This window comes from Rhinoraja longicauda, chromosome 4 (genome assembly GCF_053455715.1).
Source record: "Rhinoraja longicauda isolate Sanriku21f chromosome 4, sRhiLon1.1, whole genome shotgun sequence".
NCBI lineage: Eukaryota > Metazoa > Chordata > Chondrichthyes > Rajiformes > Arhynchobatidae > Rhinoraja > Rhinoraja longicauda.
Window position 1 is genome coordinate 48022678 of NC_135956.1, and position 134239 is coordinate 48156916.

A 134239-nucleotide genomic window follows, 5' to 3' on the forward strand; every position below is an offset into this window, starting at 1 on the left:
TGGTGGCTGGTATTCATTGCACGTTTTACTTAAGTAGCAAACTTGGAAGACATGGGGGCTCGGTGGCACAGCGGTAGAGCTACTGCCTTACAGCGCAGAAACCTGGGTTCGATTCTCACTATGGGTCTTTTCTGTACGTAGTTTGTACGTTCTCCCCGTGACCTGTGGGTTTACTCTGAGATTTTCGGTTTCCTCCCACACTCCAAAGACGTACAGGTTTGTAGTTTAATTGACTTGGCATAAATGTAAAATTGTCCCTAGTTTTTAGGGTAGTGTTAATGTGCGGGGATCGCTAGTCGGTGCGGACTCGGTGGGCTGAAGGGCCTGTTTCCGCGCTGTTTCTCTAAACTAATTTAAACATCTATTGTGAAAATCTTGGAATGAGATGGGAGCACAGTAGCGCAGTTGGTAGAACAGCTGCCGCACAGTGCTAGGGACCTTCACTATTGGCCGAAAGGCCTGTTTCCATGCTGTAACTTTCAATCAAATCAATTCAAGACTAGTTCCTTTCTTTGGAATATACTCATCAAACACCTTGAGTTGGAGTATTCTTAAAACAACAATCATTCCAAATAGTCATCTTTGTAATTGAATTATAACTAACTTTATTTTAACATGGATAAACGTGGTTTAGATGCATTATTCTTTTACATATACATTCAGAAACATCACTCGGTCACACGTGATCATTCACCTTTTCCTAGTGTGTGTTCTCTATAAGTAAATCGCCATACATTAAACCAACCATAGATTGGAAAACAGCTTTAATAAAGCTCCACTTCCACCTGGCTGTGCATTCCAGACATAGCCAGTTGAAGAATGGGAGAAGAGTGGACAGTAGCAAGTTTTATGACTTGGCAGACCAATTTCCCTCCTGGGATAAATAAAGTTCTATTGTAGCATGCTTTCCTCATCTGCTGCGGGACAAATCAGAATTGACAAAAGACAGACTACTAATCAAAGAGTAGCAATAACAGCATTATTACTGAGGGAGGGGCAGGTGGGTGTAAACTACACACCACCTGCATCTGTGGTGCAAATGGCAGGTGCCAGAACAGGACCACGATCGTTATGTCGGGGTCTGAGTGTGTACCATTCCCCTGTGTTTCTATTGAATTGAATTCTGCGTGCATGTATATGGTTCATAAGTGCATTCAACTCGTCTTTGAGGCCAATGTGAAGACCATTTACTCCTAGACGAATTGAGAGAATAATTACTTTGAGCGGTGTGTAAATTTGTAATTTAATGTACTACATTTGGGAAGATAACAAAAAACACAAAGGTAAATGTAAAGGTGATAATATTATTTGTTGCAAGAACAGTGCAATTCAAAAGAGCACTTCGCATACCAATGGTCTTTGCCCATTGCTATGGAATTTAGTTATCAGTCAATTGTGCTGATGATTAGTTTGTGTTAGTTTGAGATTTTGCTAGTAACATTTTCATACAAATCCTGTTAGCGTAATTGCTTTTGTGTTCACAGCTTGACAACATGTAATGCTGTTTATCTGCCCCAGAGTGTGTGTGGAGAATGAATCTCTGGCTTTGTTACTGATGAGCTGTTTCTTTGGGTACAAGTAACCAATAACACTTGTGTTCAAAATGGGGTTTATTGAGTTGTACAGCAACTGTCAAACAAGATTTCACTTTTACACAGTGCTAATATATTTAGTAAAACTTTAGCAGTTGTCACAATATTTACAGTAAAAGTGTTAGGATGCAATAAACTTTGTTGTAAAACATTAAATTCCTTATCTCCAAGACCACAGAAAAGGAGAGTGGAAAAGGTTATAAGAACACTGGCACCTTCGCATCGAGTTTCTAAAATGGTTGGAATAACTATGGGACTAGTGTAAGCAATAACACATTCCTTTCATTAAACAGTATACTCCTGTTAATTCTAAATCACTTTGCTCACATCATCTGGTGGCTCAAATTAAGAAAATTAAACAAAGTTTTAAAAAATATATCTGGTTAACAGATAATTTGAATTAGGAGGTTTGCATTAAGAGGGCCAGGCTTATACACCTGATTGGTAAAGATCATATTTGAATGCCATCATTCTCTTTGGACTGAGTAAATACTAGTTAATGCATGAATGGTAAGACTGTTAATATACAACACCGAGCAAGGATATTTTCCCATTTTGAAGCATTCCTGCTGTAGTTGTCGATGAAGCTTCAACGTCTAGCAGCTGAACCTTCTTTCTTCCCCTGTTTGGAAACGGTAAGAACAATGGATTCTATGAAGGTGTTTGCAGAAGTAATAGGTAAAGATTTCCAATAATATCAAAGAGAAACTGAAATTCCTGGATACACTTAATTATTCGCTCAGCACCTCTGACAAAGGGATAACACTTTTAAAGGTGGGTATACATTGATCAGTTTTGTAAACAACTAAATATATCAGTATTGTATTGAGAATGGCTCTCTTGCTTCTGAGGATTCAGTACCATTTCAGGCACTACTGTACAACACATACCTAGTCTGACATTTCAAACAGCATTATAAGAAAGGGCTGAACACTCAAAGGTGCAATCTTTTGGTCAGATGCTATAAGAAAGACAAATTGCTGAAGTGTCTTTCTCTCGGTATTTTAGAGCTCTTTGAACTACTTCTGAAGTGCACTCTGTTATAAGAGAAACAGCAGCCAATTAATTCAAGGGCATGCCCACACTCCCTGATTAAAGATCCCAGAGCACAATTTTGAACAGAAGGAGGAGAGTTATCTTCAACATCAAAGAGACACTTTTATTCCTCAAAACATCGTCTTATCGTGATGGCACTGTATTTAGTATAGTATTTAGGCTATTATTTATAACTGAAGTGAGAAACAACTTATTTATAAATCGTTGCTTTGGCATCTTCATTGAAGAATTTCAAATAAGTATGCAGGTTAATTCTGAAAAAAATTCTACCTGTACTGAAATAAAGCAAAAAATAGAACATATTTTGCCCATTAGGTTGAAACCATTAGGCATATGTTTCTATTATTTCTGGAGATTTTTTCCAGTTTTAAGTATCGTCAAAGATGCCTGCCATTCTGGCCAGCTTATTTTCTCTCTTCTACCTTCTGAGAGAAGATAAAGGAAATTAAAAACTGATTTGGCACCCAGGAAACATCCTGGCCCCTATCAGGAAACAAAGAGGAGAATCCTGGTTGGCTTGTCTGATCATGGAGCTGAACGACACATCAGCTTGGGGATCCCTGTCTATGTATAGCAAGTATATAGTTCCCTGGACGTAGCAAGTTCTTCTGACCTGCTCTTGCTACTTTTATACCAGTTTGGTGTTAAATGCTGAGAAGTTATTTTCATTTGTTACCATTTTGAAAAGAGATGACAGGGTTCCATCTCTTCGTCCTTTATAAGCCCCCTTTGACTTAGAACCAGTTGTAGCATAGTGTGGCCTCTGTCCTTCAGTACCCTGTGAACAAACCATAGTAAGTTTAATGTGGAAAGACCCAACTCATTTCTAGAAACCATTTGCCTTAAAATACTGTGGTAGACAAAAATTAATGGTTGTGCTTTGAGTAAACTTGCCTCACTTTGCAAGCATGTGCACACCAGCCAGGCATGGATCTGCCTTAGATGATGGTTATTAGGATGTTTAGCTGATTGCACTACTTTTGTGCAGGTTATATTTTGCCATGGAATCATTTGAAAAGTTATAACAATGTTGTTATATGTCTTTATTTATTTCAAAGTGTTCGTAATAGTTTCTTAAAACTGAAGACTTTCTGGTTTAACTGATAGGGGAGGACATTGTTTAATAAATCTTGTTTTTTTGTAAAAACTGCGAAGTGTCCATCCCCAATTGAGCCTGAGGTGGCTAAGAGTGGACCAGATTGATGTTACACGTGTTTTCTGACTTGTAGGTTTCCGACCTTGAAGTGAACTAGATGGGGTTTCATGTCAATCCGGTTATTTTGTGCTTATTGGTTATACTGTGCTGATTAATATCAGTGTTTTTATCAAATAAATCCAGACGTATTAGTTGCTTTGATTTGAATTTTCCATCTGCCGTGGTGGCGTTGGTCTACAGATCAATTAAGCAGAGCTCTGCTCTATTGGACCAGTCATTTAACTACTATTTCTACCAAGGTTATCCTTTAGAGTCAAGAGTGGATATTAACTGGAGCGTGCTCAGTTTACCATTTCTTAGGGAGCAGTCAGCCTCTGGAATACTTCCCAACCAGCATGCTGGATGAAACTCAGCATTTCCTGCAAAAGAACTGGACAAGCTAGTTGCAGGAAAAATGTTCCCAATGTTGGGGGGTCCAGAACCAGGGGCCACAGTTTAAGAATAAAGAGGAGGCCAATTAAAACTGAGGTGAGAAGTAACTTTTTCACCCAGAGTTGTGAATTTGTGGAATTCTCTGCCACAGAAGGTAGTGGAGGCCAATTCACTGGATGAATTTAAAAGAGAGTTAGATAGAGCTATAGGGGCTAGTGGAATCAAGGGATATGGAGAGAAGGCAGGCACAGGTTACTGATTGTGGATGATCAGCCATGATCACTATGAATGGCAGTGCTGGCTCGAAGGGCCAAATGGCCTCCTCCTGCACCTATTTTCTATGTTTAAGAGGGAATTGCAAGAATCCCAGAATTGTGCAGAACAAGAAGTGTCTTCAAAGGACCAGACCCTGTGAATTCCACGACTCTTTGCTTTCCTCCTCGGGCCTTAATACCCCATCCATGACTGCAAGAGACAGGTCTTGAAAGGACTAGATCACTTTTGGCTGCCCAACAATTTTGCACATTTGTAAGTTAAGTTTTCAAGAGGAAATTCTGGAGATATTGATTCACAAGTCTTAAGATGGATGATACATGTGAAATTTAGCAAGACCTCATTCCATCCACATACTTGTACCTGAACATTTTATGTAATGTGTGCTGATAAAATTTATCTCGAACCTGCAAGTAAAATTTTCACTGACCACTTTGTATTAATGTTCATGCAGTCAATGACTCGCGTCAGCACTGTTGCAGAAAGAAAGCATTAGCTTTAGATTAGCAAATTACAATTAAAAGATATCGAGTTGCATCACTGGGGTTGCTGGAGGATTGAATGAGAGTGAGAAACATTGTTTCAGGTAGAAAGAGAGGTTAACGAGTCCAGCATTGATGATAAAATATCACCAGCCACATTCAACAATGAATGAATTGTGATCTTTTGGAATATTTTTAAAAGCCTGAGGGCATATGATATGCACATGGGGCCGTGACATTAACTAGCCATCTGCACGCTGAATGCTGATTGATCTGAAAGTTCCTCATTCATTAGAAGAAAAGGATACATATTTGCAGTGTAGGTACAAGGGTGTAACGATGAGCATGGATCCGGTAGAAAGGCACCATGCTGTATGCCTTGTGACTCTGAAATGTCTTTTATCTGAGGGAACTATCAGTAATTTACCCACTGTTCACCGAGGTCTCGTTGGTTGGTGTCATAGTTACAGTGCTAGCCAATTTAATGTAAATATTTAAATAGTGTTTGAGTTGCATTTAACATTTTTACTGTCACTGAAATAGTTATGCCAAATTAAAATAAAATCAATTAGGACATTGAATAAAAGTACATCACATAAAACATTAGCAACAGCATTGTCAATTATTCATGCACCATGATGTGAGGGTTGAGATTACGTAAGATTTTCATTTGAGGTGCAATTAGTTGGCTCTGCGATGATGAAGTTAACTGATTAGCTTTTGTAAACTCAGCTGTAATTCCCAAATTGGTGGTACACTTACCAGCAGAGAGCTGCAGAGCATTGTGAATGCTCACCTTATTGGCAACTGGTATTGACATTGGTCAAGATCCTAACAAGAACACTTACCCTCTATCTCTGTCTATCCAGCTGGTTCTTTGCCTCCCCCACCCCTTTGACTGCCTCTGCCTCTCTTCCTTGCCATTCCTTTTCTTTCTGTCTCTGTTGGATGCTAGCTGGGACTCTGCCAATAACATTTCGATCATGGGTTGAAGTCCAATACGTATGTCCTGAGCATAAATCTCAAGCTGACTAGTCCAATATTGTGGATACTGTCCGAAGAGCAATAAGGCAGTGCTGTGCTGTCAAATCTTTTGGATCTGATTTTCAGCCAAATCCACCTTTCTGCCCGATTGGAGTAAAATCAATTCTATGAACTATTTTAAAGAGATAGATGTTTGTATTACATTGGTCAGGTGTCTGCCAATATCTATTCCCTCAGAGAACATGAAATAATCAATAATCTAACTGTTATCACACTCCTATTAGTGGGGTCATACTATGTGCAAATACGTTGCAATCTCCTACATTACAGCAGACACTGCTTAACATTAGAAGAACTACAAATTCTAGAAATCTAAAACAAAATTTTAAAAAATTGGAAATATTCATGCAGGTCAGGCTGCATCTGTGAGAAGAAAAACAGTCAATTTTCAGGTCAAAGAATCTGCCATTTCTCAGATGTTGACTCTTTCAACTTTCACAGACGCGAAAGCTGAAAGGTGCTATAGAAATGTAAGACTGTCTTCCTGTTTCTGTCTGTCACTTTCTCACCCTGAACCCCTCATGATAATTGGAGGAAACCCCTCAACTAGAGGCAAAGGTACAGTGAAAATTTGCTGCTTGTTGCCATTTCTCCTGCAGCTAACATCTGGCTTGAGTTGCACTTAACGTTTACTCTCTGAGTCTTTCACTTGGAGTCTGTGAGGGACTCGTGGGTTAATGAGTGACAAAAAAAGGTGAAATTGATTGCTGAGTTTTTCAGAGAACTGAATTAAGCTATGCCATGCAAGAGAAGGGAGCAGAAGTAACTTACAAGGACTGGGAACAGGAACAGGTCACGGCCCTTCAACCCTGCACCATGGCTGATCTTAGCTCTATTTTCTAGCCCTGGCCCCAAATCCCTTGAATCCCTCAATATACACAACACTGTCAGCTTCTGCTTCGAATGAACTCAATGATTGAGCCTCAACAGTCTTTTGGGATGGAGAATTCCAAAGATTCACCACACACTCGGTGAAGTGATTACTCCAACTCAGTCCCAAACAGCCACCCTAACTCTTCGGCTGAGGAAACATTCTTCCTGGATCAGATCTCTGTCAGAACCTTGTGAATGTCAGTGAGATCTTCCAACCCATTCTCATATCTAATCTTTCTGGTCACGCTTAGGAAAGTTGGTAAAGTTAGAAGAGACTATTATGAAACCATGCAGTTTGATTTCAAATTTGAAGTTAGAATAAGGATTGGGAGGATGATGAGAATTAGTGATTTCAGTTCATTTCCCCCTTGTCCTGCCCAAATAATATAATGCCATCCCCCCCTCCCACTCCAACTCCAAAGCTGATGTCTCTGGGGGCATACCTTTGTCAGGTTTCTGGGCACCCATCTATTACAGACAGAACTTCATAGTTGATTCCACTGTCTGTAATAGGACTGAATATTGGACCCTGTGAATGACATTTAGACGACCTGTTTTAGGATGCAGCTCCTGTTGACTATCCATAATTGTGAAACATCGCCGTTTCTGCCTTTTTGTCCCTTTGCACATTTCACTGAGTTAATGGATTTCCTGCATAATTCAGTCTGATGAGATTCAAAAGACTGCATATGCTGGAATCTGGAACAAAAACAAACTACTGGATTACAAAAACCACCTGATTCAGCGGGTCAGGTAGCATCTGTGGAGGCAAAGAGAATGTTGCCGATTTGATTTGAGACCCTGAATTGGGACTATTTCTTTCCCTCCATGAGTGCTGAGTTCCTCCAGCAGTTTTTTCCTGATTCATTCTGAGGCTGACCAAGTGGAAAATGTGATAAACATCACATTAACAAGGAACCTGCTGTCAGAAGTGAAATAGCACTAAGCCAGTCCATTAACGTAGAGTTAGGCTCAAGTTACAGCACAGAAGCAGACCATTTACTCCAGATGTCTCTACTGAGAACCCTTTGCACATTACTTCATCTCACACCGGCAGAGTTAATTATTTACCTGCCCCTAACCCACTCTTCCTTTGGTTTTGGTCTAGAGTCTACTTAAGTGATTGATTTTGGCTGACACTCTTTGTCCCCGATGCATTGTAACTTTGCATGCAGACAGAAGGAGACCATTGCAGGAAATGCTGGATTCATTTCTCTGCAGAATAGAAGCTGAAGCAACAAATGTTGCTCATCTCCACATGAGGTTCCATTAGGTGGGGTTAAGGTAATATAATCGTTTCATGCTCAACATTATTTCATTAGTAACCATCACATGCACTCACAACAAAGTATTATAGAATTATAAGTCGATAGCACGGAAACCGGCCCTTCGGCCAACTTGTCCATGCCAACCATGATGCCTCATCTAAGCTAGTCCCATTTGCCTGGGTTTGGCCCATATTCCGCCATGTCTTTCCTATCTGTGTACTTGTCTAAGTGTCTTTTAAACGCTGCTAAAGCTGGCTCAACTACCTCCATACTACCCACCTCAACTATCTCCTGCAAAGTTTTAAAAAAAAATCTGAATTGAGACTATCAAATATCCAAACAGTTATCCATTACAAATATGCTGTTCAACATTAATACCAATTGGAAATTTGAACTCTCAATCATTGTGATACAAACCCCCATCCTACACTGGGCCAAACTGTTCCCAGTTCCTGTTGGTGGAGTTAGCTACACGTGGGAATGGAGTTTATCATGAGAAATCATCAGGCATTGATGATGAGATGATCCGAAAGGTCTAACAATAAAAGTGACAGAGCAGTTCAGGTGATGAATTATTGTTAGCCATTATAGTCATTATGTTTGCAGCAGAAAATGCAGATCTTCCACCTTACCCAAATAAATTTAGTGATAGCTCTACTTGCTCCGAACATTCCCTGTAGTGGTGATGAGAAAAGGTGCCATGATAATTACCAAAGACAATTGGAGACATAGTTCCCAAAACAACGAGGACACAGAATACAATCAAGATCACCCAAGGTTTCCAACCAATAAGAGAATTATGGTAGTACGGAATGACCAATAGATATTAATTGTATCACTGGTTTTCTTTGCAAACACAGATAACACTGTAACAGAACAACGCATGGTTGAAGGTGTTGACACCACTCATGCCTCAGAGACCCATAATTGGTTGGTTCAGTCCCACGCTAGAGACTTGAGCGCACAATCCAAACAGATGCTCCTGGTTGTGTACTGAGGGAGAGGTGCCCTGTCTCTGTTATATAAGATGGTCAGCCAAGGCTCCATCTGCCTTCCAGGAGAGAGATAAAGTAACAGGGTACTACTGAAGAAAGAGCAAGAGTGTTCTTGCTAAGGGGCAAAACCTATACAGAGATATTTAACAGAATTGTGCCTAGTTATTACTCTCATTATTGTCGGTAGTACTCGTGCTCTTCAATCTCCTGTGCTGTACTTCCCTGCAGATCTCCAGCCAGTGAAGACTGTCGTATAGACACCCGCGGTCATTCCTTGGCTTTTAGAGGAAAGTGCTGCTTTGGTGTCTGGTCCTATCATAGTCTATGTAATCCAAACCTAAACCCAGAGGAAGCAAGATATTATTTACCTTCTGTTGGACAGGCACCTTCTTTGGTGACATCTACAAAAAGATAAAAGAACAATGGTTATATTGGAGGTAAACATGGTGTACAGTGGTGAACATTTTTCTTGCTGTTCCATTTGTTGAGTGGAACACTATCTCTTATAAAAGATGTTTGAAACCTCGCCTCACGTTGGATCCTGTTGCAACCAAAGATGCACCAAAGTGGGTTCTACCTGGCATAAAAGATGGCCAAGTAGCACTTTCCTTGGGAGGTTCTAGTTGTAGACTTATTTTCTTTGAAGTTTAAAAGAATGAAGGCTGATCACGTTGAAACATATGTGCTCCTAAGGGGCCTGACAGGGTAGATGTTCCGATGTTTCCACCAGATAACCTGGAGCTGCAGCTGGACAACCTCAGGGTTTTCTGGGACGCTGGGAGTTATAGTGAGATGGCCACACCTAAAATACAGGCAAAAAGCAGATGAGTGGCCACTATGAAAAGCAATTGGCGCAGTATGAAGGAATCCCCTATGGCTATTCACCTCAAAAGCAAGTGTATCTTTTTGGATACTGTTGGTGGATGCAGGCGGGGAGATTGTTCAGAGGAGTGTGGCAGCAGTAGTCAGGTCTACGGCATCAGGCTTGGCACTGCGGCACAGCGGAGAAGGGCAAAGTCAGACAGGGTTATAGTAACAGGAGTTAGTTAGTTAAGGGGACAGACAGGAGATTCTCTGGCAGCCCATGGGATTCCAGGATGGTGCATTAACTTCCTGGTGCCAGGAGTCAGGAAGTCTCAGAGCAACTGCAGAACATTCTCGAGGGGGAAGTGAGCAGCCAGTAGTCATTGTGCACGTTGGCACAAATGGCATAGGCAGGAAAAGGAACTAGGTCCATCGGAGTGAATATAGGGAAGTATGTAATAGGTTAAAAAGCAGAACCTCAAGGGTAGTGATCTCCAGATTACTACCTGTGCCATGTGCTAGTGATGGTATGAATAGAAAGATAGGATTGATGAAGGTATGGTTGAGGAATTGGTGCAGGGAGGTGGTATTCATATTTTTGGACTGTTGGGCGTCTTCTGGGGCAGGTGACCTGTACAAAAGGGATGGGTTGAACTGGAGAGGAACCAATATCCTGGCAGACAAGTTTGCTAACACTAATATGGAAGGTTTAAACTATATTAGTTTAGAGAACCAGCACAGAAACAGGTCATTTGGCCTACCCAGTCTGTGCCGACCAGCGATCCTCATATGCTAGCCCTAGCCTACGCACTTGGGACAATTTATAATATTTTTTACCTTAGCCAATTAACCGACATCTTTGGAGTGTGGGAGGAAACCGGAGCACCTGGAGAAAACCCACACAGTGATGAGGAGAACGTACAAACTCTGTACAGACAACAATCGTAGTCAGGCTTGAACCTGGGTCTCTGCCTCTGTAAGGCAGCAATGCTACAGCTGTGCACCGTGCCGCTGGAGATTAGTAAAGGGACGGGATACAGTAGTGTGGCAGCAGAGAGGCTGGAAGTTGCTGCAGAAGGCGTTGATACCGAGTTCAATAGATAGGCAGGAGCATGGCAGGGAGCAAGGAAAGATGGTTGGATTAAATTGCATTTATTTCAATCCTCGAGGCCTGACATATCAAGTGGATGAACTTACGGCTTGGATAGGTACATGTGACTGGGAAGTTACAGCATTTACAGAAATCTGTTTAAAGGAGGGACAGCACTGGGAACATAATTGTTCCAGGGTGCAGGTTGTACAGGATATCTGGAGGAACAGATAAAAGACAAGGGGGAGTTGCTTTGTTGATTAAGCTGCAGTCTGAGATGATGTTACTGAAGGATCGTCCAGCAAGGTTACATTGGTGGAATGAGAAATAAAAAGGGGATGATCACCTCGTTGGAATGCACTATAGGCCCCCAAATAGTCAACGATAATAAGAGGAACAAATATGTCAGGAGACTGCAGGCAGCTTAAAAATGAACAGGGTTGTTATAGATTATTATTAAGAATTGGAGCAGGATTTTGGGCAGGACCTTAACAGTGAAGGTCATAGTAGAGTCCTAGGGAGTGTTGTATAGCAGAGGGATCAGGAATTACAAGTGTATATAGTTCCCTGAAAGTAATTAAGTCGGGTGGTGAAGAAGGGACTTTATGTTATAGTTGTGCAAGAAATAAGGGAGACCGCACTTGGAATATTGTGTTCAGTTTTGGTCATCCTGCCTTCGGAAAGATGCCATTAAGCTGGAAAGAATGCAGAGAAGGTTTACGACAATGAGAATTTTGATTGGTTGAAATGGAGAGATAAACTATTTCCAACTTATATAAGATAATCTCCTTGAGATAATTTTCAGAAATTGAAAACATATGGCTTATAGATAGGAGCCCGCACCAGCCCCCTGGATAAATTCTCAATCTCTCAATCTTCCAATCTATCTCTTTGCAGCCCATACCCTTTTTTAGTTTGCACTTTATCTGTAGTTATAACACTGAGTTTATTTTCTCTTTTGCACTACCTGATGTACTCATACATGGTTTGCTAGAGATGGTTTGTCACTGTATCTCGATACATGAAACAATAATAAACCGATACCAATAAACCACTAAAATCACCAATAGGCTCTCACCATGTTCTTAAAGAAGTGGACAACAGCACTATCATCAGTCTGTCTCCTCCCTCCTTGATGGGTCTTGTGTGTGGTGGGGGCCATTAACACACTCCTGGTTGCTTGTTCCTGAAACATATAAGCAATTGATACTTGAAAGTTGAAAACAACTGCCATTTTGAAAAAACAAACAAGAACAAAAATAAGCAGCATTCTATGGTGCTAATCACTCAACTCATTTACAACTGTTGAAATATCTTAACATGAAAGGTATACAAAAGTTATCTAAGACAGCATAAAGAGGATGTATGTCATTAATAGAAATGTTCACTTAATTTGTCAATTTTGCATCAGCCATGACACTATTAGCAATGTTTATGAATCGAAGTTTGAGCCAGTTTCAAAAATGCAAACATCTTTAGCAAGTAATGCTCAGTCATGGGAGGTGGGGCGTGGTGGGGGGGGGGGGGGGGGGGGTGGTAGAGGGGGGGGGTTGCAGGAGAAGTAGGATTATTCTGAATGAAAATGACCATCTACCAAGTGCCCACTGACAATGTTATAAGTTCAGACCCGGTCATGAATGATACGCAGGAAAGCTTGCTTTCCTCATTGCCAGTCGTGGCCTACTATTCCTTCATTAGAGGCTTATGAAAAATAGAACTCAATGTATAACAATGTTTAGGATTATATACAATCATTACATACAATGATTATATACAATCATTACATACAATGATTAAATATAATATGAAGGAATTATTTTATTGTTTAGAATGGATTTGGCCATTCGTGGGTAGACCCATTATAGGATAATTTCTCCTTCAATCACAGTGGATTTAAAAAGAATATATCATAATAGCAGTTCAGCAGATACATTCAGCAGTCTAACTTTACAGATTGAGCAATGTTACTCGAGGTTCACCACTAAATAAATACAATTATAGTTTAATGTGTTAACTCAAGGGATGTGGTCTTATTGTGCAAGAAGGAACTGCAGATGCTGGTTTAAACCTAAGATAGACACAAAAAGCTGCAGTAACTCAGCGGGACAGGCAGCATCTGAGAAGGAATGGGTAACATTTCGGGTTGAGACCCTTCTTCAGACTGATGTGGTCTTATTACCTTAAATGTCTCTGAACAGAGTTAAAAGTCATCTCCTTAAGTGTATCAAGAGTCATATCTAGATGAGATGAGGATGGCAGCTTTCCTTCTGTGAAAGACATCAGTGAACCAAAGGGGATCCTATAACATTCCAAATACCACCAAAACTAATGTAAGAAAATAATTGCAGATGCTGGTTCAAATCAAAGGTATTTATTTCACAAAATGTTGGAGTAACTCAGCAGGTCAGGCAGCATCTCAGGAGAGAAGGAATGGGTGACGTTTCGGGTCGAGACCCTTCTTCAGACCAAAAAAAACTAATGTGATGCCTTCCATAGTTGAGAAGATCCCATTAATATTAACTATCCTTAAATTTGTTAGTTTGTTGGTTTTACAGGGAAATCTCGTGTTCTACTCAGCGCTCACCTGAGCACGAGGTTGAGATCTGGAACTCAAGAAGATGGCAATTAATAGCCTGGCACCATGCCCTTCCTTTCACACAGCACCCTTGCAAACATGGTTTTAACACGACATATTGCAACAGCAATACACAAACTTTGATAATTGCAGAAGCTCCCCAGATATTTGAAATTTGGTTCAGGTGAACACCATCTTGCAAAAGCAGAATTGTCTCATGCTGAGTGTGGCTCCCTGCTGACCTGGCTCTTTTTCCCACCCCTTCCTGTACAAAACCCAAACTCCGATGGACATACTTCAACAAGAGTAGATCAATGCCTCTTATACCTGTTCCACCCATTCAAAAAGATCATGATTGAACTTTTACCACAGTGCCATTTTCGTCCTCTTACCCCAATATTCATGATTGTATCGCAAACTATTTAAAAATCTGTGTTGAACATTTTGAACATTGATTGAGCACACACAGAACTTTTGTGCAGAGAATACCAAAGATTCACCGCCCTCTGGATGAGCACATTTCATCTAATTTTTATCCCGAATGGATAACCTCTCATTTTCTTTTCAATTAATAAATGATTTTTCATCTGAGATCTAATTAGTTGATCCTCTATTTTGAGACTGTGGCCTCTGGTCCTGAAGACCCCAGCTACGGGAATCACCAACTCCACCTGGACCTTGTCACAGCCTGCAGGAACTTTATATATCTCAATAAAAGCACCTCTAAACCCTGGAAAGCAGAGACACGATTTGCTTCATTTCTTTTGATAGGATAGATCTTGCATCTCAAGAATCAATATAGCGAATATTTGTTGCACCCTCTTTCTTTCCTACAGCTGTAGACTTAGACCACAGGAACAGCCCCTTTGGCCCACAAAATCTATGTTGACCATGGTGCCAATTTAAACTTCACATCTGCATATCTCTCATTCACTGCCTGTCCATGTGCCTGTTTAAATTCTCTCAAACTTGGCTATCATGTTTGCTTCCACCACTTCCCCCGGAAGCATGCTACAGTTACATGTGTAATAAACTTGCCTCATAAATCTCCTTTAAACTTTCTTTCTCTTGCCTTAACTTTCCCCCTATCACCTCGTATCCTTCCTCATTCTAGACATGGTCTCACCAAAGCCCTATAACTACATCTAGATGCCTCTTCTCTTGTATGTAAGCCATCTTGCAAAACAGACCATCATAACATTTGCCTTCTTGTGGTGAAGATTGTACATCTCTTTCACCAGGAAATCTTCTTCAGGAATATCACAATGCTGAGACTACACAGCAGTATGTGGTACCAGTGCTTAGACCTACACTGAATGCACATGAACAAATTCCTTTGCAATCTAGGAGACAAGATGTTGCCAATTCCTGTCCCGAGCACATCCCTCTTTTTAACTGGACTGCCATAGGTTGCCAAGACCAGTGTTCCTGGTATTACCTCCTTGAAATACTCTCCCTGCATTTACTTCCTGAGGGTTTTCCTACTCCCTGGAAGGATGAGTAAGTTTTTACCCATCTTCCCTACTATAGCCTTAAGAGAATTAGAAGACATTTCACAAAATGCATGAAATTATGATAAGGCTGGACAGGTAAATGGGAAGGACTTAACAACCTTACTAGAGTGGGCAACAGTAACAGAGGGCAACACAGATCAAAGGTTTATTCACAGACACATTAAAGGTGAGTTTAGAAGATATTTTTACCCAAACACTCAGTGGTGGTCTGAGGCCCACAGCCTGACTGGGAGGTGGAGACTGAAGACTTACCTGGTTGAACACTTCATGGGGCAAATCCTGTGCGGGGTTTGCCTCTTTGTAGTTAGCTCGTTTTCAGTTGGCATTGGCTGAATTGTTTCCTACTTTGTTCTAAAATTACCACAATGATGTGGGTTTTTAACCAATACAACGCCATACAAATACTAGAAGTGCCAGTAAGACTAAGAATAACTCGGTACAGAGCAGTGCAGCTAAGGGAGGAAAGAAGAGAAACCCGAAGACCAAACGGATGGTGGACGTAAAAGCAAACTGATGTTGGTTGTTTATAACCTTACATGTGTTTTCAGGTGAAATCAGTGAGATACGTTTCTTAAAACAAATGCAAAGATTTTAAATGCATAATGCTACTATGAAATAACACTATTGTTCTGGGTTAAGGTAAGTATATGTTAAAAGTAATGGCATGGAAACACAGATCAGATTAACATATATTCTCTGCCTCTCAACGCTGGATACAACAGACATAAAATACATCCTTTGTGAATGTTAACACAACAGCTGCAAAGGACCAGACAAGGGAAAGCTCTCTGTGAGCTTAGCTCAAATTATCTCAAAATGTTGTCATGACAATATTCTCTGTTGCTAGGCTTTTGATACTAAAATAAATCTCTATTTTGAGAGGTTTGTTTTTAACTTCATGGATATCAAAGTAAGTGTGAGATATCTGGGCTAAACCCAGGGGTTGCTGACTCTAGGAAATGTTGGACAAAAGGTTTGAAGGAGAAAGGAGAAGATTAATTGGAATTCTACTGAATATTAGAACGGATAAAGAATTGAAATATTTTACTCGCAGTCATTCTGAAAAATTGAACAGTGCAGTGGGAGGTGGTAGGTATATGATAGATGGATGGTTGTGTAGTGGTTCAGGTATTAGCCAATGGTCAAGGATTTGGACGAATGATTGAGAGACGAGAATTCAAATCCTTGAGTAGCAGCTGGGGAATTTCCATTCACATTATTAAATTAATCTGGATTATCTTTTAAGCAAACGCTTGTGTCAGTAACAGCCACCATGAAGTCACTAGAATGTTGTAAAAACCCACCTGGTCCAATAATATGCCTGAGGTATGAAAACCCATTATCTTTACCTGGACCCCTGATCTACCAATATGATTGAATTTTAACTGCACCTTCAGTTTAGTTTAGTTTAGTTTAGTTTAATTTATTGTCACGTGTACCGAGGTACTGTGAAAATTGTTCGTTGCATGCTAACCAGTCAGCGGAAAAAAAAAACATCACAAAGACCATACTTTAGTTCAGAGACAATTAGGGATGGACAATGCATGCTATAGTTTCCAGCGACGTCTACATCCTACACTCTGGTCTGAAATGTAATACTCAAATCACGAGTGTTCAAAAAGCTACAGACAAAAAGTAAATAAGTCACAACTTCCTCTGATATTAGCCAGAGTTATTGTGTTAAAGACCAGCAGCAGTCTCGGGAGCAAAGAACAAATTATTGAGAAACTCAACAGGCCAGGAAGCATCTGTGCAGGCAAAGGGATTAACAATGTTTTATGTCGAGACCATGCATGCAGTGTAGGTAACACTACTACATCTTTATGCACGATTTGCCAAGTCATAATTTTCTCAGATACTTGCTCAAAACACTTAGCACATCTAACTTCCATTTCTTATCCTAACCTGAAACATTAATTCCGTTCCTCTCTCCACACCCGAGCATTTCCGGCAGTCTCTCTTTTTATTATTGATGAGATATTCCTACAGAAATTCAATGCAACATATTCTGAAGGGCATAATTCATAAATTACACGTTCAGGAGGAGAATGTTCTGAGGAGGAATGACAGTCAGGTCAGGTTACACTGTTGATATTATGACATCAGAACTGCAGGTAATTTGTAATATATATATATATATATATATATATATATATATATATATATATATATAAACTCTATTTCCCTGTAGTCTTATGCAGGTAGCCATGAGTTAAATGGAAGTATTTATGCCACCCAATACTTTCAGAAGTACTGCTCCTTCTTTCAAGAGTCAAGAGTATTTTATTGTTATATGTCCCAGGTAAAACAATGAAATTCTTACTTGCAGCAGCACAACAGAACATGTTTACCCCATTTCCCTTTACCCCATTTTCAATAGTTCAGCATGTTTTCCCACATCTATATATTTTAATCTGCCCTCCCCCTACTTCTCTTCCAGCTTTCTCCTCTCCTACTACAATCAGTCTGAAGAAGGGTGCCAACCTAAAACATTGCCTATCCATATTCTATTGTCCATTGTCTATTTCCATAAGTTCACCACTCTTTGGGGAATGGAATTTTCCATCTCAGTCCTACATGGCATATCCCTGATTGTTTGACTACAACCCCTGGTGCTAGACCCTCTGGTCATCAGTAGAACCTTCTTGTATCTAGGCAGTCCAGTCTTGTTAGAAGACTGCTTGACCTTTATCAGATTTGTCTGCAGCAGTCTGAGCTTTGAATTCTGCACTCTCCCTAAATCCTCTCCCCCACCCATTTCTGTTTAAAGACAACTCTTAAGATCTACCTTGTGACCACCAATTGGTTCCTCTGCCGAGAAGTTCCTAGTCTGGCTCACGGACACATTTTGTTTGCCTTCTGGTGCTATAAAATTATAAAAGGACTGGATGCAGGAAAAATATTCCCAATGTTGGGGGAGTCCAGAACCAGGGGTCTTAGAATAAAAGGGAGGCCATTTAAAACTGCGGTGAGAAGAAACTTTTTCACCCAGAGAGTTGTGAATTTGTGGAATTCTCTGCCACAGAGGGCAGTGGATGCCAAATCTCTGGATGAATTTAACACAGAGTTAGATAGAGCTCTGGGGGCTAGTGGAATCAAGGGATATGGGGAGAAGTTGGGCACAGGTTACTGATTGTGGATGATCAGCCATGATCACAATGAATGGCGGTGCTGGCTTGAAGGGCCGAATGGCATCCTCCTGCACCTATTTTCTATGTTTGGGCAACTTGTTGTATTATAGAAAAGGTACTCAAGAAATGCAAACTGAAACAGTTATCCCAGACTCACATTACATTTCACTGAACCCAATCTCGAGAGTGAGCCTTGAGATATGGGAAAGCCAGCATGTTGCATTGGGAATGCCAGCATGTATTGTGCACCCTGAGGTTCCTTCATAGCCGCATGGGTTTTCACCGGGAGCTCCGAAGACCTTCCAAAGACACATAGAGGTTTGCAGGTTAATTGGCTTTGGTAAAAAAAATTGTAAATTGTCCTGAGTGTGTAGGATTGTGCTGCAGTATGGGGATCGCTGGTCAGCGTGGATTCAATGGACCAACGGGTCTGTTTCCATGCTGTATCTCTAAACCAAGCTAAACCAAACATTTCTGTAAGAAAGAGGCCAACATAATCGGGACAAACAGGTTAAATTGACAATGTTAGTGGGTCAACAGTGCTGGTAAGACATTTGAGTTGCCTTCACACCTGTCAGAAAGCAAAGGCAACTTTGGTCAAGATTCCGGCATCTGTAGTCTCTTGCGGTTCCATCAAAATTACTGAAATAAACTGCAGATGCATGCGACTGCCACACAGTGGCAGACATGCCATGGAATACATTTCCTTGCATTTCCCAGCTATTCCATATCTCGACAGATACCTCTCAATGAAGGGATACATTGATGCTGAATTCACCGCTGACCCCAGTGAACCAACCTTTTGGCCTCCAAGGCAGGGAGCTCTGACCTCAAACGTAGCACCAAGCTCAAGGTCTTGCTAGGCAGCAGTGATCCCTGAGATATGGACTCCCCACACCAAAACTCAACATTCTCAAAACACTTCAGAGGTACACTCACTGTGACCACATTTAGTCACCTCTAATGGGCAGGACCTGAGCACCCACACAAGAGTCCAGAACCATGAGACTGCACCAGGCCTTGTCAGGAGCAGGTCGATAGAGGGAATGATTGAAGAAAACTCTCAAACCCTCCACAGAAAGGTGAAGCTACCCTTTGCGACCCATGTCAACCTTTGGCCCATGTTGATTGAGAAGGGTAAAGGTTTCAATCTTCTCCACCTTCCCTGGAGAAGGTTCCCTGGGAGCCTTGAGCCATTTCATTGACAGAAATTCAGCAAAATTGTCAGCAGAAGCTCCTCACCACCTCTCCCTCACTGCCCCCTCCCACGTCCCCTAATCCCCATCCCACCCTCTCCTACTCCACTTGCGACAGTATGCGGGACTCACACTGGCCTCCATCCAGCGCCCAACCCAGAGAATAGGTGTAAAAACAGCTCACCGTCAACTAAGAGATACTGTCTGAGAATCCTTGCGATGAACTATAAAGGTGAACACAGAGTAAAAGAATGGCCATTCTCTTTACTCCTGCACCTGAAATCCTGGACATGTTCAGAACCAGAGGCAAATGCAACAACATGGCGTAACAATAAGGCAAAGACACTGCAGAACTCTTCTTCCCCTCACCTCCCCGCACGCACACTGCCCACTGCCTTCCTGATATTCTGGCTAGTTATTGAAACCAACAGTGCATGTGGGGCTTATACAAAATTAAACGCAGGTAAGGTTCTTTCCCCACAGAAACAAAAATAACTTGACTTGCATCATCTGTCCCTTTTCCTACAATTGGCATCGGACAAAAGATGGTGGGCTGAAAGTTTAACACTTCTTTCGATCAAAGAAAGAGACTCACAGCATTACTACAGAGAATGAAGGTGGTCTTCATAAATCAAAGACAAGGCCAGGGCTTGGTAATGTAGCAGAGTGTAAAAGGGGCATCATCTCTTGACTGGAGGACATTCCAATTAAACTCCTGGCCACTAAATATCATAAAAGATGAATTGTGCAAATTGATAAACTTTCTGTGGATTTTCTTTGCGTTCTTTTCTTAAAAGTCAACAATTATTAGCTTAAAGTTTTACCACGAGTTTGTGGGATGATTTCAGAACAGAAATGGATCCTTGCTGTAGTAACTCAGTGGGTCTTGTTTTCTGTGTATTTTAGCATTCATGTTATGTTTTGTTTTGCGCAGTCTTTTTGTAGAATCTACGTGTAATTTATGTGTGTTATAGTTCTGTGAGTTGTCTGTGAGTCTGCGATGCCTCTGCAAGAAGGATTTCATTGTATCTGAACTTCACCATACTTGTGCATATGACAATAAACTCAACTTGACTTGATAGTTGCATCATGACCACCTCTGTCGCACTACAGTGGTTTAAGAAGATGGCTCACCACACCTCCCCTAAAAAAAAGAGTAGTAAAAGTCATCCCTCCCACCTCCTGGAAATAGAGTGTAAGACACTGAGTGTTCTGACAGGTACAGAGGAACATGAAAAGGCGATTCAGTGGATTTAACGTTCTTCTACAACACATGTTACAATCCTTGTCTTTTCCATATGGGTTGCTGCTATAAATTTCAAAAGAACAACATGTTTTTGAAAGGAGAAGGAAATTAGGGATAATCTCTTTCTGAGAACTGAGAACTTCTGTGGAAAGAGCTTTTCTAATTGACTCTGCTTTTCCGAGGAAGGGCTTCACTTAACATATGAGCCTGGCGTTTCTCAAAAGAACTGAAGGACTTGCTGCTGCAATCATTTTACTTGTTTTCCTGAAGAGATGCTAAACTGAGATCATGTCAAAATCAGACATCACTGAAACAGATTCTTTGGGCCACCATGCTCATGCTGACCATCAAGTACCTCAAGTAGAGTAGAATCATACTCGATATGACCATTCATAATGGTCGTATGAACTGACAATTAAATTCTTACTTGCAGTTGCACCTCCCTGGCCACACTCTCATTTCACTCCTACCATCAGCAAGAAGGTATAAGAGTCTGAAAATTGCAACCACCATGGTCAAGAACAGCTTCTTCCCAACAACTATCTGGCTCTTAAACACTATGCAACACTAATTGCAACTATGAATTATGGACTGTTGTTGGTCTCAGGATTTGGGTTTTTTTCGCACTAGTATTGGGGTTATTAAATTATTGATATATTTTTTAATTATATATTATCTATGTGCATTGACATTTATAGCCTATTATGCTGCTGCAAGTAAGAATTTCATTGTTCCATTGTCGGTACATATAACAATTAAACACACTTGATTCTACATTAATTTCCTGGACCAGTATTTAGGTTTGTAGTCCTCTAAGTTTCAATTCTTCTTCAGTATTATGAAAATCTTTGCCTCCACCAGTGCATCCCCTGGTGAACATAATCTGAATTAAAAGATTCATTCTCAGATCCCTTTTATCTCTCTTACTCTTTACTGTAATCCTAATGTCCTCTAGCTTTGGACATCTCAGCTGTGGGGAGAAGTTTCCAACTCTCTACCCTATCCATGCCCCTCACTACTTTGTACACCTCTATTAAGTCCCTCCTTAGCTTCAGTTACTCCAAGGAAAAGAAACCCATCTTATCCAGTCTTTCCTCCCTCTCAGGATGGCCATCACAAAACCATTATTTTGAAGAACGTGGAATGTTTTCATTATTGAATGTCATCAATAATCTCTCAACCAACTAGAAAAAAAGCTGACAGACTGGACTCTTTTACACCACTGTTGTGAGAGCCTGTTGTGCACAAAATGGCTGCCACTCTTCCAACATCGTGAAGCTAGACTTAAAAAGTACTTCGAAGACACAAGGAACTGCAGATGCTGGTTTACAAAAAAAGACACAAAGTGCTGGAGTAACTCAGTGGGTCGGACAGCATCTCAGGAGAACATGGATAGGTGAGATAAGAAGAGGTTCGAATTGTGAAACCAGAGGAAGGCCTTCATTATCTACAAAGCACTGAGTACGAGTCAGTATAGAAATGCAATAAGTTTAAAACTGTTCTTCTTATGTGACTATTACTACTTAGCTGCTTTTAATATTTCTTAACTGTCACTGTATGGGGTCCATTAAAAGTGAAGCCTCTTGTTTAAGGAGGATACAACATTTCTGATAGTTATTGTAATTAATGCCATTCTTTACTCAATAATTTTAATAACAATGTCAAAGTGGCTAAGCTTGTCTTAATTTGGTTTCTCTTGTAAGAAAGGTTGAAGGAAATAAAGCAAAAGTTTTAAGAGACGACAGGAAGAGGTCGGTTTAGTACTGCAGGGATTGAATAAAGTGAATAGCTGTCTGTTTCAACATGCCTTGTGCCAACATGTCTAAGACTTGCTTTAAGCACAGTTGTATCTGGCTACTGATTACCAGGGATTGACAGAAGAATGACAACAATCCCCATTCTGATCTACACCAGGCACTCCCTAAGTATTTACGCTCACACATTTGCAGAATAAATAAAAAGCCTTTATAAAAAGCACAAAACATAAGCTGTGGGAGGAGAGGAGAAGCCACATGATCACAAACTCCAAAATCCACACAGACAGCACCGGAGATCAGGATTGAACCTGGGATACTGGCACTGTGAGTACCGTACTTTACCAGTTGTATCGTGCAAGACAAATGCTAAAGGTTAAGTTGGTATTTGGTGCATTATAATTGAGGAGTTAGATCTTCTGATGTAAGACTGAATTACAACCTCTATCAAGCTTTGATAAACAAATATGTTAATATTCTGAAGTGTCCAGACCCAAAACGTTACCTACCCATTCAATCCACAGATGCTGCCTGACTCACTGAGTTCCTCCAACATTTTGTGTTTTACTCAAGATTCCAGCCTCTGCAGTTGCTTGTGCCTCCCTGTTTATAAACTAACAACTTAACCACAACCCTATCTTAGTACCAAACAATGATGGACTTTGCAATGAGGTTGCACTATATAATTTGGCTTCTGCTCGCATGATCTGGTTTACATAGAATAAGTGATCGTTTATTGTATATGAATTTATTGTCTATTTGCATTTAATGTGCTTGTAAAACTGCAGCGAGTAAGAATTATATTGTTTTGGTCCCAGTGCATATGACAAATAAACACTCTTAAACTCTCCCTGAAACTATTATTGCAGGGGATGCAAATAACTCTCTGAACCAATGGAGCAACTCCCGAGAGAACTGAGGCAGTGTGAGAAATTTGAACCTAAGGTCACAATCCATCAATTTGAAATGCTAGCCGTGCTTTCATGGCTCCTCCCCACTGATGTTATGGATAATCTTTCACTGTGGTTTTCATTACACTAAATACTCAGCCCATTTTACAATCTAAATGAGCTCAAAAGCAAATCTGTGCCATATTCCTACAGATGAGCAACTAAACCAAGACTGTGTCTTTTGTCTGGGGTGAACATGCAATGATCCCATCATACGGAATGAAAAAAGTGTGAGGGTGGAGGATTAATACCAGAAAAGAATGGGAGTGGTGGATTAATACCAATAATCCTCCTGAAATTTGACTCCCTATACCAGCTTTCAATAATTGATGTAATCCGAATGACATTTCCTTGTTACAATGCCTCAAACCTGTTTCCGGACTCCCTCACAGCCACCTTACATTTATTCAAGCCAATTTAAAACTAAATAGCCAACAGAAGGCAGGTCTCCAAGGTGACAGGTGTACTGTTAATGTAGGGTGATCACAATGGTAATATTCCTGGGGTATTTAGTCACTTACTACCTCCTACCGCCCCGCATGCTAAAATATTCTACCAGTTTCCAATATCTCACCAACGACATGCGTCAATAGTTAAACAAACATAAAGAATAGAATGGAATTCTGTCTCATTCAGGAAGAACACGGGCAGCACGGTGGCACACCTGTAGAGTTACTGCCTTACAGCGCCGAGGACCCAGGTTCGACCCTGACTACGGTGCTGCCTGTACCGAGTTTGTATGTTCTCCTCGTCACCATGTGGGTTTCCCCCGATTTCCGCCCACACTCCAAAGAGGTTAATTGGCTTGTAAGTTGTCCCTAGTGTGTGTGTGTGTGGGATAGTGTTAATGTGCGGGGATCACTGGTCGGTGCGGACCTGGGGGGCCGAAGGGCCTGTTTCCATGCTGTAGCATTAGAACTAAAAACACAGATGGTCCTATTTCTATTCTCTACTTTCCTTCCTGATCTCTGCGCGCCCATTGCCCACTGATCTCAGTCTCCAAGACACTTAAAATTCAACTCGTCCAACCCTTCGGAGAGAATTTCGGTTAAAAGTTCCAAAGATTCACAACCATCTGGGGAAATATTTTTTTTCCTCATCTCAGGTATAAATGGCTTACCTCTTATCTTGATGCTCTGTCCCCAGTTTTGGATCATCCAGTATCTCAGCATCAAACCTTTGTCCAGAATCTTGTTTGTCTCACTGGGAAATCTCTCGGTTCTTCCAAACTCCAATGCGCATTGACTAATCTCTCAAAATGTACAACAGCATACTTTTCAAACTTACACATGGCAAGATACACGTGCTTGATCCAAGAGCCTTCAGGGTACTTTGGGGGAGGTTAAATGTAACTCATGCACATCCATTCAATCTATCACCCTTCCCCACCCCGCCCTACTAAGGGAATTATGTCAAAATAAAATCAATGGTTCTTCCACGTAGATCATGGCTGATCTGAACCCACTTTAGCCTCTAACCAGAAATAACCTTATTTAACATCCAGTTACAAATTGCTATTTTCCTGTTTGGGACAAAGTGATATTACAGAGAAGTGAATATAAGGACATTTAGAATGGAAATGCAATAACATATCAAAGGTCAAAATGACCTTAATACTCCAATTTATAGCTGGAGTGAAAGGCAGCGTCACATCGATAGGACTCACCTGTTTGAAAGACACAGGTCTTGTGTTCCAGGCATCCCACGTGTACTAATTATGTGCATTCAATGAAACAGATCTCTATTATAAGATACAAGGAACTACAGAGCCTGGTTTACAAAAAAGACTCAAAGCGCTGGAGTAACTTAGCAGGTCAGGCAGTATCTCTGGAGAATATGGATAGATGATATTTCAGGTTGGGACTCTTCTTCAAACCGATTGTGGTGGGGGTGGGGAAGGCTGCAAGAGAGGAGTAGTAGGACAAAACCTGGCGAGTGATCGAGGTGAAGGGGTGGGGGTGATAGGGGGTTGGACAAAGCCCAGAAATGAAAAGACAAAAAGAGTGAGATAAGGAGAGATTGTGTGGAATAACGATACATGTGAAGCCAGAAACAGGAGGCTGAGGGGAGAAATGGGTGCAAGTCCAGGTGAGGTACAGGGAAGAGGGGGGTGGGGAGGAAAGCAAAAATGGGTTGTTTTATAGATTAGTTACCTAAAATTGGAGAATTCAATGTTCATACCATTAGGTTGTAATCTACTCAAGTAGAACATGCAGGTGCTGCTCCTCCAATTTGCATGTGGCTTCATTCTGACAATGGACCACTTTTATGCTTTGTTTAAGTTACAGAGCTTCCTTGTGTCTTGCTGTGTGTGAGACCACAACTCATCAACATCAGAAGAGGCATATTGCAGAAGACAGGGACTTAACTCACATGTCCAGTGATGGATACAGCGTTTCTGTACTATCTCTTAACTCTTTGAGCAGTTGCCTGTAAATCATCTTTTACAACATTAAGTACAGTAGACAGCAAAAGATCTCAGCACAAATAATTTTATTAATTTCAAAGAATGCATCCTAATTTTAAAGATTCTCAGTGACAAATAACCAGACAATTCACCAAGATGAACTTCTACTAACTAGTTTGGTTAGTTTATTATTGCCACGTTTAGTATTGCCAGGTATAGTAAAAAGTTTTTTGTTGCCTGCTATCCAGGCAGTGAAAATATTTTACATGATTATAATCAAGCCATTCAAGTTGTACAAATACAGGGTAAAGGGTATAATGTTTAGTGGAAAATAAAGTCCGATTAAAGATAGTCCAAAGGTCTCCAATGAGATAGTCGGGACAGCTCTCTAGCTGGTGGGAAGATGGTTCAGTTGCCTGATAACAGCTGGGAAAAAATTGTCCGGAGGTATGCGTTTTCAAACTTCTGTAGCATAGTTAGTGGAAGAAATGCTACTGTTGAAATAAATATTTAAAAGAGTGGAGCGATTGTAACGTATGATTGCATATCTACTTCTGGGACCAGTACGTTAAAGATCACCCAGCTTTGGTGCCATCTTAGTTTAATCTATCTAGACATGGCTGTTTTATACTCCTCTACATGATGGTGCATAGAACCTGCAAGATGAACATCTATGGCCTGGCTTCAGCTGCATTGATACAAATCGGTTTACCGGTTCATTTCAAGTATTTAAGAGCCAACCACATTATTGTGGAGGAAGGAACTGCAGATGCTGGTTTACACCAAAGGTAGACACAAAATGCCGGAGTAACTCAGTGGGACAGGTAGCATTTCTGGGGAGAAGGAATAGGTGACGTTTCGGGTTGAGACCCTTATTCAGACATTATTAAAGACCATTTGTGAACCAAGTCAGTCTCTAAAACAAGTGAGTAATTTCATGGTCATTCTCACGAAGACTATATATTTTCATGAATTGCAGATTTACTTAATTGCTTGAATTTAATTTTTTTCTGCTACATTTCCAGCCTCTGTATTATCTGCTTCAATTGCTACGTTACCATGCCAATGAGGGATTACTGGGTTACAGGCCAATATCTATGAGCAACTTTGATGAACAAATTGGCACGAATAGTAGGAATGACCCAAAGAAAGCCAATAGGTCATCTAGCTCTTCTTTCTTTCTTTCTCTCTCTCTTCCCTACAATCAGTCTGAAGAAGGGTCCCAACCCAAAACGTCACCTATCCAAGTTCTCTCCATCTCTGCAGAAAAAGGATGGGTGATGTTTCGGGTCAGGACCCTTCTGCAGAAGAAGGGCATTGAAGAACTCAAGTTACTGAATTACTCCTGCACTTTGTGTCTATCTTTGGTATAAATCAGCATCTGCATCTGCTTGTTGATTATGGTTCTCAAAGTAGCCAAAGGTTTACTGCCAAAGCATCCTATATATTCCTCTATTGGTCTTTACACTGAGAAACATAAATCAGTTAGAAAACATTTTCACCCAATCTTGGAATGTTCTGCTGTTCTTCACACATACTGCATTATATTTTGGAAATGTATTCACTGTGGCAATGTAGAAAACATAGCAGCCTATTTGCACAGAGTGAATTCTGAATAAACCAATAACTTTGCTTTAGTACTTCTGGCTCAGTGATAATTGGTGACGAGCATAAATCTCCAAACGGTGTGATTAAGGCTTTAGCACTCACCTGAGGGACTATTGTCCAAAGACAGCGCATGTGACAATGCAGTCTCAGCACTTGGATGACTTCACCAAGCATCTGTAGTGGGGCTTGAACCCACAACATTTAGGAACACGATCAGGCATTGGAAAAAGGGACAAGATTGAGCCAAATTTAAGTCCTGGAATTTGTAGTACAGTGTAGGTAATGGTGGTAGTTCTACAATCTTTTTTTTTTATTCCCAGAAAGAGATTATAATAATAATAATAAGAGGTAATCCAATTCAAATAAAATTATTGATGATTATAAAGTCCTGAGACTCTGAAGTTCCAAATGGGCCTAGGGAAAAGGCCACGGTAAAAATAAATCTAAGGTGCCGCTCTGCCTTGTTGCAGAAGTGTGAATGTGTTCTTTATAGTCGACAATCTGACATAAAAAATCGGTTATGACACATATAGTCATGGAATATATACCTCAAACATGCACACACAAGTGCCAATGCATACGTGGTCACACTCAAGTACATGTACACTCACGCACACACTTAGCAGTGGTTAAGCCTAAGTTAGACTTTGATGTAGCCAATTAACCACAGTTTAATTTTATTTTTTAGAAATGGTACTGAAGCCACATTGACAATGTGACAGATCCAGTTACATCACATTGATAACCAGCAGGATACGGTTATATACTTATAGTTCTGGAGTGTGCTGTTAATTTTCAGCTGAGGAAGAAAATGATGTAATAAAAATCTTTGAAACAGTACATTTTGAAAATATTTCAGAAATTACTATCCATTTTATTTTATTGACTGCACACAAGCAAATGCCAAACATATGATCAATGTACACAGCATTCCATGGATTCAGATAGTTTGATGTGAGAATTTCTTCCTGAATTTTTCATCAGCAAGGTTATACAATGTGCACTCTTCCCATCTCACCTCTCCTTCCAGAGCCTGAGGGAAATTCTCAACTGGCTATATTTCAGCAACCAGTTACAGAAGATCAGGACACAAGCTGATAACAGAGCTCTGGTCATCTGCTTTCATGGCCACAGTGGTTGTAACAAGAAACCCAAGAAATGAGAATTGAACAAACAACAATTTATAAGAAAATGTTATACCCCTAAAGGATGGCATGTGGTGTAATAATCAATCCACTTTTATGCCCAAATCATCATGGTTAGGTTGCTAATTCTATCAGCATTCCCCCTCCCAATTTTGATGAGCAGATCTTGCTTGGGTTTACAGCAGTTTGTACTCTGTCACACTGCATGAATGAATGTGTCTGATTTCTCTATGCAAAGATATAAATCTTTAAATACTAATCATCTCCTGAAATTCATCAGATCATGAGGGCAAGCCGATCTACTGAACATCTATACAAAATAAAGATTGATCACATTTACACAGTCATGCATTAAATGACACTCATGTAGAGATTATCGGATTAATTTTTTACATTCATCTTTAAAGGGAAAAGAATACTTCAGAATACTTATGAGCATTGGGCTTTCTGTACAGCTTTAGTTACAAATATCAGAAAGGCAGCCACCTTGTCATTTGATTGAGATCCATGTTTATGTTCTGTTCATTCTGAATGGTCATGCCCATATTATGGATATTGTTGGTCTCTGCTTTATTTAGGGATGGAATTAATGTTTCTCTGCATCTGCACAGCCCCTCTCCTAGAATCATATCTTCAAATCCCAACTCAGTCAGTTCCTCTTCTCTCCCCTCTCAATAATAAAAGTCAATACTGCCCACTGAGAACCTATTAGAAGATCATGCAATACCTTGTGTCCATGATTCTTGATCTAACCCAGCACGCGATGCAGCTGGAAGCACACAAACTGAATGATGAACAAGCCAGGATTGGTAGCAGTGGCTGATCTATGGGCAGTGTTATTGTTAAGGATGGGAAAATGAAGGGGAGCACGTTCAGTGGAGACCAAGGCTTCAGTTATTGGCTCAAGGTTGAATAGAGTTGTGGCCAAATAACTTGCATTTATATAGCACCTTTCACAACCAACATGCTTTTCACGCAACGTAGTAAAGTTGTGTTTAATTTTAAATTTACCTTCACAGCATTACTTATGCAATGGAATAAAGAGACTAGAATTATGCAGGGGTGAGAAAACAGGGTCAGATTAGTGAGAAGGTTACAATATAAGATAAGGGAGAATACATCTGAAGAGGGAGGATTGGAGGTGCCTGCAAGCATTCTCTGGCACATTGGGAGTCATATTGGGCAAGGTGGAGTGACAAGGCAGCGAGCCAAGGGGTTTGAGGGCACCAATTCTGAATTAAGCAGTTAGTCTGCTTTGATGCCCAAATAAAACTAGGAGCACCCAATGGTAATGATTTAATGAAGTGCGGGCACCAGCTGGGTGATACCGACCGCTGCCACATCTCTCGAGTCACCGCAAACTCACACCCACAGCAGAAGGCACGGCACAGCATTATTACTCCACCCAATCTACAAGAATCCAGGAGATGAACAGCAGCCATTTAATTAACATGATCCTGATCATTTTATACAAATGTACCTTTTCCTTCTTTCTTTATGACAAAGGAGATGGAATCCTCAGGCCTCAAAAGCAATGCTATCCTGCCACTAATTTTTCCTGTATCCTAATTTAACCCATTACCATCTATTCTCCCCAGATTCTACCCCACACTAGAGGCAATTTACAGCAATCAATTAACTGACTGACGCGCAAGTATTTGGGACGTGGGAGGAAAACGGAGCATCCAGGGGAAACATCCACAGCCAGAGGGAGAACGTGCAAACCCCACACAGGCAGCACCTACAGCAAGAGTTGAACCTGGGTTGCTAGCACAGTGAGACCGCAGTTGTTAGTTGTGCCGCTGTGCCACCTGAGAGGAGAGCTGGTTTAAAAGGATTAAATATAACCTTCATTAAACCTAATGCATACAGAGAGAGGACTTTTGAACTCAGCCAAACTACTTGAGCAACATGCAGTAGATTAAAAACATATTGTGCCTGTGCCTGGTTCCTGGTCAGTGATTCCAGTCACTGTTGTTAAAACAGTGCAGTGACAATACTCCACAAAACCAACACTGCCAGCTGCCACTGACCAAACTGGCACTTTGCGTTGGCAAAAATGAATGCAGATTTATTGGTGGCATGCTTGAACAATTTGTGTGTGCGTGTGAGAAAGGAAAAAAATTCAGGGGTCATCCTTCGGAGGCTGTGAATGTCAAAATTCCAGCAGCTACTTTTGTTCCACCAAGGAATCTACTTTGCTGCAAATCAGGCTGAATGTCACCGTACATCTAGCACAAAGAGCGAGTGTTTAACGGCAGCTGTGTTCATCCCTGTGGGTTGGGTTAATGGGTTGGCCAAACCTTTAGAACTAATGCAAATTAACAAGAGTGGGTTGCAGAGAGAGAGAGAGAGGGCAGGGTGCTCATGGAGCAAATGCAACTTCAGATGGTGTCTCAATGCATGAAGAAGCTCTGGTTGGGTATGAGAATAGGATCGAGCTCATCAGACAAGGCATGACAGGCAATGACTCATCTCCTAGTCCGCTCCCACCGGACACCAGGTCCATGTCAGCCTGTGGCACGGGACCAGCTTCTTTCCCCATGCACCATTGTCCCTTTTGTTATTTCCAATCTCCTGCCTCCCACCCTATCACGGATCTTTCCTTTCATTCTCTCTGCTTATTCCCCACATTGTCAGCATCCCAGTACCTCACAGTTCTGATATAAAATAAAATCAACCTGAAATCTACCCTGTTTTTCTATCCACAAATGCTGCCTAACATCTGAACTTTCTATGTTTAAATGTCTTTGTACTAAATATGGGTCCAAGGTAAGGCTCCTTGGTTAATGGTAGGTCCAAGTAGTCCTTTACGTTCGGTTTTCATGGGTTCCACACATCAGCTCCTGAAGAATTACCCCAAGAGCACATCATATAATTAATATGCCTTCCATGAATAAACCACAAAACAGCTCGAGTCTGATAATATCATTGGATCAACCTGTTCTTGCAATCAGCAGGCAAGGAGTGGAGAGGGCATTCTTTCCTAGTTATTATTAAAATTCAAAAAGTAGCAAGAAGATCCCTTGGACATCATTATTGGTAATGCATTTATGGGAGTATCTCACTGCAATGGGTCATTTAGAATACCAATAACTCCTTATCCACCCTGTGCTGTGTCACAGACATAGTGTGCAATGCACCATACTGCTACCATAACAATTCCTCACCGTAAAGTGTTCAGAACATCTTTCATTAAGGACCAACAGAGGAAAGTTCAGAAACAGGAGCTGCTTAACTTCTCCCACTTCTGATTAGACTTGGGTCTCTACTATAATTATCCAATTATCCAATGGGCGGCACGGTAGCGCAGCGGTAGAGTTGCTGCTTTACAGCGAATGCAGCGTCGGAGACTCAGGTTCGATCCTGACTACGGGTGCTGCACTGTAAGGAGTTTGTACGTTCTCCCCGTGACCTGCGTGGGTTTTCTCCGAGATCTTCGGTTTCCTCCCACACTCCAAAGACGTACAGGTATGTAGGTTAATTGGCTGGGTAAATGTAAAAATTGCCCCTAGTGGGTGTAGGATAGTGTTAATGTGCGGGGATCGCTGGGCGGCACGGACTTGGAGGGCCGAAAAGGCCTGTTTCCGGCTGTATATATATGATGATGATATGATAATTTCCTATCCAACTTCTATATCTCTTAATTCTGTAGTTCCACCAAACCCTATGGCTCATTAACTAAGGATCCACAGGGCTGAGAGGTAGTGGATTACAAACATCTATAATCTCTCTGAGCAACGACATTTCTCACCTTAGAGATTCTCAAAGAAATACAGTGCAATTGAAAACTTCCTTAACTTTGTACTTGTTCTTAATGTGCAGCTTAAAAATAAATCTACAAATGGATTAATTTACAAATTTCATGAAAAGGTCAATGTAACGTGCAATACTTAAAAAAAAGGGACAAGTCATGTGTAATATAGTACAGAGATGGGGAAAGAAAATTCATATCTTCATTACCAGAAATAATTTCAGTCAGATTCAAAAATCGTCTCTATACCGACCAACTTTGGTTTTGTAACATATAGTAACATTAACAATCTTCTTATTCAAATCTAATACTTAAATTTACAGTGTAGGATATTTTTTTTAAAGAGTCCACATATAGTCCAGAAGTAATAAAAAAGCTATCATTGGCAATAGTGATGGTAGCAAACTGTTACCGCAAACCCATGCGTGAAATATGCAGGATACTTATTTACTTTGTTCTCAGTCTCCACTTGGATCCTACTCTTTGAAACAAGATTCCTTTGGGAAAAGAAGTTGGCAATCCTGACTTACATGGAGCACACAAAGCTACAAGAAATGATCTGGTCAGTGGTGAAAATAGAACTTTGGCAGCTGGTCATTGGTTTCAGTTCTGCATTATTAATTATAAATAGCAACAAAGAAAAATTGTTGATGATATAATGTAGCAAATCACCTGAAGTAAAAAGTGCCCAGTTTTTAACAACAATTTTAGAAGGTGCATTAAAATGGGCAGTTACATAAAAGCAACAAAATTCAATTTATTTACCAAATAATTTGAATAGCATCTGCAGTGAGGTCTAAAACTAAAAAGAAACATCACTTTTTCTCAGTGACTGATTTTTAATTACTAAACTGATCATAGCAACGTCACAAGGACGTGGTTTCATGTCGGAAATCTATCAGTATCTCTCCAAAGTCAAGAACTTTACGACATTGCCTTTTGCGAGTCTTACTATCTTAACCTACATGGGAGTCGCATATCATCCAGCTGATTCCTCAGGAGATTCATGTCCAAACATTTAAAATTAAAAGGCATTGATCCTATCTAAAGGAGGATGCTACTAGCCTACTGAATGTTTCCAATATTATCAAACATCCAGATACCCTATGGCACTTCTCAATTGAAATAATTATTTCCTCAATGACAAAGCATCAAGGATTTGTAAAATTCTTGGCATCATATTTTACACGTTAGTTGTCCAGAAACCACAAGACCCTCAAAAGATTTAGACTTTGTTCCCTTTGGAATATGCCACTGCTCTGTAATACATTTGTTTTCACCAGAAACCATTTTATTATCTGCACATCAAACATGCGTATCTTTCGCAACAAACGTAATGCAAAAACCTACTGACTCTTTCAATATTGCAAGCAAGCCACTTAAAGAAAACAATGAAAAACAGGAATTAATTATTAATAAAAAGCTCCCACATAGAATTTGGAATGGGCGAATGGCTATTTCAATTCTTGCTGACACAGGGACAGTTTGTAGAACCCTCTTCTGAGGGTTTTAAGCAGCTGCTTAGTCCTTATCCCTCCGAGCTCACCTTTCCTTTTTCGGGTACTTTCCTGGATCCTTCTTGTCCAAAAAATTTTCCAAGCTGGTCAAGTAGACCAGAGTCTCTTTGCCTTGAATGGGCTCCTGCATGCTTAGAGTGGTCTGAGGTGCTTGCCGATGCCATCTGTTTTGCTCCTTGTCCCTTCTTGTCTGAACTATTTAACGTTTGTGAGCTCTGTTTCTCCACTTCCATCAAATGCGGGTCCGCCACAGGAACTGAGCTATCCTCATGGATGGCCTGGAGTTCTTCAGATACTGATGGGCGGTCTTTGAACGTGTTGTCTTCACGTCCTGGCGCATCACGAGAAAAGAGGCGGACCAAGTGAGGGCGGACAGCTGTCTTGGCATCTTTTGGGGCCACTGCACTCTTGGAGCCTGTCGCCACCACCTTCTCCTGTGAGGGGGATCCATTGTTCGAAGTAACATCTGTCTCTGCTGCAAACAACAAGTACAAGCAATGAATGTGGGCCTCTCAAATGACATCCAAGAACAATGCTGCATTTCACAAAGACAGCCTTAGTCATTTCACCACCAACTCCATGGCATTACAGAAAACCTAATTTCAGGTCTTAATGCAAAGTCCAAATTTTACCTTCTATTAATTCTAAATTAAATTAAAAATTAAACTCATGTGAAATATTTTCACCATTATTTGATAGGGTTATCATGCAAACTGAAACAGCAGCATTGTCCGCACAATATTCGAGGCTCAACACAGTAACAAAACATCAAGCCATCAGCATACTAAATATGGATCAACAGTTGTGCCTTGTTTGACTGAATGCGCTTGTTGATTACTAAACAAAGCGGGGGTTTTGGTGACAGAACATGGTTAACGTTCTTTGTCAGTGGTCAAGCAGGATTCTAGAGAGCAGTTAGACGTTTAAAATAAAAATCAGATCACTTTATTGATTGAGAAAGTAGGATAATAATTCATTTTTCCTCATATATATAAACCAAGTTTTATACACCAACATTTGCATGAGCATGTCCTAAAGCTAGACAAATCCAAACATTGCATATCAATTGTAAACTCATTCAGTCAACCATTCTGCCTCAACCTCTTCATCATTTCACAGGGGCTTGATAGCTAACACAGGACTTAGAAAGGAACCAGGTATTTAAATCAGAGGATGGTTTTCAGAAGATGATTAAACCAAGTTTTTTTTAAAACAATATATGCACAAAAGAGTACTTTAAATAGCTTTAAGGGCCTGTCCCACTTAGGTGATCTTTTTGGCGACTGCCGGCGACTTTGAAAGTCGTAGCAGATCGCCAAACTTTTCTTTTACCCAACGACAATGACCACGACAATGCCGAGTCAGGTCGAGATTACAGCGTCTTCTGAAACATCGCAAAAATTCCCACGCTGTCAATGCTTCTCCGGCGTCCTGGTTTTCGCTAAAATCACTGACAAGTCGGTAAGTACTTGTAATACAGCTATTAGTAAACTGGAAGTAAATCCAGTTTATTCCTTGTTACAGTGAAGCTTGGTTTTTAAGTAACCCATACAAGGTGTTATAGTTCAAAACTCTCAAGTACTTACCGACTTGTCAGTGATTTCAGCGGAAACCAGGACGCGAAGAAGCATTGACAGCGAGGGAATTTTCGCGATGTTTCAGAAGACACTGTAATCTCAACCTGACTCTGCATTGTCGTGGTCATTGTCGTCGGGTAAAAGAAAAGTTTGGCGATCTGCTACGACTTTGACAGTCGCCGGCAGTCGCCAAAAAGATCGCCTAAGTGGGACAGGCCCTTTAGATTTTTAAAGTCACATGCAATTGGATTATATATTTATGTCCCCAAAATGGGAAAAAAACCCAGTATGGTACAAAATAGGAAATATTATTGGTATCATACTGATGGCCAGCTAGTGGGTCTATGGGTAACTGCTGACTCGCTGTTGTACCTGATGCTACCCCACTCCTACGCAATGCAATGCAGAAATCTGGAAAGCATTGGACTCTGCACTCAGTCAGGAGATGTTGCAGACTGTTCCAGAACAACGAGCTGGAGGCACTTCGTATCCAGCTCCTCAGCTGGCTATGACGTCAGTCATAGAGTCATACAGCATGGAAACAGGCCCTTTGGCCAAACTTGCCCATGCTAACCAAGATGCCCCATTTACGCTACTCCCACCTGCCTGAATTTGGCTCATATGCCTCCAGACCTTTCCCATCCATGTACCTGTCCAAATGTCTTTTAAATGTTGTTATAGTACCTGCCTCAACTATCACCACTGATAGCTCGTCCCATATACCCACCATCCTCTGTCCTTGGGTTTCTATTAAATTTTTCCCCTCTTACTTTGAACTTATATCCTCTGGTTCTTGATTACCCTACTCTGGGTAAAAGACTATGATTCACCTTATCTATTCCTCTCATGCTTTTAACTGCTCTATAAAGATCATAAATGGAAAGTGGCTTGGATTTTTAATTGATATACATGAAACCCATCATATTCATAATAAATTGTAGTCAGAGGCGTACAGCACAGAAATGGACCATTTGACCCATCACTTCTATGCCAATCTTTTTGACAATCTACGCTAATCTCATCTGCCCGCATTAGGACTCTATGCCTTGCCTATTTATCTTAATTAAGTTTAGAAATACAAAATGGAAACAGGCCATTTGGCCCATTAAGTCCACGCTGACGATCAATCACCCATCACACTAGTTCTGTATTATCCCAATTTCACACCCCACATCCCAACAGATTTTACAATTTTACAGAGGCCAATTAACCAACAAACCTGCACATCTTTGGGATGTGAGAAGACACCCATGGTAGCACTTGCATGTAGAATGTGCAAACTCCTCAAAGAAACAATCGAGGTCAGGATCGAACCCAGGTCTCTGGCGCCGAGAGGCAGCAGCTCTACCAGCTGTGCCACTGTGTTGCCTGATAAATTTGTTTCAAATGTCTTTAAATGTCTGTGATCAACGGAGGCAATTAGAAGTAGTAGAGAAGGCAGACGACAGCACAACATGAATGACGGCCATGTCCATGGATGGGCTGGTGCCTCGGATTCACCCAGCTGAGCCTGGTCACTGGTTCATGATGCTTTGTAGGATGAACAATGCGACAGAGACCCTGGGTTTATCTGCAACCATGCAGCTGCACTACAACATGCACAACTCGGTGGCGCAGGAGGAAGTCACCGCGGCTACGCTTGGTCAGACCGACCCTGCAATGCAGGCAGGACAATGGGCCTTCATCGTCAGGTTAAGAACGCTGCACTTACAACAACTGGGACTTGAAAATGGCGACACATCTGGTGATGCTGTACACTATCTCTGTATACTACTGCTGTACACTTGTGCTGTATCTGAGATGCTTATCTAAGATGTAATTAAGTGCCTATGTATAGTGATACTTATTCTGAACTGTATACATAAATTACTTTTACTGTACTTATTTATACCTGTGACAAGTTTCATTGAAACATATATTTTTTTAAAATCCAGATTATTAACTGAATTTAAGTTCTGTAGCATGGATTGAACTCAGATCTCCACTAATCCTGGTCTCTGAGCTTCTAGTAAGAAGTAACATAACTATTCCGCAGACCAAAAGATCAATACTGACCTCAACCACCCCAAAGTGAATTCAAACTGAGTCTGCTTTCTGTACACATTGATAAGCAATGCTGTTGGAGGGGGGCTGAATGGTGAAGTCCAGAGATTCCTCATGCTGGCATTGGGCACTTATGTTGGTATTTGATACCACACATAAAGTTAAAAATAAACCCTGTTCACAAGTGTTCAATTTAATTAACTTTACAAGCACTAAGATTTCAAACACAATACATGCACGTTATAGTGCTTGAAAATCACTGCATGCCCATGATATATTGTCATGTGCAGGAAAGAATATATCCATAATATATCGTGCCCATGATATATATCATATTGATTTTTGTAGTGTCAGCACATATATTAACCAATAAAAAGTGTCAGTGGAGGATTACATCCGTAAAGGTTAAACCATGAAAGAAAAATGCTGAAAGCCACAAATTAATTGAGCTCATATTTGTCATAATTCAAATACTACCATCGATCACTTTAAAAATGTAAAAGAACTTATTGAATTTCAGCATTGACCTTGATGAAAAGGATGTCAGTACACCAGATTCAAACAAGCAGCTCAATGACTGGAAAGGAATGTTGAGATGAGGTAAACATTTTTCTCTGAGGCTCTGAAACTCTTTCTAAACAACCATGTAAGCAGGGTCTTTAAATATTGTTATGACAGAGGTACATAGATTCATCAGAGGATGAAAGATTGACATGTTGGCATTTTTGCCTATCGACCCGAATCTTATTTGACGCAGTAAGTCTATATCCCTCTGTGCCTTGTCTATTTAAGAGCCTATCTAAATGCCATGTAAACACATTAATTGCATTCAGTAATTGTAACCGATTCCACCATCTCCTCTGGCACTGTTCCAGTTATCATTCATTCTGTGTACGCAGAAACTCACACCTAAAATCCCCTTTAAATCTCACCTCCGACCTTAAAACTTTGCCTTCTTGTTTTGGATGCTCCTGGAAGGAATTTCAAGATTTACAGACAGCAATAATGAGAGCCTGGTGACATTTTTCCACATAAGGATGGCATGTAACTTGGACGGGAACTCGGAAGTGGTGGTGTTCCCATGCACCTGATGACGTGGTCCTACTTGGTTGGTGGAGGTGACAGAATTGGGAGTTGCTGTCAGAGTAGTCTGCACGTGATCAGGAAACATAGAAAATAGGTGCAGGAGTAGGCCATTCGGCCCTTCGAGACAGCACCCTCATTCAATATGATCATGGCTGATCATCCAAAATCAGTAACCCCCTGATTTTGTTAGCCACAAGAGCTATATCTAACTCTCTCTTGAAAACATTGTGAATTAACATCCACTGCCTTTTGTGGCAGAGAATACCACAGATTCATGACTCTCTGGGTGAAAAGGTTTTCCTCATCGCAGTCCTAAATGGCCTACACCTTATTCTTCAACTGTGACCCCTGGTTCTGGACTTCCCCCAACATTGGGAACATTTTTCTTGGATTTAGCCTGTCCAATCCCTTAATAATTTTATATGTTTCTACAAGATCCATATGCCACATCCATATCCCCAGATCTATAAACCACAGGCAATGCAGAGATAGTGTTGCTCAATTCATTCTTGCTGAAAATGTGTTGAATGGGTCAACTGCTTGTTAAGTAGCTTCATTCAATTGTAAGTGTTCCAACATCATAAAAGGGTGCACGAATGCTACCTCATAAGAGGGACATTGAATAGAATCAAGGCCTTTCCACACATTACTTGTAATACATGCGCCATAAATTAAAGTAGTTTGGTGTTAAATTGACGAACTGAAACAGAAAGCCAACTTTAATTGGATTGACTCTATCCAACTCTTGCATTTCGCCCACGTAGACAATGGCAATACAACAATTCCCGCCATCTTGTCACATTCAAAATATTACAGAGCAAGCAAGGTGGAACAAATACTAAAATTTTTTTTTTTAATTCTGCAGGTCCTGGAAATCTGAAACAAAAACAGAAAATGCAGGAAACACTGACCAGGTCAGGCCGCAGCTGTGGGAAGAGAAACAGAATTAACATTTCAGATCAGAGACCCTTCATCAGGATGAGAAGGAGACATAAGAAGCTTATTAAGCTGCTGGGAGGGTGTGTCGCCCTGCGCTCTGCAACATCTTAGCAACATTGACTGCAGGATAAATCTTGGCGAGGAAACGAAGAACGATTCCCCTTCTCTGAAACTGTGTCATGCGATCTTTTATTCTTACCAGTCATCAAACCGTCTGAAAGATGATACCTCTAGTTCTGCACTCCTTGGCGCGACACCATATTTCAGATTATGCCAACACATTGAAGCGACAACCAAGAAAGAACATCAACACCTCTACTTCCTCAGGAGACCGAGGAAATTCGGCATGTTTCCAATGACTCTTACAAACTTCTACAAATGCACTGTAGAATTCTTACTGCTGGGTTGATCACACCTTGGGGTGGAAACAGCTCTTCTCAAGACCACAAGAAATTAAAGAGAGTTGTGGATGTAGCCCAGTTTATTACAAGTACCAGACTCTCTGCCATTAACTCCATCTACACTTTGAGGAAGTAAATAGCAGGATAGACAAAGGAGAGTCAGTGAATGTTGTTTACCGAGATTTTCGGAAGACCTTTGATAAGGTCTCGCACATGAGGCTGCTAAAGAAGATGAAAGCCCATGGTATCAGAGGGACGAGACTAGCATGGATAGTAGGTTGGCTGGATGGCAGATGGCAAAGAGTGGCATTAAAGGTGGCTTTTTCTGCTTGGCTGTCGGTGACTAATGGTGTTCCGCAGGGGTCGCTGCTGGGGCCGTTACTCTTCATGTTGCATATCAATGATTTGGATGAGGGGATTGAAGGTTTTGTGGCCAAGTTTGCAGATGATACGAAGATAGGTGGAGGGGAAAATAGTGTAGAGAAAGCAGGGACCTTTTGAAAGCAGATGAGGAGGAATTTCTTTAGTCAGAGGGTAGTGAACCTGTGGAATTCATTGCCACAGAAGGCGCTCTGCAGAATCCTTCGATGGAGCCCAGTTCCGCTGGGATGCTGCATAAACCAGTGACGAAGCCCTGCCCCACAGAATCCAGAGATGGAGCTAATTCCTGTTGGGATTCAATCTATAAGACTGACCCACCACATCTGATTGAGGAAAATACAGGGCTGGGGAAAGTGTGGGCAGTGGTTTCAGTACCTGGCCCAATAGTAACACAAGTGAGTTTTCATCAACTTCAATAGAACCGTATTTCAGAGGTCAATTTCATCTAGCTAAGATTGTGCACTTAGCTCATTAGATTTGTAACTCTTAAACCCTCCCTGTTTATCTGGTAGCTAATGTTACAGCTGGAGTAAGGAACTCCCAGCTGAGATGGTAAAATATTGTGTAGCAACTCAAAGAACTAGCTTGCAAAGCTGGTTTAATCTTCCCTTGGAGACTACATTCCTCTTTGGACTATGTAATAGCTACTTATTGGTGTGTGAAGCTGACTGAAGCAAATGTAATTACAACACCATTTAGAAGAGAATATTAATAAATTAATTTCATTCAATCTGATGACCAGCTACAAATTGAATTGATTTGAGAAAATGGACTTTTCAATGAACGTCAAGCTCCGTGAAATTAGGATGAGCTTGGGTAGGTACAGTTACACCAATTACGATCATGCAACCGATTACGACTTGGCCTTTATCTGTAATTACCAATTCCTTGTATCATAAACTCAAAGTGCTTCAACTGATTTGGTTTTCTTGAAGCTTAATTATTGCATCAGATTACAAAAAAAGATTCACAAATCAAATGAGAAAAAAACCCCCAGATAATACAGCATCTATGAAGAGAGAAATATAGTCAATATTTCAGACCGGTGACCTTTCATCCTTGCTGGAAGGCAGGAACCAGTGATTCAGAAGCTGGTATTTTACTTGAAGATTAAAATAGGCAAGCCATTTTTCAACATTCAGCCAGAGACTTGGCTGTCAACCACATCCTTGTGAAACAGGCGACCAGGACATCTGGCAAATAAGCATTTGTATGTTCATGGGATTTAAAAGAAACAATTGCCATTAAAAACAAAAGCGTTTTCACTTGCTTTTACATAAGACGTTAATGTACAATAATGCAATGTGATGCGCACAGTTAGCAGAACTTAACATTGGGTTGGGACAATGTATGCCATTTATCTGATACTGTTAAGCCAATGTGCTGTTACAATGGCTTACAATATAACAGCCATAAATCTTTATTCCATAAAAGACTGCACATGGTGGATACCTGAAGCAGAAAGGATGTGATTGAGGTGTCTCTCCCATGTGCACTCATCGTGGAATTGAATAGCTGCTTGCCGACCTCTGCCATCCAACAATGCCAGAACAAGAAGAAAAGATCCTTGCATTGTTTTTGGGATGACAGCAAGCCCAGGCCATTGCTCAGAGGTGATGGTAATCTATCCTCTTGAACCAGAGCAGCCCATGTGGCAAAGAAGACCCCACCACTCATTTTGATTCTGCTTGCAAGGGCAGTCAAGAGTCAACCATATTGACAAAAGTTTGGAGTCATCTATAGTTAAGGATGGCAGTATTTCATCCCTAGAGAACAATTGGGAAAACAAAACTTAGATACAAAGTGTTGGAGCAACTCAGCAGGTCAGGCAGCATCACTGGAGAAAAGGAACAGGTGACGTTTTGGGTTGGAACCCAGAATGAAGGAGGGTTCCGACCCAAAAATCTCACCTATTCCTTTTCTCCACAGATGCTGCCTGGTCCACTGAGTTGCTCCAGCTCTTTGTGTCTATCTTGGGAAAACGGAATCTTTTTTTTAAACAAAAATATGGTCGTTTCAATCAGTTGGTCTGAACAATAGATTTATTCATTCAATTGAATAAAGGGATACATTTTTCTGTGCCCGCTTCTGCGCTATATAACTATCTGTAACGGACCTTGTAGTGATTTTTAACCCTAGAAGAGTTAGCTCAGGTCTTGGTTTTACCATTCCATTAACAATAACTGCCACATAGCATAAAGTTGAGTGCAAAACAAAGGAAAACATTAGCATAACTCCAAACAAAAATGGGGGAAAAAAAGCAGATTGGGGAAAATGGCTTTTCAAATGTTGAGTGGGAACAATTCTCCTGGAATGGGAACCCAATGGGTAGGTGAAGAGATAATACGGCCCATCAAAAGGAAATCATACAATCACAGGGTCATACAGCCCAGAGGAAGGCCATTCAGCTCACTGTGCAGGTCACAGCCCTTTGAATGAGCACCCCAATTAGTTTCCTCCTCTGCTCTTCCCTCACACAAATTCCTTTTATTTTTTGGAAATATTTATCCAATTCCGCCCTGAATGACTGAACCTGCTTCCTACACCTTGGTTGAGCAACAAAAAAACCTCCTTATCGTCTTTCTGCTCCTTTTGCCTTCAATAGCAAGATGTTAAGGAGACAGATTGGGGAAAGGTGAACAGACAGGCCCTGTGGAAAGGATTCATATCATATCATCATATCATATATATACAGCGCGGAAACAGGCCTTTTCGGCCCACCAAGTCCGCGCCGCCCAGCGATCCCCGTACATTAACACTATCCTACACCCACTAGGGACAATTTTTTACATTTACCCAGTCAATTAACCTACATACCTGTACGTCTTTGGAGTGTGGGAGGAAACCGAAGATCTCGGAGAAAACCCACGCAGGTCATGGGGAGAACGTACAAACTCCTTACAGTGCAGCACCCGTAGTCAGGATCGAACCTGAGTCTCCGGCGCTGCATTCGCTGTAAAGCAGCAACTCTACCGCTGCGCTACCGTGCAGTGATCCAGTGATTTTAACAAGAGTCGGGGTGAGGGCGAGTCAATGAGTGGATGGTTGACATCGCTTACCCTAAAATACAAAGCAACATGTTTCATAATTATTTCTGGATGCAATTAAAAAACTCTCAGGAACAGTAGGGGTGATGTAAAAAAAAAGACCTGCATATATGAGCATTAATTTGCAGTTATCTTTCTTTGTATTGAATTGAGCCAAATATACATAAATACTTGAGTTTTGATCGATTATTTGACAAACTCAGGATGCCCTAGAACAAGGTGTGGCTGAGTATTCTGGTCTGGGACCAGTTAAAGGATTGGGGAATGAGGAGAGAGAGGCAACGTGGGACTTTATTCCTTGGAGTGGGGGAAGGAAGAACATAAAGAGGCACCTGGCTGCGGAATGAGAGAAGAGATGATAGGAGATTAGGTGTTGTGGAGAGGAGGGGGTTCCTTGCAGTGCTGGGATGAGAGGCTGGAGAAGTTTACTGGGGACCCATGTGGCCATTATAACCAGTCCACCACTACATTGGGAAGAGGTCTTCACAGGCATGCTCAGTGTGTGGTGATCACTCCTGGACAATGTATTTCAAACTGTCTTCAAGAGGTCAAAAGGAGAAATGCACAGTGAACATCATCACCCCTTTTGCACTTGATGTGGAAGACACATCAGCAGCATAAGGGGTCTCAAGGCAGAAAGTGCCTAGACTAATTTCCAGAATGATGTGAAACACTCTTCACTCTGTTGCACTACAGAAAACAAAGGAATGATGAACAGCATTTTTTTCTGAAGAGGAGTTCTATACAATTAATGATCCAGACCATTATCTGTATAAAAATCTAAAAATTTGTGCATGTAAACTTACTTGCATAGAGACACTTAAATAAACCTTTGCTGTTTGGAACAGTTATTGTGAGTACAAAGTTAGAAACTGCATACTTGAAAGTACATCCCCCAAACTGCAAACTGGTGATGAAGAGCAAGTGTATTAATGAAGCAGAGGGCAGATCTCCACTATGGCCCTGGAGGAAGGAGTCTCTGAATGTGGGTCACTGATGAAAATTAAGGGGTCGCTCATTTAAAGGAGTGGCGGGATAATATTCTCCCTGGCTGATGGCTGCATGTTTTGGGACTCTCTTTCTCAAAGGCCAGTGGAGACACAGCCTGATTATCTCTCAGGCAAAGGTAGAGGCTGAGAGGTGAATGGGAATGTGGAGTTGAGGTCACAATCAGATCAGCCATGATCTTAATAAATGCCAGAGCAGACCAGACTGGCCTATTCCTGCTCTGAGCTCCCATGTTAACTATCAGATCCTCGCCCCTAGAAAGGGATTGTGGAAGTAGGGAGGTGTGGAGGTAGAAGCATGTCCTCATTTGTTGTGAAAAATGAGGATGCATTGACTTCCACTACTGAAATTTGGTTCCATCAGACATTCATATTTTATTTCCTGTATTTTAGTCGGCATAGAGACAGGCTATTTGTCCCACTGAGTCTATGCCTGCTCTCAGAGTATTCCTATTAGTCCCATTCTCCCACTTATTTCCTTACAATCTCTTTTAGCACACAGGGAAAAGAAAAATTGTCCATTTTGTTTCCAGTTAGAAACAGAACTGCTTAACAATTAAATCAAAGCTGGTGAGAATCTTTGTTCCTTTGTGATGAGGTCACGTCAAAGACACCATAGCCTGGGGATCTCTTGTAAATTTGTGCCTAAGAGACCATGTGATTGTAATTCTCAATTAACTAGCAAATGCTGGTGATTACGAGGTTATTTTTTAAGGAGGTGTACAGTTAAATGATTGCATAATTGAACACAAACTCCCAAAAGGAACTACTTTGCAAATGTTCTCCATATAAATAGCCAAAATGGTCAATGGGACAGTTATTAAAAGGAGCAAATCCTTAAATTAAAATATAAACTCTTGTCCTCAAAGGGGGATATAAATCCAAGAACTAATTGATGATTTATAATGTCATGGGCAGAAGTGTAATGAAAAATATAGAGACCTATTGCCATGAACAGAACGTGACTCAGGTGCTAAAAAAACTTTATCATGTTGCCCAGTGAGATGGCAGTATACAGGTTGAATGAAAGTCATCCACAGAAGCCAAGTCTGAACTGAGATAGGTGATATAAAGATTACTACTTCCTCCAGCTAACTGATAATATTTCAGGTTGAGCGGATGAGGGGAAAGAAATGGTATTCCTTTTATCGAATAACTTGCTGCAATATGGGTCGACGTCGCTTGGAAGGGCAGCGGAAGAAGATTCAATGGGAACTTTCGAAAGAGATTTGGGAGAAAGGACCAGAAATGGGAACATTTTCAGGGCTGTGGGGTTCAAGGTGTGAGCTTGCAGGATCTGATAGTGTAGTGTCTCTCTGGACTTCACTGACCTCAAGGGTGGTGAAGGTGGATAATTCGATATACAGTAAACCCTTGTTTTAACGGATCGCTTCATAACGGGTTTCGGAAAGAAGTTCACTGGTGCAGACCAGCGGCATCAGCATCTAGTTTTAAGGTAAAACGACAGAGGGTGCTGGAATCATTAAGCAGACTGATTCAGTCTGAAGAAGGGACCCGCATCACTTATCCATATTCTCCATAGATGCTGCCTGACCCGCTGAGTTACTCCAGCGCTTTGTGTCCTTTTGTGTATTAACCATCATCTGCAGCTCTTTGTTTCAACTAAATACAACGATAATACTTTACTCGGTTATAGTGGAAAATTGGCAATAAAGGATACTGCACAACCCCCTCTAACTCACCTTAAACACCCCTTTGACGAAGCTTAAGTTCAGTTACCATAGTATCTCCTTGTTTCGCTTATTTGATTGAGCTGCAAATTTTTGCCCCCCACTAAATTACCGGCACCACATAAATCAAAGTTGTTGTTGTACACCAATCATTTAATTTCCCTTTTACACACATGACAAATGCATAAAGAAATTAGTCAATAGAGGCATAGCTGGTAGAGCTGCTGTCTCACGTCACCAGAAACCAGGTTCGATCCTGACCTCAGTTGCTGTCCGTTATAATGAGAGTTTATTGTATTTAAGCTGGAGATAGATAAATATTTGAAAGATTCAGGAATTGAAGGTTTTGGAGAACTGGTACAGGCGATGTGTTGAGGCCAGCACAGATCAGCCGTGATCATATTGAATGACGGGACACACTTGAGGGCCTGTTAGCCTACTCCTGCTTTCTTGTGTTCTTGAAATCCGTGGGTTTACTGGCATATTTCAAATGATTCCAGAGTACAAAAGTACTTTGATACTCCAGTGTTGGTGTGGGAAGGAAAATCACAGCTCCTGCATTACAATATGTTTCTAACTGTTCCCCCTTGTCATCACTTTTAGTCTTCATCTTCGGAAAGCTTGACTTTCACAGATTTCAATCCGCAGCAACTCACAGCAGAAGGTGAAGTTGGTAAGTGGATAATTTGCAGAAACTTGCATTTTCACCAGTCCTTCATCAAAATCACTATTCATTAGAAATAATAAAACAGTGAAGGGATCTGTCTTTAATGTGTTCACATCGAATGGAGAACTGGCAACCAAGTTATTGAAGTTTCTCATCCCTCTTCATCTAATGAGCCTCAGCCATCCTTTCATTCTGGCCTCTTGTGCATCTTCAAATAGATTACCTCCAACTTCAGCAGTTGGGGCATCTCAGTTTCTCCCTCCTGAAACTTCTCCACGCTTTACCTCCCTCGGCTCATAAGTCACTCCTTCAAATCTACCTCTTTGATGCAACTTACGCTCAGCTACTGCAGTATCTCATTGCTTGGCTCCGTTTGTGCTGCAAATTTGTGCCCCCCCCCTAAATTACCGGTACTGTATAAATCAAAGGTGTTGTCACACACAAATGATTAAAATTCCTCTTTACTGGAACACAACGCATGAAGAAATTGATCAATCAATTTGGCGCAGCTGGTAGAGTTTGTCGCATCAATAAGGTTGGTCCACGATAGACCATTGATAATATTAACGCCAAGGAACTTGAAGCTCTCAACCATTTCCACTCGCGGCACATTGATGCTGATTGGGGCAAGTGCTCCACCATGCATCCTGAAGTTGGGTGGTTGTGGAGAATTGCTTTTTCCAATTGATCATTAGAATGGCCTGTGATCATTGGAATGTGGCAGAGGTCAGTGCTGGGTCTGCTGCTGTTTGTTATATACATTAACAATTTGGATGACATTGTAGTTAACATTTAGTTAGTAGTCAATTTGCAGATGACACCAAAATTGCTTTTATTGTGGACAGTGAGGAAGGTTATCTATGGTTACAACAGTATTTAGGTTGAGAAGGAAAACCAAGGATTCTAAAAGTAGAGGAATGATGCTTAAGGTGCTTAAGAGAGGAGAGATTTAAAACAGACCTCAGAAGTAATTTTATTTCACTCAAATGGCAGTCTACATCTAGAATATCTAGAGGAAGCTATAGAACTGGATGCATTTATGACTTTAACAAAACATTTGAACAGATATATTTTAGAAGGCTTAAGGATAGTGGAGTCAGGGGGTATGGGGAGAAGGCAGGAACGGGGTACTGATTGAGAATGATCAGCCATGATCACATTGAATGGCGGTGCTGGCTCGAAGGGCCAAATTGCCTCCTCCTGCACCTATTGTTTATAGGCGAAATGCAGGCAAATCAGACTACCCCAACCTGGTAATTTGCTTGGCATGGGCATTGCGGGCCAAAAGGCCCATTTCCATGCAGTAAAAGTCTATGAATCTAATAGACAAGGTTAGAAGAGATGCAAGTAAACCTCTGTCTCCAGTCTCTTGTATCTCTCACTATATTATAAAAAATATCCATCTCACCGTAAATTTTATTAATGTCAATTACAGAGTTTACTGCTAAAGTGTTTTTTAAGTCCTTTTAGAAACAAGAGCTAGTTATTGAGTACAGAACCAGGCCCCTTGCCTTGGACCATTGACATCAACCCCTCCCTCTACACTGATTACATTTTATTCCTTCCACATTCCCTTCAACTCTCCCAGAGTCGACCAGTCACCTGCACACCTGGGGCAATTTACTGTAGTAATTTGGAACATATCAATCCATGCATCATTGGGAAGTGAAAAAAACTGGAACACTTGGAAGAAACCCACGGGGTCACAGGATGAGTAAAAATGAAACTCTACACAGACAGCACTAGAAATCAGGATTTACATCCATACATCTGTCCAAGTGCACTGACTGCACCTGCCTCTACTGGCAGCTCGTCTCATATACCCACCACCTTCTATAATGCCAACTTAAGCTCAGATCTGTGAAATAATACCCTTACCTTAAATCAATGTCGAGTTTTAGAATCACCAGCCTTATCTCTCCTTGTAACTAAAGCCCCCTCTTCCAGGTAACATCCTGGTGCATCTCTTCTGCACTCTTTCTCATGCACCACATCTTTTCCATTCTGTGGTGACAGAACTGCACATAATAATCCAAGTGTGGCCTGATCAATCGCAACATGATGCCCCAACTCTTATACTCAATACCTATCCATGAGAGCAAGCCTTCTTCAATATCCACCTGTATCCTTATTTTTAGGGAGCTATAAATTCTATCTACTTGGATCAAACTCATCTGTGATTAATAATAATAATAATAATATATTCCTTTATTCATCCCACACCGGGGAAATTTACAGCAATACAGCAGCAAAGTGGATAGCAAGAGTGCAAGAGATCATTCATTATAAATAAAAGATACAATAGACAATAGGTGCAGGAGTAGGCCATTCAGCCCTTCGAGCCAGCACCGCCATTCAATGCGATCATGGCTGATCACATAAATTGTCATCAGTTTTCTGTGTGTTCTTAGCTGTTATTGTTGACTAGTCTGCTGGGAGCAGTGCTGGTTGTGCAGTCTCACAGCAGCGGGAAGGAAGGACCTCCTATATCTCTCCTTCACGCACTTGGGGTGAAGGAGTCTGTCACTGAAGGAGCTACTCAGTGCAGTGACAGTGTCCTGCATGGGGTGGGAGTCATTGTCCAGCAGCGATGTTAGGTTTGCCATCAGCTTCCTCTCTCCCACCACCTGCACTGAGTCGAGGGGGCAACCCAGGACAGGCAACCTTCATGACCAGCTTGTTGAGTCTCTTCCCTTCCGCCACTGAGATGCTGTATCTCCAGCAGACCACTCCATAGAAAATGGCCGATGCCACCACCGTGTTGCAGAAGGTCCTTAGGAGTGCCCTCTGCACTCCAAAGGACCCGAGTTCTAGGGGCCGGAGAACCTAGGGTGATGGAGGAACTGAAGGAAATCCACATTAGGCAGGAAATGGTTTTGGGTAGACTGATGGGACTGAAGGCTGATAAATCCCCAGGGCCTGATGGTCTGCATCCCAGGGTACTTAAGGAGGTGGCTCTAGAAATAGTGGAAGCATTGGAGATCATTTTTCAATGTTCTATAGATTCAGGATCAGTTCCTGTGGATTGGAGGATAGCAAATGTTATCCCACTTTTTAAGAAAGGAGGGAGAGAGAAAACGGGTAATTATAGACCAGTTAGTCTGACATCAGTGGTGGGGAAGATGCTGGAGTCAATTATAAAAGACGAAATTGCTGAGCATTTGGATAGCAGTAACAGGATCATTCCGAGTCAGCATGGATTTACGAAGGGGAAATCATGCTTGACAAATCTACTGGAATTTTTTGAGGATGTAACTAGGAAAATTGACAGGGGAGAGTCAGTGGATGTGGTGTACCTCGACTTTCAGAAAGCCTTCGACATGGTCCCACATAGGAGATTAGTGGGCAAAATTAGGGCACATGGTATTGGGGGTAGGGTACTGACATGGATAGAAAATTGGTTGACAGACAGAAAGCAAAGAGTGGGGATAAATGGGTCCCTTTCGGAATGGCAGGCAGTGACCAGTGGGGTACCGCAAGGTTCGGTGCTGAGACCCCAGCTATTTACGATATACATTAATGACTTAGACGAAGGGATTAAAAGTACCATTAGCAAATTTGCAGATGATACTAAGCTGGGGGGTAGTGTGAATTGTGAGGAAGATGCAATAAGGCTGCAGGGTAACGTGGACAGGTTGTGTGAGTGGGCGGATACATGGCAGATGCAGTTTAATGTAGATAAGTGTGAGGTTATTCACTTTGGAAGTGAGAATAGAAAGGCAGATTATTATCTGAATGGTGTCAAGTTAGGAGGAGGGGGAGTTCAACGAGATCTGGGTGTCCTAGTGCATCAGTCAATGAAAGGAAGCATGCAGGTACAGCAGGCAGTGAAGAAAGCCAATGGAATGTTGGCCTTCATAACAAGAGGAGTTGAGTAAAGGAGCAAAGAGGTCCTTCTACAGTTGTACCGGACCCTGGTGAGACCGCACCTGGAGTACTGTGTGCAGTTTTGGTCTCCAAATTTGAGGAAGGATATTCTTGCTATGGAGGGCGTGCAGCGTAGGTTCACTAGGTTAATTCCCAGAATGGCGGGACTGTCGTATGTTGAAAGGCTGGAGCGATTGGGCTTGTATACACTGGAATTTAGAAGGATGAGGGGGGATCTTATTGAAACATAAGATAATTAGGGGATTGGACACATTAGAGGCAGGAAACATGTTCCCAATGTTGGGGGAGTCCAGAACAAGGGGCCACAGTTTAAGAATAAGGGGTAGGCCATTTAGAACGGAGATGAGGAAGAACTTTTTCAGTCAGAGAGTGGTGAAGGTGTGGAATTCTCTGCCTCAGAAGGCAGTGGAGGCCAGTTCGTTGGATGCTTTCAAGTGAGAGCTGGATAGAGCTCTTAAGGATAGCGGAGTGAGGGGGTATGGGGAGAAGGCAGGAACGGGGTACTGATTGAGAGTGATCAGCCATGATCGCATTGAATGGCGGTGCTGGCTCGAAGGGCTGAATGGCCTACTCCTGCACCTATTGTCTATTGTCTATTGTCTATTGAGTCTCCTTAGCAGATAAAGTCTGCTCTGGGCCTTTCTGTATAGCGCATCGGTGTTTTCAATCCAGTCCAGTTTATTGTTGAGGTAGACACCCAGGTACTTATAATAATCCACCCTCTCGATGTCCATTCCCTGGATGTTCACCGGTGTCGGGGGGACCTGGCTGCGCCTGCGGAAATCTACCCCCATCTCCCTGGTTTTCATCCGCGTTGATCCGGAGGCAGTTCTGCTGGCACCAGTCCACAAACTCCTTGATCAGTTCTCTGTACACCCTGGCCTCATCGCCCGTGATGAGGCTGACGATGGCACAGTTGTCAGAGAACTTCTGTAGATAGGACTCTGCGGAGCTGTGCCTGGTCCTAAAATGTGCCTAAAATGTTATCCGAAACCTTTGAGAAGCCGTAGCTCGGGTTAGGTCAAAGATCAGCCAACGGGATTGTTCAGGTAATAACTGAGGGACTGGAAGGGGTGGATAAGCAAGGCAGTCTTGTTGTCACACCACTCCTGAGGGTATCACATATTATGGTGAATCTCAACCAAACCACATTTTGTGGTCGTTTGTTCCTTAATGCTGCATTGGGAGATGGATGTTGCAGCTTTAAAGCATTCATCAATAGAAAGACTGTTTAAGGAAACAGAGAAGAGAATTCAACTCATTATGAAGGTTCCCTTTGTGCGGATAGATTTAATTTGACAAAATCCAAGAGCTTGGTCAACTCTTGTTTAGAAGATCCTTGTAAAATGTGAACGGTCACTCCAAAGCAGCGGTGAGCAGTGCTGTTCAGCTGGAGGTGCCACATTTTAGCCGTCTCAGGTGAAAGGGAAGAGGATTTATTGCTGGACAGTATTTTAAATCACTCAACATCACCAAAAATTGCCCAACTGATCAATTTCCCACCAGTATTTATGGGAGCTTCCTGTGAACAAATTGTCTGCTGCATTTCCCCATACCAACTACACTTGAGAAGTGTTTCATTGGCTTCAAGGTAAGTTGGTATCTGCTGAAAAGGGATAGGAAATGCTCATACATTTATGAACACAAATGTATTTGTTATATTGGGGAATTGGCAGGGAGCTGGGAAATGAAAATGCCGTATGACCACACAGGGTGACACAGTGGCTGAGCAGTAGAGTTGCTGCCTTACAGTGCCAGAATCCTGGGTTCGATCCCGACTATGGGTGCTGTCTGTACTGAGTTTGTACATTCACCACGTGATCGCATGGGTTTCTTTTGGGTGCTCCAGTTTCCTCCCACATTCCAAAGACGAGTAGGTCTGTAGGTTAATTGGCTTCTGTATAATTGTCCCTTATGTGTATAGGTGATTGCTGGTTGGCACTGACTTAGTGGACCAAAGGGCCTGTTTCCACACTGCATCACTAAACTAAACTAAAATCAGGATGGGCAACTTCAAAGTTGGTGGCCTTCTAACTAGCGACATCATCAGAGTTGATGATGTACTAGAGGCTTTGGTGGGCTTCCTTCACTGGAATAGAACAACACTTCAGGGTCGGCTAAATGTTCCCTGCGCTCGCTGATGTTGCCGAACTCTGCCCCTTACCAATAACAAATACGATCAGGACCTGTCAACTCCTGCAAAGTTCAAGCAAACAATAAATTGCCAGATAAAGAGAATTCTGTAAAATGTGCAGAGTGGACAAGGCTCCAGCTCAAACCCACAACCCCACTCCTCTACTCACTGTTCTCGAGCTGCTTGCCCAAGGTCAAACAAGGAACAATGTGAAACAAAGAGGCCCACGGTTGCCGCTGGTGGGACACGAGCTATGGGAGAAATTCTGAAAAAACGCGCCTGGAATTTAACTCCTCCCCACTCAACCGGCACAGATCGAGCCCAGTGGTGGGGGAGCACTCACTGCAATTGTCCATCGACTGCAAGAGAACAAGACTCCATTGTAATTGCACAAATACCAATGTCTCCCTTTATTGCTGACATTCTGCTTGCTTGGCAAGTTTCTTTAATGGAGCTACTGTACAAACTGCAGATCCATTTCCATTCTTTCTGCAAGATTCAATGGTTTGCGTGCATCCTGCAACCGCATTACATATAGGCGATCAAAGTACTCAATTAATAATTTATTGCTTTTAGTTTTATTACAATTTTATTAGGCTGCACTTTTGGAATAATTGGTTTAGAGTAGTCATAGAGATGGATAGCTGAGTGGCAGGCCCTTCAGACCATCAAGTCCATGCTGACCATCAGTAATCCTACATTAATCTCATTTTATTCACCCTACTCTCCCATCAACTCCCATAGATTCTACTCCTCACCTTACACCAGGGGCAATTTACATAACCAATTATCCTCCCTACCCATACATTCTTTGGGATGTGGGAGGAAACCAAATGACTTGGAGGAACCCATGTAATCACAGGGGGAACGTGCAAACTGCACAGACAGCACCCGAGGTAAGGATTGAACCTAGGTCATTGGCGTTGCGAGGCAGCATCATTGTTCTGCCAGTAGAATTGTTCCTTAAGTGGCCAAATGTGCTGCAACCAGTTGCTGCAGAGCACATTACACATAAAAGGGCTCCATACCCTAAAGGGCCTGTCCCATATAGGCGATTTGATTTTTTAGGCGACTGCCGGCGACTGTCAAAGTCGTAGCAGATCGCCAACATTTTCTTTTACCCTACGACACGACAATGACCACGACAATGCCGAGTCAGGTCGATACAAGTTACTTTTTTTGTGAAACTAGCACCTGGCTGAGATTACACCTTCTTCGGAAACATCGCAAAATTACCACGCTTATCAATGCTTCCCCGGCGTCCTAATTTTCGCTGAAAACACTGACAAGTCTGTAATTACTTGAGAGTTTTGAAATATAACATCTTGCCCGGGTTTCTTGAAAACCAAACTTCATGGTAACAAGGCATATACTGGATTGACTTGCAGTTTACTAATAGCAGTATTAAGAAATTTAATTTTAAACGTAGTTAAATGGATTTTTATGCGGAGTGTGGGCATTTTTTTTGAAAATGTACGGGAGATGCTTATCTGGTTTCTGGGTTGCATATCCGAGTTGGGAGCCTACTTTAAAAGTAATCGCTGATGGCCATAAACATTGAGAAATTCCCACACTTACCTGACCGTCAAACTGTCGCCTCCAATCTACCTGTCAAATTTCCTGATGGTAAATAAATTGGTTAAACACAAGTATTTTATGGTATCTTCAAATGACTTTACTTAATTTAATATTACGTGCTTCTAAATGCATCTGCGACAACCTAGCAAACCTGGGGACAGCATGCGACAGCGCCCGCAATAAGCAACGATACCTGGCGACAAGCCAGCTGTCGCCGAGAAATTTCTATCCGGAAACTTTCTCAGCGATGCGCCGAGATCCACTACGATTCTTTAAAGACTCCTCACGATCATGCCCACGACACCCCCGGCAAACTGTCGGCGACAGCCTAGTCGCTGGCAGTCGCCTTAAAATGGCCTAAGTGGGACAGGCCCTTAAGTTCTCTAAGTCACGCAAAGAGCATCCTTCTAGCCTTGACACTCTGCAAACAGGACTAGATTGCACCTGCACCATAAAAGCCAGGATGTGACATACATTCCCAAATGATAGAGCCTGCATCATAGAAATCTCAAAATAGAGTATGCAATATGTCAAGGAACGATAAATGGAGAAGATATTCAGCCCATTATGCCAATGTCTGTTCCTTGAACAAGAAAGCCATTTAGCCATGTTCTGCTGGCCAATGTTATAACATTCCAACTTATTTATTCATCCATACCTAATTTGGTTATTAAGTTCACTTTTGAATATGCTTCCACCACTCTTTCAACTTGAACTTTCTAGATCATAGTGTGGAGAACAAGAAAAATCTAATTTTCTTGCTGATTTTCATGCATCCATTGATAGTGAAATTAAAGCGTTTCCCTTCAATTATTTATCAAAAATCCTCGATTTTGTAATGTTAAATCACTATTAATTAATTGGAAAATGGTTATTTTACTGGCATCCATTTCATACCAGTACTACTTTCAAAATACAATTAGAAAACAGAATTTGTTTGCAGAGGAAAGAGTTGTATGCCTTTAAGTATATTATCCTGGCTGGCAGCATACTATTGCTGGGAACACGATCAAACATAGTTGGGAAAGCTGTTTGTGCAAGAGTGTGTTGCACTGAATGAATGAGTGTGAGCTTGAGGAGAAGTGAGTGAATGTGAATGTGAGATGGTCTTGGAGGGGAGGATACTCCACAAACATCAGAACATCCTGGACAATACAGCTCACCCCCTCCATGACACACTGGTTATAACTTCAGCAACAGATAGTTCCACCAAGATGCAGTACAGAAGCCACAGGAGATCCTTTTTCCCTTTGGCTATCAAACTGTACAACTCCTCCCCTTTCTGTCATGGGGTAGACTGACTCTTTCCTCCCTCCCCCCCCCCCAACCCCCCATCCTTGCACATCCCCAATCCTTTTTACTCATCACTTTAATTTCATGTTCCTTCCTGGGATAAATCGTGAGAGGGTGACCCTCTCATACTCATATGTCTTAGATTAAGAAGCCACTCAAAGAATGTGAGTGATGATCTTATGCAATTTAAAACAGTGAATAAAAGGTTTCAGAGCCGGCATAAAAATGGAAAAAATTCCCAACTTCAGCCACAATTACCGACCACAACATAAAAAAGAAAATTTGTCACAAATGCGGTGTCTTTAACTAACTGAAATACCCCGATGCGTTTTACATCATCAGACGAAGTGGAACAGTGAGCCATCTCCGACGAAGTTAGGAGAGATGATGAAAGGCGTAGTCAAAAACACATTTAAGGGGGATGCTAAAAGAGCAAAGAGAGTGGGAGATCTGGAGGGAATTGCACAGCACAGGCCCTACAGAAAGGAAACTATCGTCAATAAGTGATGGAAATTGGGATTATGAAAGAACTTTGCAAAAATATTCCTTGCCAATAAACAAAATAGCGGAGAAACTCTGGGGGTCAGGCATCTGAGGAGGGGAATGGACAGACGCTGTTTCATGTCGAGACCTTTCTTCAGACTCGTAGGTCGTCTAAGTTGGCAAGTAGATCCAGCAAGATGTGTAATTACATGCCTTAATAATATACGCCTAGAACTGCTCAATGGGTCTGGTAACAACTGTTCCTCTTACTACAGACGTTCCCTAATTGCTGCTTTAATTTCAGATTTCCAGCCTCTGTTGCAACATTTGCAGCAGTTCCCAGAATATACTGTGAAAAGTTATACTGGGCAAACTGTGATTTTATCTGATTTCAGGATATACCTCAAAGCCTTGAACTGTGGTGTTATTGCAGTGGAAGGTTGGTACTGAAGCAGGAGGGCTGACGGAGAGGGGAACTGTCTAAACAGAGGCAGCATCAGAGGGCTGCCTGTTCCATTACAGAAGCGGAGTTCCTGTCATCATTAACACTCCTTGAACAGAACTGCATTTTCAGGGGCATAATGATAATCAATGAGATAGGAGAGACTGTAGATGTTGGGAACTGGTACAAATAAAAACTGCTGGAGGAACTCAGAGGGGCCTGGCATCGCCTGTGGAAGCAAAGGGATATTGGCGTTTTGAGTCAAGACTTGAATTTTGTTGTCAAAGGTGGGCTTGGGAAATAGGCATTGAGGGATCATTAAATCTTTCAGCACTGCAGGCAACAAACAGGTCATCACTCAGTGGTCAAGAGAGCAATTTGCGCATGGCCTCTGAAGCTGGCTGCTGCCTCTTAATCTATGTACTGCTATCTCTGTGCAGTAATGACTTGGGCAACCTCAATACAACATCAACCGAGACTTTCTAGTCACTGTGGCTCTTTAATGAAACCATTTATTTAGAGATAGAAGGATCATGTGTACATATTTGACCTTTTCTGATCTCAGATGCCCAAAATATCCCACCGACTGCGAACTGTACCGACTCCTGTATTGTAGGAATTGATTTATGCATAGCATGATCTTTTTTCTGGTGATGTTGTTGCAAGGATAAATATTAAAATCATACAGCAAAGAATCTGGCCCATCAGCCCACCATATCCACCAAGTACACCGGTTGATTACTAATCCCTTTTTATAAAGGTCGGTGGCCTTCTACGAATTGGTGATTCAAGTGCTCATCTAGATACATAACAGTTGTGAGTGTCTCTGCCTCCACCACCATCTTAGATTCAAACCACCCACTTGGATGAAAAGTTCTTCCTTCCATCCCCTCTAAACTTCTGATGTCTTACTGTAAAATGCTGTCCTCTAGTTTGACATCAATCTACTGAGGATAGGTTTCAATAGACAATAGGTGCAGGAGTAGGCCATTCATCCCTTCGAGCCAGCACCGCCATTCAATGCGATCATGGCTGATCACTCTCAATCAGTACCCCGTTCCTGCCTTCTCCCCATACCCCCTCACTCCGCTATCCTTAAGAGCTCTATCCAGCTCTCTCTTGAATGCATCCAACGAACTGGCCTCCACTGCCTTCTGAGGCAGAGAATTCCACACCTTCACCACTCTCTGACTGAAAAAGTTCCTCATCTCCGTTCTAAATGGCCTACCCCTTATTCTTAAACTGTGGCCCCTTGTTCTGGACTCCCCCAACATTGGGAACATGTTTCCTGCCTCTAATGTGTCCAATCCCCTAATTATCTTATATGTTTCAATAAGATCCCCCCTCATCCTTCTAAATTCCAGTGTATACAAGCCTAATTGCTCCAGCCTTTCAACATACGACAGTCCCGCCATTCCGGGAATCAACCTAGTGAACCTATGCTGCACGCCCTCAATAGCAAGAATATCCTTCCTCAAATTTGGAGACCAAAACTGCACACAGTACTCCAGGTGTGGTCTCACCAGGGCCCGGTACAACTGTAGAAGGACCTCTTTGCTCCTAAGTACTAAGTACTCTTCCTCTGCCCCTCCAGTTGAGCTCCCCTGTTCTAGTGGGATTTCTTGCCTTAAAGAGAAGACAGGGCCTCATTTTTCAATCCCTGATCCAAGAACATAACTTGTTGCCTTGGGGCCAATTGCCATTCTTGTTTGCCGACAAATGGTTTTAATGTTAATTGTGCACTCCCTTTAACCCTTTTAATCACCACCTCTAGCCAGCAGCTGTTCCCCACACACTAGCAAGCTCTGTCTATCCATGAGCTCTCTCTCAATGCACCTTTTGTCCACAAAAAGATGGACAACTGCTTCACTGTCATTCCCAAAATAAATGACACAAAAGTCAAAATTTAAAGGCAATTAGTGACCGCGTGTATTTGGAAGAGAAGGCGGGGGGGAGATTTGGGTTTGGGGAGGGAAAAAAACATCGTCAAACCACTATCATTGGAAACTAAGTGATAAGATGATATCAGGTCCCGTGAACGGCTGGAAAAAAAGCCTCATTGGGATCATAAGTACTTTTCCATTCATTCACGAGATTATGGACATCACTGTCAATGCCAGCATTCACTCAACATTCCTTATTGTTCCCGAACATGCCAGTGGATATGGAGTCACATATTGACCAGTCGAGGCTAAGGCAGTCAGGTCTAATTCTCTAAAGGGCATTTGTTAAGAATGCAACTAATCCGGCAGTTTCTTGGTTACTGTTATCAGGTCTAGATTTATTTATAAAATTCCAGATTTATTAAATGATCCATTGATGCAGGGACAAGAATTGGAGTCCCGCCAGAAGTTTAAATAGAAATAATTACATAAAACTGGAATTAAAAATAGATTTTGATAACAATCAGCACGAGGGTCTTGTAGTTATCTAATGCTCGTTCAGGACAAGAAATCTGGCCTTCTTACCCAGTCTGGCCCAAATAAGATTCCTGACCTACCAATATGCTCAGTTAATGCAACTTTGTTAACCTGCAATGGTTACTTTATCTTTAGTGTGTACGAAGGAACTGCAGATGCTGGTTTATACCAAAGATAGACACAAAGTGCTGGAGTAACTGAGAGGGTCAGGCAGAGTCTCTGGAGAAAAAGGATGGGTGATGTTTTGGGTCAGAATCCTTCTTCAGACTGAAAGTAGAAGGGGTGGGGGGGAGGAAACTGGAGGTAGGAAAAGGCTAGAACATATCAGGGCTGGCAACAGATGATCAAGGCAGGATAGAGCCCATATTGGCCTATTGTTGGCTAGGGAAGAAGTGATAACGAAAGGATACAAGGATGTGAACAGAGGAACTAGTAATCCAATTAGGGTGGAGGGGAGGGGAGGAGGGGGAGGGGGAGGGAACAGAAAGCCAATTCAGAACAAGGCGATTAAGACCCTACATTTAATGCTGGGCCATTTTAAATATCCCATGCTTATGAAAGATTTTGCTTTAATTCTCATCCTACATTTCCACAGGTGAGACTCAATTTAGAGCTCATAGCCTTCCTGTAAATTCTCATTCCCAACTGCCTTTGGGATGGAAACACAGTCGAATCCTTTACAGTTTCCAGCAAACAGCAGTGAATGCGTGGTGGTCCAGAACTCTAAAGCCCACCTGCCTACAACCAGCTTCCTCCAGAGCGTATGGGGCAATTGGGTTCTTCATTTTAACGTGAGAGAACTTTGCGTGAAAGGATGGCATTTCTTCTTTCTCTTGGCCAAGCGGGAAATGACAGGGATCACCAGTTCCCAAGATGCCATCTAGACATGTCTGCATCTCATCCCCTGAGGGTGTGCAATACATCATTTGTATACGTATGCCTCAATCCCTCCCACTCTCTCTATTTGACCACCTAGCAACATGACCACCTATTGATTCATCAGCTGCCGTCTGAAGGAATTACTGCAGCTTCAGACCAGTGTCCTGGAATTGTGAGAAGCAGGCAGAAGAGTGACACAATTAGGGGCAGCACAGTGGTGCAGCAGTGGAGTTACTTCCATACAGCACTAGAGACCCAGGTTTGATCCTGACTGGTGGTGTCTGTGCAGAGCTTGCATGTTCTCACTGTGACAGCGTGGGTTTTCACCGGGTGCTCCGGTTTCTTCCCACGTCTCAAAGATGTGCAGGCTGGTAGGTTAATTGACTTCTGTAAATTGTCGCTAGTGTGTAGGTACGGGTGATCATTGGTCGGCGTGGACTCGGGTGCACTGAAGGGACCATTTCCATGCTGTATCTCTAACTAAACAGGGATGGAGCTCAAAGAAATTGCCATTCATTTGGAACAAAAAAACAAACAAAATTGCAACCCTTCGCTTTTAGCTGTTAAAATGAAGAAGTTCCAAATCTAATTTTAAGATCAAGCAACCTTTCACAAATTAAAGTGTGGTGTGAAATCAAAATTAGCAAGATAATTACAATGTTTAGAAGACAGATAGGGACATGGATATGAATCATTGGGTGGGACATAGGCCAAACACAGGCGAATAGAATCAGCGTTTAAGCTGGCTTGGATGAGTTGTTCTGAAGGGCCACTTACTCTGGTGTGTAACTGAATCTCTACTCACCACTAAAATCAGAGCAACACAAGGTATTCATGAGATATTTTCAGGTGATCTGAAGAATACTGGGTCAACTAAACCCTCCTTCAGCCGGGATGGGCGGAGGTGAGGGAGGAAGGTGACCAGTACCACAGACAGGGCTGGGAGGGTGGAGTGGGCAGACAGGGGGCAGAGGACAAGGCCCTTCTAGTGCCACTGACAGAGGATTCCAGTTGCATTAGGAGATTTGCATTTATTTTACGCCTATTATTACAACCTGAAAAGGCTTCGGCAACCTTTCATTCCCCGTAAATGAGGTGGTACGGGGCACATTTTGTGCCGTGTAAGATCTCACAAACAGCTCTGTTGTTGAGTTTTAATTACACTGATTGGGGGGATAATTACTGTGCACAGAGCACCGTGCAGAACTCCCCCTTTGAGACGAAGGCGTGCAATTCTTCTGCACCCAGCAGAGATTTCGTGGGGCCCTGCTTCAGTGTTTCAGTCAGAAGGGGAGACGCCTCTCACGGAGTGGCACACGCTCTGTGCTGGCACTGGGAGTGTTAGCCTCCCTCCACATAAAGACAAAGGCTCCACTCTCGCAGCCTTGCCCTTTCTGTAAGCTGGTACACAAGTGGCCCAAATGTAAACCGCAACAACAAGACAATGTTGTCCGAGGGGAGAAGACAGCAGTAGTGATGGATGATTCTTCCACACAATGCCCTCCATTGAGGCCCAGTGGCCCAGTGACAAAAGCTGCTCACACAGCAGTTAGTTACACTTAGTACCAGCTCGAGTTAGCTGCAGCTCTCGCCTTCCGTTTCTACAGCATGCTTTTGTCTGATGAAATAAGACTTGTACGGGCTTCGAGGTCGTGGCTGAAGAGAACGAATGAAAGAACGATGAGGTTATACACTCACAGCTGAAGTTGGGGATTCTGCAAGGGAGGTGTGAGGGATTCAAAAGGTGCAGGGTCAGTTTGGAATGGAGAACCCAGCACAGACATTTGATTCAGCAACTTGTAAGCGCTGCAATCACCGCACACACATTAACAACCAAAGGGCTCCATGTTTTTCTTCATTGTATCAGGTGTTAGTGGGAGTTCAGTGGGTAATGCTGTCACCTCAGTCAGCAGATTGCGGGTTCAAATTTTACTGGGTGGCACGGTGGATCAGTGGTAGAGTTGGTGCCTCACAGCACCAGAGACCCGGGATCGATCCTGACCTTGGGTGATGTCTGTGTGGAGTTTGTACACTCTCTCTGTGTTCCGGTTTCCTCTCCAAAGACATACGGATTTATAGGATAATTGACCAGTAAATTGTCCCCAGTGTGTAGGATAGAACTGGTGTACAGATGATCGTTGGTCGGCACGGACTTGGTGGGCCAAAGGGCCGGTTTCCACATTATATCTCTAAAGTCTAAATCCCATTCCGGGGACCCAAGGATCTAGACTGACGCCAGAGTCTAGCTCTGATGGTGTACAGCTTGACCAACTGCAAAATAAACACAGGTTCTGCTCTCCCAGGTAGATGTAAAGGATTGCACAGCCTTTCCCTCATTACTAAGGCTAATATTTATTTACCAATAAATACAGTATTCGGACATTATCACATCATTTAGTGGCTTTCTGTAAAAAACGGTTGCTGTGCTTTCCATTTTACAGAGCATCTCATTGACTGGTTTACTAGGTTAATTCCCGGAATGGCGGGACTGTCATATGTTGAAAGACTGGAGCGACTAGGCTTGTATACACTGGAATTTAGAAGGATGAGAGGGGATCTTATCGAAACGTACAAGATTATTAAGGGGTTGGACACATTAGAGGTAGGAAACATGTTCCCAATGTTGGGGGAGTCCAGAACCAGGTGCCACAGTTTAAGAATAAGGGGTAGGCCATTTAGAACAGAGATGAGGAAAAACTTTTTCAGTCAGAGAGTTGTGAATCTGTGAAATTCTCTGCCTCAGAGGGCAGTGGAGGCCAATTCTCTGAATACATTCAAGAGAGAGCTAGATAGAGCTCTTAAAGATAGCGGAGTCAGGGGGTATGGGGAGAAAGCAGGAACGGGGTACTGATTGAGAATGGTCAGCCATGATCACATTGAATGGCGGTGCTGGCTCGAAGGGCCGAATGGCCTACTCCTGCACCTATTGTCTATTGACTGCTGAGTGTTTTGGGAAGCACTGAAACCACAGAGGTACAAGTTTGCCTTACTTTGATTAAGTTCTGATGAGAGGTCATTGGCCCAAACAAATAACCATTTCTGTTTCCACAGATACCTGCCTGACTTGCTGAGTGCTTCCAACATTTTCCAATTTAATTTCAGACGTCTGCCACTATTGCAAACACAGTCAGCAACCTGCTGAACTACAAAACCCACAGCCAGATTCATACAGATAATAATCAAGCACAAGGCCACATTTTCTATCTCATTTCCACCACATGCACCCTTTGTTTTTGGTGAACAAATCACCCACCATAATCTACACTGATAGAAATAACCAGTCTGCTCATGTACCCAACTCTATAATGCTGGAATGGAACTTTAATGCAAAAAAAAGAACAGTGAAACATCTTTTTGCATATAATTCGGTAAAAATATCACTATACAAAAGCACAATCATAGTTTAGTACAAGTGTATAGGAATAGTACACTGTGACAGTATACAAGAGTCGGCATGCTTCTGATGTCATTTTCCATGATTCAAGTCCAAAGTTGTAATAAATGTTGAGTTCTTAACTTGGTCACAAAGGCCCATTGTCCTGGCGACATTGCAGATTGCATCACATGTATCTAAGTATCTGCAAAGTCCCCCGCAAGCTCTGAGAAGATTCTCAACCACAATCTGCTGGATAGACGTTCCCCAAACCACTTCCCTAGATTCCAAACAAAGCCTTCTCCATCCACATCTGCAATCAATCACAGTGGTCATCTCCATATTTGACTACTGACGATAATCTGAAACATTCCTTTAATACTCAGTTGCCACAGGATCACACAAGACCTCCAATAAGTGTGATAGTCTCTGCCAATTACTGTGCTCACACATTTGCCTCAATGGACATTTCCTCCCATTGGAGAGAGTGGGTGTCGTCACTCCAGTGAGGTAGAGAGTCAGGAACAAACCACAAATAATTTTCTTTAAATAGAATACATAAAACAAAACACAAAACCTAGTTTTTAAATTATTATATTTCTCTGTGCTTTTCAGAGAGAGAAAAAAAACAATTATTGCTTTGTTGCCTTCTGGGAAGTTTGTGATAACATTGGTAAATCTTCTTTGCATCCTCCCCAATGTGCTGTCAAGGATGGAGACATTTCCTTGCAAAGGGAGACTTGTCAGGATTATTTTTTTTTAGAGCTGTGACAGGCAAGGGATGATTTAATCTGGTGCATAACATGTTGAAAGATCAAGATTAAGTAAATAAATCAAATCTATTTCCACACAACAGAGAGGGGGTTAAGAGGATTGGCAGGGAGTTGGGGAGAAATTCATCCCTTATGCCATTCACTGCCAGAGAGGGTGGAAAAAGCAGACATCTCACCATATTCTGTTAGAAGCACAGGATATACTATAACCTGCAGGGATGGAGTTAGAAATAAAGAAATGCAGATGCTGATTCGTACACCAAAGGACACAAAGTGTTGGAGTAACTCAGTAAGTCAGCAGCATTCAAGAGAGAGCTAGATAGAGCTCTTAAGGATAGCGGAGTCAGGGGGTATGGGGAGAAGGCAGGAACGGGGTACTGATTGAGAATGATCAGCCATGATCACATTGAATGGCGGTGCTGGCTTGAAGGGCCGAATGGCCTCCTCCTGCACCTATTGTCTATTGTCTCAGAAGAGATAAAAGAAATGTTGGAACAATAAACACATTATGTTGTAGATGGATGCAGGGCTGCATAAAAACATTGAAAAGAGCATGATTAGGCTGTTGAATCTGCTTCCCATCCAATATAATCATCGCTGATCTTTCATCTCAACACTATATTCCTGTACTCTCCCCAAGCTTCTTGATGTCACTTGGACCTAGAAATTTGTGTCTTTCTTAAATTCCGTACAGTAACCTGGCTTCCAGAGCCTTCAGTGGGAGAGCTCTGGCTTCCAGAGCTTCATGGATTCACCACCCTCTTGGTGAAGAGGTTCTTCTCATTTAATTCCTAAATGTATCCCGAGACCTCTGTTCGAAGCCTCCACGGGTCAGTACCCCCAGCCTGGGGAGACCTCCTCCCTACTTCCACACTGCCAAACGCCTTCAGAACTTTACATTTTAATGATAGTCTCTGTCCTAACCCTAAACTTGAGTTTGATCCTACTCTAACTACTGGCCTCGTCATTCCAACCTTCAGTTCATTCAACAACCATACCATCCTCCATTCCATGATTTCAAGAGCAAGATTCAAGATTTCAAGATCAATTTATTGTCACATGTACCAATTAAGGTACAGTGAAATTTGGGTTCCTAGAGCCAGTTCAAATTTCAATAATGTCCTATGAAAGCAAATGATTACATTTAGCCACAAGGGAGGAGGAGTTGATGATATGAATTGAGAAGCACAGGGCAGGAGATGGCAAAGATAACTCTGATCTTCTAAGAAGATTATGCACACATAGAAGAGCTGTGTCCCCCCCCCCCCCCCCATCCAAGTTAATAATTCCCTCTGAGTTATTAACTTGGAGGCTTGGGGGGAGTTGGGAAATCACAACCTTAAAGCACTGGATAGTTTCACCAGCAAGCTGATGGATGTGGAATCCATGCTCAAGGCCAACGATAGCAAAAGGTACAAAACAGGGGGCTTTTTCTGTTTTGCAACATCTGTCTTGGAAACAAGAGAGACGGGAAGGGAAGGATGGATTAATTCCACATGATCTCCTAAGACAATAGGTGCAGGAGTAGGCTATTCGGCCCTTCGAGCCAGCACCGCCATTCAATGTGATCATGGCTGATTATTCTCAATCAGTACCCGGTTCCTGCCTTCTCCCCATACCCCCTGACTCCGCTATCCTTAAGACGATCGTGCAGGGATGGCAGAAGCAGGGAGGTCTGGACTTCAATTTTGACACCTTGAATGGGACTGGGAGGTCACCCTGACTTGCTCCAACATTTGCTGAGATCGCAACTCAACATCAATTCAGCTTATCCATTGTCTTTCAGTGTTATTTTTCAGTGCTTTGATACAGTCTATGCGTGTTTTCACTGATGTAGGAAGTGATATTTCAGTTGTTCAGACGCCATCTATTTTTGCAGTTTGATTTGATTTTGTTGATCTCCAAACAGATTGATAATTATAGCAGAATCTCGAGGGATAACTTAAGAGTTTACATAAGCTTTGCTCCCACACCCTCAAACCTAAATGATCTGGCTGAAATGTTGAAAATGCGAGAAGGCCTCCGTAGGAACAGTACAGGAATTTTGGGGAATCAAGAATGACGGGACAGACTAGAGAAAATTAAGACAAGCCGTACATTAAATGCAGAGCTGAGGAGTGTGGGGGTTTGAAGATCTCCCTAACAGAAGACAGTGGAATTTGAGTAAAGGCTGCAAGTTGCATGCTCACATTTACTCCACTTTAGAACACAAGAAAATCATATCATATCATATCATATATATACAGCCGGAAACAGGCCTTTTCGGCCCTCCAAGTCCGTGCCGCCCAGTGATCCCCGTACATTAACACTATCCTACACCCACTAGGGACAATTTTTACATTTACCCAGCCAATTAACCTACATACCTGTACGTCTTTGGAGTGTGGGAGGAAACCGAAGATCTCGGAGTAAACCCACGCAGGTCACGGGGAGAACGTACAAACTCCTTACAGTGCAGCACCCGTAGTCAGGATCGAACCTGAGTCTCCGGCGCTGCATTCGCTGTAAAGCAGCAACTCTACCGCTGCGCTACCGTGCCGCCCTATGAGCAGGAGCAGGCCATCAGGCCCCTCGAGCCTGTCCCACCATTCACTATTGTTTTTGGAGACCCATTTCCTCCCTTAATTCCTCTTCAGTGCCACATTTCCACAACCATCCACTCCTCCTCATATTTTTTCCAATTCCACCTTAAATATATCTAATGATCTGTCCTCCACCAATCTCGGCAGTACGTAATCGAAAGTTTCACCACCCTCGGAAAGAAGGACAATAGCAGTTCAAAAAGGAATCTTTAGCACTTGCCCGAGGGGGGTGGTGGGGGCGAATACTGAATGCTTAAGTAGTATCTGGAGGAGCACTTGAATAGTCAAGGCATAGAAGGATATGAACAGTTCCAGTAACATTAGGAGGCAGAGATTAGCCATGATTGAATGGCGGAATGGACTCGATGTGCATAATGGCCTACAGTAATTCTACTCCTATAACGTGAAAACAGGATTAGAATACAAATCCTGTTCTAATCCTGTTCTAAAAGGTAATTGATGTGAAAAATCAAATTTGAAGATAAAGATCAAGCTTTATTCGACTACCAGAATCCTAAACTGCACTGCCTGACCGCCTCTGTCCAGGCTTATTCATTTACATTGGATCACAGTTAAGCCTCATCCCCCATTTCAAACTCTTCATTCGTGTTTTCAAATCCCTCAGTGGCTTCACCCCCCACTGAACTCTTGCCCTAAAAGCCCCACAAGATCCTGTTTTTCTCCAATTCCAGCCTCCTGATCATCCGCAAATTTAAAATCACTCCACCACATAGCCACAACGTTTGCTGTCAAGATCCTTAAGGGGTTGGAGAGGCTAGATGCGGGAAGATTGTTCCCGATGTTGGGGGAGTCCAGAACCAGGGGTCACAGCTTAAGAATAAGGGGGAAGTCTTTTAGGACCGAGATGAGAAAACATTTCTTCACACAGAGAGTGGTGAGTCTGTGGAATTCTTTACCACAGAAGGTAGTTGAGGCCAGTTCATTGGCTATATTTAAGAGGGAGTTAGATGTGGCCCTTTTTGCTAAAGGGATCAGGGGGTATGGAGAGAAGGCAGGTAAAGGCTACTGAGCTGAATGATCAGCCATGATCATATTGAATGGCGGTGCAGGCTCGAAGGGCCGAATGGCCTACTCCTGCACCTATTTTCTATGTTTATATGTTTCTAAGCCGAGGAATACTCTCGAGCCTCTCCTTTCTCCTTCAAGACACTCCCTCAAATATAAATATGCGATCAATTTTTTTGTCACCTACTACCAGTATCGCCATCGGTGGCTTGGTGCCATATTTTACCTATGAACATTTCTGTGAAACCTTGAGATGATTTGCCCAGTAAAAGGAGATAAATAAATGAAAGTTAGCTCCTTCTCTAATAACATTAAGGGTTAAAATACCTTTTAGTTTCTCTTCTGTGCACTTATTGCTTCTCTCTTTAACTATACAAAAATAAAAACTGGTGACAACATCACACAAGATTAATCTGCAAACTAGTGAATGCTAACTCACAGGCCACACATTTGGTGCAAAAAATGTGAGGACAGGATCACACCTCCGCATTCCTGGCTGAGAACATAGAGAGGTATTGATACAACTTCTCTCTCCCACAAGTGTAGCAAGGCCTAACTGTACCTAAAGTAACGGGGGCTGGGTGTCTATACAGGATAGGATGTGTGGTCCATGAACCCAGCTAGTAGAGCCACTGGCTCACAGCACCAGAGACCTGGGTCCAATCCTGACCTTGGGTGCTGTCTTTGTGGTGTTTGGACATTCTCCTCATAACCGTGCGAGTTTCCTCTGTAATGGGTTTGCTCTGTGACTCATAGACTCAATGTAGAGAATGGCCTCCTATGTTGAAAGGAAATAGGAAATAAGGAGGCTGAAGGTACAAGCGACTCGAGCGCAAAGATCTGAGCACACTCCAATGCAGTGCTGAAGGAGTGCCGCGTTGTGGATGGTATTATTTCTTTGCAAAGACATTAAACTAAGTTTCCATCTTTTTTCACAGGGAGATACAACATTTTCCAGGGTACTCTGAAGACAAGGTGGGGTATCTTATTCTACAGTTACCCCTCAATCAACAGTATTAAAACAGGCCAACCGACCAATATCGTATTGGACCTAGAAGATAGACAGTCTGAAGAAGGGCTCCAACCCAAAATGCCACCCATTCCTTCTCTCCAAAGATGCTGCCTGTCCCGCTGAGTTACTCCAGCATTTTGTGCCTATCTTTGGTGTAAACCAGCATCTGCAGTTCCTTCCTACACATTCGTATTGGAGCTGGCTGGGTAAATATTGGCTCCTGTGGTTCCAGTGTCATTACACCAAGTGCATGTTTAAAGTGCTTTAACAGATGTTCTCAGTCTGTAAAGGACATTATTAAAATACAAGTCTGTCCACTCACAACATCCTTGGTTATGAGTTCAACACAACAAACAGCTTAAGGTATTTTTAGTTAGCACAAGTTGGCAGAAAAGAGGAACATTTAAGATCCAACTTTCTAGCTATAGTAGAAATAGAAATCACCAAGGGAGAATGTGGGTGTGAATGAAGTCCAGAAAGTAAAGATTTGTGTTGGTATTGCAACTAATTTATCATTGTCACCTGATGTATTGAAAACGGTTGTTTTGCATGTTATCTAGGCAAGTCATCCCACAGTTAGTACATCAGGTAGTGCAAAAGTGAAAATAAACATAATATAATTTTACAGCTACAGAGATAGTGCAGGTTAAAAAAGTGTAACAGCCGTAATAAGGTAGATTGGAAAATCAGGAATATATCCTTGGCATCTGTGAGGTCTGTTCAAGAGTCTAATAACAGCAGGGAAGTTGTTCGAAAATCAAAAATTCCCAATAACAACGTTTCTTTGCTTTTTGCAGTGTAATAGAGTATGGAACAGGCCCTTCAGCCCATTGTATCCATGCTGACCATCAAGCACTCATTTACATCAAGCTTCAATTCCATTTCATCCTCCACACAATGAAAATGCAACATTCTGGAGCAAAATACTGAATATACTGAAAATAAGCATGGCACAGCTGTGCAGGGTTTCTTCCTGAAATACAGAACCGAAAAGTCAACAGGCATGTTAGGCAACTTCCTTACTGAAAGAGGAACTGTAAGTTCATGATCTCAACAGCCTGAATGGCCTGTTAGGGGAATGAGATTACTAGCTGATTAAAAAAAAGACTGCTTAATCTGGTAGTTGTAGAAAGCATTAAATAAACCATTCCAGTCAACACACTGAGGCTTACACGAAGAAAATGAGCAGAAAATGTCATATCGGAATATCAGGAAAAGGAGGTGCCAGAGACAACTTGTCAAAAGGCAAGAGGACACAAGCAGAATAGGAAGAGGCTGCTCATGTGGAGCAGAGACATGAACACAAAACGGTTGCCTTGTGGTTAATTCCAGATGAAACATTGAGATAATCTGTCTTGTGAAACAAGGAAACTTGGCCCAGATACTATGGAGACACAAGGAACTGAGATGCTGGAATCTTGACCAAAACACTGTGGTGGAGGTACTCAGTGGAGGAAAATGGTCAGATGATGTTTTGGGTCATGACCCTTCTTCAAACTGATGGACTAGGTGGGAAATAGCTGGATGAGAATAAAGAGATGGTGGTGAAACAAAGCCTTGGAAATGATAGGATGATACAGGTTTAGGGGGTTTGATAAGCAGATGTGTAGCATAAGTGACAAAGGCTGGAGCTGAATTGGAGACAAAAGGGTGTCAGATATGGAGAGGGGGGGGACTGTAAAACCACAGAGGGATTTGGGTGAAAGGGGACCTGGAGACTTGGGGATGCGAGATGGGTGTACGACAGAGGGGAAAGGTGAAGGGTGATCGTGTAGGGGGAGATTGGGGTGGGGGGGGTGGCATGAGAAGGAGTGGGAGTAGGGAAGTATTATTGAAATTGGAGTGTTCAATGTTTATACTGTGGGTTGCAAGCTACCCAAGCCAAATATGAGGTGCTGTTTAATTTTGTGGCTGGCCTCAATGGCAATGGATTGGCAAATACATTGGTATTGGCATGCTCTTGCCTCTCAGAGTGGTGGACCACTGAGCATTTCTTTCAGCCCGTCGAACGCATAAAGTCATGCAACACAAAGGCAGGCCCTTCGGCCCAAGATACCTCATCTAAGCTAGTCCCCATTTGTCCATCTTTGACCCATATTCTTCAAATGCTGCTTGTTAAGCACCCATTCACACTGATCCTACACTAATTTTAGTATAGTCCCACCAACTCCACCACTCAACCACACCAGGAGCAACTTACAGCGGTGAATTAACCTACCAACCTGCACATCGTTGGGATGTCGTTGGAAACAAATCACAGGGAAGATGCGGAAACTCCACAAAAGCACACTGGAGCTCAGGACTGATCCTGGGCCACGGGAATTGGAGGCAGCGGCTCCACAAAATGCACCACTGTGCCTCCTGTTGGGACTGAACACCTTTACTCTTTCAAGCCCAATCAAATTACAGGCCGCCAGTCCCTCCAATTGTTTTGACACGGGCATGAAAGATAACTGCAGAACTTGTGGTTTAATAGGAACCTGCAGCCCTGAAGGCATACTATCAGTGGTGGAGTCATCAATCCAGACATATCTCTGCTCACAAGGAAAAAGACATGCATTTTTATCACTCCCTTCGCAATGTCCCAAATTGCTCTTCAGCCAGTTCAGCAGACCCTATTGTAAAGCAGAATTATCGGTTGGCGATCCGTTCAGAGCAAGCTCCCACAGAAGTTACGCAATAGTGACTAGTTAATCAGTTTCAATTACTTTGGCGGAGAGGCATGTGGAAAGCCAGAATATCAAAACCAAACCAGCTCTTTGTGCTTTTACATCCTAGGAAGTTATATTGTCCTGTTCATACTCTCAGCTGAACAAGAAAAGGTTTCCTTGGCATTACTTCAAGTTCTTTCCAGGCTTCTGGTTACTTTTAATCTGTTACATCTGTTGATTAGCAACATTGGCAACAAATGAAGATGCTGATCATAGAACTTCAGGAAGCAGAGCGCATGTGGTACACTCAACGCATCAATGGTGTTGAAGTGGAGATGGTCGAGAGCTTCTGGTCCCTCGGTGTCAGTTTCACCAATTTGTTCTGGTCCAACCACAATGATGCTACCATCAAGAAAGCATACCAACCTCTTTACTTCCTCAGAAGACAAAGGAAATTCAGCATACCAATTTCTACAGATGCACAATGGAAAACATCCTATCAGGATGTATCACAGCTGCTATGCCCAAGACAGCACGAAATTGCAGAGAGATGTGGATGCAGCCCAGTCCATCATGCAAACTAGCGTCAACCCCCACCCCCCTCTCCCTTCTCCATCAACTTCATCTATACTCCACGCTACCTCAGGATAGTAGGCAACGTAATCAAAGATCACTCAAACACATCCTTTCTCTGACTTGCTCCCATAGGCAGAAGAAACCAAAGCCTGAAAGCACAAATCACCAAATTCGAACAGCTCTTCCACACTGCTATCAGACTACTAAACGGACCTCTCAAATCTCAAATGCTAAGGATGTATTCCCGATCATCCAATCTACCTCATTGCAACCCTTGCACTTTTTTCATCTGCACTTTCTCTGCAACACTATATTCTGCACTGTTCATTATCTCTTTTGCACTAGCTGATTGTACTCATGCATGGTACAATTTGCCTGGATGCCACGCAAAAAACCCCCAAGGCTTTCACTGTACCGCAGACACAGGACAATAATAAGCCAAAACTAGTACTTTATCAGTGCTGTCTATGGGTGTTTGGTCTTCTCATATCGGCTACAGCATTTCCTATTTTACTGAAGTAGTGAGTACTTGGTTGGCTGAAAAGTGAACTACAATCTTTCCTGTGTGAGATATTTCACTTTCACAATAGAGTTGTCCCAAAATGGGCAGTGTGGCAGTCTCAATGTTGGCAGTGTCCTCTGTGCAATAGTGAGACTGAAAGTTACAGAAGCAGACGCTTCAGCATATACTCAGTGGATCAGGTAGCATTGTAGAGAGACGGAGAAGGTGCCCAGTGCCACTGCTTCAGTGAGGAAATATCAATTGAAGCCCTGAAAAGATAGCCATTCATCTTTCAATCCCTGCACTGTTTTTATTTGTCGCACAGCAGAATTTTCCTTCAGAAGGAAAAGCATCTTGCTGATAGCGCTGGGGTTTTCAAGCCGTGAGCTGGTGCAGGTGGTGAGACAGGATGGCAAACACCACAGCCTGGCAACACCCACACTGCTGTGACCACCCATACACCCAGCAGCCTTCGCAAAGCACCAGCCACTTAATCTCTGGAGACGTGCTGGGGTCGCATATTCCTGATACCTGGGTAGCTTCAGTCTGATCAGGAACATCTTCCCACAACATCAAATGACAAATTAAAAAACAGCACAAGAATGATCTTTGCGCTCTTCATTCTCACACTGCTCTGCATGTCCAAGGACCACACTGTGGTTCCGAGCTTCACATTCTCACTATTACTCCCCTTGACAATCAGCTTCATTCTCACTATTACTCCTGATAGTCAACTCTATTCTCACTATTACTCTTTCTGATAGTCAACTCTACTCTCACTATTACTCCGTGACAGTTATCTCCACTCTCACTATTACTCCTGACAGTCAGCTCCACTCTCACTATTACTCCCCTTGACAGTCAACTCAACTCACTATTCCTCCTGACAGTTAGCTCCACTCTCACTATTACTCCCGACAGTCAGCTCCACTCACTATTACTCTGTGACAGTCAGCTCCACTCTCACTATTACTCCTGACAGTTAACTACACTCTCACTATTACTCTGTGCCAATTAGTTCCACATTCTCATCGCTATTCCTTGTGACAGTCAGTTCCATACTCACTGTTACTCCCGTTGACAGTTAGCTCCACTTTTATCATTACTCCCCTTGACAACAAGCTCCTCATTCTCACTGTTACTCCCCTTGACAACAAGCTCCTCATTCTCACTGTTACTCCACTTGACAGTCAGTTCCACATACTTAATGCTTCCTGACTGAATTTAGGAGATGTTAAAGTGGACTAGTTCCTGATGAAAAGCTACCATTGTGGAGCAGGTTGCCACCTCTTTGGGATTGCTCTCCTGGACGATGAATGACATAACCACCATCAGCTTTGCCCAATTAAATACTTTCCCCAAGTTACCAATATTTGTACATAGGAAAAGTCACCGTTTTTCAATGGAAATCTTTCTGCACAGAGTTGCCTTGGTTCAGTGTCCTAGTGATTTATGCCCAACCTCTGGTGAACCCCAGACTATCCTGGAGCCTTGTCAACACTGGCTGTGGGTGGAGCCCAGCAGATCACCAATGACTTAGTCGATGTGACAAAGAACATTCAGCCACATCAACAGTTGACAGGCAAGCTCCACTGACTCTTCACCATAGCTTATAAGTAGACTGATGATTCGATTTGCGGAAGTGTTTTAACCAATCTAGTTGTGAACATACCAAACACTTCGTTGTCTTCTGTACGGTCTGTCTTCATGGCTTGATCTTTAGACTTCGGGGATGTACCAGACTGAAAAATAGAAGAAACATTTTAAGAAGCAAAGTGCAGGTTGAGAATCCTCCCAGAAAATATAATGGCTTCCACTGTGAAGAGAAGGGCACCTCAACGCACCATAAAACATCAGATAAAAGATAAAGGGTTACCTATAGTGAAGAAACAAGGAACTGCAGATGCTGGTTTACAAAAGAAAACGCAAGGTGCTGGAGTGACGCAATGGTCAGGTTGCATCTCTGGAACACATGGATAAGTGCTGTTTCAGGTGGGTATCCTTCTTCAGACTGATTGTAGGGTGGGGGAGTTGGCGTTCGTCTCTCCCTCTGCCAATCAAGGTCCCCTTTCACCTGTACCCACCTATCATTTGCCAGGCTTTGTCCCGCCCCAAAAACACAAACATTTCTAGAGTAACTCAGTAGGTCAGGCAGCATCTGTGGAGAACAGGGATAGGTGACATTTCAGGTCGAGACCCTTCTTCAGATCTGCCTCGCCTCTTTTCCAGCTTTTCCCCCCACTACAATCAGTTTGAAGAAGGGTCCCGACCTGCCCATGTCTTCCAGAGATGCTGCCTGACCTGCTGAGTGCTGAGTTACTCCTGCGCTTTGTACCGACAAATGACATTGTCACTCTCACAGCTAAATCATATTCAGGCTGATTTGTTTTTCACGTCACATCAGGGATAAAGGACTGGGATGGATGCTTATACACATCATCCAATCACCCTCCCCTTACTGCATTCTGCTGGGCGATGTTTCCAACTTTACTTGGGGGCATTGCTGCAGTTTTGACTGATTTTTGTTCACTGGAGCTTGCAGAATACTCCTAGATAGAGTCTCTTGTTTATTGTAAACCATGCCTACCTACTTGCTAACAGATTATTGACACCATCGTACCAAGTCAACAATCTGAATAAGGCTGGCATGTTACCAACAGTTTTTGTATTTTCAGGACATTGCAAAGTGCTTTACTTTTTGAAGCATGGCCACTTTATTGCATAAAATCTCCCACAGATAAGTTAAAATAATCTATTTTTGGTGATAATGGCTGGGAAATAAATAATGTGATTTTCTTCTCAGTTCAGAGTTCTGGAGATTAATGGGGCAATTTATAGGGAATCCCGAACCATCTGGGATTATTGCCAATATGAGATATAGGTTCAGGAACAGCTTCTTTTCTTCAACCATCAGGCTCTTGAACCGCACAATACAACCCCAACCTCAAACCTACCTCAACAACCATCTACTAAGGACATTGTTTAGGTTGTACTACAGACACATATATAGTAATCAGTAATTATGATTGATGGTTTGCACTATTGTGGTCTGGTTATCTAGTATCACTAGACACTAGGTAGACACAAAATGCTGGAGCAACTCAGCGGGTCAGGCAGCATCTCGGGTGAGAAGGAATGGGTGACGTTTCAGGTTGAGACCCTTCTTCAGAAACGTCACCCATTCCTTCTCTCCCGAGATGCTGCCTGACCCCGCTGAGTTGCTCCAGCATTTTTTGTCTATCATCAATTTAAACCAGCATCTGCAATTTTATTTCCTATCACTTTTAATTTATTGCATTATTGATAACCATGTATTTATTTGTTGTGTTGGTGCACAAATGCCTGTAAAGCTGCAGCAATGAAGAATTTCAGTATTCCATTCCCGGTGATTATGACAATTAAATACTCTTGATTCCTCGGTGCGGACTTCTAGGTTCCCAATGATGAATTTGCTCCCACAGGACAGCTTCAGGACTCAGACCCTGGTATGGTGAAGAATATATCAGCAGGAAGAACTGATGCTCTTCAAGCATGTTGGTGTCCTGCCCAGAATAAAGTGCAGTTGGGGGGGGGATTTCACTTTAATATCTCATCCAAATAATATTTTTAAATTTAAATTTTACAATTCAGTTTTTATTCCTGTAGGAACAGGGATCGAGGTGGGAACCTGGGTAACCTAATTTCCAAAATAATTCTCATTACTGCTATTAATAAAACTATTCAAAATTCCCTCAGGACGCCCTGTCTCAACAAGAAACAGAGATAACCTTTGCAGACCACGGACACATTTCACAGACCATGCCTTAAAATAATTGAAGGTCAGTTTAGTATTTTGCTTTAGTAATAATCTTTTAAACATACTTCTCCGAAGTCAGTCTGAGATAGAGTTTAGAGCCTTTGAACAAGCGTCAGCTATGGAATTTACTCCTAACCTTCTCATATCTGTATTAGCATTGCTTAAAATGTGATCTGCTGAAACATGTAACAGATTACATGGAACCAACACTGCCGCCTGCATTCGCAAGCCCGAAAAAATGAGAGAAAACATTATATTTTAAAACAGAGAACCACTTTCAATTCTACTCCAGAACAGAAGTATTTGCAGCAATCTCGAGCTTGCTCCAAAGTCCAGCTTCATCTTTGACAGCATCTATTGCCATGTTGTTGCATGTGCACTGATATAATACTGAGTTGATGAAAGTTACACAGAGATAGCCAACACAACTAGCTAGGAAAGCTAGAAAAGGCTGCCACCCAGTGCATTGGCAAGTAACTTGAAATGAAAACATTGTGCAAAGGGTAATCATTCGCTTCTGCGTTCCACGTCACACACTGCTGCTCACAAAAAGCACCCAGGAACATAAGCTGACCGCTGGCTGCCTGGTTCTTGCCTTGCTGTCAGATAGTTTAGGGCAGCCCAGTGGCAGAGTTGGTGCCTTACAGCGCCAGAGACCCGGGTTCGATCCTGACTGCGGAGTTTGTACGTTCTCCCTGTGATCGTGTGGGTTTTCTCCTGGTGCTCCAGTTTCCTCCCACACTCCAAAGACATGGAGGTTTGTAGGTGAGTTAGCTTTGGTTAGTTGTAAAATTGTCCCTAGTGAATAGGATAGTGTTAGTCTATGGGGTGATCACTAGTCGGCACAGACTCGGTGGGTAGAAGGGAGTGTTACCTCCAAAAGTCTGAAAGGTATGCAGTAAGTCATGAAAGGAGTATCCAAATGATTCTGAATGCATTATTAACAAAACACTTTAATTGCCACGGCATAGAAAACTATGGACCAAGTTCTTTCAGAGAACTGCAGAGATAGATGTGAGAGTCTGGGGATAAGGAGCTCTGGTAATGAGACAGCAAGTTTGAAGCTTTCCAAAGCAAGTTAGCAAGAGTATAGGTACAGAATGTCCCGATTAGGGTGAAGGGACAGGCTGGCAAGTTCGGAAATCTGACTGGCGAGAAATATTGAGGCCTTAGTCAGGAAAACAAATAAGGCACATTTAGGCACGTCAGATTTGGACAGTTGGGATCAAACAAGTCTCTCTGCAAGTACAAGTGTTGCAGTGCACTGAAGAAACAGGAGGACAAAAAGAGGGCATGAAATGGAGCTGGCAGGCAAGGTAAAGGAAAATCCCAAGAGATTCTGCAAGTATATTTATAGTAAAAGGATGTTGAGGAAAATAATACGTCCCCGTAAAGATCAGCATGGCTGCCTTTGTGTAGAACCATTAGAGATGGGGGAGATGATGTACCGACAGTTAGAAAGAGATGACTGTTACTTAAGAAAGTAGGTGGCATGTCAGTGAGGGCAAGCCAGGGAACTACAGGCCAGTCCTAATGTCAGTGGAGGGCCAGTTACTGGAGGGGATTCTTAAGGACCAGTATTTGGATAGGCACAAAAGATAAAACACTAAAGGTGTACATAAGGCACAATCACTGAGTATTTTTGCTCATTTTTAGCACTGATTAACTTAGATTTTATTGGCAACAGTTCACTCTCTTTTCAAATGTTAAATAGGTGTTCAATATATCAACTTCATGGAAAGACAGTGTAGCACTCTTTCAGTCCTATACCGGATCATCAGTTTAGATTTTTGCACATCTTTGGAGTGGGACTTCAAACAGCACTGAAACCGGCATACAGCACTGAAACCGGCCTTACAGCCAACTCATCCAAGCTGACCAAGGGGTCTATATGAGCTACATCCATTTGCCTGCATTTGGCACGTTCCTCATCATATCATATCATATATATACAGCCGGAAACAGGCCTTTTCGGCCCACCAAGTCCGTGCCGCCCAGCGATCCCCGTACATTAACACTATCCTACACCCACTAGGGACAATTTTTACATTTTACCCAGCCAATTAACCTACATACCTGTACGTCTTTGGAGTGTGGGAGGAAACCGAAGATCTCGGAGAAAACCCACGCAGGTCACGGGGAGAACGTACAAACTCCTTACAGTGCAGCACCCGTAGTCAGGATCGAACCTGAGTCTCCAGCGCTAAACCATTTCCTCTAAACCATTTCTATCATGTCCCTGTCCAATGTTTTTTAAATGTAATTCTACCCACCTTTACAGGCTCCACTGGTAGCTCATTCCATATATCCACCTCCCCCAATGTCAGAAAGCTGCCCCTCAGATCCGTTTTGAATCTTTCCCCTCTCACCACTAAGTTATGACTTCTTGTTTTAGTGTTCCCTACCCTGGGAAAAGGACTGAGAGTTTCCATCTTATCTGCGCCCCTCATGATTTTACATCCCCCTTATAGGAAGTCACGCCTCAGCCTCCTATGCTCCAGGGAAAAAAGCCCCAGCCTATCTAGTCTCTCTTTATAACTCAAGCCCTCAATTCCTGATAGCATCACTGTGAAACTCTTCTGCACTCTTTCCAGCTTAATAACATCCTTCCGAATGCTAGGCAACCAGATCTACGCACAATACTCTGTGTAGTCGCACCAACGACTCATGCAGTTGCAACACGATGTCCCAACATCCATCTACTGATGCGCAGCATACAGCGCCAAAACCTGATCCAATCTCTCGAAACATTGTGTGAAATCAGGCAAAACTGAAAAGAGCAAAGTTAACTGAAAAGAGCAGATTATCGGCGTCATGGTGGCGCAGCAGTAGAGTTGCTGCCTTACAGCGAGTGCAGCGCCGGAGACCCGGGTTCCATCCCGGCAATTGGTGCTGTCTGTACGGAGTTTGTACGTTCTCCCTGTGACTGGCGTGGGTTTTTCCCGAGATCTTTGGTTTCCTCCCACACTCCAAAGACGTACAGGTTTGTAGGTTAATTGGTTTGGTAAATGGAAAAATTGTCCTGAGTGTGTGTAGGATAATGTTAGTGTGTGGGGATCGCTGGTCGGTGCAGACCCGGTGGGCCGAAAGGGCCCGTTTCCGCGCTGTATCTCTAAACTAAACTAACGGCATGAGATTTCAACCACATGACAAGATTGGAGCTGCACATTTCTTCATGGGATCTTTGTGCAGAGTTTGCAGCTGCTGTACTGCCTGCAGATAGATTTTAAAGGGGTTTTTCTCCTGGACCTGCTGCAAAACATTGTTTTAATATACTCATTCAAGGGATGTGGACTTCACAGGCAGAGCTGGATTTAATTGCCCATCTCTAGTTGATATTAATAAGGTGGTGGTGAGCTACCTTGTTGAACCGCTGCATGGCTTGAGAAATTCCAGGATTTTTAAACCCAGCGACAGTGAAGGAATAGTTATATATTTCCATATCAGGAGGGCAATTTCCAAATGGTGGTGTTCCCCATGCTTTTGACCACTTTTAACCCAGACTCACACCTCCGCCCCCACCTCAAACAGTTCCGGGCCCACCACGACGTAAAGCTTTTACTTTCTCCCAGTTAACAATGATCTATTCCACATTTTCCTTGATCTCAATTCCCTTTGGCCTGTTTTCACACCTTACACTTCCTTATCTATGTATCTCCCTCTCCCCGGACATCAGTCTGAAGAAGAGTCTCGACCCAAAACGTCACCCATTCCTTCTCTCCAGAGATGCTGCCTGTCCCGCTGAGTTACTCCAGCATTTTGTGCCTATCTTCAGGTTAAACCAGCATCTGCAGTTCCTTCTTACACCTTTTGCTACTCCTGTCCTTCTAGCTGGTGGAGGTAATTAGGTTAGAAGGTGCTGACTAAGGAGCCTTGGTGCCTTGCTGAAGTGCATTCTGTAATTGTTACAAACTGCTGCTGGTATACCGATGGAGTTTGAAATTTCCGTATTTCCTCTCGGGACCCACCCCAAGTCTATGCCAGCTCACCAAGCAATCCCATTCCCTCAGTAATTTCTCTTGTGACCTATTCTTGCCACGTTCCAATCAACTCCTCTCTGATTCCACCACTCTGCTACATACTAGGGGCAATTTGTCATGGCCAATTAACCTCTGGGATGTGGGAGGAAACTGGAGCACCCGGGGGAAAACCCACTCATTCACAGGTCGAACTTCACACAGATTGCACCCGATGTCAGGGTTAAACCCGAATTGCTGGAGCAGAGAGAAAAAAAATGGGAGAAAAGATATCTTGAACGTTAAAGCTTGTGATCTCTCACCAGAGAAAGATAAATTTGGATAAAATGCATTTAACGACGTACAGTACTGCTGCTCTCTGAATGTTCAATAGATTTTCTCTCTGACTTTGTGTGCATGGCTTACAATAGAAATCTGACTTTTAATCTGTGTGATATTGGACCTGTTGGGAAATTGTCCCAGACACTTCGGGGCGGAACAACCTTATGGTTGGTGGCTGACATTTTTCAGCATTAGTCAGATGCTGCAAAAATGATGTCACTGCTTTCCCAGCACATCTTTTCTAAACTTCTGGCAAAAGTGGGAGTTTCCGGGGAAATCTACAGCCCTCACTGGATACTCAGAGAAACCAGGAACATGTCACAAGGGAATAGGCAACGAGGCACCAAAGTGTCCTCTCACACTGTCATCTCTATGCACAGAGCATTTTCCAACCTCACAATTATGGAAACGACAACATTGTTACTTCCTTCAGTATTTGCAGTCTTTGTGTGGAGATCCCATTCTTGCTCTTTGTCATTGCTGTCTCTGAATATTTGTGAGAATCAGGCCAGTTTATAACTGCGATCCCTGCTAAGAGAAAGACAAAGACTATCTTCCCAGCCTCTAGGGGGTGTGAGAGGGCAGAATATCATGGTCAAACTACAGCTGGCTATCCTCTCACCAGTCTCAACCGACCCAAAACGATACCTGCCTATTTCCTTCTGTGGAGGTTGCCTGCCCCATTGAGTTCCTCCAGCACTTTATGTTTTGCAAGATTCCAATATCTGCTGCTCCTTCTGTCTCCTGGTTATCCTATTCCTTTTCCCCATCCCCTGTGGGCAATTGAATAGAACGTAAATTAATGTGACCTTCTCTTCACACGTCTCACAATTGTAACCAAAATATCTGGAAGTGATTCTGTTAGCCCTAAGAGCTAAATCTAACTCTCTTTTGAAAACATCCAGTGAATTGGCCTCCACTGCCTTCTGTGGCAGAGAATTCCACAGATTCACAACTCTCTGGGTGAAGAAGTTTTTCCTCATCTCAGTCTTAAATGGCCTAACCCTTATTCTTAAACTGTGACCCCTGGTTCTGGACTCCCCCAACAACGGGAACATTTTTTCTGCATTTAGCCCGTCCAATCCTTTAAGAATTTTATATGTTTCTCTAATTTAAATTTTATTTAAAATCATTGAAAACGTGAGCGACGTCGTGGTGCTGGTTTCCGACGGGCACGGTGATGGACGCACCACACATCTGTCCTCCATACAGCTGTTCAGATCTTTTGTCTCTTCTATAAGATCCCCTCTCATCCCTCTAAATTCCAATGACTACAAGCCCAGTCGACCCATTCTTTCATTATATGTCACACCCACCATCCCGGGAATTAACCTGGTGAACCTATGCTGCACTCCCTCAATAGCAATAATGCCCTTCGTCAAATTAGGAGACCAAAATTGCATCCACTACTCCAGGTGCGGTCTCACCAGGGCCCTGTACAACTGCAGTAGGACCTGCTTGCTCCTAAATCTCAAATCCTCTCGCAATGAAGGCCAACATGCCATTAGCTTTCTTCACTGCCTGCTGTACCTGCATGCTTACTTTCAGTGACACATGTACAAGCACACTCGGGTCTCGTTGCATCTCCCCTTTTCCTAATCTGACACCATTCAGATAACAATCTGCCTTCCTGTTCTTGCCAACAAAGTGGATAACCTCACATTTATCCACATTATACTGCATCTGCAATGCATCTGTCCACTCACCCAACCTATCCAAGTCACCCTGCAACCTCATAGCATCCTCATCGCAGCTCACACTGTCACCCAGCTTTATGTCATCCACAAACTTGGAGATGTCACATACCTGCTTGTTAATTCCCTCATCTTAATATATATTGTAAATAACTGGGGTCCCAGCACCGAGCCTTGCGGCACCCCACTAGTCACTGCCTGCCATTCTGAAAAGGATACATTAATTTCTACTCTTTGCTTCCTGTCTGCCAATCAGTACTCTATCCATGTCAATACCATGTGCTCTAATTTTGCATACTAATCTCTTGTGTTGGACCTTGTGAAGGCTGTTTGAAAGTCCAGATACACCACATCTACTGGGCTCTCCCATATCCATTCTACTTATTACATCCTCAAAAACTTCCAGAAGATTAGTCAAGCATGATTTCCCCTGCATAAATCCTTGCTAACTTTGACCGATCCTGTCAATGCTTTCCAAATGCGCTGCCATAACATATTTAACAATCGACTCAACCATCTTCCCCACTACCAATGTAAGGCTAACTGATCTACAATTCCCTGTTTTCTCTCTCCCTCCTTTCTTAAAAAGTGGGGATACATTGGATCAGTTCCTGTGAACTGGAGGGTAGCCAGAGTCGAGAACATTGGAAAATGATCACCAATGCATCCACGATTTCTAGGGCCACCTCCTTGAGTACTCTAGGATGCAGACCATCAGGCCCTGGGGATTTATCTGCCTTCAGTCCCAACAGTTCACCTAACACCATTTCCTGACTAATGTGGATTCCCTTCAGTTCCTCCCTCCCACTAGATCCTCGGTCCCTTAGTATTTCTGGAAGACAGAACCAAAGTACTTGTTTAACTGTTCTACCGTGTTTTGTTTCCCATTATAAATTCACCTGTCTCTGATTGTAAGGGACCTGCATTTGTCTTCACCAATCTTTTCCTTTTTACATATCTAAAGAAGCTTTTCAAGTCAGTTTTTATATTCCCCGCAAGCTTTCTTTCGTGCTCTTTTTTCTCCCTCTTAATTAACCCCTTTGTCCTCTGTTGAGTTCTAAATTTCTCCCAGTCATCCGGTTTGCTGCTTCCTCTGGCCAATTTATAGGCCTTTTCCTTGGATTTAACGCAATCCTTGATTTCCTTCGTTAGCCACGTTTGAGCCGCCTTCCCAGTTTAATTTTTTCACCAGGGATGAACAATTTTCTAAGCTCATCCATGCGGTCTTCAAATCTTTGCCATTACATCTCTACCGTCAACCCTTTAAATATAATTTGCCAGTCTACCCTAGCCAATTCCCCTCTCATACCTTCAAAGTCTCCTTTCTTTAAGTTCAGGACCCTAGTCTCTGAATTAACCGTGTCACTTTCCATCCAAATGCAGAATTCCACCATATTATGGCCACTGTTGTCCAAGGGGCTTTGCACAACAAGATCGCTAACTAACTCTTCCTCATTACACAATACCCAGTCTAGGATGGCCTGTCCTCTAGTCGGTCCTTTTACATATTGGTTTAAAAAACCATCCCGTATACATTCCAGGAAATCCTCCTCCGCAGCGCTGCTACCAATTTGGTTGGCCCAATCTATGTGTAGATTAAAGTCACCCATGATAACTGCTGTATCTTTGCTACACGCATTCTGAATTTCCTGCTTGATGCAATCCCCAACCTCCCTATTGCTGTTTGGTAGGAAAATAACTGCAGATGCTGGTGGAAATCAAAGGTATCACAAAATGCTGGAGTAACTCAGCGAGTCAGGCAGCATCTCAGGAGAGAAGGAATGGGTGACGTTTCGGGTCGAGATCCTTCTTCAGACTGATGTCAGGGGAGGGGGCGGAACAAAGATAGGATGTAGTAGGAGACAGGAAGACAGTGGGAGAACTGGGGTAGGGGAAAGAGAGGGACAGAGGAACTATCTGAAGCTAGAGAAATCAATGTTCATACCATTGGGGTAGGCACCATGACAATGAAGGACAACAATGCATTCAGGATGGTGTGCAACATGGAGGGGAACAGCACTGATAATACCAAACTGGTACCTGCCGCTATGTAATGCAACCATTCAGCAGAAGCAGCAGCATCTCCCATGCTACAAACAGTTGCACACTTTAACCTGGCTACTCAACAGTTGATACCCATCTTGCAAACACTCTTCAATCCTGCACTGGTCACAAATCTTGTCTTTTAGACAAGATCTTACATTGAGGCTCAGTCTCCTCCCTCAGGTATTTTGAGGAGACTCAATCCCAATTCCTGGCCAACATTTACTCCCCTCTCAACATTACCAAGAGGAGTCTGAAGAAGGGCCCCGATGAAAAGTAGCCTCTCCATGTTCTCCAGAGATGCTGCCTGACTCGCGTAGTTACTCCAACACTTTGTGTCCTTTTGTGTAAACCAGCATCTGCAGTTGTACATTACCAAGACATTAACCCCTGGAACACTGGATGCAGTGTTGATCTCCTCAGAAGGAGAGAAACAAAATCCTTTCCTCAATACACGAGAGATGTGAAAATGAACCAATGTCGAACAACAATTTCTCAAAGACTATTTATGATTTTACACCCAAAATCATTCTCTATCAACTCAAAGTATTAAACTAATCCTCTCAATGTAGCAGGCTACTTGATAGGCACCCCCATCACATACTCACTCCACCACTGAAGCACAGGAGCAGTGGTTTGTACCATTTGCATGATGCACAACAGGAACTTAACAAAATTCCTTAGCACCTTCCGAACCCACTATCTCTACCACCTGGAAGACGAAGGGCACCAAACCTCCACCACTTGGAAGTTGCCCTCCAAGTCATACACCATCCTAACTGTGAAATATATTGCTGTTCCTTCACCGTCGCTGTGTCAAAATCCTGGACCTCCCGCCCAAACAGTACTGTGGTATGGCCATACTTCAAGGACTCAGTGGTTCAAGGCAGCAGCTCATCGCCACTTTCAAGGGCAACTGGAGGGTCAGCTGGTAAAGCCCACGTCCTTTGAACGAGTAAAGAAGTAGAGCGGCCTCCTTTGTTTTAGCCCTCTTTATGTTCGTTAACACATGGCTGATGTTTAGAGATTATAGAATTGGTTTTACCTCAAAGAGAAGCTGGTTCAACTGAAGAATTATATCAATGCTTTGCAATTGCTCTGTTCAATGTTGCAAAGGTGTTATGCATATTGGATTGTAAAACCATACCAGCGTTTTGAACTATAGGGTACAGGAAGGGAGTAAATGCAAGATTTAATCTATCTTTGCAACAGTTATCAAATATAGCCATAGTTGATAACAATTTTAGAAGTACAGCTGACACCTGAACAGTTTCTGATAATGTAGTTTAAGACTAGGTCTAACATTGTGGCAGAAAGATGAACCTATTTACTTATTTTCTGGTTGTATGACTCCAGTGAGAATCCTTAATCTGGTGGTAAGCTAGATAATTTTTATTTTTTTAATCCGAAGTCATGGGTGATATTTGTTGTAAATTGCATTGCAAGCGAATTAATCAACAGAACCTTAATGGCAGCACCCTCGTCACTTTACATTGAATTGATTGAAAGGTGCAGCAAGGTCCTTGGTTGGGCCCACCAGGCTCACACCAATCATCCATCACCCGTTCACACTACTTCTATGTCATCTCACATTCTTACTCAACTCTACACACTAGGGACAATTTACAGAGGCCGAATAACCTACAAACCCGCACGTCTTTGGGAGGTGGAGAAAACCGGAGCACCCAAAGGAAATCCACACGGCCAAAGGGTGAATGCATGCACAAGCTCTACATAGACAACACCAGAGGTCAGGATCGAACCCGGGTCTCTGGTGCTGTGATGCAGCAGCACTACCAGTTGTGCCACTGAGACTTCAGAAAGTCAGTGATTCATCCATATCCAAGGATTGATCAGGCAAACCTCTGCTTATGCACTGCCGAGATGTCGTCTTTAGCACGAGGCTTAAAATCATAGCCCTCTCAGCTCTGTCAGTTACGTGCAAAAGAGCAAGGGACTTCCGGATAATGTTTAGTTTTGAGTAAGTTCACTCAGACTATTTGGTCATTATCTCACGCAGTTAGTGGGAAAAATACAAAAACACTGAAGATACTGAAAAGCTGAAATAAAAATAGAAATTTACAGAGAAACTGTTTGCGTTTCAGATCTGAGACTTCTTGCGAGCATCTTGTCAGATCTGAAATGTTAACTTGGTTTCCACTTCTACATATGATTCCCAACTTGCTGAGTGTATCCAGCATCTTACTTTTTATTGCTGTCAGTGAGAACTATGTGCTCAAATTGGCTGCTGAGCCTCCTACTTTGTTATAGTAACTACATTTCATAGGCTGAAAAATGTGGCAGCAGAACCCAAGATCGAGATAATACTTTGTAGATACCATCTTCAACTAAAAGCAATTTGATATGTCCACAGAACCCAAGATGAGAATATACAAGGCGTGATTAGCAAATTTGCAGATGACAATAAAGTAGGTGGCAACATAGACAGTGAAGATAATTAGCAAATATTACAGGAGGATCTTGATCAGTAGGGCAAGTGCGCTGAAGAATGGCTAATGGAGTTTAATGCAGATAAGTCCAAGGTATCACATTTTGGGAAGTCAAACTAGGGCAGGACTTTCAGTGAATGGTAGGGCCCTGGGGAGTGTTGAAGGGTAGAGGAACCTAGGGATTCCTGACAAGTAATCATAAAAAAAAACCCTGAATATGCTGGAAATACTCAGTAGGTCAAGTCACTCCTGTAGGGTATGGAAACTGAAACTATATTTCAGATTGGAAACCTTTCTTCAGAAATGAGAAGATGATAAAAGCACAAAAGCTTGCAAGGTTACAGGGAGGGTCGGGGAGTGAAGCCGTCTCTTATAGGGTGAAACTGGGGTAAGCTGCAAATGAGGCCTATTTTATATTTCCAGTATCTGCATTTGTTTTAGATTTAAACTCAAAAAACATGCTTGAGGCACCAGATGTCCTGGCCAATGTTTATCCTATAATATAATAATTCAATCCCCTTTAACAAGGTCATGGCTGATCTCTTACCTCAGCTGATCACGTTCCTGCATTAACCACACCCCTTAGTTTCCAAAAGCCTATCCATTTCTTTCTTGAACATACGCAGCAATGAAGCCTCCACAGCCACAATTTTATAGTTTTAATTATGTAAATAGTCTTTAAATGTTTCTGACAACTATCTTTTGGGCAGCAAAAGGTGAATTTAACTCAAAGACACCTCTAGTAGGGTTCACTGCAAAAATAACAACATAAGGCACACTAATTTGTAGGGTCAGATTATAAACTACAGCTTTGTGTGAAAGATATACTGTTGGATGTCATGCCTCATGCAAGACCAAAAACAGATGATACCCATTTTTCAACCAACATATACAGTGGTGTAGCTAGTGGAGCTGCTGCCTTATAGCTCCAGCATCCCCGTGTTCACCTTGACCCGAGGAGGCTGTGTGTGTGGAGTTTGCACGTTCTCCCGTGACTGTTTGCGTTTCCCCCATGTGCTCCAGTTTCCTCCCACATTCCAAAGTTGTATGGGTTGGTAGGTTATTTGGCCACTGTAAATTGCCCCTAGTGTGTCGGTGAGTGGCAGAATCTGGGGGGAATTGATGGGAATATGGGGAAAGACTAGTTCACAGGGAAGATTTGTGGGGAATCGGATTGTTTTGCCAGCCAGAACAGACTAGATGTACTGAATGAACTCCTGAAACATTGTCAGGAAATATGAAATATACCAACACAGCAAGTTCCGATGAACATCCCACTGTAGAAGACACGGTGATGCACACAAGTCCCCTTTCATCTTTTAGCCCCTTCCAACAGTTTGCAGAAAGTCAACTTATAACAGATTTGCTCCTCAATAATTAATTATATGAGAAACTAGACAGCAACATAGGCAATTTTCTTTCATGCGGTCACTTCTTATGATGCTCAAAGGAAAACTACAGCAATGCAGGGCAGAGGCACGAGGGAGGGGGAGGCAACTCATGCATTTACTCATTCCGTCTAAACCAAACTAACCATGGAGCAGTGCACATGCTTTGCCTTTTCCAATAAATCCCCAAGAACTTCCCATGACCAGCAGGATGGAGTTCCACCCACCAGAGTGAGCACGCAAGTATCAACAACTTGCAGAAGTAACCATTAAACAGAGGCAAGGAACAGTGTCAATATTCATAGGCAACAAAATAGCCCGAGGAGCAATTTCTGCTAGTAGAGGTGGTGAAAAAAAACCAAGCGCATAGATTTCAAGTAATTAGTAGAAGATGTGGAGGGGAGCTGAGAAAAGGTGTTTTCACCCAGAGGGCTGCGTGGGTCTGGAATCCATAGCCTCGATGGGCGAGGGGGGGGTGGGGGGGGGAAGTATCTCACCACCTGTGAAAAGTACCTCAGGGTGCACATGAAGAGTTGTGCTGAACAAATGGGCCAAACAGCCTCTTACTGTGTCACTTCACACTTAACGGTTAGAAACAAGAGTAGAAGGCCTCACTTCACAAAAGCAAATGCCGAAAGGACAGTGACGGAACAGTGTTAATGTTCACAAGGGCAATGAATAGCTTAAGGATCCATTTCCTTCAGCAAAGGGGTACGGAGTTTAAGTAATTGATAGAATTGGGTGAGGAGGGAGCATCTGTATCTGAATTCTGTCTCCCGACCTTGGTTATACAGAAGGGAAGAAGTGTAGCGACCCAAAAGGTTGTCTGTCCATTTCCCTCCTCAAATACTGCCTGGCCTGCTGAGTTCCTCTAATAATTCCCCTCCCACCCCAGACCCTCCCCCTAACCTTGGTTCCCCGAGTGCCCTTGAATAACCAAAAGCACCAATCTCAATTTTGACATTGTCAATTCATTCCCCTCCCACAACCAATTATTCTGGTAGATTGCAAAGTGATGGTAAGACTCTGATGCAGATTTCCCCCATTCTTTGCACTTCCCCCATTCTTTGCACTTCTAATCTTTATATTGCTTGAAAGCTTTGTTCTCAGTTCTGTTCTTATCTTTGCAAAACAAACCATTCTGCAACTTGAAGGCAATGAGCTGCACGTAGTTCTGGGAAGAGACGACACGAGATGTTCAGGCTTTCAAAAGACAGGATGTGGCAACATTTCCTCTTCATTTACTCGTAAATAGAGTCATACAAGACAGATAGAGAACTGCCACCTCTGTGTTCCTGAACTATTCTCAAACTCTTGTTTAGAACTTGTTCAGGAGGACCCCATGACTATTGGGGGGGGGGGGTTTCAGTAAAACTCCAATACCAGTCACATCAGACTAGACTCTCGAGATCGTAACAACCTCAAATTCTTTCCTCCATTTATGCCACTCAATTATTTTCTGAGTCCTCCATCAAACCTCTTGCCAATGGAAACCGTCTCCCCCATTAACTCTGAACCCTTTGTGAACTTCAGAACCTTATAAATCTCCCCTTCCTGGCTCAAAGGCAAACAATCTCTGCTGCTGCAGGTTCTTCACAGTAGTGAAATACTCGTCTCCGATATTATCCTGGCCCTTTCAAACTACACCTTCTCCCAAGAGGTCTTGCCCAAGGTCGACGACACAGTCCCAGCCGAGCCTCAACCAATGACAGAGTTTACTCTGTCTCTATTTCCAAGGGCTAATTTTAATATTTCAATGCTGGTGTTAGTGTTTCTGCTTTCACAACTCACTCTGACACTGTATTTCAGTTCACACCACCCCGAGTGCAAAGGTTCTGTTTCAATACTCTAGCTGAGGCCTGATATCCCTTGATCTGATACAACCCTCTGACATTGTTATCTGACAATTTCCTCTTCTATCCATCACCAGGGGACCCGATTTATCAAACACATTTTTGAAAAATAATGACAGCCTGTTAAGATAGATTTTGTGGGGTTGCATACATTTTAAAATGGAGTTGTAGTGAAGATTCACTGGTTCGCAAATGGCAGGTGTGCCATATGAGGATAGATCAAGTACATTATGCTGGTATTCTTTGGAGACTGTAAAGGCTGAAATCTGGAGAAACAAACTACTGGAGGACCTCAACAGGTCAAGCTGCATCTATGGAGGTTAAAGGATGGTCAATGCTTTAGGTCAAGAACCTGCATCGGGACTGAACAGCAAGTCCAGTATCAAAAGGTCCAGTGAAAACGAAGACTATCCATTTGCCGCTGCAGATGCTGCTTGACCTGCTGAATTCCTCGAACAGTTAGTTTTTCTTTTGCTTTGAATTCAGCAGAGTGTTGAGGTGGAAGAAGAGATTTAATTGAAACTTAAACACCTACTGGACTCAACTGTATGGAGTGGATGTGGAGAGAAATGTTTCCACTTGTGGGGAGTCCAGGATCAGAGGGCACAGCCTCAGATTAAAAGGATGTACCTTTGGAAAGGAAACGAGGAGGAATTTGTTTAGTCAGAAGGTTGGTGAATCGGTGGAATTGATTGGCACAGACAGCTGTGGAGGCCAAGTCCTTGGGTAATTTTAAAGCAGAAATTGACAGATTCTTAATTAGTAAGAGTGCCAAAAGGTTATAGGGAGAAGAAAGGAGAATGGTGTTGAGAGGGAAAGATAGATCAGCTATGATTGGATGGTGGAGTCGACTCGATGGGCCGAATGGCCTAATTCTGCTCCTACAACTTATGAACTAATGCAGGAGGCTTCCCCTGACTAAGGAGTCCAGAGCTGGGGGGTCAGTCTCAGAAGAAGGGACATACCACTTAGGGCTTGGACGAGTGAAATTTCTTCACTCAGAAGGTGGTGAAGCTCTGGTTTGCTCTAGCCTTGGAAGACTGTTTAGTCTTAATCATTGAATTCCTTTAAGAGATAATAGATTTCTGGGTAACTAGGGTAATAAAGGATTTTGGGGGTAGGTCAGGAAAATCGTGCCAAGTTAGAAAATCCTGCTGAAAGATAGAGCAGGCTTGAAAGGCCACGTGGCCTACTTTTAGTATTATTTCTTTTGGTCTTCAATGCTACTCCCATCGCTTTCCTTCTTTAAAAGTCCCCGGCTTTAAGAGCTTTACCTTTTGACTCTTGACATCCACAATTCCCCGGAACATGGATGGGAGGGCAATTCAAGTTGTTTTAAATCACAGGCTTGCGTTACCAGAGGCCCACATCAGACAGCAGCGTCGGGCTTGCAAACGCAGAGAGCATGGTGCTGGCTGTTGCAACTACTTCCTGTTTATCAAGCTCGTCAATTATCTCTAACCACAACGATATGAATCAGACATTCGCTTCCAATTTAAGGTGGCTTTGGAAATCTTATTGTGACAAGCATTAGGAAACATGCTTCAGCAAAACATTCCACACTGCAGAACTTGGGCAAAGAAAGACGAATACTAATTGTAAATTGTCCAAAGAAGCCACAAATAGCTTTGGTGTTTTGTACATAGAATGTATTAACTGGGTGATACCAAACGTATAGACCCAATTACAACATGAATGTACAGGCTGGACAAAAATTATGGATGTAAAGAAATCCATGCATCGCTTGTTTTTGTACATCTTGTATATATTTTTTAAGAATAAAGTTTATTTTTGAAATTTAAAAAAATTCTTGGTATATGAAGGGGTGTAAATGTAAGCTGCTGTAAAAGGAATCGGCATGAAACTCCCTCAGACATTGCCCATGGAGTGTTTGTGAAAGAAAATAATGATTATAAATATAATCTTGGAGGCAAATGTAATGATACATCCAGTAGAATGAATGGTGACATTTGAGCATTCGATATTGCATTGTTGTGAATATTATGAATAAATTGTATGTTCGAGAAGTGGAGAGGGGAGAAATAAGTTCTTAATATTCTCTGGGAAATAACCCACTGAGTTCCTCTGGAAGTTTGCTTTCTAAGTAAACAAAGTGATCAGAATCTGCCAACCTTTCACAGGTAACTGGCTGCTGCATTTTCTGTACCCCGTCAGCGTCTGCACTCACTGGCTATAAAATGCTTTGATACGAAATTGTGAAAGAAATCAATTCACTCATGGGAGGGTCACTGAAAAATCTCCTCTCAGAGAGTGGTGAATCTCTGGAATGCTCTGCCTCTGAAGGTAGTGATTAGATGTTTAAGGTGGAGACAGATAAATATTTGAAAGATTGAGTAATCGAGGGTGTTGCAGAAGCCTGTAAAAACTCGCCATGATCATATTGAATGAAGGGACAGGCACGAGGGGCTGGGGCCACACTCCCCAGTTCCTGCCTAATACTGTTGTAATTAGTGTTTCCACAATTTAGCACGTTGACCCAAAGTACCTATATTATTATACTTGTCTATAACCATCTTAAATCCAACTGAATTACGATCACTGGTTGCTAAATGCTCCCCTACATCGATCACCTCATCAGGCTCATTTCCCAATATGGGGTCTCATACAGCCCCATCCATAGCTGAACGTTCTACATATTGTTTCAAGAAACCCTCCTGGATGCATCTGATGTAGGAATGTCAGGAATGTATGAGAACATTAAGCTAGTTTGTAATATGGTTAACAAAATAAACTTACTTACTGGATAAGTATGATGGGGGAATGAGGCTAACACAGTGAAGACAACCAGTATGTTAGGAGAGGCAGTAATCAGAATAGGGAAGTTTTTAATTGCAAGGCATAGCTAGCTAAAACAAAAATAAACAGACATAGCTCTTAGGGCTAACGGAATCAAGGGATATGGGGAGAAGGCAGGAATGGGGTACTGATTTTGGATGATCAGCCATGATCATATTGAATGGCGGCGCTGGCTCAAAGGGCATATTGGCTGACACCTGCACCTATTTTCTATGTTTCTATATTCATAAACCAGAGTGCAGACAACAACATTGATCATGAGATGACCAACTCCAGATGTCCAACTCTGAAAAAGACAAACTAAAACCTACTTCACCTCTGGTAAAGGTGACTACATGTAGACATGTAGTCTACATTACTACATGTAATGTAGACAACATTACATAGTTGTCTAATGTTAAACCGCAAATGAATCCAGTTGCACGATAGAACTCAAAAAATTTCCATCAATAAGTGATGGTTTCCTTACTTTCTCTGCTGGAACAGGATAAAGTTGCTCGTGTTTCCCAGTCAGATTACCCATTCTGATCTTCTAGTGCAGCGAGAGAAAAAAGAGAGCACGTTCATTGACAGCAAACACTTTACAACTTGTAAGTTAAGTTCATCACTTTATATTTGCATACGTAAATCTTACACATCAAATTACAAAGTTAATATGAAAAGACGGTTACCAATTTAGGGAAGGTATGGCCTTTAATGCAAAGAAGTTTGACGAGGGTATCTTCATTTCCATTGGACAGAAGCTGACGAGACTGAACTTGGAGTATGCACCCAAATATGTTCTAGCCTTGGAGGCAGAGGAGATCAATTCTTGTTTAGCAAGGGATTAACCCTTGAAAAGTGCATGGATAAAATGAGTTTAAATTCACCGGAATTTAAAAACAAAAATGTAGCACAGTCAGAGGGTGAGAGGCAGAACACCCTGCCTTGCGAGTGTAAAACTAGAGGGCACAAGGAAGAGGAGGGAAATTATTCTGGTTCTGGGAATCTGTAGGAGATTCTATAGTGGCGGGGGGGGGGGGGGGGGGGGGGGGGGGGAGGGAGTGGATTGTACATGGTCAGTTGTCGAGAATATTCAAGGTATCTTGAGTTTTGGTTTAAATGGAATGTGGGGACTGGGGAGGGAAATGGTTAAGGCACAGATCAACCACAATCGAATAAGCATTGGAGCTGGCTTTTGGGGAAGGCAAGATAAGCCTTCAATCTGAAGATCCCGACCCAAAACGTCACATCCATTTTCTCCAGAGATGCTGCCTGATCTGCTGAGTTACTCCAGCATTTTGTGAAATAAATACCTTCGATTTGTACCAGCATCTGCAGTTATTTTCTTACACAAGCCTGCACCTGATTGTGTTAGATTAGATTATAGTATTGTCATAAACTCTAGGATACAGTGAAATTTCTTGTTCACATGAAGCTCAGAGAGCAAGCAGTACACAAAATGATTAATACAACAATATGTATGAACGCATTACGGCAGAATTATGTAAGACTGTGGTACAAAATCTGTGCGGTGCAAAAGAATAACAAAAGAAAGCTTGGATAGAGTGGATGTGGAGAGGATGTTTCCATCAGTGGGAGAGTCTAGGACTAGAGGTCATAGCCTCAGAATTAAAGGATATTCTTTAAGGAAGGAGGTGAGAAGTTTCTTTAGTCAGAGGGTGCTGAATCTGCATAATTATTTGCCACAGAAGGCTCTGGAGGCCAAGTCAGTGGATATTTTTAAAGCATAGAAAGTGAGATTCTTGATTAGTATGGGTGTCAGAGGTTATGGGGAGAAGGCAGGAGAATGGGGTTAGGAGGGAGAGATACATTAGCCATGATTGAATGGCGGAGTAGACTTGATGGGCTGAATGATCTAATTCTACTCCTTTAACTTATGATCGTATGAATATTAATGTACAATAACACAATAACTGAATGAGATAGAGTTAAAAATAAGAATACATGGCAGCACCTCTGGGAAGGGGATATGAAAGAGTTGATTGGTTCAGGAGTCAGATAGCAGTGGGGATTTAGTTGGTCTTAAGTCTCGATGATCAAGGTTTCAAGCTCCTGTATCTTTACTCCCAGGAGTTAGAAGAGAGAAAAGGGAATGGCCAGAGTGACATCCATCCTAGCAAAACTGTGGGAACAGAATAACAGCACACCGCCACTCCTGCAGGTTACAATGAAATAAATACACGAAAAGAACTTTCAATATTGCGGCTTGAAATGTGAAACACACTTGATTCACATTTAAGCATTGGGGTGGGAGACTGGTGTTCATTTTTGAATTCAAGTAACCGGAGTTAAAATAAAAGCACTGGAGGAACTCAGTGGTCAGTCTGCATCAGTGGAAGGAATGAACTGTCTTCCGACTGATGAGAGTAAGGGGGAGAAAGCTGGAAAAAGGTGGTGGAGCAAATCCTGCCAAGTGATAGGTGGACGTCGGCGAGAAGGAGATTTGTAGGTGTGAGGAGTACGTCACAAAGGTTAGTGGTGAAAAGGAGGCAAAAGAGAAATAGATGGGGAAAGAAGGGCAGGAGTGAAATGTAAAGTTGGAGGAAAGGGGGTGGGGAGAAGGGAAAGAGTGGACCTTAAAGGGAAATGTCTGACACGGGGATGGGAGATGAACATACAAAGAAGGGGAAAGGTGCGGGTGATGGGGGCAGATAGTGGAAGAAACGTGTGCATAGAAACATAGAAAATAGGTGCAGGAGTAGGCCATTCCGCCATTCAATATGATCATGTAACCTGTACCTGCCTTCTCTCCATACCCCCTGATCTCTTTAGCCATAAGGGCCACATCTAACTCCCACTTAAATATAGCCAATGAACTGGCCTCAACTACCTTCTGTGGCAGAGAATTCCACAGACTCACCACTCTCTGTGTGAAAAAATGTTTTCTCATATCATATCATATCATATCATATCATATATATACAGCCGGAAACAGGCCTTTTCGGCCCTCCAAGTCCGTGCCGCCCAGCGATCCCCGTACATTAACACTATCCTACACCCACTAGGGACAATTTTTACATTTACCCAGCCAATTAACCTACATACCTCATCTCGGTCCTAAAAGACTTCCCCCTTATCCTTAAGCTGTGACCCCTGGTTCTGGACTTCCCCAACATCGGGAACAATCTTCCCGCATCTAGCCTCTCCAACCCCTTAAGAATTTTATATGTTTCAATAAGATCCCCCCTCAGTCTTCTAAATTCCAGCGAGTACAAGCCTAGTCTATCCAGTCTTTCTTCATATGAAAGTCCTGCCATCCCAGGGATCAATCTGGTGAACCTTCTCTGTACTCCCTCTAAGGCAAGAATGTCTTTCCTCAGATTAGGAGACCAAAACTGTACACAATACTCCAGGTGCGGTCTCACCAAGGCCCTGTACAACTGCAGCAGAACCTCCCTGCTCCTATACTCAAATCCTCTTGCTATGAATGCTAACATACCATTCGATGGGAGATGAACATACAAAGAAGGGGAAAGGTGCGGGTGATGGGGGCAGATAGTGGAAGAAACGCGTGCATGCTGGGGTACCGGAGTACATCGTTGAAATTGGAAATTTCAATGTTCATACCGTTGGGTTATGGACTGTCCGAGCTGGGTATGAAGTGTTGGTCTTAGTTTCACTTGGCCTCACTCTGGTAATGAAGGAAAGGTCTGTACAAGAATGGGAAGGGGAGCAGGCCTTCACATCAGCGAGACCAAACACGGACATGGCGGCCAGTTCATTGAACAATTATACTCTGTTCACCATGCCTTCTGAAGCTCTCAGATGCTATCCATTTTAACTCCCCTTCCCATACCGACACCTCTCTGTTCTTGGCCTCCTCCACTGCCAGTGCGAGGTCAAACGCAAACCGAAAGAACAGCATCTCATATTCCATTTGAGTAGCTGACAACCCAATGATATGGAAATTGAATTCTCCAACTTCAAGTAATACACCCCCGCTCCCACTATCTTTCTCGTGCTCCCACCCCCTTCCCAGTCCACCCCCATAAACCACATACCCTAGTCACTCTGCTCCTTCCCCCCGTCAGATTCTCGCTTTGGTCTGAATATATTCAGTGCATTCAAGCCAAGCCAGTGGATATATTTAAGGCAGATATAGATAGATTCTTGATTAGCATGGGCGTCAGAAGTTATTCTTGATTAGTATGGGTGTCAGAAGGCAGGGGAATGAGGTTAGGAGGGAGAGATAGATCAGCCATGGCGTAGATGGCAGAGTAGACTTGATGGGTCGAATAGCCTTATTCTGCTCCTATCACTTATGATCTATAATAAACATAAACGTGTCCTTGAAGTGTGTTTATTATATTCGGATCAAGGCGAGGATCTGACACCCCCTTGTCCCATATTCCCCTTTTATCACCACTTTTCCCCACTTTAGAGATGTAGCCTTTAGAGATATGGTGCAGAAACAGGCCCTTCGGCCCACCGAGTTCGTACCGACTAGCGATCACCCTCGTACACTAACGCTATCCTACGCACTAGGGACAATTTACCGAAGCCAATTAACCTACAAACCTGTAAGTCTTGAGTGTGGGAGGAAGCCGGAATACCCAGAGAAAACCCACGCGGTCACAGGGAGAACGTACAAACTCCATACCGACAGCACCTGTAGTCAGGATTGAACCTTAGTCTCTGGCGCTGTAAGGCAGCAACTCTACCGCTGCACCAGTGCTGCCCACTGTTCCTCCCCATGCCCTGCCATCCATAACCCTCCCCTCCCTATCCACCTCTAGCTTTGTCACTTACTTCACCCATCTGCCAATCACTCCCCTCTCACCTATATCCAACCATCACTTGCTAGACTTTGGCACACCACCACTTCTCTTTTCCAATTTTCTCCTCCCCTACTCCATCAGTGTGAAGAACAATCCCAACCCAAAACTTAGCCTCTCCATTCCCTTCACATATGGTGCCTGACCCACAGAGTGCCTCCAGCACTTTGATTTTTGATCAACATTCCAGCATCTGCAGTTTCTGGTGTCTCCATTAACCCAGGTATTTGGTTTGTCATCATCAGTATCACCAATACCACAGAGCTGATCAGGAGTCAAGGATCAGAATTCATGCTCAGAATTCCGGTAATTTTTCTACTTATTTTCACTGATATTAAAAGTATTGGAGACCAGGGTGAAAAAAAACCCACTCCTATGGGTTCACCTTATGCCATGGTTCGAACAATATTATTGATCATAAAATGAGTCACTTTATGACATTTATTTACAAACCAAATGGGAGAATAGTAAGAAAATTACCAGCGTTCAGTCAGAGGAACTTCAGCAAATAAAGGTCAAAGACAATGAAGTAAAGTGGGTTACTAGTGAATTATTGCAAACAAGTAAAATCTTCATATGATCATTGTACAACATGTCGCAGGCATTTTGAGTCAAGGAAGTACTTTGGGTCCTCTCAGAGCACATCCCAATATATACTGCCAAGGCCTGTAAAAATCAACTTGTTCAAGAAACTTACCACCGTTGTATGAGATTTTCTTTGTGCGTTGTCCCGAACGGAGCCGTACTTAATAGGGCGACTAGGTGCCACGTGCAAGCCAGATTTGGGGTGCAGTTCAAACACACAAATTCTTCCAACACACCTGAAAAAGTATGCCCCATCTATGCCCCAGACAGAAAGGATGACCCAGGCAAAGTTGGGGAAGTTAAAGTGACCCACTACTAACTTCCTGCTCTTTTTATACCTCCCCTTCACCTGGCTGCATCGCTGTTCCTCTCACTCCCACTGGCTAAAGGGATGCCAAGAATATAACCCAATCACAGTGACCACAACTTTCTTATTCCCGGGTTCTACCCATGTGGCCTTTGTTGTTGGACCAAGACTACCCCATCAGGCAGATATACAGAGACCGTGGCAGGATTTAAACTAAAGCAGGGAAATTCTTCCTGAAGGATTGAAAGGAGGTTGAGGGTAGTTCTTGCATTAATTCAAGGAACTGGCCATATCTCTGTAGCTGTTGGGATGCTTGGAGGTATTGATCTCCCTCCAGGTAAGTGTTACAGTGCACTCTACCTCTCAACAATCTTTTCCACTGTGGGATGCTCTCCCAGTCTCCCCACCCCCGAGACTTACACTCCACATCCCAAGTTAGGGTTGCCATCACACTTCTTAAACATAAATCAGGATGGCTTCCACCTGCAGAAATCCACCTTGGCTCCAAACTGATCAGGCTCCACCTGGACCAGAGTTTGCATCCAGTTGCCACCCACCTTCACCCTTGACTTTACCTCACGTGGTTCTCCGTGTTCTGGAGCCGGCACGGCGACTCCGGCTGGATCCACACTCCTGGCTTTGTGAATGTGTCAGAGTTCCAAACTACCCAAAGACTATTCAAACCTTAGGAAAAAAATTGCCTTTTTTTAAAAACTCCAAGAGACCTAAAATACTTAAGACACTCAAACAATGTAAAGAAACCACCATCACTGTGTCCAGCAGGGTCATTTATTTACACTGAGTTTAAAGAAAACTGGGACCAGTGCAATAGGACCCTCAGAGGTTGCCCATGGTAGTTTCTCAGTCCATCAGACCAGGAGCTGTCAAAGCTCCGAGTGGGGCCGAATTAAGAAATCGTTCATCAGCAATCTTCTGTGGACAAATGTAGAAGATGCCTTCAGTTAAACAGAGTTACACTGGAGGGTTCCAGCATCCAGATCCCACCGCAAAATCTGGTGATCCTAACCATGTCACTAAGTCTAGACGCAGCTGACAGCAGAAAGGCTGTGGTGTCTAACTTTGTTTTGCCTCTGTTCCCTCCTACAACCACCACTTCCATGGAAGGATTGGGAGCGAGGGGGACAGGGCTGAGGGCAGGTTAATCAGTTGACCATCGTGCTCCCACTGTATTGCTCCTACACTGCCATCTCTCAACCCAACTGATCAAACTGTTGGAGTCCAGGGCTCGCCAAGTCCCTGGTGGAGGCCTTGAGTCAAGGGTGTTCTACAATGCAAAACTCTGGATGGACCCATAGCCCTGTTCACAAAAGCTGGAAAGGCCAGCCCCATTATTGCAAATGCGATCATTTGGAAAAGAGGTCACTCATATCTGTAACACCCCTCCAATTGTCACTACATTATGGGGCTGATAAATACCCTGATCCAGATTGCTGGTGATCCTGGATTATAAACGACACGGCCAAGGAGATAGTGGATGCATTTGCTACAATCTTCCAAAAATCCTTAAATTGTGGAGAAGTGCCAATGTGGGTGAAAACTGCCAATATGACACCCTAATTCAAAATGGGAGGGAGGCAAAAAGTGATCCATTAGCCAAAAATCTATTATTGGAAACATATTAGAATCAAATATTATGCTAAAGCAGCACAGTTGGAAAATTATAATCTAATGAAGCAGAGTTCAGCATTTTGTGAACATGGAATCATGACCCACAAGTTTATCCACAAATTTTTGGGTGTCAGCCAGAATGGATAGGGAGGTGTATTATAGTTGACCTTCTAGAAGGCAAACTGCCTTAGCACATGTTAACTTATAAGAGAGCATATGGTGGTGGGGGAAACATACAGATGTAGATGTAGATATGGGGTTGGCTGACAAGCAGAAAGGTATAAATAGGGATAAAAGATGACAACCAATGGCAGATGAGGCACCACAGGGGTCAGTATTAGGAATGCATCTGGGTAGGAGCAAAAATAGAAAGGCCACACGGAGTTGGTGTTCGAAGTAACAGGCGATGTATTAAACTGGAGCTTGCGCACCAGGAGGCCATCCATTACTTCGAACACCGCGTGGCCTTCCAATTTTTGCTCCTACAATCTGCTTATGATATACATTAATGACCTGGAGAAGAAAGAGGTGGACTATGCTGAGACGTGCAGATAACACAAGAAGAGTTGGGAAGGCAAGTGGCAAGTGCATTGGTTTTAGAGAGATATTGTCACGTTAAGTACATGGGTAAAAAGTTGGTAAGTGGGGCATAACGTGGGGAAACGTGAAGCGGTTGACATTGGGAGGAAGAACCGAAGATCAGAGTATTAGTTAAAAGTAGAAAAACTAGAGAAAGCTGGAGCAAAAAGGGTCTCATGTATGAGGAAGACAGAAAGCTAGCAAAAAGTGCAGCAGATAATAGGAAGGTTACTGAAATGTTGGCCCTTATTTCAAATGGGTTGAGGTAAAAAGTAAGGAGGTCTCACGGCAATTGTACAAGGCACCAGTCAAGACCATATCTAGAATAGTGTCAATGAATTTGGTTCCCTTTGTTCCATAGGAAGCCTTTGGTAAAGGCTCATTAGAAAGATCCCAGGCAAGGAGGGTTCATCCCACAGGGACAAGTTAAATAGGTTGAAACACCCCTCAGTGCAGTTCAGAAGAACAAAAGGTGATCTTATAAACATAAAAGATTCTTAGGGGCAACAAAAGGCAAATGCTGAGAGGATGTTTCCTCTCTCGGGAGAGTCCAGAACCATAGCGACTGGTCTCAGAATAAGAGAGGTTGAGATGAGAAAGAATTTCTTCCGAGGGTTAAGAATGGTTGTAACTGCTTGCTCGAGGGAGCTGTGGGGTCAAGACATTGAGTGTATTTAAGAACGAGATAGATTTCTAATCAGGAAAGGGATCAAGGGTTATGGTGAAAGATGGACTTGAGGACGGTCAGATCAGTCACAATACGACTGAATGGCAGACTGGATTTAAGGGGCAGGATTTTCTTTTTAGTTTAGGGATACAGTGTGGAAATAGGCCTTTCGGCCCACTGGGTACACCCTGACCAACAATCACCCTGTACACTAGTTCTATCCTACACTCTAGGGATAATTTACAGAAGCCAATTAACCTACACACTTGCATGTCTTTGGAATGTGGGAGGAAACCGGAGTGCCCAGCGGAAGCCCACGCGGTCACAGGGAGAATGTATAAACTCCGACAGACAGCACCCCTAGTCAGGATCGAACACGGGTCACTGGCCCTGTAAGGCAGCAGCTCTACCGCAATGCCACTGTGCCGTTTGGCCTTCTCCACTGGTGATATCCCCAATTTACTTAACACACTTGCCCCACAATCCACTCTCTGCAGTGGCACGAGAACACACAGAAAAATCCCTGTGAACATGTCTCCCTGAGCATGGCCCATCTGCCTCTGCCATCTTCACCTCTGTCTGTACGGTTAAATAATCAGAGCGTTACCCACACCTAGTACAAGATTCTCCTCGGAGCATTACTTCAAATGCATTTTTATCAAAAGAATTAGAAGACCCATTGGCCATCATGCACAAAGTAAAAATGCAAAAAGGAGTCTGTTCATTGTTTCTACCCTGAGCCCCAACTCTCCCCGTTCACTTCCTGAGAAGATTATAACATCACAGATCAACCATTCTGCTGTGTGCTGAACTGCTGGACGGAGGTGGGAATAATCTTTCAGAATGGCCTTTGAGAGAAAATAACCCAACAAGTCCAAGAACAAACGTAAATCTGCTTGCAATTTTTAATGCTATTCAGACTAGTTTGGACAACGATGGGTTAATTTGCCTCTAACTTACAAAACCACGCCAGCTTCCTTGTGCCTGTCAGCATGGTGCAGTGTGAGCATCTGCTCTCTGCCATCTGTCTGAACATTGCGCTTTCCCCATTCATTCAAACCCTGGAATCTCTTTCAGCCAGGTCAAACTATTTCACACAAGTTAAAAAATTACACCCGGGTTAAACTGTTACAAAAAACACACAGGAGGAGCAGGCCCTTCGGCCCACAACGTCCATGTTCATCATTGTACCAAGTTAAACGAAGCTGCACGACTTGCACATGATCTATAGCCATCCATTCTAGATTGTAGATTACTAGGATCAAATCCCGATCCTTTTGAGGATTTTAAATATTCTCCCCCAGTGCCCAGTTACCCTCCATTCCGTTTTGAGCATTTTGTAGTTTCTCTTTTTGAATATGGTGAACATTTAAAATCAATATCCACTGGTCAAACAGATGATGCCTTGCACTGTACACAGCGGTGAACAAACTTGGACCTTCAAATACCCAGCATACTAGTCATTTGTGCTTCTATGCCCTGCAATATTGCAAGAGGAGGCCATTCAGTCCCTTGAGGCTGCTCCCCCATCCAATTTGATATGAAAATTAAAATTTGGGAGAAACGCAACAGGATTAGGCATCACCTGTGGGGGGAAGTGGGGGGACAAAGTTTCGGGGTTGGGACACTTAGAGTCATAGAGTGATACGGTGTGGAAACAGGCCCTTTGGCCCAACTTGCCCACACCAGCCACCACGTCCCGGCTACATCAGTCCCTCCTGCCCACATTTGGTCCACATCCCTCTAAACCTGTCCTATCCATGTCCCTGTCTAACTGCTTCTTAAATTTTGCGATAGTCCCTGCCTTAACTACCTCCTCTGGCAGCTTGTTCCATATATCCACCACCCTTTGTGTGAAAAATCTACCCCTCAGATTCCTATTAAATCTTTTCCCCTTCACCTTAAACCTATCTCCTTTGGTCCTCAATTCACCTACTCTGAGCAAGAGACTCTACCCGATCCATTCCCCTCATGATCTTATACACCTCTATAAGATCACCCCTCATCATCCTGCGCTCCAAGGAATAGAGTCCAGCCTACTCAACCTCTGCCTATAGCTCAGACCCTCTAATCCTGGCAACATCCTCATAAAAGCCTTCTTCAGGCTGATCAGCTGAGTTCCTCCAGCAATTTGTTTTGTCACTTGAGGTACTAGCATGTGCTGCAAGTATATCCAACTAGATCTAGTGGGAAGAAGGGTCTCGACCCAAAATGTCACCCATTCCTTCTCTCCATAGATGCTGCCTGTCCCGCTGAGTTACTCCAGCATTTTGTGTTTACCTCCAACTAGATCATGTCTGCTTTACACCACAACCCTAATGTACTGTTTAGTTTAGAGATATAGTACTTAAACAGGCCCTCCGGCCCACGAGTCCATGCCGACCAGCGATCTCAGTACACTAGCACTATCTTATACACGAAGGACAATTTACGATTTTTTTACTGAAGCCAAATTAATCTACAACCCTCTACATCTTTGGAGATGTACAGGCTCCGTACTGACAGCACCCATGGTCAGAATCAAATCCGGGTCTCTGATGCTGTAAGGCAGCAACCCTAATGCTGAGCCACCTTGCTTTCACTCCTAATCCATTGGTCACTGCAAATCCACTAGCCTTGGTCTGACGTAGAGTTTATGGAGCAGGAGGCAGCCTTTACACCCATCCAGCCCAATCCATGTTAATTCACGGATTTTCAGCAATGGCAGCCTTATTTGCGAATCCACAGAAATCACTTGCCAACACCCAATAGATATTACAAATGGAACAGGAGAATTCCATGAACCTCACTCACCTGGAGCAGGAGCCAAATCGTAAACTTGAAAAGGTGTCAGATGTTCAGCTTGCAGCAAAACATAAACATGCTGTGATTCTGGCAGTCACAATGCAGTAGCCACCAATATCAGTCTTAATGCTTCCAAAGCTGGACGTGTCTTGTTCTTTCCAGAGTCCTGAAAGAAAATTACAACCACCAGTCACCAAATGTACACTGCAGTTATTTTCACAACAAACATTGAAGTCCGAGTTTATGCAGGGCAAGGGTTGGAAGGCACCCAATGGAATCAGTAATTATATCTGAAGTCTCCTCAAAGTTCCGCTGGGTGTCGGTTGACCTCATTGATAGACGTGTCTTCAATAAAGAGCAGTCGCTGAAATTTCTCATAAATTTTCCTTTCCTATTGAGAATACGTAAATGGGATCACTCAAGATGGGGCTAAAAGCAAGCCGCTGGAGGAACTCAGCAGATCGAACAGTGCTGTGGAGATAAAGAGATAACCGATGTATCGGGTGGTGACTCTGTATGAAGAATGAGTGCAAAGGGGAGTTGATAGCCAGTAGGAGATGAGGAGGAGTGAGGCAAGAGCTGATAAGCAATAGCGAGGTGGCACAGCGGGAGAGTTGCTGCCTTACAGCGCTTACAGCACCAGAGGCCCGGGTTTGATCCTGGCTTTGGGTGCTTGTCAGTATGGAGTTTGTACATTCTCCCAGTGATCACATGGGTTTCCTTCCACACTCCGAAGCCATACAGGTTAGTAGATTAATTGGCTTGGTACAAGTGAAAATCGCCCCGAGTACAGTGTCCTCCATAATGTTTGCAACAAAGACCCATCATTTATTTATTTACCTGTGTACTCCACAATTTGAGATTTGTAATAGAAGAAAATCACATGTGGTTAAAGTGCACATTGTCAGATTTTATTAAAGGGTATTTTTATACATTTTGATTTCACCACATAGGAATTACAGCTGTGTTTATACATAGTCTATTTGGCTTGTATACACTGGAATTTAGAAGGATGAGAGGAGATCTTATCGAAAGGTATAAGATTATTAAGGGGTTGGACACGTTAGAGGCAGGAAACATGTTCCCAATGTTGGGGGCGTCCAGAACAAGGGGCCACAGTTTAAGAATAAGGGGTAGGCCATTTAGAACTGAGATGAGGAAAAACTTTTTCAGTCAGAGTTGTGAATCTGTGGAATTCTCTGCCTCAGAAGGCAGTGGAGGCCAATTCTCTGAATGCATTCAAGAGAGAGCTGGATAGAACTCTTAAGGATAGCGGAGTCAAGGGGTATGGGGAGAAGGCAGGAACGGGGTACTGATTGAGAATGATCAGCCATGATCACATTGAAATGCGGTGCTGGCTCGAAGGGCCTCCTCCTGCACCTATTGTCTATTGTCTATAGTCCCCCCATTTTAGGGCACCATAATGTTTGGGACACATCTTCACAGGTGTTTGTAATTGCTCAGGTGTGTTTAAATGCCTCCTTAATGCAGGTATACGAGAGCTCTCAGCATCTAGTCTTTCCTCCAGTCTTTCCATCACCTTTGGAAACTGTTATTGCTGTTTATCAACATGAGGAACAAAGGTGTGTCAATGAACGTCAAAGAAACCATTATGAGACTGAGAAACAAGAATAAAACTGTTAGACATCAGCCAAACCGTAGGCCTACCAAAATCAAACGTTTGGAACATCATTAAGAAAGAGAGCACTGGTGAGCTTACTAATCGCAAAGGGCAGACTTGATGGGCCGAATGGCCTAATTTTACTCCCATCACATGACCTAAGCCAGCCTTATACATGTATTCCAGTTTCTGGATGAAGCTTAAAACCCACCATGGAGAGACACAAGAGACTGCAGGTAGTAGAATCTTGAACAAAACGTCAAGGTGCTGTTGGAACTCGCCAGGTCAGGCAACATCCGTAGTGATAAATAGACAGACAATGTTTCAGGTCTGATAAAAGTTTAAAATCTAAAGCATCATCCATTTCTCTCACAGGTACTGCCAGCCTGCTGAGTTCCTCCAGCATTTTGTTTTAAAATCCATCATGCCCTGACTCAAGAAAGCTACAATAGGAATCATAGTAAATGTTGCGTCACAATTTCTCACTTCTTAATTGGAAATGATTGCAACATCAGGAGGTCTGCAGCAGTAATTCCCATGCCAGCTGAGTCTCAATAAAGCCCTGCCAAAACGACAGGCGTGAGGTACAATTAGCTTAATTGCTGACATAACAATTAACTCAAGATGTGACAAATGACCATTGAGTTTTTTTGATGTTGAACTAAAAAAAAAACTCTTGCGGACTTGGCAGACAACACAAGGCCCCATCAGCAGCACCTCACTGTAATCAACACACACACACACACCGTGACTTTAGTGATACAGCGTGGAAAAAGGTCCTTCGACTGAGTCCTTGTCGACCAACGCTCACATCATACACCATTACTATCCAACACACTCAGGAAAATTTACAATTTTACAGAAGCCAATTGATCCACAACCTATACATCTTTATAGCGTGGGAGGAAACCGGAGCACTCAGAAAAAAGCCACACTGTCACAGGGAGAACCTACAAGCTCTGTACAGGTGGCATCCATAGTCAGGATGGAATCCAGGTATCTGACGCTTTAAGGCAGCAACGCTGCGCCACTGTGCTGCCCCGAGAGGATATTGAGAGATGTGGTGCTGCTGCACTTAAAGTACAATCTGCTCACGGGATTTAGCTGCAGATACTAAGTCATTGAGATGGTGAGTATTAGCAACCTGCTCAGACATTTATTTTGAGATGGAAAGAAACAATTTTAGCCCAGAGTCTATGCCGGCTCAAGGAATAACACCATTACTCAATTTTCCAGGTAGGATAAAGCTACCTGGGAAGACCCTAATTCCCTTCAACTCCCTGAAGATTGTACCATCCACCTACATACTTGGAGCAATAACAGCCAATTAACAATACTAACTCTATGCCTTTGATACATGGGACAAACCTTACACAGTCACAGGGAAAATGTGCAAACAGCACCAGAGATCAGGTTTGAGCCTGGGTCTCTGGAGCTGTGAGGCAGTGGGTCTACCAGCTGTGCCACAGTGCAGTCTTCATCTACACTTTTAGGTAAAGGGATTTGATTGTTGGGATGTGGGTATGTTGGGTCAAATCCTCTGCCCTGCAATACCGACATCACCCGTATGTTTGGTCAATTTGGAAGTTGTGTTGATTGGCGGAGACCCTCACTGATAGGGTGGCACAGCGGTAGAATTGCTGCCTTACAGCGCCAGAGACCCGGGTTCAATCCTAACTACAAGTGCTGACTGCACGGAGTTTGTATGTTCTCCCCGTGACTGAGTGAGTTTTCTCCGGCCGCTCCGGTTTCCTCCCACACTCCAAAAACATACAGGATTGTAGGTTAATTGGCTTCTGTAAATTGTTCCTAGTGTGTAGGATAGTGCCAGTGTACGGGGTGATCACTGGTCAGCGCGGACTCGGGGGGTCATAAGTCCTGTTTCCACACTGTATCTCTCGTCTAAAGATAGATATACCCATGAACGTTTGATTGGGTCCCCTGACAAGGTCCCAGGGACGTGAACCTCTCAGCTTCCAGGATCTACTGAGCTATTCGAGCACCTAGAATAACTGGAGGCTTGCAGCTATGTAGAGACCCAGTCAAGGATTGTGATGGAATGGTGGAGATATGCAAGAAACAGCAATGGATAAAAAGTGGTCTATGGTGCCGATATAAAACATTAGGCATTGCTCTTGATATAAATCATTACCATAGTGATTTATTTAAAATAATCTGCCTTTAATTGTTAAGATTCCAATTGGAAAAAAGCTTGAAATTGAAGTGGTCAGAGAGAGTGTAAGGGGATTAAAACCCAATGTGGCCTGAGATTTCTCTTGCGGTAAAATAGTTATTCTCATTGTTCACAAATGTGCAGGGGCATGAACAAGATCCAATGGATTATTTTCTCTGGAATGGTAGAGGCTGAGGGGAGACTGATAGAACTTTTAAAAAATGATGAAAGGCATAGATAAGATATTCAGTCAGAACCTTTTTCTAAGAGTGGCACAGTGGCAGAGTTGCTGCCTTACAGCACCAGAGTCCTGGGTTCGATCCCGACTATGGGTGGTGTCTGTACGGCATTTGTACATTCTCCCTGTGACCGCGTGGGTTTTCTCCGAGATCTTCAGTTTCCACCCACACTCCAAAGACGTACAGGTTAGTAGGTTAATTGGCTTGGTAAATGTACAAATTAATGCTAATAAGATAGCGTTAATATGCAGGGGTCACTGGTCAGCACGGACCCGATGGGCTGAAGGGCCTGTTTCCGCGCTATGTCTCTAAACTAAACTAAATATCAATCACTACAAGGTGTGAGGAGGAAAGTTTAAAGGCAGGCTATGCTTTTGTTTTATATGAAGAAAGTGGCTGGAGCCAGGAACCTGGGTGTGGTGGTGGAAGCAGGTATCGCAGTGGCATTTAAGAGACTTTTAGATAGGCGCATGGATATGGAGGGAATGGAGAGATACGAAGCAGATGCAGGCAGAGAAATTAGTTTAATTTGGCAGCAAGTTCACCACAGACATTGTGGACCAAAAGTCCTGTGCTGATAAAAGGCATCAAGGAATGGTGTGGGGAGTAAGTAAGAATTTGGGATTGAGATGGAAAATTGGCCAGGATTGCTCTGAATGTTGGAGAGGTTCAAAGGGCTGAATAGCATACTCCTGCTCTTATTTTCCTACATTCTATGTAGCACAGTGGTTAGCATTGCTGCCTCATTGCTCCAGACACCAATTTTTGATCCCGACATCCGGTGCCATCTCTGGGGAGTTTGCACGCTCTCCCTGCTTGACAAATCATGCTTAACTAATCTTCTGGAATTTTTTTGAGAATGTGACAAGTAAAATGGATGACGGGGAGCCAGTGGATGCAGTGTATCTAGACTTTCAGAAAGCCTTGGATAAGGTCCCACACGGGAGATTGGTGAGCAAAATTAGAGCACATGGTATTGGGGGTAGGGTGTTGACATGGATAGAAAATTGGTTGGCAGACAGGAAGCAAAGAGTAGGAGTAAACGGGTCCTTTTCAGAATGGCAGGCAGTGGCGAATGGAGTGCCACAAGGCTCGGTGTTGGGGCCGCAACTGTTTACCATATATATTGATGATTTGGAAGAGGGAATTAGAAGCAACACTAGCAAGTTTGCGGATGACACAAAGCTGGGTGGCAGTGTGAACTGTGAAGAGGATGTTGGGAGGTTGCAGGGTGACCTGGACAGGTTGAGTGAGTGGGCAAATGCATGGCAGATGCAGTATAATATAGATAAATGTGAGGTTATCCACTTTGGCGGCAAAAACAAGGAGGCAGATTATTATCTCAATGGTATTAGGTTAGGTAAGGGGGAAGTGCAGCAAGACCTGGGTGTCCTTGTACACCAGTCACTGAAAGTTGGCGTGCAGGTACAGCAGGCAGTGAAGAAAGCTGGCCTTCATAACGAGAGGATTTGAGTATAGGAGTAAAGAGGTTCTTCTGCAATTGTATAGGGCCCTGGTAAGACCACATCTGGAGTATTATGTACAGTTTTGATCTCCTAATTTGAGGAAGGATATCCTTGTAATTGAGGCAGCGCAGCGTAGGTTCACGAGATTGATCCCTGGGATGGCGGGACTGTCATATGAGGAAAAATTGAAAAGACTAGGCTTGTATTCACTGGGATTTAGAAAGATGAGAGGGGATCTTATAGAAACATATAAAATTATAAAAGGACTGGACAAGCTAGATGCAGGGAAAATGGTCCCAATGTTGGGCGAGTCCAGAACCAGGGGCCACAGTCTTAGAATAAAGGGGAGGCCATTTAAAACTGAGGTGAGAATGAACTTTTTCTCCCAGAGTTGTGAATTTGTGGAATTCTCTGCCACAGTGGAGGCCAAATCACTGGATGGATTTAAGAGAGAGTTAGATAGAGCTCTAGGGGTTAGTGGAATCAAGGGATATGGGGAGAAGGCAGGCACGGGTTATTGATTGTGGACGATCAGCCATGATTACAATGAATAGCGGTGCTGCATGGGCTCCTCCTGCACCTATTTTCTATGTTTCTATGTTTCTCTGTCACCGTATGCATTTCACAAGTTCACAAGTTATAGGAGTAGAATTAGGCCATTCGGCCCATCCAGTCCACACCGCCATTCAATCATGGCTGATCTCTGCCTCCTAATCTCATTTTCCTGCCTTCTCCCCCTAACCCTTGTCACCCTTTCTAATCAAGAATTTGTCTATCTCTGCCTTAAAAATATCTGCTGACTTGGCCTCCACAGCCCCCTGTGGCAATTAGTTCCACAGATTAACTACCTTCTGACTGAAGAAGTTCCTCTTCACCTCCTTTCTAAAAGAGCAACTTTTAATTCTGAGGCACTCTCCTACCAGTGAAAACATCCTTTCCACATCCACTCTATCTATGCCTTTATGAGTTTCTCCCGGCTACCCTGTTTCAGTGTGTTCCAGGCACCCAGGATGGTATGGGAAATTACTAGCTGATATTATCTGCCTTCTTGAGGCAGCGCTTCCTAGATCCCTTAGATGGCAGGAAGGTCAAAACCCGACAAGGACCACTGTGAGCAGCCTCCTTTGTTCGTGAGCATTTGAATTACTGAAGCAGGACATGATGCAACCAGTTACTATACTCTCCACTACACATGTAGAAGTTTGATTCAGTATTCGGCAACATGCTGAATTGCCTCAAATGTCTGAAAGTAGAGGTCTTGATGAGCTTTAAAACTCCTTCTCACCTTAAACTATACCCCAGATAGACACACAAAAAGCCAGAGTATTTCAGCGGGCCAGGCAGCACCTCTGGAGAAGGAATGGGTGACGTTTCGAGCCAAGACGATGCCCTCTTATTTGATTGAGCGACTATGAGACATAGATTCTGATTATCTGCCCAATCTAAGCCTCTCATAATCTTATATATTTCTGTCAGGTCCCCCCTCAGCCTCCCTTGCTCCAGAGAAAGCAAGCCCTGCCTGGGTGTGCCATTTGTTATAAGCATTGAACAAATTTAAAATTAAAAGCTGCAATTCTACTTTTCAATCAAAATGTAATCAACTTTTTTTTAAACGTAAAAGAAACAAGTAAAATTAGCACAGCAATCATGCGTGAATTATCGTGAAATCCATGGACACACACACACAAAGGCACAGGCAAGACGAATGACACTAATTAAAGCTGTTCCCTACATACAGTTCACAGCAATCTCACTTCCCAAGGAGACCATCTGCACTTGCTCACAAAATATTTTGCTGAAATACATTACTGTACACCAGATTGCCTTTTGAAAACTGAATGAACTAAGTGCCATTGCTTGCAATCTTCAGCAACAAAGAAAATGTGAAATAAAGTAGGATTCACAACCGTTAGCCATTACTCCGAGGTCCCATAGTGCTTCATTGACCTTTAAGTACTCTTGAAATGTAACTATTGTTGTAATGTTGGAAATGCATCAGTCATGTTGTCCACAGAAAGATCCCACACCCAGCCACATGAATAGGACCAGATTTTTATTAAAATGCAAGTGATAGGGGACATGCCGGCTAGAACTGGCATCAACCCTGGCAGCAAGTGGATTAGCATCTAAGACAACCCCAGGGCCCCTGCAGAACAACTCGGCTCCCTACAGCCACTCAAGGTGGGAATCTAAACCAACCACTCCAATCTGTGATGAATCCAGGCCATTCGAGTGACAAAGCAGAATGGAAAACAAAATAAATTTAGTCTACAAAAGATCTTGGAAATACTTAGAAAACAGCAGATGGGAGAAAGCTGGGGGACAGAGGGAGAGGCAGGGTCAAAGGAAGAGGCATGGACTTTATTCAAAGGCTGCGGATGGCAAAAAAAAGCTTTTATCTGAAGCAGCTCCAGGAGAAGATGATAGTCCATGGCAGAACAGGTGAGGACATTCCTCCACTGGGGGCTGAAAGCATCTGAAAGTGAACTCCACATGGATGCAGAGGATATCTGGTTAACCTGTTACCTCACAACTCCAGTGATTTGGGTTTGATCCTGGCATATTGAAGTTAAACACTGCAAATTAGAAAGTTACTACCCACATTCTGTCCCACTGCTGTTGGGTGTGGGGGTGGGGGGCGGCGGGGAGGAGTAATGTTGAAGTTAAATACGCCAAATCAGAAAGATACTCTCCACGTTGCTACTTGGCATTTGAGGACCACAGCTGCGAAATCATAGCCATTTACCCCTCACCACCAGCCAGGTAGAAGGTGTGGCTGATTGGGGTTAGAAACAAAGGGGCGTGCATTGACTTCTATTCCTTTTGAATAAAGCCTTCGACCTCCCTCATCCTTCCGATGGTGCTCCACTGCAACTGCTGGATTATCCCAACATGAGGCACAAAGAGTCATCGAGTCATGGAAGGATATTCTTGCTATTGAGGGCGTGCAGCTTAGGTTTACTAGGTTAATTCCCGGAATGGTGGGACTGTCATATGTTGAAAGACTGGAGCGACTAGGCTTGTATACACTGGAATTTAGAAGGATGAGAGGGGATCTTATCGAAACGTATAAGATTATTAAGGGGTTGCACATGTTAGAGGCAGGAAACATGTTCCCAATGTTGGGAGAGCCCTGAACAAGGGGCCACGGTTTAAGAATAAGGGGTAGGCCATTTAGAACGGAGATGAGGAAAAACTTTTTCAGTCAGAGTTGTGAATCTGTGGAATTCTCTGCCTCAGAAGGCAGTGGAGGCCAATTCTCTGAATGCATTCAAGAGAGAGCTAGATAGAGCTCTTAAGGATAGCGGAGTCAGGGGGTATGGGGAGAAGGCAGGAACGGGGTACTGATTGAGAATGATCAGCCACATTGAATGGCGGTGCTGGCTCGAAGGGCCGAATGGCCTACTCCTGCACCTATTGTCTATTGAATCCTGAAGTCAATCAAACCTTCACGTTATGGCAGCTTACAGAAAGAATGCAGATGGGATATCATTTACTCATCAACCACAGGTTGTGCAGAGATCATCGCTGTGGGGTAGCCAGAATCTCCATCTGTGCAAATTAGTTGCCATAATTTGTACGTTTACATACCTTGCCCACTGAACAGCCCACACTAGATGGTGCATTAGAATACAGCTAATAAATACTGCAAACACTGGCCAAGTATGAAAGAAACAGTTCCTGAAACCAATGCATGCTCTCATGAGTGACATTGCCTGCAGTCAATACTAATCTGGGGAACATCACATTGAATAAACCGGCGGTTACACAGCACAGGCAACACACTCTGTCTGTGTTATTGTAACAACACACCATTGTTGTGTGGAGTATGTGAAATAAAACTGTGGTGATGGTTGAATGAGTTTCAGGCATGTCAACTTGGATACTCCAGAGGAGAATACAGGTATATGTTGTGTTTAATTACTGAACAACCTTGCACATCCACGTTGGAATATCTCAGAACATTTCACATCTAAAAGAGCACCTCTACTGCTATAAATGCAAGGCAGATAGTTTGTGCAGGCAAACTTCGAGAAAACAATCCCTTGCGAGTGGATTGTACATCTCAGAAATGCAAATGAATGGGCAATATTGGCCAAGCACCAGGAATACATTTTTAGTTTGGAGATACAGAATGGAAACAGGCCCTTCAGCCCACCGAGTCTGTGCTGACCAGTGATCAACCCATACACTAGCACTATCCTACACACTAGTGACAATTTTTCCAAAGCCAATTAACCTACAATCCTGTATGTCTTTATAACGTGGGAGGAAACTGGAGCACCCGGAGAAAACCCAAGGAGTCACGGGGAGAACACCGGCAGACACCATTCGTGGTCTGGATCGGACCCTGTTCTCTGGCAGCAACTCTACTGCTGCTCCAAAAATTGGGCAACAAATTCCACCATCTGCAAATCGAACATTAACTGGGTCGTTGTGCTTTTGAAGCTTAGTTTAGTATGGAGACACAGATCCTTCAGTGCACAGAGTCCAAGCCGACCATCAATCACCTGTTCATACAAGCTCTATGTTATCCCACTATTGCATCCACTCTGTACACATTTGGAGCAATTTACAACGACCAATTAACCGACAAATCTGCATGCCTATGGCATTTTGAAGGAAACTGGAGCACCCGGAGGAAACCTATTCATTCACAGGGAGAACGTGCAAACTCCACACAGACACCACCAGAGGTCAGGATCGAACCCAGATCTCTGATGCTGTGAGGCAGTGGTTCTACCAGCTGCAGCACCTTGATTGACTGATTCGATATTAAGTGACACATTACAAAACGCTGTGTTAGGGCAAGAGAATGACATTGAGGGAAGGACTCAGCCATAACCTTACTGAATGGTGGAACAGGAGGAGGTTCTGAATAGCCTGCTCAGGTTTCTATTTATATTCGGATCTTGATGATCATGCAAGGAAATACATTGGAAGAGAGACGGAGAGATGCAGAGAAAAAAAATGAGACCAGCATGATAAGAGTCACAAGCTCGCTAACCATCATATATCACAATATGCTGGAATATGGACTAATTGTTGCAAACATCCGACCTTAGCAAGAAAGCCAGGGGCTGAAATGAGAGAGGCTAGTGTTTCTCAGTCAGAAGTTGCATGCGAGCCCTGAGTCACTTCCTCTGTTTTTCCCAACCCCAGTCTCAACATTTTTGCAACAGATCACACATGTGGTACAGTGAGAAAGTGAATCACAAGTCACTGAAAGAGCCCATGCGAGCGCTGGAAAAAAAGTCATTCAATTAATCTGACTGCAGTGTCCTATCCCCAAGCCCTGCAAACAGTTCCTCTCAACAACTTAACCAAACTCCATTGTAAAGTTCCTATCGAGTCTGCTTTCAGTAACAATTTGACACACAATCCTGATCTTCACAACATGCTGTGTAAATTTTTTAAATTCTCCTCACCTCTCTGCAATCAGTCAAAAACAACAGAAAATTACAAGGACCACAAAGTTTCAATTCCACTTTCACAATGTGAGAAAATTAGTTTATATTTGCAGGTGTTGCTTGTGCTTCTTCCCACCTGATCAACTCTAAAATGAATAGAAGCTAAATATTTGACCTGGAAATTATATAATGCAGCACAGTGGTAGAGTTGCTGCCTTACAGCACTAGGGACCCGGGTTTGATCCCGACTACAGTTGCTGTCTCTACGTTTGCACGTTCTCCCTGTGACTGTATGGGTTTTCTCCGAGTGCTCCGGTTTCCTCTCACATTCCAAAGATTTGTGGATAAATTTGCTTCTGTCAATTCCCTTTAGTGTGTCTGATGCGAAACTGAGATAACATCGAACAAGTGCACGGGTGATCGTTGGTTGGCACGGACTCAGTGGGCTGAAGGGCCCAATTCCATGCTGTATTGCTAAACTGAACTGAGCACAAAACCTACACAGCGTACAAGAGTGTTTTTTATGAAGTTGGCTTGCTCACACCCTTGATGGAACTCTGGATTTCCTTGCATAGATGCCAAGGCTGTTTGGTCATGCTCAATGGAGTTAGCATCTATTTAGTCATCACTTGTATTTACCTCATGTACGTATCACAAAATGCTGGAGTAACTCAGCAGGTCAGGCAGCATCTAGGAGAGAGGGATTGGGTGACGTTTCGGGTCGAGACCCTTCTTCAGACTGATGTCAGGGGGGTGGAACAAAGAAAGGATATATATAGATGGAGTCAGGAAGACAGTGGGGAAACTGGGAAGGGGGAGGGGAAGAGAGGGACAGAGGAACTATCTAAAGTTAGAGAAGTCAACGTGCATACCGCTGGGCTGTAAGCTGCCCAAGCGAAATATGAGGTGCTGTTCCTCCAATTTCCAATGGGCCTCACTATGGTACTGGAGGAGGCCCATGACAGAAAGGTCAGACTGGGAGTAGGAGGGGGAGTTGAAGTGCTCAGCCACTGGGAGATCAGGTTGGTTATGGCGGACTGAGCAAAGGTGTTGAGGGAAACGATCGCCGAGCCTGCGTTTTCGCCGATGTCGAGAAGTTGACATCTGGAGCAGCGGATACAATAGATAAGGTTGGAGGAGGAGCAGGTGAACCTCTGTGTCAAACCTCATGTATGACTATTGTGAGCAGCTTAACCTTGACCATTGAAGCAGGTCCCATAGAGAATGGGTGCAGGAATCGGGAACAGCATTCGCTTCTGTCGCCCTGAATAAATCCTGTCCACAATCATTGCCCACTGCAAAAAACTTTGGCGTGATTAAATGATGGAGGCCTAATCAGCTGTACTCAATCCCATGGGCTGTTTATATAGCAAAATGGTGGGGCCTCTGCCAAACTGGCAGGGACCTCCTCCCCTCCATCATGGAATACCATCTTGGGGCATGTAGTAAATATCCAAACCCCAGCTCCACTTTAACATGTGCCTCCATTTCGTAGCCTTTTACAGTAAATCACCTAACACTTAGGTTTTGTCCTATTTTTGGTCTATTATACGAATTACCCAAATATAGAAACAGACATTGCAAAGTCTGGTCACAAGTAAATTCTTCACATTACCTTAGTTTACTTGCAAGAGTGCAGAAATAGCCTTAAATATATACACATGTTATTTCTGATAACTGGGTCATTCCAATTAAAATTGTAAATGACATCTATGCCAGCAGTGTCTTTCTTCAATGTCCCATAGCCCCTGAAGGCCAAATTAGCTCCTGCAAAGTCATTGCTGTAAAATGGGAGCTGCGCACCATTAGAAAATTCCAAAAGACACTCCAGGCAAACAATCAGGCCAGAGCTGGTATGATGAATGTACTATCTTGCTGCCTCTTCCTGCAAGCTTAGGTTGATGCTATTGCAGCTCAGGCAACATCCTCGTAAAACTTCCTCTGTGCAGTCTTCAATGCCATCGCATCCTTCCTGCAGTGAACCAGATCAGGTACACAGTACCCGAGTATAATCTCAGTGACCAAGGTTCCCTACCCAAATTGTGGCACAAACTTAAGTGGAGTTGGAAAAAGTTAGTAACAGACTAAACTGTAGCCACAACACAAAACGTGCCCTCAGTTAATGACTGGTTCCAAGTCTGTCTCTCACAAGGGTATTGTTTGCCATCCAGCTACATGGGCCTTCTGGCACTGTTCAAAATGCAACAACCCCATTTCTAGGCGACCAACAAAAAAAAACAGGCGAGACAATATTGGGACCCACCAAAAATTAGAAATGTCTAACCCATCAGCCAATGTCCCCAAAGTCCAGTGGAACATGGCACATATTAACCTTCAAACCACTCAGTGTCCAAGTCCCCCATAAACCCCTCCCCACATCAAGTTACAGGACAGCAATAAGACCTGGTTAACATCTACCTCAGAAATGTTACTGTCCGAACCTCCACAAAGCTCTATTCCATTCACAGGTTACTTTATCTAATACCATAATATTGGAGGACTATGATATGAAGAGCAAAAAGTAACCAATGGAATGGAACGATGCTTTGTGGAGTATGGGACAGTAATATTACTGGATAAACTCATTACCCAATCCTGCACTCCAGGCCTGGCAATTCCTGTTAATCTCTTCCCACTCAATTCAACAGTCCAGCCCCACCAACCGTAACATATTTTACTGTTGAATGCTCAGCAGATTGATATCAATGATGGTACACAGAACTCTGTTTCCATCACCCAGTGTCAATATTCAACATTCTTGGATGAAGCACACCCTTGGTTATATAAAAACAAACTCCCACCAAATTGGCAACAAGCTTTTGTTGAACTTAAAAGAAACCTTAATTGGGCCAATAATATCTTCCCCGCCACTCTGGCTGTAACTAGATCTTGATCTAAGATCTCTCCAAGCTCTGCTGAATTAGAATAGACCAGAGCCCCAAAATCATTCCATCTAATTTCTAACCCACACCCAGCAAGTTGAAAAGTCAAAAGATCTTAGTGCCCTCCATAATGTTTGGGACAAAGACCAATCATTTATTTATTTGCCTCTGTACCCCACAATTTGAGATTTGTAATAGCAAAAATCACATGCAGTTAAAGTGCACATTGTCAGATTTTAATTAAGGCCATTTTTATACATTTTGGTTTCACCATGCAAAAATTACAGCAGTGTTTATACATAGTCCCCCCCATTTCAGGGCACCATACTATTTGGGACACAGCAATGTCATGTAAATGACAGTAGTCATGTAAATGAAAGTAGTCATGATTAGTATTTTGTTGCACATCCTTTACATGTAATGACTGCTTGAAGTCTGCGATTCATAGACATCACCAGTTGCTGGGTGTCTTCTCTGGTGATGCTCTGCCAGGTCTGTATTGCAGCCATCTTTAGCTTATGCTTGTTTTGGGGGGCTAGCCCCCTTCAGTTTTCTCTTCAGCATATAAAAGGCATGCTCAATAAGCGAGTTCGGCATTATAACTGTGCATGCCCAGGTCATGGGTCATTCAGGATAAACATTCTCACCAACTGAGCTACCGTGTGTATACAGACCTGCGATTCATACATATTTTCCAGTTTAGCTTCTTCGAGGTAAGAAAATACTGCTTTCAAAGCTATTAGTTAGGTGTATTTATGGTTCATTTGTACAAAAACAATAAAAAATGTTTGTTATTAATCGTTGCTTTGGTGGGCGAGCGAGATTGCAACGATCAATAACAAACATTTTTTATTGTTTTTGTTTGGGGGGGGGGGTGGAGAAGAATTAAATGAAATTTATGATTTCTATAACTATCAATAGATAATATGAAAAATATTTGTGGGGTTTTTACCTCTTACTATACTAGTCCACAGCCACGGGCTGTATGCACGTTTGTTGACTTCTGAATGAGTTCTGCATGTATATGTGCAAGTAAAGCTGTGTAGCACAAAACAGTCACGAGTCTCCTGACTAATCATGTCGCTTCTGATTCCCATTACATTGGATAATTTTAATCAGTATTTGACATTCTAATTTTCAGTTATAATCTTGTGACTGAAGTTAACATCCTGAGAAAGAACTTTACCCATCACTTTAGTTCCGCAAATTGATGATATTTTCACCGTCTGGGTAGCATTATGCAATTTACTGGTGTGTAAATGAGATGTTGCTGCACTTGCAGATCATTTATGATGAGTAGTTCAACTTTATGTTCAACCAGATTTGAGATGGACTGAAATCCAGAACTTAATCGGTAAATATACAGGTTCATACAACTCTTAATTTCTTTCATTTCATTTAATCATTTATCAACCATTGTTTCAGTGTACATTAGCCATTAAATTCACTAGCATCGCTCTTTGTTTATCCTGAATGACCTTTCACAAATCCCATGATTCCTTGTTTTTATATTCAGATCGAGTGAGTGACGTGGCCACTCAAGAATTGATCATTTTTTTGCTTTGAAAAACTCCTTTATTGCTTTAGCAGTATGTTTGGGATCATTGTCTTGCTGTAGAATGAACTGCTGGCCAATGAGTTTTGAGGCATTTGTTTGAACTTGAGCAGATAGGATGTGTCTGTACACTTCAGAATTCATTATGTTGCTACCATCAGCAGTTGTATCATCAATGAAGATAAGTGAGCCAGTACCTTCAGCAGCCATACATGCCCAGGCCATAACACTCCCACCACTGTGTTTCACAGATGAGGTGTTATGCTTTGGATCTTGGGCAGTTCTTTCTCTACTCCATACTTTACTCTTGCCATCACTGATACAAGTTCATCTTCGTCTCATTGGTTCACAAGAGCTTTTTCCAGAACTGTGGTTGCTCTTTTAAGTACTTCTTGGCAAACTGTAACCTGGCCATCCTATTTTTGCGACTAACCAGTGGTTTGCATCTTGCAGTGCAGCCTCTGTATTTCTGTTCATGACGTCTTCTGCGGACAGTGGTCATTGACAAATTCACACCTGACTCCTGACAGGTTTTTGAGGATTTTTCTTTATTATAGAGAGAATTCTTCTGTCATCAGCTGTGGAGGTCTTCCTTGGCCTGCCAGTGCCTTTGCGATTAGTAAGCTCACCAGTGCTCTCTTTCTTCTTAATGATGTTCCAATCAGTTGAGTTTGGTAAGCCTAATGTTTGGCTGATGTCTCTAACAATTTTATTCTTGTTTCTCAGTCTCATCATGGCTTCTTTGACTTTCATTGGCACAACTTAGGTCCTCATTTTGATAAACAGCAATACAAGTTTCCAAAGGTGATGGAAAGACTGGAGGAAAGAATAGGTGCTGAGAGCTCTCTTGTACCTGCATTAAAGAGGTAATTAAACACACCTGAGCAATTACAGACACCTGTGAAGCCATGTGTCCCAAATATTATGGTGCCCTGAAATGGGGGGACTAGGTATAAACACAGCTGTAATTTCTACATGGTGAAACCAAAATGTATAAAAATACCTTTTAATAAAATCTGACAATGTGCACTTTAACCACATGTGATTTTAAAAATTACAAATCTCAAATTGTGGAGTACAGAGGCAAATAAATAAATGGGTCTTTGTGCCAAACATTATGGAGGGCACGTACCTGCAGCATCACTGTGACCTCATGTAACAAGGGTGTGGAGGTCAGGGAGGGGTTATAAACAATGATGCCAATTGTGACATCTGCACTGTTAACTGTGAGCATTACCTGTTCCCAAACAGAGCAGCCCATCAATCTAATTACAGCAGTGGGGAGAAATCGGACACTACAGCACTTTTAAAGCAATTGGTTGCAATACTGTCTTTAAATTAAAAAAAAGTAAGGAAGTGGATTCAATTGGAAATTTCCAAAATGGAATTGAAGAGGAATTTGCCATGTGCAGGGCACTCGGTGAAACAGCTGGCTTAGGAACTTAGGGCTGAATGGCCTTTTCTCAAAACCCCAACAGATGTGAATCAGAGACAGACGAACAGCACACAAGTTTGCAGATATATTCTTATATAGCCCGCATAAAGGCTTTTGATTACTGTTTTGGGATATAATGTACATTCATTTTGAAGTGCAGCCACAGTTGTTATAACTGTAAAGCGTTCGAGCTTCAGGTATCAGTCTCACTTGCTTGCTCCCAAAGTAAATACCGATTGTACCAAACTGTTCAGAAAACAACTTCCGTGCACTCACCCAAACGGAAGACCCACCCTCCCCATGACGAATTCCAGAGAGGCTCAGGAACACAACTTGCGCAACAGCCTCAGCTTTGCTCCGGCGTTGGTAAAAGACTCACTCCACCGACTGAGATAAAAATATCTAGTGCACAACATCTAGTGGGAGTGGGTGCATTTCCAGGGATGTTTGTTCCTTCAGGTTGATGTCACTCAGGCAACAGTGTTGCAGGTGGTGGAGTCGCTGCCTCACGGTGCCAGAGATCCAGGTTCAATTCTACCCTCGGGGGTTGCTCCCATAGAGTTTGCACTTTCTCCGTGTAACTCCATGAGCTCCTGTTCCTCCCACATCCTAAAGATGAGAGTTGGTAGATTAACTGACTGGTGTAAATTGCACTGATATGTAGGTGAATGGGAGAATCTAGTGGGAATTGATGACAAAGTGGAAAGAATTAGTACTGTGAGCAGATTTGGGCTCCATATCTGAGGAAGGATGTTCTGGCTCTGGAGAAGCTCCAGAGGAGGTTTACAAGAATTAATCCAGGAATCAGTGGGTTAGCATGTGAGCGTTTGACAGCACTAGACCTCTACTCGCTGGTGTTTAGAAAGTTAAGGGGGGACCTCATTGAAACTTACAGAATAATGAAAGGCAGAGATGGAGTGGAAGTGTAAAGGATGTTTCCACTGGTGGAAGAGTCTAGGACCAGAGGTCATAGCCTCAGAATTAAAGGGCACTCTTAGAAAAGAGGCGAGGAGGAACTTCTTTAGTCAGAGAGCAGTTAATCTGTGGAACTAATTGCCACAGAGGGTTGTGGAGGCTAAGTCAGTGGATATTGTTAAGGCAAAGATAGACAAATTTGTGATTAGAACGGGTGTCAAGTGTTATGGGGAGAAGGCAGGAAAATGGGATTAGGAGGCAGGGTTCCGCCATGATTAGATGGCAGAGTAGACCTGATGGGCCAAATGACCTAATTAGACTTCTATAATTTGAACTTGCGGATTAAAAATGGGATTAGTGTAAATGCATGTTTGATGATTAGAATGGACTCGGTAATCTTGCTACCGAGTGATTACCGATCGCATGATTAGCGATATTAGGGCTGTAGGGGCCCCTTTTCCATGCTCCATCTTTGACCTATTTCAAGGGACAGCAGTTCAGTGGGATGGCTAATGGTGGGAGGTAGCCCACCCCCAGCATATCAGATAACATTCATGCCTCTCTCAACATTAGTAAAACATGTCATTTGGTCATTTCACTGGCAACCTGTTTATGCTATGCTCATAGAAACTCTGCACAAAAAAATTGCTAAAAGTTTGCCAACAGCTGCTACAGTACACTTCAAAACTATATCAGCTGTAAAACACCTTGAGATGGGCAGAGGTTGAGAAAAGTGCTATGATTGCTTTACGTTAAGAGACAAAGGGATTGTTAGGGCAGAACAATGCCATGGCGGTTAGTGCTGCTGCCTCAAGCTCCAGGTTTGATCCCGACCTCGGGTACTACGTCTATATGGAGTTTGCATGTTCTCCTTGTGACCGTGTGGGTTTCCTCCCATGTCCTAAAACTGTGAACTGCTAGATTCATTCACAACCGTAAACTGCCTCTGGTGTGTAAATGGCTGGTTGGAGTAAAACCGAGTGGGGAAACAGGGAGATCAAGAAAGGGAATAATTACTGGTGATTCAAGAATATTAGAATAAATGTTGATGGGTGCTGGGTGATTAGCATGTCATGGACACATTTCTGTGTTCAATGGTACTCTGTCACGTGTACTCAATTACAGTACAATTCTATGTTGCATACAGTTCAGTGATAATCTTGCTATACATTAGGCACAATCATACGAAGTATAGGAGTGCAAGAAAGTGGACCACACAGAGTCCGTAAACAAGAGTCGCCAAGTATTAGGTGCCTTATTATAGCCTTCAAATCTGAATTTTTGAGGGACAAATGTTAGTAATTTGTCAACAGTAAGCACAAGTTATAAAGAATCTGGCATTAAAATAATAAAATAGGGTTAAGTCGATTAGCAGTTACGTTACCAAAGGTACAAAAGATGCAGCTTAAAACCAGAGTGCACGGTAACTGTGAAACTATGTTACCATTGTGCCTACCCCTGGCTCGTGTCAGGGAATGAAATCTGCCATCCTTACTTGCTCTAGACACTAAAGGGGCATGGTGGCAGAAGCATAACTACCCTCCAAAAAAAGGTAATTCAGGGGCAAACTAGAGGTGGATGATAAACACTGACCTTGGAACGGACAGATAGTGGAAATGAATATAAAACAAACGTTCCTTTAAAGACCTCAGCACTGCACCAGACTCCACTTATTTTTAGATCTACCTGACTTTCAATATGCTAACACTGCACCTCAGTGAGAAATGGGCACAAAGTGATGTCAGTGTTATTTGTTGCAGACTGCAGCACAGATACTGGCAAGCGATTGCTGGGGAATGGTGTAATATGCAGAAGGATAGTGCAAAACCTATCAGACACCTGTCAGTACACTAACCACAGGAGAGGTAGTGGGTCTATTTATTCCAGGAAAACTGTCATCAGTTATTTCATCCACATTGCAATTGCAGGGTTAGAAGAATGGTCAGGTCAAACACAACCTATTCATTAACACATTTCCAAAACACTAATAGAAATATTCACAGTTTCAAGGCTTCTCACAATGCGAACGGTCACCTATTTATATAGAACTATAACAAACACTCAATGATACTTTGGCCAGCCATGGCTTGAACATAGATGGACATGATGATCCTGCCCTCTCTCCTATAAAGGTGTGCAGGATGCAAGAAAAAGGAGGCAGCAAGCAGGACAAAATATCTCAGAGCTGCATCTTAAAAAGGGGAGTGGGTGTTAGACCACTGGCTATTACCCTCAACCATATGCTAAGCAGATGATCAGCCATTGTGACACAGTTGGTCACTGTACATACACTGGCTGCCAGGTCCATACTGGATGCACAGTGGTGCAGCGATAGAGTTGCTGCCTTACAGCTCCTGAGACCCGGGTTTGATCCAGACTATGGGTGCTGTCTGTACGGAGTTTATACATTTCCCCTGTGACCATGTAGGTTTTCTCCAGATGCTCCAGTTTCCTCCCACATTCCAAAGACGTGGTTAAGGTTAATTAGCTTCCGTTAATTACAAGTTGTCCTGGTATGTAGGATAGTGCTAGTGTACAGGGTTATCACTGGTCAGCACAGACTTGGTGGGCCGAAAGGTCTGTTTCCACATAGTAAGCCCAAAGTCTCAATCTATCGTACAACTATCTATCGCATTTAAAATTTTGGGATCATTAAAGGGACATCAAGTGATCCTAGAAAAATGCGTTCCTTTTTATTACTCCGGAAAACTGATGCAGTGGGGTTCAGTTAAGAAATAAAGAATAAAGGCAGAACTTCCATTGCCCTGGTGTCCCTGCTCACCTGTCCCTCGGCCACGTTGACCCTGGTGCAGGTTCCCATATGAACCCTATTCTCAGCCCAACACTGAACCGTTACACTCACATAATGGCACTGCCAGCCAGCACGGCCCCACTCCCAGGCTCATCAGCTATCAACCCAATCAGTGTGAACAGGGACACTGAATACAAATATCCAGAACAAAAACATTTTAAAAAACAACACTTTTATAAAACTCATTCACACCCCAAAAAACTCAAGAATCATTCAAACAAATCAATAAAAGACACCAAAAAAAACCCAAAAAAACTGGTAGATGAACTTGGATGATCAGCTGGCATTTGTGGACGGGAATAGACAGTCCAAGGATTGGGTCGAAGAAGGGAGGGCTCTCTTCCTACTCTTCCCATCTAGATGAAGGGTCTCAATGTTGTTTGATCCATGGAGCTCCTCCTGCAGTTTTTTGCATCCAGCTCCCAGCATCTGCAGTCTCTTGTGTCTCTCCACACAAAAAGCCACCCTATTCTCTCCAAGCAACCAATGTCACACAGTTGGGTGAATAGACACTACTTAGAGACAGGTTTCAGGCTCAAGTACTGGGAACGCTGTGGGAGGTCACACTGCCCATCGCTGGTAGACCAGTGCAGCCGAGGACAGCCAAAGCAGTGTGCTGCAAACTTGGTCACGTACAATATGACGCAGATAGGCTGCACTAATGTTGAGCATGGAAGACAGTGGCTCTCAGACTGATGAACAGAAATCTATCCTATACCCCATGGATTATTTCGTATAAAAAGGACACAAAGTGCTGGAGTAATTCAGCAGGGTCAGGCAACACCTCTGAAGAACATTGATAAGTGATGTTTCAGGTTGGGATCCTTCATCAGATCCCTTCAAATGGCGCCTGACTCACTGAATTACTCCAGCACTTTGTCTTTTTTTGTCAACAGCACCTGCAGTTCCTTGAATCCAGCATATTTCACATTGAGGGCTCTTGAAATTTGTAACTAACTTCCTGATCATGCAAAACACAAGCCTTTTGATCCAATTTTATCTTTAATAAAGCACACTTATCTTCTGCCTATGAAATTTGAAAATCCTTTGAACTGGTATACAACACTCAAATCTACACACAAATCGCCCATGCAGTTCCTTATGATATAGCATGGAACACATTATTGATACACAGGCACCTCATGTTTTACGCAGGAGATATGTGCTTGAAAAGTGGCGTGTAATTTCAAAATACTTAAATTAAACAGAGGTAACTATGCTGTCAACAGTAAATTTAAGCGCGTTATTTTGCCAATGCGTCCGCCTAAATCTTGCTTTGGTATTAAAGGAACAAGCGTGTTATTTCAATGATGCTCAAATCCACCACGTAAAATGCGAGTTGCCTGTAGTCAGGGCACTCACGCCAACACAACCTCAATGGAGCTCCCAATTACAAACAATATTGTGAAGTTCACAAAAAGTTTCACAACGCAATGATCAATCTGATCACAACCAGGATGACGCCAGATGGTCAGAAAAAAATTTACTGTTCAAAAGCAGCCAAATGTTTCTTGGGTGAAAATATAAAGTTAGTAAACCCTGTCTAAATTAACCAAACCGAGGCAGGTGAAAAAGGATTTTTACAAAAAAAACCCCAATAATTTGAGGGTTTAGTTTAATCAATCTGGATTTTTAGGATGGTGTAAAACGAGGGTATGGGGCAGACAATACATAGGTGTACATGAGGTAGCGTAGAGTCAGCATGACTTTGCTGATTGGAGGTCAAAACTGCAAACCAAGTGCCATCTCAATAGTGCAGTTCATGATAGACCCCGATCAGCATTGTGCAAAGGAAAATGTCTTGCCTTTCTCAATGCAAACATTTAGCCTGTTCTAGACAACGGCCCAACAGATATTGGAATCAAAGTAGCCAACCAGTTATTGGCTATCAAAGATGGTTGAGCATTGAAAGGAAGATTTGAACTTCTACGTTTCCTGATCTTGAGCAATTCAAGTCTGTCAAATAGTTTTTAAGATAAAGTTTGATCATTACAACAAAATCCCTCACACAATAATGAGATAACATAGAACAATACTTCACAGGAATAGGCCCTTCAGTCCCAGATATCTGTGCTGAACATGATCCAAATGTAACTAGGCCTTTCTGCATGCCAATAATCCATATCCTTCCATGCCCTGTATATTCCTGTGCCAATCTAAAAGCCTCTTAAACCCCACTATCATGTCTGCTTCCACCAACATATTCTAAGCCCCGACAACTCTAACAACTTGCTCTGCACATTTGCTTGACACATTCCCCCTCCAACTATAAAACTATGCTGTCTAATATGGGACATCTCCAACCTGGGAAAAAGATTTTGGCCGTCAATCCTCTCCTATAACTCTCAGAATTTTAAATGCTTCTATCAGGCCAAGATTTAGCAAACACGATCCAAACGACAGCCCTTCCATTAGTGCACCACTTCCTCAAGCCCAACTGAGAGTCTGCCTGGATTTTTGTGCCCTGGCCACCAAAGAATCAAATTAATTTTTGAATTGGGGTCAACCAAAACATCAGCCAAATACATTTGGTTACAACCTTAAGTGCTTTTGCAACAAGTTCAGTACCAGAGTAATAGAATGTCCAATTACTTGATGTATTGGAATTAAAGATTCCAGCAGACACATGAAAGGCTGTTGACAGCCTGAAGAAGGGTCTCAACCCAAAACATCACTCATTCCTTCTATCCAGAGATGCTGCCTGTCCCGTTGAGTTACTCAAGCATTTTGTGTCTATCTTTGATGACATGATAAATTGGATACCCGAACAGATTAAAAACATGCATGCATGAATCTGGCCAAAATACAAATAGAAGTTTTTCAATTTTCACAAACATTTTACGAAACATTTGCGCACAAGGTTACAGCTTTGAGTGACGATGCAAGGAAAAACGGTTGATGTACATTTAAAAACAAAATCTGTGTTGGAAGTACTTAAAACTATTAAAAACAAATGCAATTTTCACGTGGACTCTTGGCCTGATAATTCAGACATGTCTTGTGCCTCCCCTCAGTGCTTTTAATTCCCATTTCCATCCCACACCTCCCACTCCACCTTACCAGTTGTAACCCAGGAGGCAGAGTACTTGAGTTTCCAACGGTGTTAATCTCCCAGGAGAACACCGTGCGAGTTTTCATTGGACACAGTCAGCTACAACCCCTGCACCAGAGGCACACACTGCAGTGCAGTGTTTTAACTTTCACTATTTGTGATGCAGAACCACTATGGACCCCAATAAAGTAAAGCAAATTTCAAGCTGGAAGTAACTTTTCATTGAATGCTGCCAATAAAAAAAAAATACATTTTGCTACAGTACAGCCAGGCACAATGAGAACACGCTTGTCCAGGCAGACTGCTGAGTATGTTGTATGCACTTCGAGACCTCAGTGGAAGAGGGCGATGGACAGACAACAAGCCACTTGACCAGCAGCTAATTCTTCTTAATGCAGTGGCCAGTGTGCACAGTTGCTATCTGCAGTCCAAGGGAATGTTGCACTGTTTAAAATCACTATCTTTCTGAGAAAACATTAACACTTGCCCTACCTGCAGTGGAAATAGTTGCAACAGTATCATTTCAAAAGAACAGACTATTTTCCCAATGATATTTATTCCTCTCTATTTCGCAAGAGGCATGGAAACACCCACCAATGTGGGTAATTGAAGTAGTGGCCTCCCTGCAGTCTGTCACAGGGAAAAATCATCTTAGCTGCGTTTCCGCAGTGAAGAGCGACTCCCCAAAATGCTGTATGGATGTTGTCTACTCAACTGTCAAGGCACAATGACGGCACAATGACTGCCATCAATGGAGGGGAACTGTGGAGCACCCTTCCCAAGACTGGTTACCGACAGAAAATGGGCTACATGATGTACAAACCATGGTTTTAGGCAATGGGCCCCAGAGCATTTTCAATCTTAATGCAGAATGAGGTCAAGCAAGTCAATGTCATCGCCCAACACTTCTCTCAATCTTTCTCATCACAATGCTACACCTCACGTCCAACATGCTTCCTGCTGGAGTGGACCTAATATACAGGACAAATTGAAGCTCTTCAACCTTGCCATGTCCGCTCCAGACCAAAGTTCTCTCCAACTTCACTCAATGAGCTGCAACATGTAGATGACACTTGTATTTGCAACTTCAGAGGCCAATCTTCAAGTCATCATCAACTCACGGAGTGAAGTGTGTGAAGAAATGGGCTTTATACTTGAACTCCACCAAGCAATCTTCTCACATTCTTTAACACTACCTTTGAAAGGTCCATTGTGAGTCCCAGAAAAAATATTAACCAAATCTTCAAAGACAGATACTGATGAAACATATCATCGCAAACAGTGCTTCAATGCAGCCTTAAGCTGCCTGAGATAAAGCATATTTGAAGATCAATACACAAACCTAGGCTAAATTAACCCCCTCCCTCTCAGACTTTATTCAGGGAGCACCTCAAAGCATAAGCTAATAAGACCAAAGACTCTAATTTCACTCAGTTAGTCCCACTCAGTAGTCTGTGCTGTTGGCAAGACCAATAACTATACCCAAAATGATCTATTTCCAGTTCTGTCACAGAGAGAGCTTCCTGGGGCAACAGAGGAAATAATTCAAGTGTGATCAAAACCTCCTTGGGGAAAAAAATGCTATATCCACTAGCCCCTGGGAATCCGTGACCCACAATAAAGGAGCATTTGGAAAGATACTTAGATCAGTTGTTGACACCACATGCATTTCAGTGTAAAGATACATCAACTCAAAGCCTACCATGTTAGTGGGAGGTTACCGTGTACAGAATTGACAGCATGTGTCCTATATTACAACAGCCACCAAACTTAAAAAATACTTCAGACTGCAAAGAGCTCTGGAATCACCCCCCCCCCCCCTCCTCCCCCTCCTCAAACTGCTCAAGGGATGGAAAAAGATATAGGAATTCAAGTAATTCTGCTTTACATTTCACTCAATTGGTGCATTTACAATTCTCAGTGACTAAATTGTGACAACAGTTTAGAGATGAGGATAGTGTGATGAGGGATGCATGAGATAGGATTACACTGTTTAATTTAATGTCACATCTACCGATGTACAGTGAAAAGCCAAACTAAACTAAACTCCGCGAATGCCAACCAGCAAAAAATGGCTGACCTGTGGATAGAATAGCGAAGGGCAGATGGATGCTATGAAAGGCAAGGTGGAATGGGAACTAATCGCAGATCTGAAGCATACCTCTCAGTGAGTGGAGGATTATGCTGTTCCAAGGACGGCGTTGACACACATTCTTGTAGCAACAATTCTGAGAAGGGGCTCTCTTGAAAGACCAAAGAAGATTGCTTCCAATAGGTCCCTAGAAACACAAACAAAAGGATATTCTTGATAATTGTATGTCAATAAATACAACGAACTTATCGTAATTATGATGAAGCTGTGACCACGATATTGGTAAGTGTGGCTTCAGCATTAGAAAGATAGAAGTATTTAATATATTACACTTTACAAAGATTCATGGACATGTAATAGATAATGACCTTAGAGTCAATACAACATTTAAACAGGTCCTTCGACCTAAATCGTCCATGCTGACGAAGATGCCCATCTCATCACATTACATTTGTCCAGTTTTGACCGATATCCCTCTAAACTTTTCCTATTCATGTACTTGTTCAAATGTTTTAAACATTGTTATTGTACCTGCCTTAACCATTTCCTCAGGCAGCTCGGTTCGTAAATGAGTAAAACACAAAATGCTGAAGTAAGTCAGTGGGTCAGGTAGCATCTGCAGAGGGAATGAATAGGTGACTTTTTGGATCTTCAGTCTGACCCGCTGTGTTGCTCAATATCCAGCATCGGTAACTACTTGCTTCTTCATTCAATATATGTACCACCATTGTGAGAACAAGTTGCCCTTCAAGTTCCTATTTAAATACTTCCCCTCTCACCTTAACCCTATGACCTGTCAGATGTTGACCGATGTTGACAAGACTAATAACACTTCCTTAGTTCAAAACAGGGCAATAACTTAACATGCATGGTTAAATGTGGGGATAAGGAAGGGTGCTCTCTCCTCATAGAAATACCAAGTTGGTGAGAAATTCAGCAATGTAATACAATCAATGCAAGGAATATGCTGGACTTACATGACAGATAAAGACATATGACAGGAAAAAAAGTTAGGGTAGGTCCTCTTGTGGATGTTTCTAAAAGACGTGATAATGCAAGAAACGGGAGCAGATCAACATTTTCTCTTGAGTTTGCTGATCCTCGGCCTCAATATTCTTAACTGAACACCTTATACCACAATTTCCTTAACATTAAATATCTAACAATATCAATCTTAAATTTGCTTCAAATGTGCAAATGCCTACAACATGGAGGTAGACAATCCCAGATATTATAACCCGCTGCTTAATGAAATTCCTCTGTCTTAGACTGGGAAGCTCCTTCATGCAGCACAGATGGCATAGGCCAAATAGCTTACTCCTGCACCATAAATCTGATTTACGTCAGCAATTGCGCAATGCGCATGATTCATTAAAGAAAAGCACAAATTGGATTCTTAACATCATATTTGAATAGGAAGGGCTTAATCCGGCATGTCCCAGCAGAGTCCATGCATATTCCCATGCAGGCAGGAAGATATCATCTTTAAAGCTTGAAGCTGGAGAGTTGGTGGATATTGAAGAGGAAATGATTGGTATTACCAAAAAGAACAGAGCTGGTGAGAAACCAGTTACAGAAATACTCAGCATGTTTACAACTTTAAGAAGAGGTTTGAAATAGAGGGCAAGGGCAAAAAGTAACATCCCATCTACAATACAGCGTAGGAAACTCCTGCTGTATTCATGGATGTTTGATTCAGTATTTCAATAGCTGTATTACCGCACAGCACAGAAACAGGAAAAAAAGTTAGGGTAGGTTCAACTCATCCATGCCAACCAAGGGGCCCAACTCATCCCTACCAAACAAGGGGCCCCATCTAAGCTGGTCCCAATTGCCTGCATTTAGTCCATTTCTCTCTGAACCCTTCCTATCCATGTACCTTTTCGAGTGTATTTTGAATGCCATTATAGTATCTGCCTCAACTACCTCCTCTGGCAGCTTGCTACATATACCCACGACCCTCTGAGTGAAAAGGTTGCCCCTCTCACATCAAACATATAACCTCTTGTTTTTGATTCCCATACCCTGGATAAAAGACACTGTACATTCACCTTATATATTCCTCTCATGATTTTATACACCTGGATAATATCACCCCTCAACATCCTGCACGTCAAAGAATAAAGTCCCAGCCTGCCCAACCTCTCCCCCAAGAACCGGCATCATTCTCGTAAATCTTCTCTGCACTCTTTTCACCGTAGAGCCAGCCTTCTTACAGCAGGGTGAAGAAAACAAGTTATTGTACTCATTTTTTAAAGTATTTTACGTTTTTTTTCTAACGAGACTGCAGTTGATTCTTCTGGCCAACTATAAAAAGAATCTGGAATTAATTTTGATTTCTGTCACAAAGTCAGTGTGTCTTGCTGTTCTCTGCTTGGTGACTTTATCATAGCAAACCCTCATATGCAAATCATATATCCAATACTTCAATCTGCATTATTTTGATCTTATGCATATACCTAAAAATCAGGCATAAAAAGTACATCCATACTACCACAATGTGGATAGTAAATCAGAAGAGAACACCGACTTATTTGTTTTGTAGTACAACACTCAAGAGGGCAGAGTACCAGGGCTTCTGAAAGGACTCATCCATATCTCTGTGGAACTTCAAACGTGCAACGCAGCAGCATCTTCCCTGGCACTCATTTCCACAAGGAAACATCCCGCAGAGTAGCGCACACACACAGCCCGGCTCTCAGACCCTGCTGGCTACACCTGGCACAAGTACAGCAGCCCCAATGCAATCAGTGGAAGTCATAGCTGCTTTTATTTGATTTGATTCAGCCAGTTTAATTGTAATTAATTGATTTTAAAGGGGTTGTATAATTTTTTGTCAGTGCTTTAATGGAATGTTTTTAATTGTTCGCAGTAAATTTTCCCCATTTGTGAACGTTGCAGAAATGCAACAGAATGGACACAAAGGCATCCTGTTAGCAGGAGTAGGCCATTCAGCCCTTTGAGACAGCACCACCATTCAATATGATCATGGCTGATCATCTAAAATAAGTAACCCGTTCCTGATTTTCCCCATATCCCTTGATTCCTTTAGTCCCCAGAGCTAAATCTAACTCTCTCCTGAAAACATCCAGTGAATTGGCCTCTACTGCCTCCTGTGGCAGAGAATTCCACAGATTCACAACTCTCTGGGTGAAGAAGTTTTCCCTCATCTCAGTCCTAAATGGCCTACCCTTTATTCTTAAATTGTGACCCCTGGTTCTGGACTCCCCCAACATCAGAAACAATTTTTCTGCATCTAGCCTATCCAATCCTTTAAGAATCTTATATGCTTCTATAAGATCACCTCTCATCCTCCTAAATTCCAGTGAAATCCAGCACCATCACCGTGTCATTCAGGTTCTACACAGTCACAGGATACATTCTTTTCGTTCTCTCCATCCATTCCCCTTCTTTGTCACTAAAATATTGTTCGAGTTACACAATTGTCCTGAAAGATGAACCATGGAGAGAGAATCAAAGACACTGCCGGACCTTGAGTAGTTCCAACATTCTGCTTTTAATGTCAAATTTACAACATGCAGCATTTATACTTCCACACAGCAAAAGTAGCCAAGACTGCATAATTGAACAAAATCTGATGCACTCAATCACATGAAGATTTTAGGGCAGCTTGCCAGAAGCAGTTTTAAAAAGAAAAAAGTTGCTTAAAATGAGAGATCCAGCCATTTGAATTCTGATTTCTGATGGTTAGCAGTGGCTTTGGCTGAGTGAATGAATCACAAATACAGAATAGGCCAGAATTTGAGAAGGACAGAGACGGAGGGTTCTGCTGCTAACATTTTATGGAGGGAGAAAAGAAAAGACCTTGGGGGGATCTGAACATTATCACATGAACTGTCTCGTTGACCAGAAAGAAATGTAGTCAAGCAGAAATGAAGGAAGGTTGGGGTGTATTTACTGCCAAGTTTGGTCTGTCCTTCCCCATGATGGCAAAAGGGTCACCTGCTTTATCTTCAACAGCAAGCCAATCCACTGTGCATCTGCATATGTGACAATAAAGCACCATTGAATCCAAGCAAGAGCGCTCACTCATCAGTTTAGAGATACAGTGTGGAAACAGGCCCTTTGGCCTACCGAGTCCACGCCGACCAGTGATCACCTTGTACACTAGTACTATCCTAGACACAAGTGCCAATTTACGATTTTTACCGAAACCAATTAACTTACAAACCTGTATGTCTTTAGCGTGTGGAAGGAGCACCCAGAGAAAAACAATGCAATTACAGGTAGAACATAAAAACTCCATGCATCCAGCACCCACGATAGTCAGGATCAAACCCGGATCTCTGGCAGCAAATCTACCGCTGCGTCACTGTGGCGCCCTAAGTTGCTAAAGCAGAAACATCATTGTAGTCACTCTCTGGGTGACACGTTCCACAAGAACCTCCATAACAGGGAGGTGAAATAGCTGAGGAACATTTTCCAAACAAGGCAACAGTTAGGACAACAAGTAATATCACGCTAATCTCCATCTTCCAAAAACATCTGAAGATAAAACCACACCTGCTCTTTTATCAACATAGCTCCTAGAACCAAAAAAGCCACCTGTGGTACAAAATGTAGCCATTTGGCCTATCAAGTACA

General features: G+C 42.7%; 1 protein-coding gene across 3 annotated transcripts; it reads right to left on the bottom strand.

Moving 5' to 3' along the window:
- Nucleotides 1–1592: 1592 nt before the first annotated feature.
- Nucleotides 1593–93184, bottom strand: mbpa (myelin basic protein a). 3 transcript variants are annotated; one of them, XM_078397693.1, is made up of 8 exons: nt 93122–93184; nt 73986–74055; nt 33892–34334; nt 12144–12251; nt 9540–9572; nt 8809–8850; nt 3325–3426; nt 1593–2214 (listed from the first exon to the last, which is right to left on the bottom strand). In XM_078397693.1, exons 1-8 carry the CDS (start codon nt 93173–93175, stop codon nt 2182–2184), a joined length of 885 nt encoding a protein of 294 aa, XP_078253819.1. In that variant the 5' UTR covers nt 93176–93184; the 3' UTR covers nt 1593–2181. The 3 variants fall into 3 exon arrangements, with proteins under 3 accessions (XP_078253819.1, XP_078253818.1, XP_078253820.1); XM_078397692.1 differs by having other exon boundaries at nt 33892–34337; XM_078397694.1 differs by lacking the exon at nt 8809–8850 and having other exon boundaries at nt 33892–34337.
- Nucleotides 93185–134239: the final 41055 nt, after the last annotated feature.

Excerpts from the sequence above, each read along its gene's own strand:
- mbpa (XM_078397692.1), bottom strand. The coding sequence starts at position 93,175 with ATGGGTAATCTGACTGGGAAACACGAGCAACTTTATCCTGTTCCAGCA. Across the intron at positions 12,252-33,891 it reads AAGTACCCGAAAAAGGAAAG|GAACAAGCAACCAGGAGTGT; the intron begins GTGAGCTCGGAG and ends TATATGTTTCAG. Across the intron at positions 9,573-12,143 it reads TCCACTTCTTTAAGAACATG|ATGTCACCAAAGAAGGTGCC; the intron begins GTGAGAGCCTAT and ends ATCTTTTTGTAG.